The sequence below is a fragment of the Mchenga conophoros genome, linkage group LG1 (genome assembly GCF_057382185.1).
Source record: "Mchenga conophoros isolate Kocher_MC1m ecotype Shallow Benthic linkage group LG1, M_conophoros_male_GT1.1, whole genome shotgun sequence".
Lineage (NCBI taxonomy): Eukaryota > Metazoa > Chordata > Actinopteri > Cichliformes > Cichlidae > Mchenga > Mchenga conophoros.
This window is the reverse complement of record NC_140526.1, coordinates 29484422-29613678: the sequence shown is the minus strand read 5'-3', so window position 1 is coordinate 29613678 and position 129257 is coordinate 29484422. Positions and strand designations below refer to the sequence as shown.

Genomic DNA, 129257 nt, shown 5'->3' with positions numbered 1-129257 from the left:
AGGTTTCTTTTTTTGTGGCTTTTTCATACAATAAGGCCATAATATTAAATGTGTGTTATTGTAAGAAGAACATACATCGATCAGCCGCAACATTAAACCAGTAGGCAATAGTGAAAAACATTGATCACTCATTCCACTGCAAGCCTTGGGTCCTGGTATTCATGCGGTTGACACTACAATATGTACTGTGCCACCCACCTAAACATTGTTGTAGCCCAAGCACAACCCACTCGAGGCTACGATACTCTTCGATGGTAGTGGCCTCCCCAGCAGGTTAATGCACCCCGCCATATTGCAAAAACTTCCCAGGAATTGCTCGAGGAACCCCGAAAAAACAGAGCCAGCCTCCAAATTCTCAATCCGATTGAGCATCAGTCTGATGCTAACAAACGAGCCCGATCCACAAAGGCCTACCCCGAACCCGCAAAGCCCAAAGGATCCAATGCCGGGTGCCAGACACCACAGGACACGCCAAGGGGTCCCATGTCCATGCCCCGACAGGTCAGAGCTGTTGGGCGGCACAAAGGGAACCTACAGAATATTAGGCAGGTGTTTTTAATGTTGTGGCTGATTACTGTACAGCTTCAGCTCTCGAGGTACACTGACAGGAGGGCCAGCTTAAATTTTGGAAACAGATTTTAAATTAAAATTTTTATTTTTATTTTTAAAAAGAAAAAAGAAAAACTGCAAAGCCAATTTGACAGACGGCCAGTCTCGACACACACCCATCCCCTGCTGTCCACACTGAAACTTTAATAGACCCGGCCTGTCAAGTCTGCCAAGAGATGCTGTCTGCATTTAAAAACACAGAATCTGACAAGAACACAGAGTGCAGACACCCGCATGCACTAAATAGACATATACATCATAATCTATTTGTAAATATTGTACTTTCAATACATTTATCTGGTTACTAGTTACTTTAAAAAGTAAGGTTTTATTGTTTTTTAAAATCAAACTATTAACTGATTGAAAGACAAATGACTAATTGACACTAGTCATTAGCTGGTAGGACTTCTACTCCTGTACTTCAGCAAAGAGCCATTGATAATGCCCAACATTATCAATGGTCCTGTAGACATTCAGAGTAAACTGTGGTAGGTGAATGAAGGGATCAGACAGGTCCTCAAACAGGTTTTTAAATGTGTCTCATTTCTTACATTTTGGGAGAAAAAAATTTTTTTTTTTTAAGTGGCAACTTTACCAAATTGGTGCAATCCATCAATAATTATGGTAAAAGGAAGAGCAGAAAGGGTAACCAGCTGACTGGAGCCGCTTTGCAGACTCATGGATAAACATGTGATTATATTATGCAAGCGCTATTCATTTTGTAGAATTATTCTGAGCTTCATTTATATTTAGAAATGTGAGCACATCAGTGTTAGTATTACAAAGCCGGTTTGACAAAACAATGCATGTAATTAAGAAATGAGACCACAGCAACCCACCTCAGCGCGCTGTACCCCTGACAAACGCTGACGCAGCACAGCACTCGCTCCTGGTTAGCCTTGTTCTCCCCCAGGAACTTACAAACGATGTTTCCACCCAGACTGAAGCCCACAACAATGAGCTGAGTGTTAGGGTATGCCCGCTTAATGTAGCCAACCATGGATGCAAATTCCCATGTGCATCCTGTAAAATGAAACAGTATAGTGCTATAATCAAAACACAGAAACATACTTTATTCTACTCGGCACTTCTGGCTGAAGATTTCTTTAATTCAGGGTATCAGATTTGAGTGTCTAAGATCTTTTAAACAGCACAGGTCTCATCATGCCCATAAAAAAGCCTTACATTCTTCTTTTTCCATAATTTACCGTTTACCCTGAAATAATGCTGTACAAGCAGGGCAAAAAAAAAAAAAAAAAAGGATAAGCTGTTCGTAAGTGCACACTTTCACCAGAAATGCTTTAAACTAATACCTTCACTGTGCTCACCCCTTTTAATGGATTTTGGAGAGGATAGGTTAAGCCTAAACCACAACAGACAATTGGATGAGAGCAGCAGGCTGAGCCAAAAGCGATGACACAGCATTACTGACAGGACTGAATTCTTTTTATCATTGCAAATAATGGTTTTCATTCTTAGATAGACCTCTGATGAAAAACTGACTGGTGTTTAACAGGGGTTCAGAAATTATTAGGGGTGGGGGGATGAGTCATCACTAGACTAGCTCTGCATGATTCACAGTCCTCTACTACGGCCTTTAGGCAGCCCATTTCATTTTTTCAAGCCCCTTTCCTCACTTTCTTCTCATTAGCTGCCCCTCACTGTCATCCACAAACAGATGCAGGCCTTATGAGCCTTGTTTGCTTACACCATATGTAATCAGTGCCAAACTGATACCACCTAAGCAGCATACAAGTAGAAAACTTTTGGTCCACAGACATAAATTGTATATAACATTTGAAACTGAACATTTACAATATAAACATTCAACAATGACAAAAATTATATGAAACACATTTTTTCAAAAGCCAAATAGGTACTATTTTGAGTTGGCTCACTGGTCTTACCATAAGTGAACATGCGTGGAGAGGTAAGCTCGATGTTGGGAAGAGCTCCGAGGTGATTCAGCACAGCACAACGATAACCATCCTTCTGTGCATAATCCACAAAGGTCCGGATGTAGTGCTTCTCACTATGGTTACCGATACCGGGGCATATCACCATGGTGATGTCATCTGGTTGAACAGGCAGATGGAGCAGGGCAATATTTGCAAGTGAGAAAAATGTAAGCAAAGATAAAGAAAGGAGAGTGTTACTCTCCTAAACAGCAGATCATCATAACAAAAGGAGCAAGGCAAAGCCCGGCAGCCAATCCAAGATAAAGGATAAGGCTGTCAATTATAGCTTTTCCAAACACAGTGGAAATAGCAACACTACTTTTGTCGGGAGTAAAATGTCATGTGAGGCTCAAGCTTTTTGAGAGGACTAATAGATCCAAGTTAATTTGATTGGATAAGCTCAAGCCTTCAGAGAAACATATGCATCTTTTAAAGGGTCCCCCCACAACTGAATTACACACATCTTATGCGTGATTTAAAAGAACAATAATGCAGCAAAGTCTCTTTAGTAGCTGACTTGCAAGGCCTGGCACAAATAACCAAAGTTGGACATGACACCACTGACAACGAATTTCTTTATTCTCCAAACATCAAACTTGTTTTATTTAGCCATATGTTCTATATAAAAACTCCCAGGGGCCAAAGTTTCTTGTGATACCCTCTAACTATTCTTGACCCTCGAATCGAATAATGAAGAAATTTATCAGGAACAACAAAATGGGAGAAACCTCAAGAAGATCAGCAGAGAAGGGATCCCTCGTCCAGGACTAACAAACACTCATTAGGTGTGGCATGAACGGACTAGACAGAAGTAGCAGTAGTAGAATTACAATGTAAAGCAACAGAATTACAGTATGAAACTAAGAACTACAATATATTAGATTTTAATGTTTGTCATGACAGTAAAGATCCAACTACGCAATGTACAGGGGCAAGAAAAAGTGTTCACCCTTGTAAAGCATCACGTAAAAATTCACACAGTAGAGCTGGACAAAATATCAGAACCCAAGGTCGATTACTTCAACAAAACTTGCATTCAACAAATGAAACCTCACTGAAGATTTGAGTTAGCCCACACCTCCAATGCTGTGAAATGATCTTAGGAGAGCTGTCCACCCCTGGCATCCCAAGAATGGCTGAGCTCAGGCAGTGCTGTATATTGTGCTCATCCATAGCTGTGATGAATGTGCTTTCTTTTGCCCCTGTTCTATACAACTGCATAAAAATGTTGGTTAATAAGAAGTAGGGCTGCCACGATTTGTCGACTAGTCACGATTACGTCGACTATCAAAATCGTCGACGACTGATTTAATAGTCGACGTGTCGTTTGAAGCTTTGTAAGATCGCAAAAGACGCAGGAATAATAGCAGGATTTAAGAGTGTAATAACGGACTGAAACAGAAGATGGCAGCACAGCATGTACAAGGATGCCAGCTGCCGTTAAACCCCGAAGAAGAAGAAGAAGCAGCTGTGTCCCAGAATTCATAGCGCGGCCCAGCTTAGTTTCCAACAATGGCGGTAGCTAGTTAGTTTTAATATTACTCTTATTATTCTTTCTGGGTCACAAAATAAACGTTTAACATATTTTCAGGCGAGAATGTAGCTGTGTAAACCTCAAATATCGGCTCAGTTTATCAGGACACCACATATTTTCAAAAGCGCTCCGACGTTTTCGGAGACGTCTGTTACCCACTAGCTTGATAGCTAGCCGGGGGCTAGGTCACTAGCGCCGTGAGAACACCGGACTCCCGGCAAATTGTTTTCAAACCCACCGCCATCTTTCGCGACTCAGGTTAAATATATATGAGTCACTTAGATAAATTAAAAATGTTGTTGTTTGGCTTTTTTTTTTTTTTGGTATTTTATTTGTTCCTGAGTAAATCGATTTGGCTGAGATTAAAGTTATAGTTTTTACACAGCTGAATAAACGTCAAGCAGACAGCTGATTATCAGAAGTGTGAGATGCTGGAGAATATACTCCGGTGTCCTGTTATATTTTAGATAGCAAGGAGTTTATTAAACTTTACCGAAACAATCTGCAAATTTCATTAAAATTGAATAAACTATCATCTTGTCTTTATTTTTAGTTAGCACCTTAAAAGCTTAAAGCTGTAAGCTAATGATAGTTATATAAGAGCAGATGCTGCTGGTGCAATAAGCTGTAGTTTTACGTCCAGTGGATGATGATCTTATTAGTCGACTAATCGCATAAATAATCGGTGACTAGTCGACTATCAAAATAATCGTTTGTGGCAGCCCTAATAAGAAGCAGATCCTGATCAAATGCATCACCTCCTGTCCGATGATCCCCCAGCGGCTCGAAGAGGTCGAAGGTCGCAGTCGCCCCATCCTGCATGGGCAAATATTTTCTGATTCCACTAGGGTGAGGCGAGCTCACCCGACCAAGTTTACCATACAGTGCCGTCTGGAGGTGACCACTCTTACCCCACAGTAATGGAGGAATGTACCTGGAAAACACAAAATTGCATTCCTTTGTTAAATTTGGTCTCGAAATATGAGCCCTCAGCCTAATGGACAGTACAAGGGCAGGGCAAATGCTCAGACACAAGATCAACACAGTGTTATCTGAAGCACATGCCTTTTGCATTTCTGGTTTATGACAGAGTTTCAAGCACAGAGTTTGCACACAAAGTCACATCTCTTTTCAAGACATTTAAAGATTGCTACGTGGACCCAACAGACCGCAACGTTTCACTAGTGTGTAGCTATGTTTTGTAAAGTTATTCGCAGAACCAGCGCTTGTATTCCAGTGACACTTCTGTAGGAGTTAACTGTAGGAGTTGAGTCTTTAGCTTATGTAACATTCCTTTGAGACACCGGGCATTATCATGAATCACTATCACATTTCCACACCGAGAGCAAAATAGTGTGAACTAACACAGAGAAACGTCTTCAACTTGCCACTGCAACTATTTCATCACATATTATAGGTAAAATATTAGGTTTAAAATCACGACAGTGGCGACAGGAACAGATAAAACACCGTGCTTTTCATATAATGCTTCTGCCGTTTAAATGGGATTGGCTGACATAAAAGTATTATTCAATATGGAAGATTTTGAAGTGACTCAGGAAGATATTTAGGAACATTTGAGTTAAAGACAGGCTAGATCTCCAAACGCAGCGTTTCGACAGTGATAACTATATTGGTTGAGTGCTTGTTAATAACACTTTAGTGAGCATTCAAGGCACTCTCTCACTTCTTCAGCTATATAAAAGGCTGTGTGGAATAGTTTCGTGACAAAACTCGGTAGCGAGCTATATCGGATAAACAAGACCAGCATAACTCTGAAGCACAGCTGCAGTGTGGACACTAGCTGTGTGTACAGCACAGCCCAAAACACGACGACAGTCAGCGACTGCCGAGAGTCGAGGCTTCAGTTACATCAACAGTTGCACAAGCTCTTTAACCTTATGTTTCCTCAACTCTTACAGTGGCTCTAACAATTACTTAATTAACAAATACAGTCTTACATAAGAGAATTATCTACCACAAAACCGACTATTGCCATTTAGTGATAATGTGATCGCCTCCAGGGTGCACTGTAGTTAAAGTTTTACCAAATCGTTCTAGAAGGTACTCTGCTGGCTTAATCCATGGCTACAGGAAGAGGATGACCTCACTGTTATAATGTGGACAGGAAGCGCGACACCAGAGTAGCTGAGTTCATCAAGACAATAAAAAATAAAAATAATGCTGTTATCAGTTTTCCTTTGCTTTTAACTGATAAAGTTTGAGAAATCCTTTTTAATAATTCTATATCAAATGTAACAGGCTCCAATCTCTCTTTGAATTGGGATAACTAGTGTAACCTTCTTGGGGTATGTACAGTGACTGTGCTATTGTCGTTTGTAGCTATTAGATAACAGAAAAAAGGAACTGGATATGTCTGTGTGGCTTGATAAAACAAAGACCCGAAGTCCTGGTCAAAGTCCAAAATGACTCATGTCATTTATGGTAATTGTATTAATCTGCATGCTATCAGTCTTTACGTTCATTGGGCTTTTTTTTCTTTTCTATACACCACATACTGTCAGATGCTAGCGACACACACACATTCACACACACGTATAATACTGGCCAATAGGAAAACAAGCTCTACAATGTTTTGCAATATCATGGACAATCACCTGAAGCAAATCAGACTGCGACTTCTGCCAAATAATGAAATAATAAATAGCACGCTCTGTCATTTTGCATGTTATCCTAAACCCTATTCAACTGTCTCCAAACACAGCCAAACAAAAAGGCTGTTCACCTCACATCACCCCTCTTATACTTTCCACTGTGCGATCGATTTATTATGCAACAACACAGGATGTCACGAGTTACAAACGTGACTTCACAAAAATGAAGATAAAAACATCTCTGCTAAACTACACACTGGGACAGACATCTTCCTATTCTAAGCATAGAGCATACGGCTGTTCAGGAGGGAATAATAACAAACTAGACACAGATGTAAGCATCAGTGCGGCCTTATGATTCAATGACCCTGCAGCTGAAAGGCAAAGGGCTCAGTAACCATCCGTTATGTAAGCTGACACTCGAGGGTGCTTCGAGAGATTCGCCCTACAAAGCTGAAAGTTCCTGTCGAGTGTCAAAGCAAGAGGTGGAGAGATGCTCACTAAGGAAACACAACTGAGTATACAATTCCCACTCAAGGGAGTGTGTTTCCAGCAAAATTACAGGAAGTTTGAGGCATAACCTGGTTTAAAGCTCACAGCAAAGCCTTGTTCTGTTATGGTCCAAGAACGACTGCTTTGCGTCAGTTATTATGAGCTCAGATGAAACATTCAAATTATAGCAGTCATCATAGTTACCCTGAATGTGAGACCAGCATCATCATGAATGCAAATCCTCTTACCCTGCAGTGAATGAGCCTTTATTTATAATGCAAGTGCAACAAACTCCGTGCACCTTTGAGATAACCCCAAAAATACAGACTCATGTTTAATTCATGCAAGAGCCAACAGGAAGGCTGTGGTACAGACGTGTGGCACACTTAGGAGCACTGACGATAGCTGGGACCGCCGCCAGACAAACCGCTACCTTCACTGCTGCTGCACCGTTGCCGTGGCAACCTCCAAAGAGACATGCACAGAGAGAAAGGAAAGCAACTCACTCTTTGGTCAACTGAGAGCAGGACTTGAGGAGGAAGCGGTTGACAGCAGTGTCCTGGTAGATGAGGTCCGGGGGTGCTGTGGGGCTCTTGAGGTTCAAGCAGCGGACAATGATGTAAAGCACCGTGGCCACCGCCGCCAGCTTCATGCCATCAAACATTGCTGGCATCTCGGGAGAGATGGTGTGCACGTCGGATTCGTGGGCGCTCATGATTATTCTAGAAAACAAAAGCAGCCAATAAATGCAGAACTCCATTTTTAAACTGAATTTTAATATAAAAAGACATCACTTGTACAAGTCAATGTTTTTTTCCCCAGTTCTAGGGATTAACAATGGACTTTAAAGAAATAAATTAATTAAATATTCCCGAGGTGTCCTGCAGCAACACATCTGTGGGAATATAAACTCAAAGGAACTCAGATAAAGCAGAGTCAGATAAGACAAACCTGGTTATTTAATACACTCCCTGTAATTACATTACAGCTTAAACTGTGCCAATAGGAAGCCTTGCTGCATAGAAGATAGAGGTGCTGACAATGCTTTAAATAAATCATTACATATAGCAGACACGGTGAATCCTGACTAGCATTTCTCCCAATGTAATGTGCCAGCACAAATTTACATTTTAACAGATTTATTAAATGTATTAATGTTCACAGCTAATAAAGTCTCCACAGGTGTGAAATTATAGGTAAACAAACAGAAACTATAAAGGGCACAGAAGAGGCTCAATGCCTTCTATTGCAAAGAAAAAAGGAAGTTCTGATCACTGATGTGCAACGCAAATGTTTGTGTGATGTTACCAGGCAGCCACATCAAACTGACATAAACAGAAACAGTCATAACTGAAAGCTAAAATAAACTAATATACTTACATTTTATGTTCAAGTTTGCCTCCAATGAAAATTCGTTTCAAAAGGTCCAAAGAAATGTGAAGTCACAGTGATGTGGTCCTGAAAAGCACATAAAGCAAAACACACACAAAGACCTTCACTGTACAGTATCAGAAAGTTATCTTTTTTCCTTAAACAGAAGTTTCATCTAAAATTAAGTAAGAATAATGACACCACTTAATTTGCATGGTAAGTAACTGCTGAACGATTACACATCCTCTTTTTTTAAGTTTCATGAATCTAAATATTTTAGTTTTGACTGGTGTCCTAAGCTCTTTCAGACACCTGTCGGCTGTACTTATTTTCTAGCATGTTCCTGTTGCCATAACCAAGACTGTCAATATCAGACAGGAAGTTATAACGCTGCCTCCAGAAAACCTAAATGTAACACTTACGAAAAGTCGGCCTCAGACTTATTAGACCTTATTAAAAAGTAAGGCAATTAAACAGCCATCACGTGTAAACAAACTTAACACCAAAAGGCGTGTAAAAATAGCTTCAAAAATAACCCCACTAATACCCGTGTCTTTCACTGGAAACCAATCCAAAGAGTATATCTGACACATTAATACAACTAATGCCAAGAACAGCTTTAATTTTACTCTCTGGTCTTTGTCACGACTCACAACAATCCTGAGACGCACCTTAACAGCCACAAGGGCACACAGATTCCATCAAGTAGCTAACCCAGTGAGAAACGTGGGCTTTTCTGGACGATAAAAGCTTTCTAAGAGCAGGCCAACGGTCCTCCTCCCATACTCTCGATCCTGAAAATGAAAACCGTGTCGCCTTTTGGACGAATTAGCTACCCACCCACCAGAATTTGCCGCAGTAGCTCCACATTAAGACCCCGCTTCGCCTTGCCCCTTCCCTAGCCGTAGTTTGATATCGTTTTAGTCCTTAAAAAAAGCAGCGGAGCATACATGTTTTTAACGGCCTTCATTTCTACCGCTAATAATCGATTTAATGTTGCAGCATCACTTGAGGACCAAACCGGACATAGCAACAGTCGCATCTCCAGCGTACTTACCTCAGCAGGAAAACTGTGGGTCAGTTGCTTGCTTCTTAAAAGCGGCAGGCCTTATTTATGTTCGCAGGTTTTCTTTTGTTTAACGTGTCTATAAAAGCATGACAGCCTGATGTCCAGCTCGCCCTCACAGAGCCGAAGATAGCTGAAGTAGCGACTGCAGCGATGGGATCCCACTTCCTAGAAGAATCTGTCATTTGCATAACGAAGCCCCCATTGGATAAAATTGCGATGACGTTTTAAGGCCAATAACTTTCCACGCCCCTTCAGCGGTGTCATTTTCCACATTACACTACTGGTGGTTTATATATGTCCTACATATTAGCCTAAATACGCGTTCGGACATCTCTATCAATATTTGACCTCTTTATATGATTTTCTGAGGAGATACATCTCTGCTAAGAGTATCTGACACACAGCCAATACCGTCCCTCCCGAACGTGATAAAAACGTGAACTGAAACCGTTATATAAAGTTTCTTCTGCGCATGTCTCGGTCTATTAGCAACATTAGCATTTAGCTGTTGTTGACAGCTAAATGATGTCAGCGGATAACTTTGGGTTACTCGTTCTCTAGTTCTACCAGTATTAGCAACGTGAATATTTATTTTCAGGAAATTTGTTATTCTATAATTTAACTACTTAATTCCCATTTATTCTGTGATGGTTATTACAGCATCCCCTCAGCTGTCACGCCCACCTTTGCACCTTTTTGTATCGTGAAGCTTTAAGCATTCGACAAGCTGTAGCCTATATAACGTAAGCGTAAAATTCACAACAACACATTAGGCTGAAATACAACTATACACATTACATTTAATTGTATTTCAGGTAAACACGGGGGATGATAGACCTAAATGACCAGGCTTCTATTTACAGGTCAAGCCCTCGTCATAGATACGCTGAAGGTCAGTGTGACAGGACAACATAACATTCCCTGTCAAAGAGCCTATGAAAAAGATAATTATCAGGAGGACATGTTAGGTGATTGGAAGATCTAGAATGGTCATTTTTTGCTTGCCAATTAAACACAGCCAGTCTACAACTTTTAATAGCTTTAATTTATCACTTTGAATCACTACAACTCCCATGCCTTCGCTTTAAATTACACCTGTACTGCGCTATATATATAACATAATGTGTCGTACTTTAACACAATTTCTTCTAAAATTCACTATAAAGCATAGATTGTCTGCATTTACAAGATGCTATTTATATTTGCTTATGCAAAGTTATATATTTGTGTTATTGATCGGATCTTTGGGATTACGAGTCTAAATGAGTCCAGATAATTTCATAATATTAATAAGATTAATGTCCCCACTGCAATTGCAGCTTGATATCCACTAGATGGAGACAGAGTTTAATCTCCTTGTGGCGTCTATTAATTTGGCAGGCAACCGAAAGAGGCACTGGCTTTAATGTAGTTTGTCACTTTAGTTTTAAGTACCCTTAGTATTAAGTACTACTTAAAAATAAATAATGGCTATTATATATTTGGTAATAATCAGATCTGGATCAGTTTGATTTCTGCAGTGTGACTGCTCTGCCACCAAACAGTCGAGTTTTCCCACGAGGATTTAATTTAGACTTGTTAAATCCCTTGTTAAATCCCTCCGTTTCTTTTATGTTGGGGGAAACAAAAGATCCTGTCAGCAAAATGTTCCAACTGCATGTTTACATGTAATTTTACAGTACTGTGCAAAAGTCTTGGGCCCTCCCTAATTTCTTCACATTTTTCTGGGAAAATTAGAAATATCTTCCAACTGGTTTATTGAAACATTTTCAAAGATACATGGAAATACAGTATACAAGGCAAAAACTGGAATATGTACAATTCTAACCAGCTTGAAAGTTTATATATGTTATGATCATCTTTGTTCTTCAACACAGCCTGAACACTCTCCAGAAATACGTCACCAGGCTTCTTTAAGGACATTCAAAGCTCTTCTTTGGATTGTTTACTACATTTTGTAATTTATAGCTTTTCAGTAATTGCTGATTTGGTACAAAAATGCTGTCAAATTGTGCTATCTTTGGTTAGATTCAGCTAAAGAAATAGGAAGCAGGCTGCTAGTAACATAAAGATACGATTAAAATTGCTTATTTACTAAGTTGTATGTCGTGTGTAGACACAACACTGGCTCATCTCTTGAGTTAGGGAGTTTTAAATACTTGAATGATTTATAGGCCAGTGTTAAAGAAGAATTTAAATAAAGTCTGGCTCCTTAGAAGGGAAATAAAAAGTGAGGTGTGGCTCAAGACTTTTGCACAGTACCCTATGCTACAGGTGTTTTCGTTTCCAGTATATAATCCCTGGGGCTAATTCAAATCTCAGCCTAACCTGTCAATCTGGCCAAGGGGAGGGGGTAGTGGTGCATTCACATGCTCACAATAAAACAAGTTATTCAACGCACAAATATTTTAGGGTGCACTATGAAGTTGAATAACAGGTAATTAAGCTGACTGATGCCTTTCAACGACTTTCAGTTAATTTTAGATAAAAGTTAACTCACGATGAAGAGACAAAATTAAAGTGGAAAATGCCTTTAATGGTAAGGCATATTAGAATGCATAAAGTCAATTTAAAAAATTGACCAGCACCATAGCACATAAATACATTTGTTTTCGTTCTTTGTTGTTTTGTTTAAATGTAGGAGTAAGTAAGTTTGAAGTCAACAAGAAGTAAAAAATAATGAAAGAAGTGGCGAACAGACTGCCATGAATGAATATCAGAGGACTTCCTCCTCACTTCTCTCCGCCCACCAGAAAACGTCACACGTCGTTAACTCGGGTATTAGCGAAAATCTCAGCTCTCCCATTTATCACCCGGCTCTTCATCTGCGTTTTAGTCGGAATTGCGATATTTCCGACTGCATTTCAAAGCCGCATTGGTATTCAAATTTTAAAGGTAGCGCGTCTTTCCGGACAAACAACCCCCCGGGACAAAGTAAGGCTAAAACAAATATGAAACGTCCTGGAAATGTAACCCCAGCGTATGTAGGAACATTTGCTCTGCTGCTTTGCCTGCATTCAGTTACAGGTAAGTTTCCTTTTGAATAAACGACACGAATCAAAGCGGAATATTGCGTTAACGCAGAACTTAAAAGTTTACTTTGTTGACAGGTCTCTGCCTCTAACACTAGACTCCATTTCTCCTTAAGGGGACTCTGGTGCTGTTTGTTGTATTTTCCATGGCATTTGCTTCCCTTTTCCCCATTATATTGTCAATTCACTGTGAAGTGACCTACTTTGATTGCTTTTTGTTTTTCCTTTTCACATAAATCAACGTAATGCAGGGCGAAAAGAAAACAGCAGATGTACAACAGTAGCCTAAATATCTCAAGTATTTTTACTATTCTTACTTAAGCATTTAGGATTCAGTTTTGTGCACTTTTTTACCCCCTGAAAGCAGTCAATGTAGACGTATGCCTATGATAATGTGAGCTCATTATTGTCCTGGTAGACTAGGTGATTAAATGTGAGACCGGTCTGTTATTACACATGATACTCTGTTATTACTAAGCTCTATTCTGAGCAGTGATCATTGTACAAGAAGCGATACTTGCAGTAGTGAACAGTTCTCGTGGTTGTTTTCCCCTTTCTCAGTGGACAGTGTTTCTAGAAATGTCATTATTCTCACAGGCACACTTACAGGTGTCCCTTTAGTTGTCTCTGTGGACATCTACCTGGACTCACAAGGATTTGATGCAGATGGAAAGGAAATTAATGCCATCTGTGCTCCTGTCTGGGGCCATCATGAAGCAGCTGTCCACTCATCTAAATTTAGTTCAACATGCAAATGTGATTTTGTTCTCATGGTGGTTGTGTACATTCAGAGTCCCACCTGTCTGTCAGGTGTGGTGCATATCCTGTCCCACCCCTGAGCTGCTGTATTGTCATGCTGTGTACCTAGTCTGTTATTCAAAGATCCGCATGCTTCTGGAAAACTCAGCTAATCCTGGACATAAACACATTCTGCTGTCAGAGGTTGGCTCATAAAGACAGTGGCTACATCATAGGACCAGCTGTTTTCCAGCTCACACAGCCTTAGACACTTTCCAGCATTTATTCGGGATACACTTTTTGAGAATTTAACCACATAAAACTTTATATTGAGTCACATTTCCACTGTATTTTGGGCTATTTATTTATGTGTTTATTCTTCTGATCCGTTTTCATGGCGAATAGTTTCGTAAACATAGATTGTGCTGTATTCAAGAATAATTCATGTAGGGTTTTGGCCTCACTGCCAAACAAAATGCCAGTAAATTGCAGTTTGTTGTACCTGGAGCTGCTCACAGTTTGAATGGTGACTGCTGCTGTTGAGTCAATAGACTGGAAAAAGAAAACAAAGATAATGAGGTAAAGGTTTTGTAACTTTGAGAGATCTCGTATGACTCATAAGCTTTTGTCCTGCCGCTCCCACTGAGGTCTGAGCCATCATTTCACACAATCCAGGCATGATGTGTGACTCAGTGCCTCCCAGCAAAAACTGCAGGAGCACTGATCAGGGCAGAAACTCCAGCAACACCAGGGAAAGATCTCTGTGTTACTCTTTAGATACACCTGATGGCTGTACCCAACCATTTACCATACATTATCTGCAATAGAACTGAACTTTGGGAAATGCAGTGCTATATTGAGTTGGTAGTGCTGAGCGATACCATCTTTTAGACCTGGGGCATCAAACATAATGCCCGGGAACTAGAATTATCTGCCAAAGACACCAATTTGGCCCACTCTGCAGGTTTGAATAATGTAAAGGAGGGCATATATTTTGGAGGTTTGGAGCTTCTCCTGCTGATTAAGACATCTCCCGGGCCATTCATACTACAACAAGTAATTAATTAATAGATAAACAATTAAATGACAAGTTTTTTTGTTTTGTTGTTTGTTGTTGTTTTTTCACTATCTACTATAGAAATGTGTGCTTTTTGCAGTGGATGCATGCATGTGCAGCCGCGGTGTGAATAGTAAATACTAATAATCGTTGCACTGCCTTTCCTTTATCTCTTTCACTCAGCTGACTACTGTAAGGTAAATCACTGCTACAATGGAGCAACATGCGTGACTGGAGTAGGAGAGGAACCCTTCATCTGCATCTGTGCCGATGGCTTTGGTGGAGACAGCTGTAACCTGACAGAGACAGGTAGAGCTGAAAAGGAAAATTCTGGTGGGAAAGCACCGAAGCACGTACCGAAATTAACACCTTTCTTTTTCCATCTTCAGGACCTTGCAGTCCCAACCCCTGCAAGAACGATGGGTCCTGCGAGGTCATCGCTCCGACCAGACGAGGAGATGTTTTCAATGAGTACATCTGCAAGTGCCAGCCCGGCTTTAAGGGAGTGCACTGCCAGATCAGTAAGTTACTTCTGGCTATGAGTCAAAAGCCTGAACTGAACCCTTTTTGCATCTATAAGACTACTTGCTGTACTCCAGAGGACATTTAACTCCTTATTCAATGAATTTTAAAACAATTTCTGGCCACTTAATGTTGACATAAAAGATTTATCGTTTAGGAATGGGTTGCATTCTAATTTCTTTCAAAGTAGTATTTTTTAGAGAACAGCTTACCCAAAAATGTGAAAAACACAGTAGCAAGCTCCACTTGCAGCAGATTTCTCTAGAAGTTTTAACACAAGGAGTTTTTTCTTCCGGTCACAACTTCGGCAATGAAAGGGATGTGTAGTCCGCTCAGCAGCTTCATGAAAGGAGCCCATTCAGTGGCTTCTGTGGTTATTCTCTTTGGCTAATTAGTAAAAGACCACTCCAAGTCTCTTAGCATGCAGATGCTTCTCACACAGGGTCAACATTGCATCTATTTTATCCCAGTCAAATGAATAGTGAATTCAGTCATATCCTCATAGCAGAATCCAATACAAGTTTGCTTGTAAAATTAGCATTAAAACATGAGGATTATTAGTGGAGCAAATGCATGAGAAAATAACAAAAAGGAAGCCAAACTTAGGATGGGTTTTGTTTGTTTGTGTGTGTGTGTGTGTGTGTGTGTGTGTGTGTGTGTGTGTGTGTGTGTGTGTGTGTGTGTGTGTGTGTGTGTGTGAATATTATTCCTAGACACCTCTGAGCAGTGGCTGACATCCTGAACTGTGAGTTTGGTAGCAAAAATGATGAAAAAGATTTAATGTATAAACCTTCTGATTCAAAATCTTGCATAACTTTGTGAAGAGGCTTTTTTTCCCCTCTTTTCCTCTTTTTGTGGAGGAACAGCTCACCCTCCCAAAGCCCATGCTCTGACCACCAATTGTAGTGTTGGTGCAGTCTGGTCGTCTACTCCCATATTTTCTAATTTTGAACCAGGCAGACAATATACGCCGCACTATATAATATGTCCAGTAAATGCACGGAAATAACACTCCACAAAAAACAAGTGATGTGATAGTAGGTAAAGAGCCTTTGAGAAGTCACTGAGGTGAAGCCAGAGCGTGTGAAAATGAATTCCACTTGACAAAAATAAAATGTTCAGTACAAGCCAGATCTTCAGGCTTCAGATTTAAGTAGCAAAAAAAAGCAAAGGCTATTTCACAGTCTGCCTCTTGGTAAGATCATTTGTTTCTCAGTGTTATTAGCTGTGCTGTGCCCGTGCTGTTGTGACCAATCCTCTTAGCATTAACTGGAACAGGAATTAAACAGACCCATGTGGCATTACGTCAGCCCTGCATTCATTCTGAAGTTTCTTGGCGTTACTAAAACGGGTGAAATAAGGCATGTGTGTTGCTTAGGTGTCAGTTACACAGCTTTCATCAAGTCTGAACTTAATAACGTAACAACGTTTTTGGACTTTACCTTTAAAAAAAAATCGTATTAGATTTTATCACTGTCACTATAAAAGTTTGCACGTAAACTCCTCCTACACAGTTAGAGTTAAGCAAACAAAATTGACACATAGGTACATTAGGACCCTAAAGTTTCTTATCTATATACAATATTATGCCATCACATTGCCTAGCAACCACCTACCATCTGGCTAAAATGACGCATTTGTAGCATTTATGCACCTATAACACCTTATAAAAGCACTGTATCATTGCAATTTTACAACAGTTAATTTATATTCAGATTATAAACTATATATTATGTTGTATCATCATATGTCATATCCCTGTATTAGCCAGTGCGCATACTATTTCTCACACAGAGATGAAAAAGCAGAAGACAGTGTATTCTGCTGTGTAGATCATATAATTCATTGATGCGGCTGAGATTTTCTGCTTGTGGATTTTTCATGGAGCAGGGAGTGGGGCTGACCTCCTCTGGCTGCGGGTTTGGGAAAACATCATAAACATGGTACACACTGGTTTTCAATACAAACCAAACACAAAGACTTAACATAACCTACTATTATTACAAAGCAATCTATATACTGGTCATTTAGTAAAACAGCACCTTTTGTCTTCTTAGCTGCTTACTTTCAGTCACATTTTGCCTTTTAAAAACTGAAGGAATATTGTTTGGTGTGCAGTCTCACTGCTTGGTTTAAAAATGAATAGGTTCTTTTTCAAACAGTAGAGAAGAAAAATGTGTAATCATCCCAACTGTCTGTAGTCTTTATGTTGTATGAGTGTGCCACCTTGTGGAGATTACCAAGCATTACCTAGACAGTGGACCTTCAATCAAAACTGGACCTTCAATCAAAGGAGAAACATTAATGATACTTAATGACAAATTTCACTATTATTTGAAATACCTTCTTTTTTTTTCTTTTTTTTTTAAAGAGCTCAGTTTGTGTATACTGCTGTTGAGCAGATGTTCTAGCTTGTTGCCAGAATAGTTGGTGTGTAAGTGTGTCAGGTGACACGACATGGATATAACTTCAAAGTTTCCGCTGTTCCCACCTGTTCACTTTTCCTTCTTCAATGACGCCATGCCTCAGGGCCACTTCTGTCAACGCAATAAGATTGAAGAGTAATTATTTGTCACCAGCTGAATGCTGGAGACACAGTGAAATTATTATGGTCATTCACCTGCTTCAGTCCTCCACCAGTTTTCCCTCAGATGTTTGTGCTTGTTTGACAAGTGTGAACCGCATCTGAAGCACTCTTTGTTTGTTTTTGTTTTTGTTGTTGTTGTTGTTGTTTTATTTATTTGTTTTGTAATTTCTGAATTTGATTTTCAGATGTAAATGACTGTGAAAAACAGCCTTGTAAGAATGGAGGGCAATGCCGAGATCTGGATGGAGACTACTCCTGCCAGTGCCCCTCACCGTATGTTGGAAAGCAGTGCCAGCTACGTATGTGCACCACCATTAGACACACACATTTCAAACAGCCTGACAGCCTGTTGTTACTCGCTTTGCCTCAACATTTTTTAAAGAACTTAAAAACTGATGAGATATCCTTGTAAGCGTGGCTCACTCAAGCATGAGAAAAAGATCTAAAGCGTGGCAAGAGTAACAAAAAATCCCTCCATCTCATACCCCAGGGTGTGTTTCTCTGCTGGGGATGGAGGGAGGAGCAATCGTGGAGTCCCAGATTTCTGCTTCCTCTGTGCACTATGGCATTCTGGGTCTTCAGCGCTGGGGCCCAGAGTTGGCTCGACTGAACAACCAAGGCATCGTCAACGCCTGGACGTCAGCCACACACGACAAGAACCCCTGGATCGAGGTGAGAGAAGTGAATGCTTTTGACGAGACTGAGCAGTGCATGACCTGTCCAGATGCTCACTGACCCATGGCGTTTTGGTTACAACAGATTAATATGCAGAAGATTATGCGTCTGACGGGCATCATCACTCAGGGTGCCAGTCGCCTGGGCACAGCTGAGTACATCAAAGCCTTCAAGGTGGCAAGCAGCCTTGATGGAAACTCCTACATCACTTACAAAGTGGATGGCCAGCAGAGGGATAAGGTAGACACAACTTTGTACTACATATGTTATTTTCTATTGTGTTTAAAGTGGACCTGTTAAGCTTTTTCTCATTTTCTAACACATAGATACTCTTACAGTGGTGGATGTCGATATTAAGGTGTTAAACAATCTAGAACAATGAGATGAGGTGTAGAAGTAATCCCAATGAGCCAGACTTTTTTTTTCAACTCATGCCTCTCCCTGATGTTTATTTAGAGCTGTGTTCCTGAGATGACAGATGATATCTGCTCTCACTGACAAGCTCCACCCACCTCTTGTTTGAACCCTCTGTTTGTAAGAGGCAGCCAATCAAAAAAAAGCTGAAGGGTAGGCAGCCCAGACCGCCCTGTTGCACCAAAGTCCAGTGCAGGACAAATAAGGATTATTCTCTTTGTCTTCAAACTTCACAACTATATACTACCCTTGGGGGACCTGGGTATCTAGGGTAGCTAAGCATTTGACCTTGACCTTCAAAATCAACAAGATCATAGTTGATCTTGAAAAGAATTTAAAGAAACCATATTGAGTAATCTATCATATGAAAGGGCATAGAGAGAGCTATAAAACACACCGTGACGCCATTACAGGCTGACATCATCATGTTGTAACAAAAACATCATAAAACAGTTTTAGTATAGCCCTTGCCCTTTGGTGGGAGTTAGTTGTGCTCTCTGAGTGTTCTTGTTGACTTTGTTTATTCAGTTTGCTCACCTGTGTTTGTTTGCTGCAGGTTTTTGTGGGCAACATAGATAACGACCGCACAAAGACAAACCTTTTTGACGTTCCTATCGTGGCCCAGTACATCCGCATCATCCCCGTGGTTTGTCGCAGGGCCTGCACGCTGCGCATGGAGCTGCTGGGCTGTGAACTTCACGGTAAACACAATAAACTTCCAGCACAGCCGTAACACTTACAGCAAGGTCAGCGAGCAAAAGCAGTTAGATAAAAAAGATAGGACAATAATGAAAAAGGACAGGTGGTGTACGCTAAGTCGAAGTCAGGTCACAGCCTCTGTGAACCCTTAACCTAAACTGCATAACTCCTCGCAGCATCGTTAGTGTGTCTTGTGCTACTGTGTTGATGTCTTCTTACTGTGGTCTTGCTGACAGGTGAAATGACAGACTTTTGAAATTTAATTGCACCACATCTAGCCTAGTTTGACCACATAGAAGTTATCCACTATAGCTCTGTGGGTACAGTCCTTATTATGAAACAACAAAAGAAGCCATTTCAACCACTCAAGAATAAAAACACTGCCGGCTGTGTTTTTGTCCATCTTCAGCTTTTGTCTTATTTGATCTTAATGCTAAAAGGTTTAAAGAAAAACAGCTCTGTGTGCTATGTTGCATGCTTTCTTCTGCATTGTGTGGCTCTTCTGTTTTTTTCCTTTCACTCGGTCACTGGTGGGTATTTGTGATTGTAATCAGTCACTCGCTTTGTGAATGTTCGTCATTCTTAAAATGTTGGGTGAAGTTGATTCTTCTTTTCTGTCGGGTGATTTCAATTTTTCCCCTCTTTTCTCTTTCTGTTGCTTTGGCTTCCCCCTCCCTCCGTCTGTCCGTCTGCCTTTTGATTCACAGTTTATTCAAACACGGCAGGTTGCTCAGAGCCTCTTGGTATGAAGTCTCGGTTCATCTCAGACGGGCAGCTTTCAGCCTCCAGCTCTTACCGCACGTGGGGCATTGATACTTTCACGTGGCACCCTCAGTTTGCCCGGCTGGATAAGGTGGGGAAGACTAATGCATGGTCTCCTGCTTACAACAACCGCTCAGAGTGGATCCAGGTGAGGGAAACCGCAGCAGTTATCTTATTGTATATTTATTTTATTTTATTCTACTGTATATAGTATTTTATTTTATTCTATTCTGTACAGTTGTGTACTGTATTTATTCTTATTGTATTCTAATTTTTGCCTCATAACTTTTGCACTGTCCACTTCCTGCTGTGACAAAACAAATTTCCCACGTGTGGGACTAATAAAGGTTATCTTATCTTATCTTATCTTATCTTATCTTATCTTAGGTTGATCTAGAGAAGACAAAGCGCCTCACGGGCATCATCACACAGGGTGCAAAGGACTTTGGAGTAGTGCAGTTTGTATCAGTGTTTAAAGTTGCTTACAGCAATGATGGGGAGTCCTGGAGTACAGTGAAGGAGAACACCGGAAATGATAAGGTCAGACGTATGTGAATACCTGAAATGCCATTTCCTCTTTTTTTTTTTCCATATATGTCAAAGCTACGTTAAAAATAAGGTAAGATATACTTTATTATCTCAAAAGTTGAGAAATTGCTGTGTTGCAGCATCCAAAACATTAAACAAAACGTAATAAAATACAATATGACAAAACAATATTTTGATTCAGTAAGGTAGAAAAACAGGAGCAGTATTAAAAAACCTACACAAAATCATAGAAAATTCCACTTCACCTCCACTTCAGAAAAAAATTGTAATCTAACAAACAAAACACACACTCACACACCCACGCATGCACAAAAACAGTCACTGACACGTGTAAATGGGAGTAAGGTGTGTTCAAAACAATGTGTTTTCATTTAACAGTAACCTTAACATGTTTTTGCAGCTCTTCCAGGGAAACACTGACAACAACACCCATAAGAAGAATGTTTTTGAGCCTCCGGTCTATGCTCGATACGTCCGAGTCATCCCCTGGGAATGGCACGAGCGCATCACTCTGCGCATGGAGCTGTTGGGCTGCGATGATTAGAAACTAGTCAATAACCATTTATCAGCACTCCATCCTCATCCTCAGATGCTCCGTCTGCTCGCACCACAGCGGAGGACGGATCGCAAACAGAATCATTTGCTTTGTTTTTTACTCCATGGGAATCATATTTGCTGAATAGCTTGGACTTTAACACTTGTAGCACTTTGACTGTAGCAACCCCCCCCCTAATGTTTACATTGCTAAAAGTTTGTTTGATGCTGCAACATTGAACTGCTCACAGATCCCTCACAGATTGATAATTTGTCCTTTAGGAGCTTTTTTTTGCACAGATCTTCTCTTAGTCTGTCTAAGAATGCAAGCCCTGAGATTTTCCCGGTGTAATACAGAGTGTATTTATGGCATTTTCAACCACACAGGACAGGAACGCTTGTCCAGAGCAGGAAAATGATAACTTTCACATTTTGACTCCACGGATGAGTAGGGTTTTCTGTTTGTTTGTTTTGGGGGGGGGGGGTTAAACACATTTTGACACCTTTTTGCTTTGTTCCTAAATTTAATTTCATGACCAACTAATTCTTTTTACAAAAAATGTGAAATATGTAGAAAACAGCAACGTTTTGCATTGCTTTTTTAATTCACTGTTGGTTAACATTATTAAATGTTTTAAAAAAAAAAACTCTTTCTACACTTTGTGTATCTTTTCAGCTGAGACACAAAAATCCATTTTTGAGCTGTTAGAGTGCCCATGTTAGAGTAGATGCTCACAGCTGATTTAAGCATGAGCTGACTTGTTAGCAGAGTCATGTACACAGGGTACAAAATGAAGGCGTAGATAAAGAAGACAAAAGTGAGCATTCTTTTGTACAACTCAGCATTTAAAAGGAGATAAAACTTAAAAGAAGGTGCAGTTTTTGAGCAGCCTGGCGTTGGCTGCGTTCCTCTTTGTTTCGCAAAAAACAAACTGTTCTAACCACACAAAACATGATGTGAGTCTTCATGCTCAGCCTGGTGATGGTGAAATTGAAGCTAAGGAATTCAGGAAATCATTTCTTAAACACTGATATACAAAAACTCATCCTTTAACTTACTATTATGTTTACAATTTTATGTCCTTTTTATAAGGTTTCAATGTGATTCCACTTTTATAGCAGTTTTATTTTACTCTCACATCCAATGGGAATCTCTACCAAACAGTGGAAACGTGGACGTCAAATTTGAGTGAGTGACACGCAGTACAAAAGTACAGGAATCACTCTTAAACTGTTTTCTAACATCCAAATTAGGTCAAACAGCCTGTTTATGTAATAAATGAATACATGATACAGCAATAAGAAAGAGACGTGGCAAAAATGGCATCCATGGGAGAGTTCAAAGAGAAAACCACTGCTGACTCTAGAGAACACAATGGCTCGTCTTACATGTGCCAAAAACATCTTGATGACTTTGGGGAAACTATTCTGTGAACTGAAGACCAAAGCTGAACGTTTAGGAAGTTTTGAGTCTGTTACATTTGCGTAAAACTAACAGCATTTCATAAAAAGAACTTCATAGCAACAGTGAAACATGGTGGTGGTAGTGTGATGGTCTGCGGATGTTTTGGTGCTTTCCTGAAGTGCTAGCACACTTGGATATTCCAAAACACACCAGCAAGTTTATCTCTGAATGGTTCAAAAAATAAAAAATTGAAAGTGGCATAATTAAAATCTGGACTTTGATCTGATACTTAACACACCACTCATGCTTGAAAACCCTCCAGTATGTCTGAATAAAACAATTCTGTAATAAAGAGTGTGCCAAACTCCTCCACAGCAAGAGAGACTCGTTGCCAGTTATCGCAAACGCTTGAATGCAGTTCTTGCAGAAGACTTCAGCTTGCTCTTTACACCAGTAATTACACCTTGTTAGCCCATAAGCTCACAATCCTGGCATGTTTGGCCTCTGGCAACATCTTTCATCTCTGTAAAATAAAAGCAGTGGAGGTCAAAGCATCTCTAACACATGATACTTCTTCACTGTTTGTGTCTGCTGTATGTGACTGTGTAGGTCATGTTTTCCACACCATAAAAGGAGCTCTTTTTAAAGATTACGGTGTTTCTAGTGTTTCTAGTAAATGCTGCTGCCCTCCATAACAAGTATCTGCTTTCAAAGAGTTTTCCTCCACAAACAGCCGCTCAGCGATCCCATGTGCCGTTCCTGTTGAAGTGTATTACTGTGGTGACCTTAATATTTTTTATAGAGCCTCCACAAAGACTTTACCCAATAGTAGAATAATATGCGTAACATAAAAGGCTAAATTTCCATCAAAATCACGATGATCTTTAACTTTCCTTTAAAGCTATAAACCACTGTAACTGCGCTTACTTTGCGGGGGTGGGGGTAATTTCTGTAGGTCTTCTTGAACCGCAGATGCCCTACCTACCACAGCTTGCACAAAGAGACACACACGGGGATGTTTCCAGCAGCTTGATGACTGTGCTTAAGAATCAGAGCAGCGGTACGACCCGACACTCCTCGGGGAGAAGGTCAGGACATTCTTCATCATTATTAACTGGCCCATAGCTGCACCTGTTTTTTATCATCGACAGAGACCGAGGGGAAGCTAAATGCGGTATTAATATCCTGGGAATATTTTAATCACTTTGCCTCCAGCTCTCCAACATCAGACCTTTCACACGAGGTGGAAAAACCACGCAGACAATTTCGCGGTAAGTGGGAAAGAAAGCCATCTAATAATAATAATTATTATTATAACAACTGTACGTCAGATATAATTTGTTAGCTTTAACCTCCTGCATTTTTAATTTCTCTTTGATATTTGGGCTGATTGGGACCTGATGAATGTAAAAACAAAGAATTACCAGATTTTTTTTTAACGAGAAAACTACTGTGACGAACATTAATGGCTATTGTTACATCTAAACACTGAAGTCACTTTAAGTGACAGTCCCGCAGTGTGAAAACGCATTTTCCCTGTATAAACACAGCAAACTATATACAGTGAGGTCATTACATTTGGCACACCTGCTAAAATTGTATCGTGCTTTCCTTTACTGCTGCTGCTTTATTATAACATCCAGTGTTCACAATACAGCAAGCAGAGTCTTCATTTTTTTTAAAAACCCTCGAGAACAAATACTTTTTTGTCCTCCTCCCTGTCATCTCCATATTCAACATCTTTTGTCGACTATATCCACTATCCCGACTCTGCACATGCCCTAACCACCTCAGCCTTGCCTCTCCTTGTCTCCAAGCTGCTCAGTCTGAGCCGCTCCTCTGCTGAACTCATTTCTGATCTTGTCCATCCTGCTCCATGACCTTTAATGATTAATTAGCTAATATTTTTTCTCTTCGCAGGTTTGAGGATTGTGCAGACACTGATGATGATGATTTGGTGCTTCCAGACTGTATTGTTGTTCATAGCTCACCTGGTTCTCTCAGACTGGGCCCCGGCTGCCCCCCCAACCCAAAACAGCTTCTTCTACGGTGACTACCTCAATGAAAGCGGCAACAACGAACGTATGCACATTATTGCTCAGACCCTAACCTTTTAATATAAAATTAGTATGATAAGTTAAATCTGTATTTATTCTGCAGTTCATTTTATTGGTATGAAACTCTACGTGGACTCTGCTGAGCAATCAGTGCTTTCGGTCAGAGGGGGTAATGCGACCCTACAATGCAGATTTTGGTATGAGCCTGTGCCAAGCTCACCAAGGGAGGTCCGGGTCAAGTGGTCCTGGCTGCCCGCCGCTGGGGGACAGGAGACTGATGTGATCGTGGCTTTCGGGACTCGATTCCGAAGTTTTGGAGATTTCAGGTTAAAGATATGATCAACTGAATAAGATAACCTGATCGCTGACTGTTTGACCATGTTTTTCTTTAAACTATTAACATGCACTGTCTGTCGGGCAGGGGTCGTGTGCAGCTCCGACAGGATTTCCCAGGAGATGCTGCACTTGTGTTGAATAAACTCTGGCTGAATGATACAGGTCGCTATCGATGTACTGTGGTGGATGGACTGGAGGACCAAAGCGCAGTGGTTCACCTAGAGCTACAAGGTACTGCATTTACACCTTCAGCTATCCTGTTTGCTTTGGATATCCATTATAAAAGCAGACTGCTTACATTTGCAAATAAATAATCAATTTAAAAAAAAGACAAAAAAGGAAAAAAAGAAAAAAAAAAACCCTGCAAACAACTGACAAACATTTTACTTTCCAAATTGAGTTGCCATAGAAAACCACACAATTAACTTTAACCACTCATCTGTTTGGTTCAGCTGACCCAGTAGCCTGTGATTTCCCACTGTTGCAGATCAAAGTGTTCCGTTTTGTAGTTTGTAGTAAGAGCAGATGATTGCAAACCTACTTACTGGAATTTAAAAAAAACAAAAAAACAAAACAACAACAACAACCCCACAAGCCAGTGGTAGTATCACCTGGTAAGCAAAGTAGTAACAATAGCTGAAATAACAATAGCAGTGAAAGCTTGACACACTTTGAAGTCCACATAGATATTCTGATGTCTGATTGAATCTTCCACCCAGGTGTGGTGTTTCCCTACCAACACCCTCATGGTCGTTACCATCTGAGCTTCCTGGGAGCCCAGCAAGCCTGTAAGGAGCAGGACTCGACAGTGGCCACCATCACACAGCTCTTCCAGTGTTGGAAAGAGGGAATGAACTGGTGCAATGCCGGTTGGCTAGCTGATGGGACAGTCCAGTATCCGATCACGCAGTCCAGGGAGCCCTGCGGGGGAGCCCGCCTCGCCCCGGGTGTCCGCCGCTACGATAGACTTCACCTCTACCCTAATCACTACGATGTCTTCTGTTTCTCCTCTTTGCTCCAAGGTGAGGCGAAGCAGAAGGTGATGCGAGGTCAACAAGGCCACAGAGAAGCTAAAGTGATATTGAGTGGCCATTTCCTGATGTGTAATTGTGTTTTCCTTACTGTGACATGTCAAGATGCCCACACTGACAAAGATTAGCAGATCCATTACTTAGCAGTTTCACACCCTCATTTCTGAAGAGCACAGTGGCACAGATTCCCATTATCCCTCTCTTTAAAGGTGCTAAGACTCATTACTTGAGCCTCCATTTATTTATACATATAGTGTATGAATAAATGACCTAACTGAATGTTCTAATTCATCATAATTAATTTTACAGAAACTCAAGTACAAATACACATTAGCATTTATGGGTGATAAATCGCAGCTATATAGCAGTCTGAAACACGTCTGTGCAGCTAACTGTCAAAATAAATGTGTTTTATTCTAAGGGAGAGTCTACTACCTTCAGTCCTCTCACAAGATGAACCTGACTGAAGCTCAGCATGCGTGTCAGGAGGACGGAGCAGAGATTGCCAAAGTTGGACAGCTGTATTCTGCGTGGAAGTTCACGGGGCTTGACCGCTGTGATGCCGGCTGGCTGGCCGATGGAAGCGTTCGCTATCCCATCACCAGACCTCGAAGTAACTGTGGTCCGTCTGAGCCAGGGGTACGCAGCTTTGGTTTCCCACCTCCGCAGCACAAGCATGGAGTCTACTGCTACAAGTTAGATACTGAAAGAGTGTAGATCTCCACCCATCCTTGGTGGGCCATAACATTTAAATATTTTTTAAAATTGTTATTATAGCCAACAGGATGCTTAACACTGTAGACGAGTGCACTTCTGCAGTCTGCAAAACATCTACAGGTTCACAAGATGATGAACAGAAGAAACTTTAATGCTACAACATTTAAAAAAAAAAGAAAGAATCTAAACTCATATACATTTCTTTCCATGTGAGCTACTACAGATTTTACTTATAATTGCCACTGAAATTATTCAAGTAGAATAAAACTACTTTCAGCTGTTTCTTCATTAACAAGGGCTCACCACATCAGCTAGCACTGCACATTTGATTTAGCAGTTTTTGTAGAGCTTTTTCACTTCTTGGATCCATATGTAAACCACTACGCTATGGAGCTTTAAATACTCCAACAGAATAGTAAAAAGAAAATCCCTCGTTATATTTGACACGAGGATTCAGAGCTCAAATACTGGCATTCCTGTACTTTTTAAACATTTTTTTTCCTTTCACTTTTACTATAGCTGAGAGACAGCAGGAATATAAAACGAAAACCTGGGGAGAAGGAAAATAACATTCAACAAAGTTGCTGTCTGATTTCCTCTTTCATATATGAACGTAAAGCATTTACTGTGATGTCTCACCAAGTTGTACTTACATCGTATCTGAAGCACATGACAATCAACTCAAAATCTAGCAAAGGAGCCGTCTAGTTGATTTTTTTTAATGGAAATATATATCCTATTTATTACAAATAAAGATCCTCATACAGAACATCTGGTTTTGTCTCTCTGCTGCTGCTCAGTGTTTGAATGTATAACTCAAGCATGCCACCTGTCCTCAACAAATAAGTCTGTTAATTGTTAAACTAAAAAAAAAAGTGTTTGAATTCAACTATCCTGCTAATTCGCACACATTTATATTAAATACTGAAATGTTTGAAATAATTGTCATGTTGTAAGTTTGCATTTGAGATGCAGTAGCCTGGCACAAAGACACAAAACACTCCAGGCTTTGTCCACAGTGAAAAAGAAAACATATCACTTCCACTTCTTTAAGTAATTCATGTGCAATCAAAATAAATAAATCTGTATTTGTGTATATATATATATATATATATATATATATATATATATATATATATATATATATATATATATATATATATATATATATATATATATATATATATATATATATATATATATATATATATAAATAAAAGACGGTATGCTCTTCTCTATGTAAATTGAGCTTCGAGAAGAAGATGCTCGATTTTCATCCTGACCCCTGCCTTTTTCTGAGGAGCCAACTTCTTAAACACTTTCGTGAGGGTCATAAAGTAATACTCATCGCAGTCTTGTGGTTTTGGAGTGTCTGTCTGTACTCCTTTGTGGCATTTAGAGGAGTCCATCTCTGTACTCCTCTTCATTTTCCTCCCAGTGTCACATTTGCCTGATCTGGTGAAACTGTGAGACACAGAATGGCCGCCGCTGGCTCTGTGGCTGTTTTGGCCCTCTGAATCTTGGCCCTCTGAATCTGAGACGATAGTTATGCCGTTACCGTTCACATCCCTCTCCTGTAAAGATAAAACATTTTTTAAACCAATTAAAATCTCTTGGATGACTTTCCTTTTTGTTGGTTTGATGCTCAGTTGGTAGAACTGGTTCCACATCAACAACGTTGAAAGAACACACTGAAACATTTGGAGCTATTAAGCAAATAGCTTAAATATGTGCAGGGTTCACATCTCGCCATAAGGATTGTGGTAATCAGTGGGACCTTCAACCGATGTTAGCATATTTAAATTTAGCAATGAAACAGAAGCAGCTGGTTGAAGGTAATGGGTATTAGGTGACTGCTGCTTGTCTGATATATGGCTGGCAGTGCATGATTTTATTAATATAAATAGAAAGGTACTCTACTACAATTAAAGGTCTGTAAAAATCTTAAAATGAAACCCATTCTCTCAACCCCCTCAGCCCCAGTTATCATGAATGTTGAATATCAGAGACATCCACTCATTCTGGGCCATCTCTTTTTCCTTCAGAGAAGGGGAGCTGTGCCCCATCTATAAATTTCTTGGATGTCCCCCTGATGTTTTTAATAAATGCTGGTTTGCTTTGTTTGGACAAGCTGACCAATTGGAAGTGACTGAGTCTCTTTCTAAAGTGGCTACAGCTTTTCCACTAGACCACACACAAAGTATTTAATAAAACTATAGACATGCACACTAAATATTTAGGAACATTGTTAAGAGATAATGCATATCTGCTTTAACGTAGAGCATGTGCAGCACTACACCATCACACCCTCACCATGTCATATGAAGGGCTCCCTCTGTCATTTTGGAATCTTTGTGTCAATTCAGCCTGTAGTTTGGATAATTTCCGGACCCTCCTCTGTTGTTGCTCACTGCAAAATGACAGATGACTGTGGAAAGTTTTCCTTCTTATCACTGTGGCTTTGCAGTACAAACAGTGGTAATGCGCCTGACTTCTGCACTGGAGTCTACACCTGTGGAAGGTGTATTCTGAAACAGAAAAGATGTAAACATCATGATTAGGAATGAGTTGGTTTAACTTAAACTTAAAGTTCTGAAACATACTTCCAGTTTCAAAGGCTTCCCTTTGATGGCTGTCCAAGTGGATCCTAAGACTGGGGCGGTTTGTGGGTTTGAAAATTTCAGGTGAACAAAACGGACAATGAAATTTTCCTGGAGAACAGCAAGTGTTGCATTTTTGCAGAGCAGGAATAGAAGATCCCTTCCGGATAGACACGTGAAACTGGAACAGATAATAAAGTCATTAATCCGAAAATATCAGATGCACGAAGAAGGGCAGCCAATAACAAGTCCTGATTTCTGCTGGAGGTACGACAGCAAGGAAGCTTAGTAGAAATGCAATTACTTGGAAACAGCAATGTGGAATTATAAAGTTTTAATTTGTGTTATTTAATGTGTCCAATGCAAGGGAAAAAAAATGTGTAATTCTGATTGCAGTTGAATCACTTTTAATGACTCTTAGACTATGTTTGTCAGCAACTGCTAGCCTTTTTCAGAGTTAAACTTACTCCTTTGCATCTCTTTGTTTAAGAGATGCAAACTGTTTGTTTGCATTTTTCTTTTTTGACCTTGTTTAGGTCAAAAAAGAAAAATGCAAACAAACAGTTCCTGTGACTAATGACTAGCTTCATTGTTAGCCACCTGCTAGATAAGCTGAATGACACTTAGTTAGTTGCCAAATAGAAAACAGTCAACCTGCTATGAAGGCAAAAGACTTATAATCAATGCTGCCTAGAATAAAAATACTTACATTTAACTGCTTGGGACTGTCCATCTTTCTCACAGAGCTACCTGAGGCCTGCTCTTCTTCTTTGGGGAGCTCACTGCAGTTTTTCACCCTTTATATTGCTTTGCTGCCTCCCTCTGGTTTTGAAGTGTCTGTCTGTACACATTAACATTTTTGTACTCATTTTCGTCATCCTCACGTTCACCTGACCAGGGGAAGCGTCGGTGCTCTGAAATGATAGTTATTTTGTTACAGTCAAAACCTTTGATGTAACTCGCCTCTTAGTGTGATGCTCAGTTTGTAGTAACATGCAGGTAACATTATTCAGCATGCCCACATCTTTCTAAAGGCTTATAAACCAGCTTTGTCACCGACTGCTAACCATTTTTAGGGTTAAAGTTACTCTTTTGCTTCTCTTATGTTAAATACAAATATAAGCAAACAATTTCCAGTGTTATGATAGCATACATATCAGCCTATCTGATATGTTGCCTGTAAGCCAATTAGCTACCAGACAGAAGAGTTAACCTCCTATGAATATAAAAGGCTCATAATAACTGTTAGTTGCTAGCTAAAACAATATTTGCATTGAACTGTTGGTCACTGTCCGTCTTGCTCACAGAACTACCTGAAGCCTTTTCCAGTCTTTTCTATGAATATAACAGCAATTGGTTATCCTTTAAATTGCTTTACTGCCTCCTTCTGGTTCCTGTCAACAATAATTTGAGTCTTTTAATTGAATTTTACAAAACCTTTAACATTAATCCCCCCCCCCCCCCCCCCCTTTACTAAGTCCACAGCCTAAAGTACATGTGCAAACTTGATCGTAACTTGCACCAGTTCTGATGTAAAACTGTAACCACTGCTATCTATAAACAGTAAGTACAGTTATCAGTAAAGAAGTATGCACAAATCTTGAGTCACCGCTCTTGTCTTTATATTTTGCTAGAAAACTGCTAAATAAATGCAGCGATTTTTTGAGTTTGTACAGTTCTAATGAACATGACAGTCAATATTTATTATGACCATCTTTATCCTTTGACACACCCTGAACTTTCTTAGACAGCTTCCTTCTTTAAATAGTCTTCAGGAATAGTTCTTCAGGCTTCTTGAAGGACATTCAAAGCTCTTCTTTGAATGTTTTGCCTTTTGTTGTGTTCTCTGTCAAATTTCTCCCACACTAAGGTTGAGGTCCAGGCTCTGTGGAGGCCAATCCATGACTGATAGTTTTCCACTATGTGTTTTTCTATCTAGGTGAGCTTCCAATGCATTGAGAATGTGTTTGGGATTATTGTGATGCTAAAACAAATGCGGTTCCCAGAAACTTTCCAAATGGTATTTCATGCTGGATTAAAATTTCACAGCACTTTTCTGTGCAGAACAGCAGTTGCTGAAATGAAGCCACAAACCCTCGTGTTTTACAGAGGCTGTAGGCACTCACCTCACTCCTGACCTCCTCTATACTTGCTGATGATGATTTTGAAGCAAAAACCTTACATTTGGATTCATCACTCCATAAGACTTCTTGTCACTGATTTTTAGAACAGTTTTTATGTAACTTGGCATGCCTGTGCCTTTTCTCCCTGTTTCCTTCCTTGAGAATGGTTTCTCGACTACCACCCTTCCACTGTGAATATTTCTGATGATGCTTCAGTGAACAGTGTAGATGGAGCAGGTCCTGTCAGGTCTTTGGTGGATTTTGTTCCCCTGTTTTTTAATAACATGACTCTCGGATACTTTTCATCTGCTGTAGATAGTTTTACGTTTAAAGATATACCTGGAAAAAAAGATAATAGGGGAAAAGCTGGGAGCCGAGGATCAAGATGATACTGACAACCTTAAAGCTGCTTAAAAGGGAAAAACAATATTTTACATGATGTTTCTTTACTGTTAATGCTGCTGTTTACTCTATCTGTACCAGACTTTAGACAGGACATAGTTTTTATTAGGTGAAGTTTTTGTTATTGAACTTCCCAACATGATCCCAACCATACTCGAGATGCTGACTCACAGTCAAACCAAATATTGCACTGTCTCAAACACAAATGCCTCATACACCTGAAAGATACCGAGGGGTGTGTGAATGTACACTGACGTTTCTGCTTTCTTCTCACTGTTCACACATAATATTTCATTTCAGATTTTCAGAGGTCAAAGCTTTGCCACCCAGAACTCCTCACGCTCAATTAAGTTGCCTTTGAAAATGATTTTCTGCATGATATTCACGCTGAGTTCAGGAAATCAAGGAAATCTATTATCTTGCCTGGCTGTGTGATGCAGATGGGGGATCATGTGAAATTAAGGCATGAATGTCATGTTGATAAGAATTTAAAATGCTTTGTTTTAAATAAGTAGATGCTACATATATCCTTGAGCTCCACATTACAACCAAAACATATGACTGTCATCTGGTGGATTTAAAGGTTGTGGTTCTCATTGCTTACCGAAAAGCCTCCATTTCAACCAAAGAATTGTCCGTTTATATATAACAGAAACAAAAATATGATGTTTTCAGAGTTTCGCTTTAATATAATAATATAAAACTGTCATTCAACTATAAAACTTTATGGGTGATTCAGTCCCTATACAACCACAGTGAGAGCTAAAGCAAATAATTCCTTGAAGTACATCCTAAGAAAGGCACAATCCCACCACTTGGAAAAGATGGTGAGCAAAGAGGAGCTAATCCCACTCCTCGTCCTCCTGCCGCCCCTTGATTCCAGATAAGACACTTTGATCCTCAGGTGTCCCAACAGGTGTTGATTGTATCTCCGGTGTTTGATCCTTTGAGGAATTTCCTCTGCTTTGCCACACGATGGAGTCAGTGTAATACAACCCAAGGACTTTTGCAGACAAAATAAGCAACCCCAGTCATCTCATAAACTGCTCACATAGGAATTGAAAAGGAGAAAAGAAAAAAAAGGAGGAAATGATCGTTTTAGATCCCAGACAATCAGTGAATCAACAATCAGATATAAGTCATTAAATGCTAGACAGAAAACGACCTTCAGAGAGTGCCACCTTCTTACTGCTTTTCTTTGTGAAACTACTTTCTCTGTACACAAACATCCTTTTTATGAATCTCTCGTTAAATGGAAACAGGGCATCCTATTGTGAGTCATTTTATACAAATTGGTTTGTTTGTATAAAATGATCTAAAACCTGTTTTTCTGTTGAGTAACTGGTTCCCGAAACTGACCCGAAAGCAGAGCACTGTGTGTTTGGCAAGCTATGGCATCTGTGTTTTATTGGAAAGGAAAGACACAAAGAGTGCAGTTTTACAGCCATGTGTAAAAATGCCTCGAAATAGAAACAAAACAAAGGCGGTGGATAAAATTTGACCAAATATGAGGCTGCCAAGTACACAAATGTTTGGTTTGTTGGCTTTACAATGTGGACTTTTAATAATCTACCTTGCATAACAAGTAATTCTTCACAAAAACATGCATTAGGTGGATTCATTCATTTTGTTCTCACATTAGAGCCAACAGCAGAATATGCAATATAGTTCCACTTCATGGTCCTTTGTAATGGCTTTATAGCAATTTTGTTTTAGGGAAAAAATATCCTGTTTCCAATACAGGTGCTAATTGCCTTGCAGGTCAGGTTACGGTAAATTGTAATTAGCCAACATTATACAGCAATCTGCCAATACAGCAATGTGTGAGAGATTTTACAGGACTCTGAAAACCTAAATATACACCATGCCTCAGTAGCTTGTAGAACCAGCTTCAACAGCAACAACTTGAAGTAATGGTTTTCTGTATAACTTTATCAGCCTTTCACATCACTGTGGAGGAATTATGGCCCACTCTTCTATACAACACTGCTCCACTTCATTGAAGTTTATTACCATTAGTTATGCATGCCTAAGTCTTGCCACAGTATTTCAGTCGAGCTGAAGTCTGGACTTATCATTTTCAGCCATTCTGTTGTAGATTTACTGCTGTGCTTGAGCTCAAGTCCTGTTGAACGACCCCGTTCTTTCCAACCTTTAGTTGTCACACAGATGCCCACATGGCCTACAGTTGAGTTTGTGGTCAGCTCAATGACACCACCACCATGTTTAGTTGGTATGAGGTGTTTGTGCTGATATGGCGTCTTGTTTTGTTTTTTGTTTTTTGTTTTTTTTTCAAATATGCTACCGTGCATTACAGCCAAAGATCTGTAATCTGGTCTCATATGTCAAAAAGACATTGTTCCAGAAATCTTGTGAGTCATTGTCATGCAACTTTACCAGCTCTAGTGTCGTGTTCTTTTTAGAGAGAAGCGGCTTTTTCCTGGCAACCCATCCAAACAAACCAAACAAGTATTTTTAGTGAATTTAGATATTGAACTTGAACATTTAACATACAAACCAAGGGCCTGTATAGTGTGAGATGTAGAATTTGCCAGAATTTGTGTTTCTGTAAAGGCGCTCACACTTTCTTATCAGCTAATCAGTTAATTAAGTGCATTTAATTATCAGCACCTGGCTGCTACTTGTCCACCTAATTCCTGTGGAAGCACCAAAGACGTACTTAGTGTCTTTTTCATGTAGAGCTGTTTTTCAGAGCACAATAATGATACAAAACTAACAAATATATTTAGGGTTCTAAACTTATGCATAATTTAACAATTATTATTTTACCTAATTTTTAGGTTAAAGGAGCATTTTTATATTGTGCTACATTTGCCTAGCAACATGAACTTTTGTTTCACTACAGGCTGCTTTTGTATACATGAGAGGACTGTAACACAGAAGTCACACAGCTAGAAGTGACTTCTTCAGTATTCTAGTTATCTATATTTTGTCAAGTAATACTGTGTAATACTCAGAGAAATTTTTTTATGACTTTTGGTGCAGATGTAGTCTCAGTATCAGAGGTGTTGATTATTTGACTGTTGACCTTGAAGAACACAATTACACCATAAAATGAAGGCTTTGTTGCTGATTCTTCTTCTTCAAGAAATTCATGAAACTCTCAGACTACAAGCTGCCAGAATATAGCTCTGTCAAACTATAAATATAAGTCTTACAAGCCTAACTGAATTCCACACTTGGCCACTTGCTCTTCATAGTTGAGGTTGTAAGGCCTAACACAGGCAATATTTTGGTGCAACCTCAGGAAACAGTGTCATGGAGTTGGTTGGGAAGTTTCAAAACAAAACAGAAAAAGGTCAGCAGCAGACTGGCCAAAGTAACACCACAGCAATGTGAGTGTGTAAAGACACACTCACATTGCACATTACACACACACACACACACACACGCACACACACATACATACATATATATATACATATATGCCACAAGGTTATGAAAGAAAATCTGTAAAAGAAAGCGGGTAATGGGAAATAATTGGAGAGTTCATCTTCCACCAGTTGCCCTAAAGTCACGCGTCTGTCAGCCCCGGTTACTCAAAGAGCCTCTGTCTTCTCTGATTAGATAAGTGAAATGCTACCAATGAGGCACTTTCTGTAAAGTGCTTTCTGTCTTTATGGTGATTTTACACCTTCTATAACTCAGTGAAGTGGCATAGTGTGCACTATAGGACTCTGTCTATCATATCTTAAAGGTGATGATATTGATTATGCCATGGTGCTCATGATAAAAATCAGGAATTCAGTGGAAAGCGTTCATATGACTTGTAGCTGATATTATATTACAGTAGGGGAGAGCGGGGTAAGTTGTCACACGGGTAAGTTGTCACACTGTTCATAACTCCAACACTAAAGGCTCTATCTCAAAAATGAAATAGCCACTTTGTGTGACTTCTTCTTCTATAGTCAACCTCCTGTTCACATGTGGTCAAGACTGCTCTAATCTGAGGTGAGCACATCTTTTTTATTTTTTTGACCTAAAAGGAAAAATAAATCACTTTAAATTTTCTTCAGTACAACTTTGTTAGGTATAGATGTTACAGATTATTATTTTACACAAAATAGAGGAGACATTAACGTGTCTTTTGATACTTCAGCTGATGTGCTATGTTGAGCTAACCCTGACATTTAGCCAAAATTAGCATAAATGTCAGTTTGGGGCAAGTTGTCTCATTAACTTTGGGGCAAGTCGTCACATGTGACAACTTGCCCCAGTACAAATAAATGCTCCAAAAAATTGTGATATTGTAATTCATTTGTATTTGTAATAAGGTTTTTGAAGAAAGGAAGGAGAGGCAGGAATTAAGGAAGGAAGGAAGAAAGTAAGATGGTTCGAAATTATCAACGAAAGACAGAGCGTGGCAGAACACCACCTGACATTATGTTAAAGGCAGTCAGGCAGGTAAAGATGCAGAACAAATCAATCACAAGTACAGCAAAGGATTTTGACATAAATTACCGCACTGCAATTACTGACAGCGGACTACCAACTCCAGAGGACATCCAGCCATATCCAAAAGCTGGCCGCCGAAAACCATCCAGCAAAGGAAGAAAACGACGCAAATCAGCAATTCTAACCGACACGCCAGTGAAGCAGCAACTAGAAAAAGAAAAGAATAAGGCTGAATCTAGCAAAAAGCTGTTTCAAAAGAGAGGGACGCGAGGGGGGAAAACATCTGGACCTATGAAGAACAACGCAGCTAAAAGAAGAAAAATAATTCAAGAGTCATCATCAGATGATGAAGAGTGCTTCTGCCTTGTCTGTGTGGAGCCATTTTCAAACAGTCGTCCAAAAGAGACCTGGGTAAAATGCGTAAAATGCAACAAATGGGCCCATGATGCTTGCACCTCAGGCCAGGCAATTTATGTGTGCCAGAATTGTGACTATGAAGTTGAGTCTGATTAATCAGAAATAAGGCATCTGTTTTGTTCAGAGTATAAACATGTTAAGTAAAGCAAGTTATTTGCAGCATTCCATTCAGTTATGATGGATTTATGTGCAAGCCAGAGAACATTTGAGTTTAAAGTTCAAACTAAAGTTTTCTTTCTACTTAATGTTTTGATTAAAATGTGTATTGGATTGAAATAATTGTTTTTTTCCAAATTCTCTTGGCATAATTGTTCAAATTTCCAGTTTTGGTTTGAATTTAACAATTAAAATCAATAATCATAATTAAGTATTTGTGTTCATATTTTAAGATAATCTAGTGTGACAACTTACCTGCCGATGGGGCAAATTGTCACAAGTGCACATTCTCCTTTCAACAGTCTACAACTCCGTAATGAGATAAGATATGAAAATGTAATCAATACATCATATGTGCCCGAGACTTCCGTCTTTCATTTGGTGAAACATTTATTACGTTGTGATGTATGGTGCTCAGTAAAAGTTAGTCAGTGTGAAGAGTGTGACAACTTACCCCGCTCTCCCCTACTGTGCAGAAGTTCATCTAAGTTAAAACTCTTTACAACTAGTGCACATGTGATGCATCAAAAGGTTATGCTGGATAAAAAAAATGTATCACTTCTGTTACCTCATTGTTACCATGACCACTTATTTTAAAATAGTTTTTTGTTATTTTAATTTTTGGTTTTATTGTCATTTCATTGTGCATATGTTTTTAAATTGCTGTACTAATGTAAACTGCTTTTGGGCTTTGAAATGGACCTAGAAATAAAACGTATTATTTTTTTATTATCTTTATGTAAAAAAAAATGTAAAAGGGGCAGTAACATTAAAAAGGTATGCTTTCCTGGGTCCTGTAATAACTCTGTAACTAACTAGACTTTCCTGGTTTGAGATGTTTCTTCTCGTGATTAAAATTAAATGGCACTTGCCTTGTAAAGTTCAAAACACTAAAAGAATACATTCGAAAAACCTAGCGGCAGTGTCTATTTCCATAAAATAGGGATTTGAGAGAAAAAAAATCCTTCACCAAGCTTCACCGAGCAGTTTCATGTAGGAACCTTTTCCATCGAAGTTGACAATATTAGCGGCTCGCATTCATGATGGCTGTGACGTCATGTAAACATTAATATAGCTGGTTAAATTAAGATGAAATAGTATAGTTTAATCGTATACTGCAGACCAGAAACAGTTAAATTAAGATTAAAATAAAGAAGTTGACGCTACCTCTATTCCGCTTCTGATTGGCTGAGAATAGAAGCACTTACGCCTCCGGCCAACTCGAAGTGTTTAAATAGCCAATCGCGTGGCTCCCTCCGGTATGTGTAGAAGCGACAGAGAACCAAGGTCCTCTTTGGTGGAAGACCGTGTGCGCGTGACAGCCCGTCTCCTCCGCTCTTACCTTACTCACTCAACTCAAGTACCATGGAGGAATCAAGTAGTTGACGTTTCCTGCTGCAACCTTCTCTTTTTAAGCTTCTTCTCGTCTGATCACTGTGCTCCTGACCCGGTTTTATTGACGTTTTGACCTCTCGGCTACTTACGGAAACATGAAGTACATCATCGGTATTGGCGGGTGAGTACTAGACGATGAATGGCTAAGCTAAGCTAAGCAACCTTGTAGGCCTTGTAAGGCCGTCACACGTGGGGACGGCGGTCATTACATCCGGTATGGCTTTTTGTTCGAACCGTAACGTTATAACATTTCGATTGCCACTCATTGGGTTCTGTAAATATTAAACTAACCATGTGGTAATTTATGAATAATAGCTAACGTTGTAAGCATGTAATATAGCCGAGTACACCATGCACCCGGCAGCCCTGACATTACACGTTAAAATGCATTAGATGAGTAATTAACGAGGAAATATGGCTGCCTACTACCTTAAAATGACCCCGCAACACATGCCCTATTTTACATCAACCACACTTCATTCATTTGAATTCCTTTTCTTCCCCTGTAGTGTAACCAACGGAGGGAAAACCACCCTCACCAACAGACTGATCAAGAACCTGCCCAACTGTTGCGTGGTACATCAGGATGACTTCTTCAAGGTGAGCCACATGCATATCTCCATATCTTTACATTTTGGATTTAGTTCACCAAAGAGACTGCTCTGGGTAGCAGTTTGACACAGTGTGTGTATTGTTAAAAACAAACAAACAAAAAAAAATCTAGCGCCTTCCATATAGCAGAGTGTAGCATTAGTGGAATGTACCTGGGTACATCTCATCAATGTATGTTTCAGCCCCAAGATCAGATTGAAGTTGGTGAAGATGGCTTTAAGCAGTACGATGGTAAGCCTGGGTTTTTATGAAGGGCTTTGTGTGTGGGTGTCTGTGTGTGTTTGTGTTTTGCGTGTATGACTCAACCTTAATGTTGTGTTTCATTCCTAACGTGCATGCAATGTAAACGAAATCTGGGAGTTTGAACATGTGTTTCTCACTTGTTTTCTTTTTTGCAACTTTCTGCACACTTCTGTTTTTTTTTTTTTTTTCTTCCTTCTCCCCCTCTGCCATCTCTTCAGTCATCACTGCTCTGGACATGGAGGCTATGATGAGTACCATCTATGCGTGGCTGGAGAACCCGGTGAAGTTTGAGAAGTCTCATGGCGTTAATAACACCCTGGATTCTGAGATCGTGCCAAAGTCTGACCGCAAGGAGGATGAGGAGACTCACATCCTTATTGTGGAAGGCTTCTTGCTTTACACCTACGAGTAAGAATCTGTGCTTAGCTACATGTGAGTTAAGTGCTTGTTCTCGAAGTCAAATGACACCAATTCATCTGTACCTGTTGCAGACCTTTGATCGACGTGCTGAACCAACGCTACTTTATTTCCATCCCATATGAAGAATGCAAAAAGAGGAGGTGGTAAGTGCTCTAGTGTTGTTCTTCACATGTGTTTGCCATCCATGCAGCTGTAGCTTAATCTTTTTTTTTTAACTGGTCTTGTGTCATTCTGCAGCTCAAGAAACTACCTGGTACCAGACCCACCTGGCCTTTTTGACGGCCACGTCTGGCCCATGTACCTGAAACATAAGAACATCATGGAGGCATCAGCTGTTGATGTTGGTAAGTTGATTCCGTTTTTTATTATTGTAAATGTTGTAACCATGTGTGGTGCTTTGTCACATAAAGGCTGACCACACTAATTAAATGTGTGTGTATCCTCTTACAGTGCAGCTGGATGGAACCAAGTCAAAGGAGGCGCTGTTCAACTTTGTCTATGGCGACATCCTGAATAACATCCAGAAGTCTCTCTAACAAAAGTATTAAAATCCTGTAATTATATAGCAAAAAAACCCTGTTTTATATGTAAACTTCTGTTACTGATTTTGTGTACTTTCTGTATTGCAGATCATCTGATTGGCTAAAAGGATCATATAATCAATCTGCAAGCTGAAGACCGCCTTGCCTTAAGTTTCCACCTGGCAGCTCATTTATCAGAGTGCTATGTTTTTTTTTTTTTTGTTTTTTTTTTTTTTTGTTATTTTGTAAATGTTTACCTTTCAGCATATGATGCTGGCATGATTTTATATCGATCGTATTTATTGCTTTGATACAGAGTACACTCCAAAGAGAATTGATGGATTTGTTAACAGGATGGTTGCACTCAAGTTGCGTATGTCAATAAATGATCCTCCTGCCAATTACAACGTGTACTGATTATTTTTAGAACACGACACTCCCACTTCAGCTGTTGCAAAATGGAACTTTGTGAATTCTGAAGTGTTTAACTTTAAATTGGTTATTTAAAATATACACCAGGAACATTGAGTAGCTGCTTAGATGGGCACATTTAGCTTTCTCTATCTTGCTCCCAGGCAACAGTTGGTGCAAACGATAAGAGGGACTCTCCTCGTGAGTACAGCTTATCCAAATTCACACACATTTGGACTCTTCTTTCATACAGATTAAACTCAATTACATAACTTTGAAGTTTTACTGATTAAATGGGTTCGTGTAACAAATCGCATGAATAAACGGCTGAAAACAGTCTCATTTAGGAAAAAACATGCAGTGTCAGATTGGACAATGGTGTAAGGCACACAGATCATGTTTTTGAGTATATGCTATAGTTTGTTTCTTAAGCACATTAGTGAGCGGAGGTTGTTTTAAAAGTGTTTTTGATTATTAAAAAAAAAATGCACTATATAAAAAGCACTATGCATTTTTTTTTTTTTTTTTACTTATGTCCTACTAAAATCTTAAACATCTACGGTGCTTAACAAATGTATTAACCACCTGTCATAAAAAGAAACATCTTAGGAATTAAATATTTTAGAAATGTAAATACCAGTAATGTTATTTATTAGGAAAGCAAACTGAATGTATCTTGTGTCCAAATTTGAGGCGACACATTGGACGCCTCATAGAAAAACTGGTAATTGCCAGTACTGTTAATTTAGATCCTGTATAAACCTTACACTTAGTGATCAGTAATTGGGCCCATTCATTCATTTTTAACGTTTTTATACCTTATCCTATAAACAAACTTCAGTTTTCCCCCATGTTTAGCAAATGTAGGAAATTTTATGTTATTTTCCAGCTTTTATAGACGTGTCAAAATTATATTAAAAATCCAACAAAGAATAAAAACCCATGACTGAGTTTAAACAAGTAGTGCTAATTACACATTTACAGAAACATCGACCTTCATATAAAGACCCCTACAGACTGTTAGCTAACACAGACCGTTAGCCACGTTTAAAGATTTCAAATGATACTTATTTAATGTGCACTTTGAATAATAAAAATAGGAATAATAGAAATTGTGTAGCCACATATGGACTAAACCCACATCTTTCTATGTAATTTTTTTGAAGCAAAAAAAGATGTTCCCTAAAAGTCTCAGAAAGTTTTCCTTTTGCTTTTGAAAATTGAAAAGGAAAAACTCGAGAGAAATGATATGAATCATTTCCCTAATGTTTTATAAACAGGCCTATATAATGTGCACGAGTCAATACAGAGTGTTGTACTTCTATTACAGCTGATGAAATCTAATTCAGCAGAAGAACTATCTGAGCTGGGTGTGTCCTCTGGGCCTCTCTGAGTCACTCCACACGTTATGTAATGTGGCTGAAGGAATGTATGGAGGCATTATGTAGGTCAGAGAAATGTGAGAAGTGCTTTTTTCCCTCTTTGTCAGTGTCGAGTCGTCGTCTCATCGTTTGCAGTTATTGTGCAGAAAGCTCCTTTTCAATATCCTTTGGATTGGTTAAAAAATATGACTCATTGTACAAGAGGAGCCGTTTACCCTGATGTTAAACTAACCAGCCTTTTGAAACAAACTGAATTATATTTTTAGATCTGTCGTCATAAATCTTTTCCCTTTAGTAGTCACTGTTTCCCCAGTGTCCAGTGTGTTATTGTGGAATGAAACAGACATGTTGATATTATACTACAAGCATGCATGAAGGCCTGAGCGCATGGTACAAAGCAGCTTTTATGGTTTTTTGAGGTTAAAAAGCAGCTGCACTGAACAACCCCAGAGGAGGTGAATTAGGCTCTTACAAGCTGTGTGTTAGATTTTATTATAGATTTCATGTTTTATTGTTGTATTTATCGACATCGATGGCCTCCATACACTCTTCAGTCTGCTTAAACTTCCCCTCATTTTGGTTTTGATTGTTGTGATTTTTTTTCAGCGAAAAGCTTCATACATTCATTTAGAATATTTGATTTATGCTTGGCCTCGGGAGTAATTTTGTATCCTGGATAAAAGTATTGTACTGTGACCCTGTAGCGGCCATTCGGACCAACAATAGTCTGTCCCCCTTTTTTCAGCTTCAGCGTGGCACACGACAGGGGTGCCCTTTGTCACCTCTCCTTTTTGCCATCGCAATTGAACCGCTAGCTATTGCTCTAAGACACAGTGTTGAGGTTGAGGGAATACGTCGTGGGGATATCGAGCATAAAGTCTCTCTTTATGCCGACAACATGCTCTTGTTTATTTCCAACCCTTCAAATAGCCTCCCTAAACTTTTAGATGTACTTAAGGAATTCGGGACAATTTCCGGATATAAGGTGAATTTCGGGAAAAGTGAGGCAATACCTTTAGGTACAATAACCGGGGAACTTTCGTCTATTTTAGCACCTTTCAAGCTCAGCTATAACAAGTTCAAATACTTGGGCATTTGGATTACGCAGAACCATAAAAACTTGTATAAAACCAATTATCTTCCTTTATTGTCTAAACTAAAGGAGGATTTTGGAAAGTGGGAGTCCTTGCCTCTTTCGCTGGGTGGTAGATTAAATATCATTAAGATGACTATATTTCCTAAATTTCTATATCTTTTTCAGTGTCTTCCAATTTTTTTAACCAAGTCTTTTTTTAATAATCTAAATAGTCAAATCTCCTCCTTCATTTGGAACAAAAATCCACCTAGGCTGAAACAGAGTGTATTACAAAGACCGCGGAGCGCAGGAGGCTTAGCACTCCCAAATTTTCTGTTTTATTACTGGGCAGATAATATAAGAGCATTATTGTACTGGATAAAAGACCATGATAATTTATCATCATCATGGGTAACACTGGAGCAGCTGTCGGTGAGTCAATCCTCCCTGGTGTCTTTGCTGTGTGCCAGATTACCTCTGGCGAGACCGATCTCCAGCTTCACCACGAATCCTCTTGTTGTCCACTCACTGAAGTTATGGTATCAGCTCAGACAGCACTTTAAACAGACTGAACTCTCTCTTAATGCACCACCGCATAGACATTGCATGTTCTCCCCATCCTTAACGGACGAGGCATTTAACATATGGACAAAGCTTGGAATAACGTCAATGACTGCTCTTTTCACGGACAATATCTTTTCCTCATTTGAACAGCTGGTGAACAAGTTCAAGATTCCTCAGTCACACTTTTTCAAGTATCTACAACTCAGGAATTTTGTTGCTTCTAATACTGACTGCTTTCCGTCCTGTCCACCACCATCCCTTTTGGATGATATTTTTGATTTTAAACCAAATGCTAAGCGGGTTATAAGTGATGTTTATGAGCTGTTAAGTAATTTTAGGCTGTCCACATTGCAATCACTTAGGGAACGATGGGGAAGTGATCTTGGCCAACGGATTACAGATGAGACTTGGCATAAGATAATCAATAGAGTTTCTTCGTCATCTATTTGCCTTAAACATGTGGTGATTCAGTTCAAAGTGGTTCACCGTCTCCATTGGTCTAAAACTAGACTGAGCAAAATCCAGGATGGGTTTGACCCCCACATGTGACCGGTGCAAACGAGAGCCTGCTTCCCTATTTCACATGTTCTGGGCGTGTCCAAAACTGGGTAGCTTTTGGAAAAGCATATTTGAAACCATGTCCAACATATTTGGTGTTCCAATTGCACCCTGCCCGTTTATAGCTATTTTTGGAGTGACGCCTTGTGATGCCAGTCTTTCCAAATCACACTCTGATCTTCTGGCCTTCTGCACTCTTTTGGCCCGTAGAATGATATTATTGAAATGGAAAGAGCCACTTCCACCTGTATATGGGCAATGGGTTAAGGATGTCATGTACTATACTCAGCTGGAAAAGATCCGCTACACTGTAAAAGGTTCGGTTCGGAGGTTTTATGACACATGGCGACCTTTTCTTACTTACTTTGAAAGATTAAGTCCGGATACTATTGCTTAATGTGCGTGTGAGTGGGGTGTTTTTTTGTTGTTGTTTTTTTTTTCCTCTTGCTGTTGTTCATTTATTTTATTATTTACTTTGTATCTGTAATTTTATTTTATTTTATGTTATTTTATCTCTTCTTTCCTCTCTGGCTGGGTTTTAGTTACACTGTTCTGGATGGGTGGGGGGGGGGGGGGGGGGGGGGGCGGCACAACTGTTTGTTAATTTTGCCATAATTGTTGTTGGAAGCAATTCTTTGTTCAATAAAAAGACCTTGATCAAAAAAAAAGAATATTTGATTTATGCCATTTAAACTTCAAAAATAATCTCTGCTTCAATTCTTCCTCCTACTAGAAGATCAGTGCATTCAAACCAGTATGTTCAAATGTTCATTCATGGGCATTGAGGGGTCAGAGAGAGAGAGCAGGAGAGATAGTGAGTGGGAGATCTTATTACAATCCTACACTTCTTGGGAATTTCCTGGTTTCATGCAGGGCAAAACCCATAATAATTCATCCCATCCATTTACAATGCAATTCCTTAGCTTGGACCAGACTTTCTGAGGCAGGAAGTCTGACATTGTGTGCAAAGTCACAGGCAGAGATATCAGTATTTGAAAATTCTCTGTGTGAGAGTCTCGCTGTGAGTGTACTCTGTGTACTAATGTCCTCAAATGGGTCAGCCTGGCACGAAATGATGCCAAGAATCATTTCATAGATGGTGTCAATTTCCTCAAGAAGTAGCAAACCTGTTTTAGAATGGGTGTAAGTGAGTCAGTCTAGACCTGGCTGTGGGAGATAAGCAGTTACATAACTCTTGATTGTTGCGGGCAGGGCCTGCCTGGGAAAAAATGAGACGTTTTCTCAAATCTGAACTGAGGCATGGTGGCATTTACATTTCCATGGCTTTCCTTACTTTGCAAAACAAAGTGGCTGGCAAGTCAAGGACAACCAAAAACTAACAAGCTCTACTGGTGCAGAGTTGGGCCCCCCTTTGCCTTCAGAAGTGAAGTTTGTAGTGAGCTGATTTACTGTTATACTTCTTTTTACTTTAAGTGCAAAATCTCAGGTCTAAATTTGGACTGTTTATGGGTGACAAAAATTTTAAATAAAAATTAAATGCGGAGAAAAAATTGTGTCTGAAATTTTGACACACAAAATCAGTTGGAGGACTTTTGTGCTTATCTTGGTCCAGGACACTCTCACAAAAGAGATTCTTACTCTCAGGAAATACATTTCCCAGTTTATGTTATACATTGTTGCAATAATGTGAAGTACAAATACACTCACTGGCCATTTCATTAGGTACACCTTACTAGTACTGGGTTTAACCCACTTTTACCTTCAGAACTGCCTTAATTCTTCATGGAGCATATTCTAGAAGGAGATGGAAACATTCCTCAGAGATTTTGGCCCATAATGGCATGACAGCATCACACAATTGCTTCCGATTTGATGTGCATTCACAGATGACCTTGTGCTTGGCTCTAACAAGTAGCCATTCTCCTCTGACATCAAAAATGCCCTCACTGGATATTTTCTCCTTTGCTTACCATTCTCTGTAAACTTTAGAGATGATCATGTGGGGAAATCCCAGCAGATCAGCAGGATATAAATCACTCAGGCCAGCCCATCTGACAACAACAGTTCGTCTTGACCATGTCTACATGCCTAAATCCACTGAGTTGCTGCTGTGTGATTGGCTGAACAGGTGTTGCAAAGTGAAGTGGCCAGTGAATCTATAACTTACAGCTGCAGTGAACTCCTCGTATTCAGATACAGCGCTAATAGAAAGGCTGTGTGGGGAGAGAGGACATCATCTTCTGACACTCCTACTGCCGTTGGACTGCAACACACCCTGGAGTTTTCCAAACCACACAAGCCACCGCACAAAAGGTTAGGAGGGTTGCAGTACTGGTTCTTGCTGGATTTTGTTTGTGCGTGTGAGTGTGAAAGTTTTTGTATGCCTGCTTTTCTGTCTGGGTGTGTGTGCGTCTTCTGTACCCGTCACTTGCTCTGTCTCCTTACGCACCTCTCCAACGTGCATCCTAAAAGCAGAGGAAGCAGCAGACGTCTCTGGTCGACTCAAATAGAGCATATAAAAAAACCCTATAAATTCCCTCCAGACCTCTAACTTCAGGTTTGTATTATCACATCTCCACCTCACACAGGTCAGACAGGACACAGCCGTCCAACCGCTAACCACCCTGCCAGAAGAGGTGACTGTAGCTCTGCGGCTGCCTGTCTCAAAACTATCTCTTTGTCTCTCTCGCAGCGTTGTTGCTCTATTCCCAACCAAAGAAAACAACAAGAACAGGGCACATTCATTTAATCAAATCACCCTTTCCCTTCACCACAGCTTCACTGTTTAAAGCCTTATTTTCAGCCTACCAGTTGTTTCTATATTTACCTCTTTTACTGCAGTCTCCGAGGAGCCCGTGAAACCAGCCATTTGTGCCATAAACCCTTTTAGTGGCATTTGGGATTGTTGCAAGCATTTGTTTTGAAAATGTGACCAGCGTGGCAGCGAGCTGTTGCTGCAAGGTTCAAGTTGCACCTGAAGGCTTGAAGTGAAAACATCTACTGTGGTTCAACAACTATGTCTGTGTTTACACTGAGCAGACCTAACCTTGGAAGAAATTATACCACAGTGCAGACACAACAAGCCACCCGTTAACCCCAGCGTTACATTAGGTACTCAAACTGTAGACGCTGTACTGCTGTTTCTACAGCAGATAGGTGCTAGAAGTAGCATTTACTAAAAGCAATAATAATCTACTAACAAAATGTAAAAACATTGTATAAATGCAGGAAATTTTGTACAGTGACGCTCACGTCTTAGTAAATACAACTAAAAACTGGATGTGTAGGCTACAGTACAGTCATTTTCCTTTAGCAAGTAGAAAATGTGAAAGTCCAAATCATTAGAGTTATTATAATGGCTAGTTCTGCTCTGTAGTGTTTAGACTTTGATGGTTGAAACTCCCATGGTGATTAATCAGGACCAGCCTGGGTCCAGCTTCAGGGTGTTGGTGGGAATGTCAAATATTATGGTAGCATTAACATAACTGTGCTGCAACTTCAAAGGGAAATTTATTACAGTATAGAGGTTCAGTGAGTTTGTTTTTGATTTTTTACTGTAATGAAGGTACAGGCAAAATGCCCAGCTTAAAAGCATTTGCACTGGCTGTCATTTTTGTATTTTTACAACTAAAAAAAAAAAAAAAAAACCCCAACAAAAAACAAAGTTAGATTTTTCCAACAGCTCCATCAGCTGATTTTACTTATTTGGCACATGAGGTAATAACGTATAATATTATAGGTATGCTTAAAGGTAGGTCCTACCATATATATTGCTTTTGCATGTTAATGTCTGTTTTGGTAAATATTAATAAAATCTACAGACATGTGGCAAAAAAGCTTTCACAGTTCTGTGAAAAACAAAGCACCAAGTAATGGTGTCCTGTATGACTTCACCAGTCTCTCACATCTCTTACAAAGTTGCTTCAATTAATTGAGGCCTGTTATCATTAGTTATGCACACTAATCTTAGTGACTTATCTTTTTTAGCCATTCTGTTGTAGATTTGCTGTCGATATCATAGCTCTGCTGCATAACCCGGTTTGATCCAAATGTCAGTTGTCACACAGGCGGTCTAACATTTGACTTTAGAGTTCTTTGTTATTAACTCAGTGATTGCAAGGTGCCCCTTGGATTTAAAACAAGCTTTACCACCCCTTGCATTTCTGTGTTTGACAGCTGGTATGAGGTGTTTGTGCTGATGTGCTGTGTGTGGTTTTTGCTAAATGTGGTGCTGTACATTATGGCTAAACATCTCTTCTTTGGTCTCATCTGTCTAAAGGACGTCTTGTGGTTTGTTTACATGCAAACCTAAGATGTGCTGTCATTCTCTTTTTAGAGAGAAGAAGCTTCCTCTTTTCTAATTTTATTGTCATGAACTTTAACATTTAACATGCTAACAGAGGCCCGTAGAATCTGAAATGCAGCTCTTGAGCTTTTTCACAATGCAAAGTTGAGGTGAATTTTCTGAGATTGTGTTAACACACACCTAAAGCTCCAGACCAGTAAACATCAAAAACATCTGCACTTATAGAGGTGCTCACACTTGCTGGTGATCAGTTAATCAAGTGCATATAATTAGCAGCACATAGCTGACATTTACCCCCTTATTCCTGTGGAGGTAGAAAGGGCATATTAGTTTTTCACAGGATTACACAGAATCTCATGAAAGCTTCCTTTTTCACATGTAAGTGAAGCTTTTCATGTTTCATATCCCTAAACACAGCAAGCCTCTCACTGGTAAAATCCCAGCAGTGAAACTTTCACAAAGAGGAACAGCCGACAATCGACACTTTCATTACGTAACGCTCCAGTAGGTTGTCTGTTTATTTTATCAGCTCATCGCATATAAAATCGTTACTGGCAAGCCAGCGGTCAGCCAAGACAGTCATATAAAGTTTGTGGACTAAGATGAAGGACATCTTGCTCTGGCTGAGTTGAGTAAGCCATAGCATAGAAACAAAACACTTTATAAAATTATCACTGAGTTATGACATTTTCTTCCTTCCCATCAAAGCATAAAGTTGAAATATGTTTGAAAATTACTGTTTTGGAAAGATGCGGTGGTTACATAGTAAACTGTTGTGCTTAAAATCTGCACTGTACCATCTGTTGAGTCACAGAAACCTAATTACTAATCTTCTCCGTGCCCACTTATCCAGACTTGCGCATGTAGAGTTATATAAGACACAGATGAGAAGGGAAAGAAACCTCACTCACTGTCACTTTGGTCAAAAACACCACAGTGAGATATATTTTCCAGAAACATGGGTCCAGCTTCTCACATGGTAGTCAGCGTGCATGAATATTACCAGGCGAACCAAATGGTAAAAGCTGGAGAAGACAATATTATGAAGCAACCATGGCCAGTGTGGGCCCACGGACCATATCCTGTTGTGGTGGAGCTGGGAGAGGCTTGGTGCTGCCAGGCTGGAGCAAACCACAGCCTCCCACTCCTCATCTGTCTGAATCACTGTTTACTTAGACAGGAAGGCTGCACGCTACAGCATCATCTGCTGTTGCTCCAGTCTGTGACTCGCTTGCGTCTTTGTGAAGGAGGGGGGGTGTTATGTTTTTCCTGACGGCCAAGTTTCTAAAAGCAGAGACAAGTTTAAACCAAATGCCTGCAGGGAACAGAGCTCAGCCCCAGAAACCACTGCTCCTCTATAGCTGTCTACCTCTGGATCCTTCTCCTTTTGGGAGACCAGAGCCTCATTCAATCAAAGTATTAACTACTCAAGAGCAGATCCGGATACAGGTTCACTTTGTCAAATTTTATGAGTCCAAAAAAGGAAAATAAAACCACTCAATAGGTTGGGATAAATGTCACTTTTAAGTGGATAAAAAATTATTTGATTATAAATCAAACAAAAACCTCTTTACACAAAGGAGGTTTTTTTTTTCCTTTTATAATAAATCACAATCCCAAACATAACCTCTCTCCTTTTTTTGGGTCTTTGCATGACCCATTTTCAGAAAAATGCAGAAAAACACCAGCAATTAGTGTTGCAAAAACGCATCCATATACTGAGCCACTGTATTTACAAAAAAAAAGTCAAATAAAATCAAAGTCAAGGTACTGAAAGTGATATTCAAACTGTGGTTTCCACTGTACTTCAGTTCATCGGTGTGGAACCGGAGTGCCCCTCTCTCCTAAGTCTGGACCCCACGATGCTTGCCACGCTGTGGTTCACCCCCGGCCGAGAAGGACAGGGCGGGTGTGAACAGAGTGATGTTGTTTTTGACTCAGTTTCCTGCTGTAGTAGTGAGTATAAAATTAGAGTTTTATGCGAAGTGGAAGGAGGTGGGAGAGACTCATGGTCGTGTTGGGAGAGAGAGGAATGTAACCTACTTTGCTGTCAACAAACTCCTGTTGTGTGTGTGCCTCGTACGTGACAACAGTATATAAAATTAACGTGAACAGAGACAATGTTTGTCTGTCTCGTGTTTGTTTACCAGTTCAGCGACAATTTAAGGTTTATGTGGGGACTGTTGAGGCCGTCTTAGAAACCAGCGAGGACCAGAGTCAGTAAACAAAAATCAGTCCTGCTGTTCGCCTCTATAAGAAAGTTACTTGCAGTCAGAAATTATGGAGGACCACAAGAGCCACGCGCATGGAAAACCAGCACCTGGACTTCATGCAGGAGAGAATTTCAACAATGTATTGTAAAAAATGGAACTTTATATGACAAATGTGGTGTGGTGCTTGTGGAATTTTTAACAAGGACCCTACAAAACTTTACAGTACTCATGCTGCCAAACTTCTGGTGGCTAGGTGCGCAGTTCCTGCTTTAAATGCATTCACTTTTAAGACTAAGAAATCTAAGTGATAAGAGGCCAGAAAATGTTTGAACTCGCTTATGAACCTAAATCACTGAGGCCGTCTCTCCTGCATGAAGGTTTTCCAGTGTGTGCGTCTGATGGCCCAAAGCTGCCTCAGAGCCATAACACCATCAATGGCTGCAGTATGGAACAGATGTGGGTGTGTCCTCATCTCCCAGAGGAATCCAAATCATCATCAAACAGCCCTACAGACACAAAAACGTGAAAATATAAACAACCAGACTATCAGCAGTGATTTAACTACGTTAAGACCTCTGTGAAAATCATTTACAGTATCACAGAATTTAAGGCCTTTATAATCACAGAGCATACAGAGAAAAGTACTGAACTGAATCAATTTCAGCTTTCGTTTTTCATGATGTATATTGTATTAATAATTACATTTCATTATCTGTGTCTTTACCACACAGGTGTAGATACTGTAGGTTCAGTGAATGCTTAAATTGCATTGATTAGAATATACTGGACATTCAAAGCTAAGATTCAGCGCACTGTGTTAGAGGCTGGGATTTGATGAATTCATCATATATACAACCTTTGATCATCGTTTATGTCCAGTTGAGAATGAATCTGTGCACTCACATATTAAATGAACTGAAATCAGTAGTGTGATCTCCAGTCTTGATATAAGGAATGAGAGAACTGACAGCTGTTATTTTAATCAACCTGTCTCAGTTGTTTTAACTCTAAGCATCATAAAGTAATGTGGTAACATCTGGACTGACGAGTTTACTGTCAGCATTTTAATCGCTAGTTTAAAGGCTGTAGGTTGCAGCCATTGCTCTAACACTGTATAAATGTAACAGGCCTCAGTGCCGGTTCTAATAGTCTGAGCTGATTCCAGCTTTATTTGTGAAGAGCACAGCAGCTTACAAAATCACGTAGCTAGCTCGTACAGCTGCCACGTAAAATTTTCATAAGCTAAGATGACCTTAAAATAACGGGGCTACGTGAGGTGATGCTAGCGTTAGCCATGTTAGCACGTTACCTTCAACAGGTGGTCAGACTGCGAAAACAGGCACTCAGTCAGAGGTTGAGCTCTCCGTTTCGCTGCAGGGTCCCTTCATTCTTCACATATCCATGTCGAGCCGAGTGTAAATCCAAAGGCTGAACGGCCTTTGTACAAGCACACACGCTTCGTAGCAGGGCGAAGCTATGAGCTAGAAAAATCCAAGCAGACAGCCTGTGTCTGTCCAACCAATCAGAGAGCTCCTTACATCCCACTGTGTGGCTAATTTGAATAGCCGCAAGGAAATTAATCCAAGAGCTAATCCGGAGCGAACAGGAAAGGGAAATGGATTTTGAAATGCAGTTTATTAAAGTGCAAATGCAAAAATGATTTTGAAATGCAGTTTATTAAAGAGAAAATGGAAAAAGGATTTTGAAATGCAGTTTATTAAAGTGCAAATGCAAAAATGATTTTGAAATGCAGTTTATTAAAGAGAAAATGGAAAAAGGATTTTGAAATGCAGTTTATTAAAGAGCAATTGGGAAAAGGATTTTTTTTTATTTTATTTAACCTTTATTTAACCAGGAATGTCCCATTGAGATGCAGTTTATTAAATTGGAATTCAAAAATGAATTTACAAATGCAGAATTTATTCTACAATTCATTATTTAAGCACAGAATTCTTTATTTCAATGCGCGTGGCTCTTGTGGTCCTCCATAAGAAATTGTCACCTGCCAGCACAGGATGAGGTTTTTAAAATATACATTAACAGATTAAAATTTTCAGTTGTGAGTTTTCATTTAAACCACAGAATATGCAGACATCCAAAAAAAGGAGAGAAGCATTCATGGATCAGTCACTTTGCAGGGGTGTGTCCCACATGTGCCCCATCGTCACAGAGCCAGATCCGGGTAAATTAACTGTCACTCTGCTGACACCTGGTGGACTTAGATGCTTAGTACAACTCATATAAGGTCACTAATTGTTCTTTTGTCAGTGAAATGTCCCAAATATAGAAATGTGTGAGAAGAAAAATAAATGTTGTCTTTTATTTATGGATATAAGAAGCTGGGAAAATTGCACAACACACTTACCAGACACTTTGTCAGGTACACATGAACAACCACTCATTAGTGCAAATATTTAATCAGCCAATCAGATAGCAACTCATCTTAACGATATCTGTGCAGATATCGTTAAGATGACAAAGTTGATGAAGTTCAAAGTGAGCATCAGAATTTGGAAGAAAAGTGATTTAAGTGACTTTGAATGTGGCGTGGTTGTGGGTGCCGTACAGGGTGATCTGTATTTCAGAAACTGGTGATATTCTGGGATTTTCCCAAACGAGCATCTCTAGGGTTTACAGGGAACGCTTCGAAAAGTATTCAGTGAGCGGCAGTTCTCTTGGCAAAAATGTCTTGATTGCAGAGTGGAGAGGATAATAGCCAGACTGCTTTGAGCTAATAGGAAGGCAAAAGAAATTCATTACAACAAAGTATGGAGAAGAGCATGTCTGAATGGACAGACTAAAGCAGATGGGTAGCAGCAGCAGAAGATCACACCAGGCAAACACCAGGAAAACATTGCCTGGTCCATTGAGATTGCCTTTCTGCTGCAACCATCGGTAAGGTCAGAGACGATGTAAACAACATGAAAGCACGGATCTATCCTGCTTTGTCCCCGGATGATTGAGCATCCTGCTGTGTATTAACTGCCTACCGGTCTTCGCATGACTGCCTCCAGCAGGATAACGCACCATGTCACATAACTCAGATCATCTCAGACTGCTTTGTCAAACATGACGATGAGTTCACTCTACTCAGATGGCCTCCACAGTCACCAGATCTCAGTCCAATAGAGCACCTTTGGGATGTAGTGGAATGTGAGATTGACATCATGGATGTGTACCTGACAAATATTTGTTTTGCTATCATATTCTGACCAAAACCTCTGAGGAACGTTTCCCGCACCTTCTTGAATCTGTGCCATGAAGAATTAAACGGCAAAAGGGTGTATCTAATAAAGTGGCCGGTGAGTGTATCTGTGCAGCCCAAAATGTAACCTGCCCAGATATTTACCAGACAGAAAACATTCTTAAGATTAAAAATCTATAAGCAGAAGATTCTGTAAAATTATGATATTATTTTATGCCATGTTATACCCCTAATTAAAGATTGTGAATTATTATGTAGTTTTAGTTTGCATTATTCTCCTGAATTAGAAGAAGCTGATAACTATTGCATTAGTTAAACTGATTTGCATTACATTAAATTGCTGACTTGTTGTGAATGAATGATATTGTTTTATGATGCATTATATTGCTGAGTTATAAGAAATACTGTTCGCAGAAGGTTATTGTCTAATTTGTCTGAGTAGAAGAGAACAGAGTGTGCTGGAGTTTTCTGCCCCATTTCAGCAGGAGCAGATAAACAGGGAGCCAAGGTCGTAGCTTAGGCGCTGTGTGAGAGAGAGCATGTGAATGTTTAGGCTTTTTATGATAAGGTGGAGGCACCAGAGGTTATAAAAGTTTGAGCAATGCTCCACCATTTTGAGATTTTGAGGCTGTCTGCATCAGTGTCCATCTCCCACGTGTGTGATCATTAAATCATCGTTTGACTCAACCCGGCCGGACCAGTGTTGTTATTGTGGTTTTTTCTCTTGTCTCCATCCCCAATATTTTGAACCTTAACAGCTTGGGGGCTCGTCCTGTGGTATTGGGGTGGAATTTAAAAGTTTGGACGGTCCGAGGTTGTCGAACGGACAGGCACGAGCCAGTGGTCTGATTTGAGTGGACAAAAGCCGGCTTATCTAAAGGTAAGGCACTACCTGTTGAATTATTTCCAAAATGTGCCAAATTGGATATGACTAAATTAAAGTCTACTCACTGAAATTACTGGTAGAGTGTCTGTTTTGATTTTGATGAGAATCACCGTGTGGTATGCAGTTAAAGTTGCTTAAGAGTATTTAATGAAGTTGAAGAAATATGAAACTGTTCCCAGAAGTAACAGAGAATGTTGGGTTTGAGTCCCTGGATATTGAGCTGAAGGCTCAGGTAGTTTGGTAGGGAAATTAGGACAGAAACTGTTCCCAGAAGTAACAGAGACTGTTTAATTGGTCGTAAAAAAGTTATCTTTCTTCGGTGAGACCCGTTATGGTAAAATTTCTCAAAATCGGTTAGGTGAAAATTATTATAGGACGGCAGCCCAGAAGTCTGCTAAGAAGCACATAGCCCGGGGGTTACGCCCCCTCCTGGCCGTGGACGCGCGGTCTTGACCTGTCGGCGAACAGGGGTAGTTCAGTTTGGCTTTAACTGTGGGGTACAGGGCATCCCGAAATAAGCTAGGAGTTAGAATCTCCTCACCGTTTTAAATGGTGTCATGTGCTTGTTTGGACAAAGTTAAATTGAGTTAGGGATTTAGAAGTTAGGTCAGAAACTGTTCCCAGAAGTAACAGATACTGTTTGATTGACTACAAAAAAGTTGGACTTTCTTCGGTGAGACCCGTTATTTTAAATTTGTCGAAATTTGTTAGGTGCTGAATCTGTCAGGCCTGTCAGTGATTGTAAATATAAGACGTCTTTGTAATATAAAATAGAAGAGTTTTGTCTGAGCTTTGTGTGACCCTGTGTGTGACGACAGCGCACTGCAGCGCTGCGAGCTATTTTTAGACGGTGTGTGAACATGCAAATGAACTGTGACGCGCACAGAGGACTTTGCTTCCTGTTTAGCGTGTTTTTGAGTTTTATAATTTTGATTTGCAAACAATGATACATGCCTGTAAGTAAAACGCTGATTTTGCTGATTATGATACTACAAATAAGGTGTTGAATGACTAGGGTGTGAATGATGTTGGAGTTTAAAGCGGAAACTCAGAGAGGAGTGTGTTGGGAGACTGGCATGTAGTCTGCAGTGCAAAGGTGGGCGTCTTGCCTGCTAGTCTATTTAACAGTGATGAAAAGGATATTAAATAAATCTCTCAGTGTGTTGATACAGGTGGCTATGGGGCTGGACCAACTGCCCCCACAAGCACGGCGGCCGAAGCAAAATTATAGTAATGGACACAAAATCAGCAAGAATCAGCAGCTGTGAAAAAGACAGCAGCTAGCAGAGAATTAAAGGAGAAATTAAGAGAAGTTTTACACATAAAATTGCGGCCAACAGACTTGTGGAGGTTGGGAAGGCGCCTGGAGCATCACAACAAAAAGGTGAAACAAAAACACACACAAGCAGAGAAATGTGAGAGAGAGGCACGTGCTAGAGAAATGCCTCGTTTGAGAAAAAACGTTAAATTAGCCCATGTACAAACGCACATACACGCAATGAAGAAACAGCTTACACCCATGAACATGTGAAGATTTTCCAGCAACTTTAAAGCAGTGAAGCTTAACATACACCCGCCGTTACACAATAAAGTTTATCCACTACTAACAAATAAACCCTCTGGGTTGCAGGACAACAACTTAACTTCAAAAAAAAAAAAAAAAATCACAACCAGTGATAACACGACAAATTTAGTGGTTAATAAAAGTCAAATTGTGACATGTTTTCTTCTGATTGATTAATACAAGTGATTACTGAATGAAAGAAAATTCCATTTTTGTGCTTTAAACATGATCTTAAGAATTTTAACATGTACCTGTGTTGTCCTGTCAGCTTGGTGGGTTATGAGAGGATTATATGGTGAGAAGAAGAAAAAAAAAGGGGGAGAGAAGGCTGACACAGGGCCTGGTCCCGTTGTTTTTCCCCTCTCTGAGTAACACAGCCAATACAACATCATTTTCCTGTTCGTTTGTTTTTGTTTTGTTTTGTTTTTTCTCTTTATGCTTGATTACAGGCTGCTTTGTCGGCCCGGAAAAGCCGAGGCTGACCCTGGACTCCTGCTCTCCCCTCTACCATCTTTGCTCTCTCCTTTACCATCTTCGATGTGACCCTGACTAAATGCTAAAGCAGCTGAACCCGCAACAACAACTTGAAAATGTCAACAGTGCTGCAGGAAAATGATCTCATGCAGCAGAGACGGAGAGCGGTAATCCAAGGCCCGTTTCACTACACGGGGAGATTTCTGTCAGCGTCTTTTCTTTCTGAGAAGATTGAGAAAGGCCCGGCTCCCACCACCGATTCTGACCACCTTATATAAAGGAACTATTGAGAGCATCCTGAGCAGCTATATCACTGTCTGGTTCGGGAACAGCACCATGCCGGACAGACAAGCACTACAGAGGGTTGTGCAATCAGCTGAGCGCACCATCCGCTCCGAGCACCCTGACCTGCACTCAATCTACAGCAGGCGGTGCTGGACCAAGACCAGGAAGATCGTGAAGGACCTCAGCCATCCCAACAACAGACTGTTCTCTCTGTTGCTGTGTACGTGACAAATAAACATCTGGATTTGGAAAACGAGGCACTCGCAAAGCCACCAGCATTGTGCCTGATTGGACACACCCCTCTCACACACTCTTTACATTCTTGCCATATGGAAAAAGACAGCTTCAGCTGACAGAGCTGTGACGAGACGCCCATCAAGCCCAGATGAAAAGTGAGGCCGAGCAAAACCATGCTGACCTTAACCACTCTGCATTAAAACTGTGCAGGACAGTGACGGACCAACAATGACCATCGGGCAGCAAAAAGGGCGTGCCAGGGACAGGAGGAGTAACTGAGGTCACCTCAGAATGGACAAAACACCAGGAGAAAATAAGCTGAAGGCACAGGTGTCGGGGCTCGGCCAGGAGCTGACCTCTGAGAAGAGCCGAACAGCAGAGCCGCAAAAGGCCGTGGAGCAAAGCAAGGAAAACATCAATGGACTTTAATCTGATTTCTACGGAAAAGACTCTGAGGTTTCTGCCCTCAATAAGACCTCGAGGCATCAGAGCAGAAACTGAGCATGGCCCAGGAGGAGCTAGCTGAAAATCGAACCCATCAGGCTTGGAGTCCAAGACACCGGACTTGAAATCAGGCCGGAGCATCCTGGAGCTAGATGAGCAGTGTGATTTGTCCGGTCTGCTATGGAGCGAACGTTAGGGGGATGGCTTCCTGTCACCTCTGCCGTCCTCCGATCGCTCAGCGTCCTGGGCTGCCCAGCTCTGGACTGAACGCTCGGGCCGAGACACCCAAACAACCATGGACTCCATTCCCCTGGAATGGGACCACGACTACGACCTCAGCCGTGGGCTTGAGAGTGCAAGCAGGGATCCCAGAGAGCCTTGAGGCCTGTGTAAAACTAACAGAACAAAGATTGAGGTCTTCCACTGGGGAGGTGGAAGCTGCAGACTCTCCTATACACCTTCTGGATGTCAGCCGTTCCACCTGCAAACAAACGGACAGCAGTCGCACTTCTGCAAGCAACAAACGGACATCCAGACAATTGAGCTGCGTATCAAAACCCTGAAGGAAGACCGAAGCAAAAGGGTCAAGTTAAGGAGGAGCGAAATAAGGAGAAGATGCTGGACACTGGAGAAAAGGACTGCCTCAATTGGGGCCAGAACCAGTATGGACAGAACTCTGAGCAGCAGCACCAATGGATGCAAACAGACTGAAAAGGAGGAGGGCAGGACCCAGGGCACGCTTCAGGCCGTGGTTTACCCAGAACACTACAACAGGAAAGTGATGAACACAAACACCCACACAAACACACACATCTACATGCACCGACTCAGAGTGAAAAGAAACATACATATGAACATATGCACTCGTTGATTGAGGGAGAAATGACACACACACACACACAAATTAAAATGTTGATTCAATGAACTGAGAAGTGATCCACACACACACACGCTGATGCAATGAAGAATGCTTTACTAACAAATGCTGCACACAAACATCCAAATACGGAGTTGGTTACAACAGCAAGAACTGATTGATTATTTATTGCTTAAATGTATTTCATGCCACGCAGAGGGCATTTGTGTAGATTTAGAGGACATGGTCTGAAGCACTTTGATAATGAAAACAATGTCTGTGCGTGATGTCTGTTTATGGCTCAAAGCCTCCACTGAATTGTTTACTGTGCTTCACACAGTCTAACAAGGAGCAGTGGTACAGAGCGAAAATGATGAATGAATGGTGTGAGTTTTATTTCGAAGAGATTATGAAAAGGTTGTGTTGATTCAACTTAGTTGTTTACGTTTTTGCCAAGGTAAAGAGTTGGTGTGTAGCTAGTGTCCACTATTGAGTCAAGTAAATCCAACATGTTTTGTTGGTGCAAAAAGGAGTTTTGGTTGATCTTTGGGTTTTGTTTGATACTAGGTTGATTCTATCAGTGAGGTTTGGATTGTTCTCTTTCTCTAAGAGAGAGAAAGATGGTTTGAACTTTGGACATGTTTGCAATGGGCCCCAGTATCTGTTATTATATGAGTGTTTTATTGTTTACGTTTGTTTTTGCTTTTGTTACAGTGCACTGAGATAAGAACATCTGAGAGGTGTGATCCACCGGTGGTGATATTTTGGTATTTTGTGAGTTCCTGATTTAACAAATCAGCTCTTTAATCCAGGCCTGAGAGATTGAACTTTAAAGCGCTATAAAATATTCTTATTGAAAACAGTCGCAAAGTATTTTTTCTCCATGATTATAATGAGCTTGGGAGAAAATTCACTTATATGGGACACTGATCCTGAAGCCTAAAAGGATTGCAGCGAGTCAATCCAGTCCAAAGAAGGAAAAACAAACAAGGAGCTGTTTCCTTTAAAATGATGACGTCATCTTGCTGGTGATGGAGCCTCGAATAGGCTGCGCGTGAGACTCCATTATCAGCAACTTTTGGTATGAATGTGTGTGGATGTATGCATATGACTGACGACTAAAAGTTTAACTGACTTGATACTGAGACAAAAACGGTGCTGACTTTAGGATTATTGAATGTCCACAGACAATTCACCCAGCCTGTAAAAGAAGGGTGGATGTTTTGTTTTGCTTTGTTTTGTCTGCAAGAACAGAAGAATGACAGAGACTAAAGAGCTGTAGCTTCACAGCAGTGTGAACTGCAGACTGAACCCTTTGGTTGCTAATTTTGAGCTACTGATGTTTGCATTAAGGAAATTGTGTTTTAGTAGCTGTGTTTTAATTAAGGTATTACATTATATTGAGCATGTTATTATTAACCATAGTGGGTCACTATAGAGAGTCAATTAATTTTAGAAAAAAACAAACAAACAAAAAACCCTCCACCGAGGTCTATGAAAAAGAGGGGAATGATAGACAGCCACACTCAAAATGGAGATATGTAATGATAAACACTGGTCCCCGTCTTTTGGGCGCTCTCTTGAAGTAGTCAACAATTTAAAAGTAAGATAAAATAACAGGGGCATGTGCTGAGGGGTGGTGCTGCACAAGAACAAGAGTAAAATAAAGAAAATATTGTTTTTAGAAGTGCAAATTAAAATGTACCATTACACTCAGAGGATCAATATGAAGCTTGATATTTGTTAATTTTGAATGAAGTACATGACTGGTGACTGTTCTGTCCTGAGCTTTTGTTTTTACAGCACCCGCTTGATCACACCAACAGTTTCTCGCCACCGAAGAGGGGTACTTGAAAAAAAAATAAAGAACGGGGAGGAATATCATCAAAACTGGAAAAAGGTCATCCCCAAAGGGGGTGATAACGTCATAACTTTCACTATGGTCAAATTCTCAAAATTTGACCCTCAAAAATTCTTCAAACATTTAGACACAAAGTGGAGATTTAGATAAATATAATGTCGTAAACCACATAAGCATGAAGTATTTGATTCAATAAGATGGTGAAGTAACAAGCAGCAAAAGGTTGATCATGTTAATGGTGTTTATTCAAGGGTGCAGAGGAGATTATTATTATTATTAAAGACAACAAATGAAATAACGAAAAGTAGAAGTGGAAAAATTTGCGTTAACGGCAATAAAATCAAAAAAAAAATAAATACTAACTAAAACTGTACTGAATGTTCACAAAACTAACTAAAATTAACTGGATTTATAGCAAAATGTGTCTGGTTGCATTGATGTGTGCGTGCCCTGCTATAGTGAAATTAAGGTAGTACGTTAGTCGAGTCGTCTGTGTTGCTGCTCCGTTCACGCGCAGAATCAGGTCAGGAAAAGTCGGGAGACAGCGCCAGAATAGAATTGAGGATGATTTTAATATGACTGTTTTGTAGACATAACAAGAGTCTTGTAGTGGAGAGGGACGTAATGTCCTCCTGAGACCCAGAGAATAAGAAAAAACAGGGAGAAAATATTTTCGTTTTTTCTTTTTTCTTTTTTTTCTTTTTTCTTTTAAATGAATCAAGTGTTATTAAAATAACAATCTCATAAGATGAAGATCAGGGACCAACCCAGAAGTCACTGACACTTCACTAGCTGTAAACTATTGGTTTAGGAATAAGTGATGGCACTGAACTGTCTATTTCACAAAAGTCAATTTATTTAGGATATCTGAGGAAGTACTGATTTTATTTGGAGACACAAAGGAACATTTGGCACTTCCCTCATCTCACATCTGTTTCATTGTGGTACCCAATCATTCTACAACTGAAATGCCTTGGACTGCTAACCATTTCAGGCAAGTGGAGTGAACCATATTTTGCTAGACTCTCATCAGATTGGGGCTTCCTTTTATTGATCTTTGGAGAGAAGTCTTCATTACTGGTATTATTCAGGTCTTGTTCACATGTTTGTCCCAGGTTTCTCAGCTAAGAGGAGCTTAAACCCCAGATACTGTGAGTTTTTTTCACACATTGAGATCACTGATAACTCTCAGCAACGACGTGATCTCGTAGAAACAATTAGGTGTTATGGATTCAACTATAATTGCGACACTTATTTTTTTTACTTTACTGGAAAAGATTTCTGCATTTTACCCATATTTTATTTTTAACTCAAAATCAAAATTCCAGATTCTCCTACATGTTGGTTTTGCACCAGATAGGACGACAGATTTCAGGTGGCCCTGTGTCTTTCTCTATTACATCTGCCACTGCATCTCGATAATCTTCTCTGTGGCTTTTAGTGGGTCCTGACCCTCTCATATTTTGAAAAATCTATGTTTGAATCTCCCTTAATAATTGTGTTAAGAATTCTCTCCGCCTTTGTCAAAAGTTGGGTATTAGGAAAAAGTGAAATAAATATAAATATAAAGTCCCAATGTGTAGAGCACACATTAATAAATTAGTCATGTTCCCTGTGAAAGTAAATGAGCCTAATTCTTAAAGACCCCTGAAATTATTTACCAGATGTTTATTTTTTGAATAAAATAAAAATCTGAGTTTAACAAAACATTTTAAATGTAAATATTAAGCTTACCTTTCTCTCTTCCATAAAATGTGCTTGTGGGCACGCCAGCCATTTTGAAAAGGTGGGAAAAACAATTGGCAAGGCCACACCCCCACACATGGGATATAATTTTAAAGGTTCTGTTGTCCTCTCTAAGAAACATCAGGACTTAGAGGAGTGGCAAGTAGAGTATGAGAGCTACAAGCAAAAAACTAAATGTGTACTACAGTGCGCAAAAATGAATTATTGGGTCATCAGGGGGTCTTGAGGGACATTTATAAAACAAAAAATCCCACAAACCTTAAAAGTGCACTTGAAAAGCTCACACAAGAAGGTTAACCTAGCTTACCTAGAAGACCTCATCAGGGGGAGCACGCTCCCCCTCGTTGAAGAGCTCACCCACTTAACTCGCATCCCAAGAAAATAGCTAACCCCAGATAAGGCAGCGTGATGTATCCCGAGATAACAGGACTGGGACATCTAAATAAAGGTGTGAAACAATCGCCTTCAAAAGGTTATCAATTAACTTTAACCAAAATTAGGACCACTCGGTGTGGCAAGAGTTAATAGTTATTAGTCTCAACACCCAAGGATAACCAGAAGAGCATGACTGATATGATGGAACTGAGATTTTGTTACACTTAACTTTTGCAAAACACAAATAAAACTAAATTGAAACTAAGGATTTTCAGAAAATAAAAACTAGACTAAACTAGCAAAGAATTGGTAAAAACTAATTACAACTGGCAAAAAATTGAAAATCTGGAGTCGAAACTAAATAAAAGATAAAACCTAATGAAAATGGCGAAACGTTTAAAACTCTGGTGCAGAGATTGGCAAATCTGACCAGGAACGTTATAAAATGGATTGTCAGAACAGTCAGCGTTAAAGCCACTTTTGACAGTCCATACTAGGATGGCATTGGACATCTTGGGGGTGGAAAGGGGGTTGGTGTGACCAAGGTGTGGTTTGGCTTGTCGTATGTATATTTGAGATTATATGGCTCTGGATGGACCAGTTACCAGGGCATGGAAGGAGGACAGACTCATTAAAGGAGGAGAAGGCATTTCCTGGGATTGGAGATCCTGTGGGTGAGTGGTTGATTAAAAGCATGCATAAAATAGAAGTTATCTGTTGTTATTGATTGGTAATAGATTGATAATTGGCCACATTTACAGCTGTATTGACTTGTTGTGGACGTAGTCGACTTCAGGTTTAAACACTCTCATTAACAGGTTGAAAATAGTGATATTAAAGGAAGAGTATGCAGCGCCACCCTGTCAGACGCCAGTGATGGTGGAGCTCACTGATGAATCAGGTGAGCTGGATTCATGGCTGATTCAAAACTAAGATCCCCCTGCTGTGGTCAGTAAGGGGAGAAAAGGGGGAAATAAAATCAAGAATAAAAGAGGCATTTATAAACGTTTAGGTGTCAAGTGAAACGGGACAAAAGGGGGTGTTTTACTGTTATTTTCAATGTCAGCATTATTATTGTATGAGAATCATGCAACAAGCATTGCATCGATGATCATTTATTGAAGCTTTTGACCTTATACTAACATCTGTGTTCCTGTGATTGTTATAACTTCTGATGAATCTTCCACTTACAGGTGTTAGGATAATGATATAATTTTTCATTGCAGGTGTATCCATGATCATTTTTATACATATTGCAACTTGTTGCTCATTGTAGAGTTGTGCTCAAGTTAATAAGGGTTAAAAGCTACAGTCAGCGCGAATGTCTGACTGATCTATTGAGGGGAAAGGCTTCGAGCATAGAAGGCCGCACGCGCTTACAAAACACTGATATCATGTTATTCTTTGTGATCTTTTCTTAAATTATGTCTTTAAGGTTAGTTTAAATAGTGGCAGTTAATTAAACGAGATTTATTAAAATATTAAATACCTGAGTCAGAACGTTACACGCGGATCACCTTAAGAGTCTGGGAAACTTTGTAGCTGCCTAACTTTTTTTTGAATGTTCTAGCTCCGTTGATTTGACACATTGGAATGTGTCAAAAAAGGGGGGGAAGGTTGAGCTTTAACATCAAACAAGGATTATTTGAACATTTTATAACTTCATTTGTGTCTTTAATAATTTAGGAATGGTAAAGCTTAAGCTAATAGCGGTCCGAGAGGACGGACCTTTTAGAGAATCAGTGAAAAAGCATAAACTATCACTTTCATTTTTAATCATTACTCATTGAAATGAACTGAATAGCGTTTAGAAGATTTGTTAATTTTTTGTCTTTTGTTAAAAAGAGGGGTTTCAATAATTTTCAGACACACCTTGCAAATGTGCTTATAACGAGTTGGCACTCGGCCTTTTGAAGGTCAGAAGCTTCGTTCGGCGTGACTGTCCGGACTGATAAAGTGTAAGAAATGCCTTGAGTGCGGAGGGCTAAATGCAAACATGCTTACACACACATAAGATATGATTAGAATAAGTCCCTGGGACATTCTGAATGTTTTAGACCAATTCTGAATCACTAGAAGGTCAGTAGATAAGAACATTAGATTATTAGGGTTAGGAAGAGAGGTGTTTTGGTTTTCTGTCTCTTACAGAGAAAGGAACAGACACCAGACGAGGTCACAGAGATGCGAGGATCCTCCGTAGCAGAGTCAGACACAGTGACTGCCGAGACATCAACTGGGTCCAAGGGTCATGGCGTTTGGGCTCCAGCTAGTCACCACAAAAGGATGGATCCCATAAACACAGCAATAACCATGAAGGGGTTGGCGGAAATCCGGGAACACCAGACCAACGAAGTTCGAGAGGCTTTTGGGCAAAAAGGGGACACCTTCCTGTTCCTTTTTCTGGAGAATACACAGATCGTTGTTTGAAATCGGAGCAGAATAATCCCCTGATCTGTGTTACGACTGAAGGGTTGTCTAACCCCTAAGGTTGAAGAATTAAGAGCAGAGGATCACCCAACTGGACGACACTGGTAGCTGCAGCAATAAAATAAAGGTTAAGAGCTCTTCGGACAGAGGTTCTAGTCTACGTCTGAATGGTATAAGGGAACACCAAATAAAGCTGTGGGAGAACAGGGGAGTGTCATCTGGACCTGCTATCCTTGTAGTAATAGTTTGTCTTGCACCTGACTTGCGCAAACACAGAGGTCATCTTACATATGGTTTGCCCCTCAGGGGGACAAAGGACCTCAGGAGTGAGAAGAGATGAACCCGGCCACACTGGGCTACAGGGTGTTTGTGAGGTCATTATTCTAATGACCTCATCAGGGGGAATTGTAAAATTATGATATTATTTTATGCCATGTTATACCCCTAATTAAAGATTGTGAATTATTATGTAGTTTTAGTTTGCATTATTCTCCTGAATTAGAAGAAGCTGATAACTATTGCATTAGTTAAACTGATTTGCATTACATTAAATTGCTGACTTGTTGTGAATGAATGATATTGTTTTATGATGCATTATATTGCTGAGTTATAAGAAATACTGTTCGCAGAAGGTTATTGTCTAATTTGTCTGAGTAGAAGAGAACAGAGTGTGCTGGAGTTTTCTGCCCCATTTCAGCAGGAGCAGATAAACAGGGAGCCAAGGTCGTAGCTTAGGCGCTGTGTGAGAGAGAGCATGTGAATGTTTAGGCTTTTTATGATAAGGTGGAGGCACCAGAGGTTATAAAAGTTTGAGCAATGCTCCACCATTTTGAGATTTTGAGGCTGTCTGCATCAGTGTCCATCTCCCACGTGTGTGATCATTAAATCATCGTTTGACTCAACCCGGCCGGACCAGTGTTGTTATTGTGGTTTTTTCTCTTGTCTCCATCCCCAATATTTTGAACCTTAACAATTCCTACTTTGCTCAAATCCAAGAAGCTTGCGGCATAAGCGCACTTTTTAAACTTCAGTAGAGTTTCAAACCATCTCGCAGCATCAGGAGCATGACCCACAGTGCCCCACACAAACACTGTCTTTGCACTTTTAGTTTGCTTCGACCTGTTCACCCTAAATTTTTCCACACATAGACAGCTGAGAAGTAAAGAATACAAAAGAACACAGCAATAAGACCGTATACTATAAACCAGTCTGTTTTTTTATTAATAGTACAAATACTGAGGTTTCAGGAACAACTAGTGCATAGAAGCCTCTCAAAAGGTCAACTAAACAAATTTACAGACACTGATCATTGTGATGGCAAAGTTTGATACATTTTTATTCATCCACCATCATAAATTAGCTATACATCATCTGAACGGCAGAAATGCAGTCAGGCAAATTTAGTGCAGACCTATGTGGCTTTAAACAGCATGTCTTGTTTTATAACATTCAACACTAAGAGGGTCCAGGAACAACATATTAATACTTCAACAAATGACACCAAGCGCAGTGATTATCCCAGGCTGTGGTCTGATGGCTACGTGAGTAATTTTCAACAATTCTGTTTGAAGAAGTGCACAAATTGGTGTGCCATCAGACACTGATAGTGGGAAGTACCAGCATTTGATGATTTAGTTAATGTCTTTGGTTTGTGGTCTTCTTGGCAATGTAATCTGGGGTCAATCAAACCAGAGGTTTTGCAAGTTTTAGTCCATGTACTAAGAATTACTTAAGAAGAGAAACATTTTCCAAAGCATCTTTCGGTTTCAAGACGGTTAAACAGATTTTTTTCTTTACGTTTTTTTTCCACTTCTTTCAATTCATATTAGTCACATAGAAAAATTACATCTTGTTCCAAATTTGTTTCCTTATGAAATGGATCTAAAGATGGTGGGCGCTGCCATAGAAATGAAGAAACAAGTCCCAGAGAGTCGCAACTCCAAAACTCAAGCAAGTTCCAGTTATTCTAGTCAGTTTACAGCCATTCCCGTTACTCCTAGAAACCAAAAACGTCTTTGAAGCCATTCTCAGCGTATAACGACTGCAGAAACAGCCATTAAGATAACAGGTGGTAAACTCTGTCTGTGCCACACAAACCTGCCTGCAACAGGAACAACGTACGTTTAAAACAATCATGCTTCAAACGCAGTTAATATTTCAAAGAAAATTTATATCAGTGAGCTCTGCATTAACATTTAACAATAATTTAAAGTAGAATTTGATATTAACTGTCATGGATTACATGTATCAAGCACGTTTCAAGTTGATGTTCATATAATATTTCCCCATTTCATTTGATCTTATAATTTTAAAGTTGTGCACTTTGGAAAATGGCTAGCAGTAACGTGCTTTATAATGAATAAGAAATGTAATAAATAGACTAAAACATGCAAACCTCCGCCCCCTTGCCCCATATTGTCTTTTAATACAGCAGACGCACTTGGGGATCCTACATTCTTTTAGCAGGTTTGGCGTTGAGCTGCCTTTCTCTCTCCAGTTCCTTCTCCCGCTGCTGCTCCTTCTCCAGCGCCTCCTTCTGCTTTTGTTGCTGCAGCTTCAAAGCTCTTTTCTGAGAGGACACAACATGCAGGACTTTGATTAATTTGCCTCCATTCAGTATTTTGCCCTCCTCTTAAGAGCACGGCCTCCAGTGCCGTCTAAGATAATAGTACCTTTAGTTTAGTTGTCTTTTCATGGAGCATAATCATCTCTTTCCTTATGTTCACCAGTTTATTGTGGTACACCTTCGCCTCTGTAAACTAAGGAAAAGGGCCTTGCTTACAAATCACTCCTGTAGGCTGATGTAGAGTGCACAAACAACAACAACAACAACAACAAATTAGATTAGAATTCAGTTCACACATACCAGGGAATTGAGGTCCAATAAGGCATTACATTCTCTGAACTTTGTGACTTCTTGGTCCAGTGTGTCCAACAGCACAAGCTGATTTTGTCTGAAAAACAAGAAAATAAAGTGATTATATAGATGAAAAACATCCCTTTTAAAAGTGTCCACAAGCTTGTGTTTGTTTTTCATGACACATGATCTCACTGGCAGCATCAGAGGAACTGGTCAAACCAACTGTAGTGTGTTTACTGTAGTTAGCGCCTGTGTGTTTTAGGGAGTTGTCTGTGCAAAAGGCAACTCGAAATTACAAAAACCAGATTCTCTAAACAGCTTTTTAGTCTCTACTCCAGGTTCATGGGTGCTTCTTATTAATGCAAATAGTTCAGTGATTACTGACAAGCAAAAAACTCTTGGGCCTTATTCAGATCCACCAATGTGTGCATTTACCTGACTGGACTTAGAACAATTGCAACAGCAGGAGTAATCTCATCCTTGATTGCAGCCTTTGGCACAGACTTGCCCTGACATGTTATTTGATTACCAGATCCTGATCTGGAATGCTCTTGTGTATTTACAGTTCCCCCACTGAAGCAGGCTGGACAAGAACATGCCGAAAACTGGAGAAACTGCAGTAAACGGAGCGAAATGGAGGGAACCTGCTGCTGACTGAAGCTACTTTCTGCTTCTCTCTTATTCACAAGGGGTTGCCAAAGCAAGTACCTCCGAATGCTTGATTTGGTAATTGATTATGATTTTTTAGGCAAATGTGTGAACCCTAACATGATGTCAAGCCCAAGAGTGCGTCCTGAAACAATGACACACGTCAATACTCACGTGAGCTCCTGGAGGGCTCTCTTAGAGTTCTGCAGATCTGGTAGGTAGTGAGTGAGGAATCCCTCTGTGAGTTTGTCCACTGCTTTCTTATCCACATACACGTTTTCCACCGGGGCTGAGCCATCCAGATGCAATGATTCTTGCTGGACCGACTGTAGATCTGTGAAATATTTATGAATATTTATGAAAGAAAAAGAATATCCTTTAAATGTAACGGGCTACCTTTTACTTCATTTATTCTAATTACTGAGATGTTGGCTTTCTTTGTTGTGAGTGTGATCTGGATTAGCTGATGTTTCAATGTCATAAATACAAGCTGAAAGCTTTACTGTTCTCATTCTATAAACATGTGCATTTCAGCTAATTGTTGGACCATCCACAGAATGACAGTTTAATTTAATTATCAAAATTGTATGCATGTTCTTTACTCTTTGAACCTCAAGACCAGAAGTGCCCAGTTGATTTCCCCAAGGTGCCACACGAGAAACCGTGAATGCTGTGGACGGCTGTACCAACAAGCTTCTAAAGACATAAAGTTACCATTAAGCAGAATGGAGTTCAGCCTTTTGGTGTGGCCTTAATAAAAGCTAAATGAAATTCACCTGAAAATCACATCATCCATACTTTATTTAGATTTTATGGATAATATGAATAACAGCTTTTCACAACTGTCCAGTTAAAGCCTCCATTATTCTATTTTTGTTTTAATAAAATAGTTTTTATTCTCATTGTGAATGTTAAAATGGCACTACGCTGTGTAAATGTGTGTCTCTCTGGAGGAGCTTTCTAAAGTATGATAAAGATGTTGTCATTGGGATTATCCTAACATCAGGTTAGAGAAAACATCAGAAAGGTTTCTGAACTACAACTGTTTGTATAGTTGCAGAGCTGGTTGTGTAGGGGTTACATTAAAATGGAAAATTTACTGTGAAGAACAACACACTTTGGCTAATGTGAGAAAAAAGCGTTAGCCTGCTTTTAGGCACCTCTGTGTTTTCAGTTAAGGGGAATATATTACACATTAATTTTTAATACAAATATTACGCTCATATATATATATATATATATATATATATATATATATATATATATATATATATACACACACAAAGTCTGTCAACCCTTTGAAACCATAATTCCACATTGTGCTCTTGGTGCAATATGTGTATGAAAGTTCCCAAAGTTCCCACTTGTAGACAGTTTCTGTTTTGGTGGAGTGGCTTTGTGAAACTTCTCACATTTCTATAACACTGCTGAGGTCGTGTGAATGTATTTGTCATGCTGTGTGGATCTATAGTTGGGACCTATATAAACCTTGACTACGTTATGCGTAAAAAAAATGCAGAAATACTGGTAACTCCACAAACAGTTCTTTCAGCTGTAGATTAAAAACCTTTTACAACTACTTGAGGATGCCTGAGCTGCCATGTCAGGGCTTGCAGTTAAAGCCAACCGCAAATTCAAGTGTAGGCAGCAGAGGTTTAAACACACACACACTGACACACACCTTCACTGTGAGGAAGTTCACTTTGGGACGAAGATCCTTCATCTTCCATTCCTTCTACCTCCATATGTGACGATTCTACTGACCCAGTGCTTTTCTACCCTACAAAGAGGCACAGAAAAGGCAGACAGTCGGCTTTTACTGTTTTATCTAGAGGCAAATATCAGCTGATCGAGCATCAGGTATGTAAAGGTTGTGAAGAACTAGCTAGCTTGCTCAGCTGCTCCATAATGAGCACAGCGTGATCCACGAGAGGCAGAGCAGCGGCTCGGCAGTCTGTAAACAGCAGTCAGCACCTTACCTGGTTTAATCGGCATGTATCAGTAACTGTAGCCGTGATTAGTACGGCTATGTTAGCAACAAAAAAAGAAGAAAACAGAGCGGAAATATTTTGGATTTGTCACTGCGTCTTAAAAGGGAAAAAAAAAGACCCGTCATGTGATCTGTGTAATCACGTGACTGTGCCTGTGAAACCAAACTTGCTGCTGGGAATGTGTCAACAGCAGTACAGAGGTAGTTCTTTTCCTCGACTCTGACGGTTCAACCACATTTGACATGACCGTTTTTAACGTGGGAACGAAATACGTTTGAACAGTCTGAGGGAACAGTTAGTGGTAAGTCCCGCTCATGTTTCCTCACAGTCTTCCGCGCTTTGGTGACTGTGTGAGAGTCACAAGCCAACACCACAGGGTAGCTAACGTTTACTAGCTAGCTTGCTACTGTTTAGCCAATACTGTTTTTAGGGGGACTGTTGAACTCAAAGTTCATCGGCTCACGTGGAAAAGTGAGCGACTTGAGGTCTTATATTTGAAACGTAAGTTCAGCGTTTTGTCAGTCGTGTAAATGGCTCTTTGAGACCCCGCTGTAGAAATCGGTGAGCTGTGCGAACGTGAAGGGATGCTTTCTGTGTGTTTTTGATATCACTTATTTTTTTTTGTCCTGCAGTTGCTGAGATGGAGTAGACGTACAATCCCACCGTCGAGCACCCGCTAGAAAAGCGTGAATGATTACCCCAGAGAACAGCAGCCTACAGACAGAGCTCACCCTTATCGGTATCAAAGATGTCAGGTGGGAGCCTGTTCGGCAAGGTGCGGTCCGCCTTCAGGAGGGAGCGAAGCGACTGGGACCTGAGCGACACGGCACCTTTCGATTTTTCGGACGAGCTGGCGGACGATGAGGCGCCCAGATTCAACAAGCTGAAGGTCGTGGTGTCTGGAGAGATGTCGGACTATTCCGCCGGAGCTTCGTCCAACGGTGTGGCCGTGAACACGCTGGTGGCAGATGATGATGACTCCCTGCTGGACTCGTCTTCCAGCCTGGGCAGCCCGGGGCTAAACATGGATCCTTGTGACAGCTGCACTAGAAAGCGGGAGGCCATCAAACACAGGAGGGTGATGAAGAAGCTTGGCATTGCAGCTTTGCTGTATTTTCTCTTTATGACGGGTGAAATTATAGGTAAGAGATGGACCTTTGTCGCTGTGTGGTTGCTCACAAGAGGAAACTTAATAACAGATCTATGAATGATAAGAGGCGAATGAGATGTCAGTAGCAATAAAAGGCTTCCATGTAAGGCCAGCTTTCTTAAAACAAAAACACCATAAAGCATGAAGATTAGGTAAGTGTGAGCCAGTAGATTTCATTCACATGTCTCAAAGTTTGAGAGTCAGAAAGTGGCAGCATTTTCTTCATTGGTGTTCTGCGTAAGCTGCATGTCAGGATTGCAGGCAGCCTGCAGATCCTATGACTGATTATACACGTCAAACATTAATTTCAGGCATGGGTTAAAACCTCTGCTGTTTATTTCTTGACGCCAGCCATCTCATAGATTAGTGAGTTTACTTAGCCCCGGTTAAAAAATGATTATTCCAGAAAGAAAAAAAGATGGTAGAAAAACACAAACTACAAGTCATGTTTAATCAAGGTTTTATCTGCCGTTCTTGTTTTGAACCCACATGAACTGGACTGCTCGTCTTCTTTATGTCTCAGTTGTCTCTAGTAAAACAGTACTTTTTAATAGTGTATTAGTTACACACAAGTTGTTTGAATATATTTTGTGATTATTATTATGTTTTGCTTTCAGGTGGTTATGTGTCCAACAGTTTAGCCATCATGACCGATGCGTTGCACATCTTAGCCGATGTTGTGGGTATTCTGTTTTCTATGCTGGCCCTCTTTCTTACGACTAAACCACCAACCAAGAGATTCACTTTTGGACTCCATCGTCTAGGTATGTTCTCATTTTTGTTATAATTCCAGGTCTGCCTGGCCGACTAACTCCCAGAACTTTTTCTGTTTTAAAGGTTTATTTCTTACAGTTTAAACCCAAAGAGACGTGCTGAGAAATTGCACCTTTTATTTCTTTTATTAAGATATCTCAGGGATTAGATGTGTAGTTAAACTTCTTTACACTGATGGAAAGGGGACTTTAACTGGTCCGGCCCACTTAAGATAAACTTGGGCAGTATGTGCCCCATGGTGTAAAATCAGTTTGACATCTCTGCCTTACAGCATTAGAGATGCATAATTGTAAAAGTTCTGCCAGAAACTGATAAATGTCATGTTGACTCTATGAATGTTATCTGCTATGAATGTTTATCCTTTGGTTATAAACCACTGTTTCTATTTTATGGCGGTAGAGTTAAAGTAAATATATAAATGTCTTCATTTGTCTCTGGATTTATTACAAAACTCTTGTTGAAGTGCAATCATTCATGTAGATGGCAACTACTTGAACTACAGGACGCATTGTTTTCTAAGTTTTGGAGTCCTTATACAGCAGTTAGTGTGGTCACTCTGTTTGGGTCTAAAGGCCCCCGAATCCTAGATTATTTGTTTGTGTTGACTGCCCTTTTCTTCTTCTCTAGCTGAAACTGTGTTAGACCTTTGAAGTAGAATATCAGCTATGGGAGGGAATGTGTCTGAAAATAGTTTGATATTAAGAGTGTTTTAGTTTACATTCAGCTAATGCTTTGTGACCTCAGCTAATATTATTCCAGCAGAAGTGTTGTAAAGTTGCAGTCCGTCATAATTTTTATTATCAGTTTATCTTAGAGTTTGTTTAGTTTACTAGGAAAGGCCTAGTTAACACATTCAATTTGCGCTGTTTTGTTTGACCAAAAGTCAGAAACGCCAAAAGTTCATCCTAGCTGGTTCCATTTGTGAAATGTGGAAATCTGTGGTTATTGGAAGACATCTCTGAGGAATCTCTGGGATAATAAAAGACCCAGCAGGGAACCTGACTTACAGTTTTCTTTCTTTTTGTATTTAAATGTAATGTAAACCAGGATAGTTCTGTTTTTTCTTTTGTTTTTTTCTTTTTGCTTTCTTTAATACATTAATTAATTAATACGCACCTCTTTGACACGTGGTTGCTTTGGTCTGCTACATTTTATCAGTTCAACACTTATAAATATGACAGAGCAGATTTTTAACACTACAAATTTCTTCATTCTCCCAAGATTTATGTCTTCTTAAACAGCATACTCATTGGCTCAGATAAGACATGGTGAAATAATACAAAGCAAAACATGAGCTTAAGGTGGACTAGAAATAAACTAAAACAGGGAAAAAACTAACACAGGGTATTGGGGAGGAACAATTTGTCAGTAGACAAATAGAAGGGTTTTTCCTACATAGAAGAAAAAGTCTCTCTGAGCCGGGAAAACCCCACATGGTGGTGTCCACTTAAATTAAAATTAAGGTTCACACTAGACTTGTGTTTGAGCCATAAATAGAAATTATATTTGATCAGGAACAGCATATAACTTGGAAAACAAATGTTAGATCAGGGGGTGAAGGTGCAGTAAACTCTGTTTAACTTTCAGTAAAAATTAAACCTGACAGGAAGAAAATGGTCCACAGTGGGCAGAGCGAATGAACTGAGTTATAGTAACTGAGTAAGAATAAGATCATTTCTGCTTTTTGGGGGGTAGTGTCATAGAAGCGTTATATCATGATAGTGTCTTATTCTAAGTTGCCTGATAATACTTAGTAACATTGAATAGAAATGCGAGATTAGATTGGATGGTCTAAAAAAAAAAAAAAAAACCCTTAATTTCCTAGACTGGTAGATAAAGATAAACTGGTTGTTTCTTCCTTTCTAGAGGTGGTAGCAGCAGTCCTCAGTGTGCTGCTCATCTATATACTGACTGGCATACTGCTCTATGAGGCAGTTCAGAGGACAATAAAACAGGACTTCAGCATAGACGGCGATGTCATGCTCATCACTGCAGCTGTGGGGGTGGCTGTTAACATTATGTAAGTAACATTACACACATCTTCAGTGTGTAATGTTTAACCACAGCTTGTGACTGCAAGTCTTTAAACCCCTGGTGGTAGCAGGGAAAAAAATATACAAAATGACTCAATTACTTCTTGTTTGCTTCCCTGGCTATGATAGAATGGGCTTCTTGTTAAACCAAGATGGTCACCTGCACTCACATAGCCACGGCCACGGCCACAGCCACGGTCAGTCTCCCGCCCCTGCTGGTGCTTCAAGTTCACAGTCGGCTCAGCAGCAGAGGCCACATGGCAGCCTCGCCGTAAGAGCTGCATTCATCCATGCTTTGGGAGATCTCCTCCAGAGTGTCGGAGTGCTCATAGCTGCTTACATTGTCCGGTTCAAGGTATGTGTTTGTTTGCTTTTTTTTTTTTTTAACAGCTTATATTTATTTTTAATACTGCAGGTGTATTTGCTTTGCATAAATTTCATTTGAGACACACTTAACTGATTGAAAATGATCTTGAATGTTATTCCACAGCATAAAGTGAAAAAGTTTTGTTTTATTATCTTCCTCAGTGACAAGTTAAAAAGAAGTGTTGATGTCCCTTTGTCCTTATCAAACCTGCATTTAGAACCAATTAAACTAACTAAAATGGAAATGTCACTGAAGTTGCTAAACATGGGAATTTTGCCTTTTGGAAGTAGTAGTTATGGAGCTTTACAACAGTGTAGGTCTGATGTATGATAAATTGTATTTAATAAAATATAAAAAGAAGATTAATTGAGAAGATTCAGGAGGTTTGATGTAGCTTTGTGATTTCACAGCCAGAGTTAAAGTTGGCAGACCCCATCTGCACGTACATCTTCTCCATTCTGGTTCTTTTTACCACATTACGCATTTTACGAGACACAGGAGTCATCGTTTTGGAGGGTAAGTCCCATCTCCTGTTGCAGAATCCCATCAGGGCATTCTGTTTACTTTAAACAGTATAGAGCGGGATGGGCACACTAATTTGTTTGCTGACGTTTTCTCTTGCTGTGTCAGGTGTTCCCAGGCACCTGGACACTCAGCGAATCAGAGAGGACCTCCTTAAGCTGGAGGATGTCCAATCAGTCGATGAGCTGAACGTCTGGGCGCTGACGGCAGACAAGACTGCAGCACTGGTGCATCTCCAGCTGAGTGAGTAGCTGCAATAAGAAATGTGTAATGTGATTGAAAATAAAAACCACAATTTCACGACAGTGCAGAGCAGGTGATTTTTCATCTGGCTAAAGCTTTTGGGGGGATTTCTGTATGCAGGAAAAACCCTGTTCAATTTGGGATTGACGAAACATCTTCTTGAATGTTACCTAGAAACTACTGAAACACTGAAAAACAGAACTTCTTTTCACACAAAAAACAGTTGTCATTGTTTGCACACAGATGATGAACACTTTTTCTTTAGTCGTGTACTTTACAATGGATGTAATACACTCACTGGCCACTTCATTAGGTATACTTTGCCAGTACCAAATTGGATTAAATTTTTCCTTCAGGACGAGCAGAACAATTATCAATAACAAGAATTATTCAGTGAGCTTATACAATGATAACCATGTAGTCAGAATTGACAAAAAAAGTAAAATTTACATTAAGAATTCCTTTAAGTCTAGTTTAAATATATTTTAAAAATCTGTTGGCAGTGACTTCTTTTGTGCAAGATAGAGTTAGTGACGTCATGAACTTTCTGCTGAGGAAGCACATCTGGGCTGTGGTTTAGCAAGCTTCTCTTATTTGTGCCATTTCTTGTACTGATTTGTCTGTGCTTTTAAATGTCAGAAGCAAAGGGTCTGTGTAGAGTCTTTGTCCATCTGTATCACAGCCTTCTCTGGAATTTCTTTGTTTTCAGACTTGTTTGTTTTCATAATTCTGGCCCCATCGGACTTGACAGCAGGGAAGATTTGCAGGAAAAGTGCTCATACTGGTTGCTGCGAAATGTAGCGTGCTAGAGTATGTTTGAAAAGTTTGGGCCACACAAATGTTTTTTCCACCATTTTAAAAGTAAAGTGCCAGTTCTTCATTTATTTATTTATCATTGTTAGACAACTATAGACTTTTCTTAATTCAAGCTTTTGCTTTAAAATTAGAAATAAGTGTTTATAAAGCCAATGCAACAAAGTAGTGTATAAAACTGGCTTTCACTGTTTAACTCTGACCCACTTAACTGTATTGAAATGTGGCACACAGAACAGTCCACTCATGCGCTAAGCTGTAGATTGTACACAAGAGGGAGCTGTTCAGTCATTGTTGGAGTTGGAGCGTGAATTTTCACTGCCTACAGAAAAGTCAGTTCAACAATAGTTGCAGATATCAGCCTAAAATTAAATATGATAAAAATATGATTTCTTGATTTCTTTAGCAATGACCAGAATGCCAAACTCACAATGGCCACGTCCACCTTAAGATAATATAAACTTTATGTATTCCGAAGCTTGGACATGCCTGTGTTAAAGCAGCCAAAAATGTAATTATAACAAACATACAACAACTATCTTTAATGGTTATGCAACTCAGTACAATAGTATAAAGAGCGACTTTCATCTGCTCCATTTGACCTTTAGGAAAGGGTCACAATAGTGGGTAGCTCTGCATGTTTGATTTGGCAGAGGTTTTACACCATCCTGACACAACCCCAGAGGGATTCGTGTCCCCTCCTGGGGTCTTTGGCTTCTTATGCAAATATGTAAAGCATTACAATAGAGTTCCACTTCACTTCAATAGAATACAATGTGTAAAATTGTCCGATTTAACGAAGTAAAAACAGAATACAGTTCAGTGCAGTAAAGCAGTTTAGTGTCTGTGTGTGTTATGTGTTGTAGTGTTGTAACGGTGCAGGTTGGAAATCTTTTTACTTGACTAGGTCAGATTCGAAAGACAGACACCCTCTCTACTTTTAAGACTAGGCTTGAAACTTTCTTTTCTTTCTTTCTTTCCTTTTTTCTTTTCTTTTTTTAATTTAATATAAAGTTCATAGTTGGGGCTGGATCAGGTGACCATGAACCCTCCATTAACTAATAAAGTGTTAAGAGTCACGGTGCTTCAATAGCTGTAGGCTTCTGGGGGTATTTCTTCTTCACTCACCTCTTTTCACTCTGTGTGTTTATACACCACTCCGCATTCATTCATTATTATTAACCTCTCACTCTCCTCCACAGTGTGTCGGCTAACACTTCCTAGATGGCTGCCCCTCCCTGAGCCTGGTTCTGTTAGAGGTTTCTTCCTGTTAAAAGGGAGTTTTTCCTCCCCACTTTCTTTAAGTGGTTGCTCATAGGGAGTTGTTTGATTTTGGGGGATTTCTCTGTATTGTTGTAGGTTCTGAATTAAACTGAATTAAATTACCATAGCACATAACATGGTCAGGAGCAGATTGTGTTCAGAGTTTCAGGTTAAAATCACCTGGAAGTAAACTGAAACTGGAAGTGGCACATTTTCACTGATTCTTTTATTCACGGTATCCTCTTCAGAATGGATTCTCTGCTGCAGGAATACATATAGATGCATCTTGTAGAGGTCAACACAGCCAAAATGTGACCCAACTGTGGCAACACAAACAGAGCATCACATTGTCACTTTAATTTACATTAACTTCGATGATGGCTCTTTTATTTTTTTCCCTCTGCTGTTGGAATTGCAGCTACTGCAGCACACATTAGAAAACTGATCTGTTACAGTTTTAGGTTATTCATCATCAAAAATTAATTTCACTTTGATATGGTGACACAACAAATCGAGTTCTCTTCTTTATTAGGCTATGGGATAGTGTCAGAGCTGAATGCGCCGAGTAACCATTAATGTTTAAGTGCATGCAGTTTAAAAAGAACACATTAGTGTAAATATACTATTACATTTATTCTTCTGCATGTGTTTGTGATCAGATGAATTTAATGTGACGTAAGCATGCCCAGAGCCAGAAGCAGAAAGCCTGGAGTAACAAAGAAAGCTGCTAACTGCTGTTGTCACACCCCTCACCTCTGACTGAGGTTTTTAAGTTTGTCGATCAAAAGCCTGGTCATGTTGGTATACTGCTCAGACAGATGTGTTGCAATGTCTAGACTTACTGCGAGATTTCCTGCATCTGTCCTCACAGCAGCACAGCTGAATGAATCTGAGAGAAGAAAACACCTCCTGTCCAGTAAGTGGTACAGACGGTGGACAGGATTATCCGTGATGCATAATTTCTCCACCAAAGTTTAAACGGTGTCCAGTGTGCAGCCAATCACAGAGCCAGTCTGTTGGCGTCACCAGCCCTAATTATCATAAGCTGTTTGTTTGTTAGTTGCAAGTTGTTGTTGTTGTTGTTTGTATATGTGTGTGTATATATATATAATTAAAGGTCTCTTTGTGTGCACAGCGCCCTCCAGTGCTAACAACTGGGAGGAGGTCCAGGCAAAGGCGCGTCACATGCTGCTTCACACCTACGGCCTCACCAGGTGCACAGTGCAGATCCAGACACACAGGCAGAGGGTGGCACGCAGTTGCACAAACTGCCAGGAGGCTAGCGCCTAAAGAGGGAGGTCAGCAGTTCATCACACAGTGACGGATGGCAGAGAACGCAATATATAGAGAGCCCTGAATGTAACAGCGCTGCTGCAGCTCAATGCCACAGCAGGATCCACAGCACACTGATGTAACTGGAAAAAGAGGGGTGCCAAAGGACAGGCAGAGGAATAACAACAGATCTAATTAAGAGAGATCTACAGCCTCTGGGGGCCTCACGTCTTCACGCTTGCAAAGCTTTTGAAGTGGGAGTTGAATGTTTTACCTGAGTCAAATGACAAAAACTTGCCCTTAATTCACCATCAAGGCCTCTTCTAAACCATGTAACCTTTTATTTTTTGTTTTATAGATTGATTTGTCACCACTGATGCTTTGTTATAAGATGTAAATCTTACCGTTTGTTAGAACTGCACATTATGATTTTTATTACCGTACAAAGCATGTCAGCTGACATACCTCATGTCTAACAAGATATTTGGTCAGAGTGAGGCACTGTACTCTTTACAAGTGGAATAAGTGAGCAAAACCTGCACCACTGCATCCCTTCAGGAGACAGTATAGCTCATTATGTGCTTTGGAGCTTTCATGTTATTTAGCTGATGTCTGTAAAAAGGCAGACTTTAAGAGAATAAATAACCTTAGAAATTCTTAAATTACTAAAATTACCATCACTTAAAGTTAATTGGCTTTTTTTGATACTGACATTTTCTCAATTGTGATGAGAAGGCCACTGACAATCAAATCATGACTTTAACTAAGGGGACGTGCTAAAACGGATAGCTTCAGCATGGTATCATCCATCCTATATACTCCACTTTCTTTTCCATATCATCAACTGACAGTATTTTAACACAGACAGGTGTATGCCCAGTATTTCAGAGTTGTGTTGTTTTGATGGAGGAGGTTGCGATTTGCCAGTCATGATCTTTAAAATGTTCTTTCTTTCACTTGTTAAGAGGCTGTGGGGGGGTTGTGCGTAAACCTTTCCATGTCTCTGATATTAATCACCAAGGAAATTCAGGAACGGTATCACTGTTTTTGTTTGTAATAAAATGTTTTAATTTTTTTGTGTTTCTGCCATGATTTTCTTGACAAACCGAGCTCACAAGGCAGCATAATAATAGTTAGAACTGCAGTGAGCAGAGGCAAATGTTAACTTTTCTTTATCTCTTTTCTGTTGCTAATTGTGAAATTGTAATATTTTATTCTGAATGATATTACTCATACAAAAAAGAGAGAGAACTGGAAATTTAAGAAGCCTGAATATAGAAGTTGCAAATCTTTGTTAGAAACATTGTAGCTCAATACAGACCTCATTTAGGTGTACACTGACTTCATTAAGTACATCTATTCAACTGCTGGTTGCTAATACTAGCTAATTGGCCAATCACATGTCAGCAACTCTGGGCATGTAGCCATAGTCAAGACTGTGGGTGTCAAACATAAGGCCCAGGGGCAAGAATTGGCCCACTGTACAGCTTTGTAAAATTTGACTGAGAGGATTGATTTTGGACTTTTAACTGTATTTTAAAAACTTAAAAAGTTTTCCTATTCATTAAGATCTAACCTGTTGCCATTCATACTACACGAAAGTAACTAACTTATAAAGAATAACATTTAAAATATGAAAAAGTGACTTTTTTCACAACTCAATCTTTAGATTTAGTTTAGATTTAGCCATTTAGAGTAGGTACAATATAATACAATACAATTTTATTTATATAGCACGTTTATGACCAGGGGGGTACACCAAAGTGCTTCACAGTAAAAAATGTTACATTTGAATGCATTTGTACAGCACAGTTCATCAAAACTTCATCAGTCTCACATCCATGACCACTTTAGAGTCACCAGTTAACAGGGAACACCTGCTGGCACGAGGATAACATACAAATTCCATACAGGCTCACCAAAACTGGACAACAGAAAATCGTAAAAAAATGTCTGGTCTGATGAGATTTCTGCTGATACAACTGGATGCCAGGGTCAGAATTAGGATAAATTACATATAACAATGGATTCATCCTGCCTTGGATTAATCGTTTAGGCTACTGGTGGTGTGGGAGATATTTCTTTGGTACACTTTGGACCATTTAAGCACCACAGCTTACCTCAATCTTTTTGTTATCAAGCCGTTTATGACCACAGTGTGCCCATCTTCTGTTGGCTGCTTCCACCATGCTCAAGTCATCTCCAGTTGGTTTCTTGATCATAGCAATGGCTTCACAAGCACCAGATCTCAAGCCAATAGAGTGCCTTTGAGATGTGGTGGAACAGGTAGGTTCTTATCATGGAAGTGTGAAGCAACTGTGTGGTGCTGTCATGCTACTATGTACCAAACTCGTTGAGGAATAATTTGGGCACCTTGTTAAAACTATGCCATGAAGAATTAAGGCTGCTCTGAAGGTTCATCCTGGATGTTGTTCCAAAAAAGGGATTTGAGAATTGAAACTGTAATAAATGACTATGAATAAATGGCCTAAAATCTGTGAAAAAAGCAATATGCTAAACATAACTCTCATGATAATATTAAGTCATGTTGAACCAGAAAGAACATTCCTATCATGGGTAGAAGCTGCAATCAGTTTCTGACAAAGTGACTCTTTCATTTTATTTATTTATCCAGGTAAAAAGTCTCATTGACATAAAAAATGTCTTTTTCAAGAGAGATCTGGCCAAGAGGGCAGAATATATAACACATATAACAACAAAAAGTTTTATAAAGATAACTTAAGTGATTGATAATTTACAAGAACGCAGAGTTGTGAAGATACTTGCAAAATTTTCTTTTTATATACATTCTTCATGAATCCTGTTTATTACAGTATAATATTATACTTTATTTATTTACCAATATAAATAAAGATATTAGACATTTAAAAAACCCCACACAGGAATTCAAAAATTAATTTTTCAGACGATTACTTTTTGACACAACAAGTAGCAAGGTGTACCTAATAAAGTGGCCAGTAAGTGTACACTCACTGTTCAACGCTAGGTGGTGCACTTCTAAAAACAACGAAAGAATATGTTTCCTTGTGGTGAACAGCCCTGTGATGGACTAGAAACCCGTCCGCATTGTGCCACACCTCTTTCACAGTGACCCCCACACCCCCCTCCCACAACCCTTAATTGGATGGATGAGCAGATAGGTGGATGGGTGGACGGTGAATCTATTGTTTATACAGCAAAACTGCCTTTACCAGCATGACAGTGCAGAGTGGTGTTGAATGAATGCCTTGTTGTTACACGGAGCCATTATTGTCTTCACAGAATGAAACTGAAAAACTAGAACATAAATAAGTATTATTGAATGGACCCTATAATATGTCAACACACAGTGTGTGCTTGTGAATATCTAGCTTTAAATAGACAAACATACTCCAGATTACTCATAATTATGCAATGGAGCATCAAAAGAGTCATTGTTAGAGACTTTTATACACAGAGCAAAGTTAATGTTTAAAATGTAGACATATCAGAGGTTAAGTACTGACAATATCAAAAAAATCTAGGAGTGCCCCAGTTTCCAGGCAACAGCTTCTTTATCAAAAACCCCTGAAGCAGTGAACCAAAGGCAGTCTGGCAAAGGAAGAACTGTTTACAGCATGTACCTGTCTGCCTTACCTTACTTTAGGGGGCCATAAAACGCTGCTGTCGTCTCTCTCCTGTTACAACCAACTACTACAGTCGCAGCATATCACACTCAAGCTCACACACATGCATTTTAAAAAAATACTAATTCAGAGACAACAAGTGGCAGAAGGTAACTTTTTAAGTCTTAAAGTTGTACCCCTGTTAGCTGAGGAGGAAATTCCATCTCTTATTTTTTTTAACGTGCCCTGCAAACAATACCTGCTTTGCTTGGACGTCACATGATTTGTGGTGTCGTGATGTGTTTCATAGTCACGTACACAAATTCCAACACCACGTACGAGCGCGCACACAAACACACAGAGACACAAAATATCCTTCCTCTTCTGTCATTGTTCCCCTAAATAGGCTTTCAGCTGCGCTCCCCTTACCTGATAAAAGAAGCATGTTGTGACTGTTGTGTGTGACCTCTGCCCCTGTAGTAGCCTATATTTGACATGAGAGCACTTGTAGCCGGCAGCCTCAGTGCAAGTTGGCGCTTGTCCACAGTATGTGTAGTATATATATATATACACCTCTCACGGCACATGTAGCATCAGAGAAACAGAGGAAGGAAATGTTTTTTAAGATGTGCGACATGTGCGTTAATAATTCAACATGTAACTGAAACCAAGCAGAAAATGAACTTCCTGAAAAATAAGCGCAGCCCAGACAGACCAGGAAACAAAACCCACTACTCGTCTGCTTACTTTCTCTTTGTTTAGTGGTTAATAAGTCATAAGACTCATCCTTAAGGACCATCACTGTTTCAGCAGGCTGTGGAAGGGCACGTGGTGCCTTGAAAGGACGGACACTTTCTGGTGTTATCGCTCTTTTATGAGATGCAGTATGGGTGTTAAGAGGATTGTCTGTTATGCTGAAACACAATAGGAGCACTGAATGCCCACTCAGCCATAAAAGGAGCAGATGAGTGGAGATTAGATGGTGAAAAAAACAAAATGGAATCCTAAAAGTTCATCCTAAACAATTCTAAACAGCCGTCTAATGCTGAACTTTAAGTCTGAGCGTCTTGTGCAGCAGATTGTTTACTCAGTTGCTGTGGATTAAAATTGCTCAGATGACAAATGCTTAAAAACCCAAACACACACCTATACAATTGCATGCAAGCTTTGGCAAAGCTTGGCAAACAGTTTAGTTATGAAATCATGTAATATGATCAAAACCTAGACAGTGGCTGCTTGAGGAAATTGAGGGAATCTTCCGTGTCACTGCTGCAAAACGACAGGTGGGTCTAATAACGCCCATAATGGCACCACGCCATGTCCCAAAAAGCTGCTATTGTACCAAGCTGGCATGTTTTTCAGTTATGCTTGAATACAGAGCCACTGACTGTTACTAGTTACACCTGTTCCTTTCATATCCAACTATTTGTGGGGGAGTATTTTTTTTATGACATATTCTTAAGGCTATCCTTTCAGGAAGGATTCACTCATCCAAACAGAGGAAGGGGCTCATGTAGCTGTGTGATAATAAGAAGACCTGTACATTGCTCTTAGTCAGCATCACAGCATTATTTTCACCATACAGAGAAAAAAAACCCCAAATCAACAATTCTTAGTCAAAATATTCCAGCACGTAAATGTTTTTGTTTTTTTTTAAACAGAGTATTATTTCACGCCTGCACACTTTGAAGCTTCGGCTATCATATCTTTAGCTTAGTTTAAAATAAATACAGACATGGCTTCCTGCCCCGTGCTCACAAAGCACTACCATAGGGGCTTGTTTGTTTGACCAACAGCTGCTAAAAGAATGGTACCATGATGCTGGTCACCTCTACATGCTCCATCAGCATGCACCTGGCTCTGTGCTTGTTGGAATTTGGCAAAACTTTTGAAATAAGATGAAATTACCCACATTCAAATTATCTTAAAAGCAACAAGATATAATATATAATATTATATAATATTATATTTATTTTTTATAATATTATACTGTAATATATATATATATATATATATATATATATATATATATATATATATATATATATATATATATATATCATTGTTTATTTGTTATTTGTTATTATTTTCATAGATATTGAGATTATTAGCCTCTATCTCTATTTACTTTTCTGCTTGAGCATTGTTGGATTTTGTGTATAATGGTCATGTGACACCTGGGAAGCATTGGAATGGAGCTGCAAGGTTAACGGTGGGGATGGAATGGGAAGGGGGGAGGATGGAAAATTGCATACATCACCATTGGGACTCTGTTGCCATCCTTTTTTTCTGTTCTTAATTCATTACACACAGGCCTAAGAGGAGCTTTAAACCCCCCAAATGAATGTTCCTTATATAACCAGTGTGCTGGAAAAAGATAACCAGCTTATGTGAAAGAGGCTGTGTGCAACAGCGATTCGTAGTATCTTAGTAAAGCTTTTAAAAATTCAACAGTGGATTTTGTGGTCCAGCCTGGCTGTCCGGCTAATTTCTTGCTGCCTGTGCAGATCTGCTCCCGTGACCCATTTGCTTGCATCTCTAATTTTATAAATTAGCTAATAGGTTTATTTTTAGCAGTGTGTTTATTTTGGAAAATGTCCCTCATCAGTTAAGAGGGAACTTCCTTTATTTTGATTGCCCTAAATTTCCTATGTTCACTTGAAAAAGTGTAAAGGTGAGTTTTGAACCGTTTTTGGTGTTCTGCCTTTTTAATGAGATATTTTACAGGACGTGTCACAGATAGCATGTGGACATCAGGTGCAAACACATTAGAATAATGAGACTGAATTCCATTCAGCTGCCTTTTAGCCCCGGGGTTCTCGTATTGCTAGTTAAGCTTATTAGTAACACCTGCACCCTTCCTGTTTTGATGAGTTGGCATGTTTGGTGTGAAAAACAGCAGCGTTGATGTCATGAAGCTGCTGTTATAAGAAAAATGCACAAGAGCTTAAAACTAACCATGTGTGGCATCTCTTTTGGCTACATTTAACTTCATAATGGATTTCTAGGTCAAACATACTCTCAGAATTAAATGATGCTTATAGTTTTATAGCAGACAGCACATTTAAATACGTTAGTTTGAATAAAGCACAAAAGCAGCACTGGGACAGAATATTTTTAAAATAATTTATTATCACTGTACAGTACATTACAAAATAAATCAACATTCTGTGTCTTTTCCATTAAAACACTATCGTACATTCACATCTACAGCAAGAACACGTGGACCACCAACCTTGGTAAAATAAATTCAATGATATATACTTCTGTAATAATATATACTGACAGAGACCCAGAGAAAGATAACATTATCATCCTCGGACTCAAAGGCTGCACGGTCGTCAGTTACCATATTTGCCTATTGTGGTGTGATGTGATGGATGTCCTTGAGAAAGGTCAGTACAGAGCAGGGTGAACCCCACCAGTTGAGCAGAAGCATTTCCGCACACTGAGTGTCAAAGCGTCCTAGTTTGTGCAGAAACGATTCTGTTAGACTAATGGGGGGGGAGGGAGCGGAGGCGTGTCGTCAGACTCTCGGGAGAAACCCGGGCTCTTTCACTTTGTGAGGCTCTTCACGATCTCCAGCTCCTCCACGGGCTTCCACTGCTGATTGATGGTGATGAGCTGCAATGAAATGCCAGAAATTTAAAAGAAAAAAAACATGACGAGGCTTCGTCTGACCTATTTATAAGTGTTACACTGAACAGACTTAATGATGTGGCCGCACCGGGGCTGTGCCATTACTTGTGGTAATTTATTTTCTCTCGATGACATTAATGACCGGCGTTAATGATAAAATTCTTTCCTCAATGACTCAGCAGATTGAAGCTGCAGGAGGAGAGTCTGCTTATATTTTGGTGCTGATAAGAACCGGAAGGCTTATTAGCCAGAATATAAACATTATTAAGTGCTCTGCAATGTTATTACATTACCTTCTGGGGCTTTGACGGGTCCAGCCTCTCCCATGGCTCTGGGTTGCTGGTCTTATTCAAACTATAAACAGTAAATTTAAATGCATTCTTAAGTATTTGTACACAACAGAGTTTAAGCAGCTGTGAAAGTAAGATAGAAGTGCAAATGAATCTAAAAAAAAACATAAGACAAATGCATTATTTTAATAAAGGAGAAAGAGCTTTGTAACACTCACATAACGTCAGGTTTAGTGAGCAGAAAGTAGATCGATGCAGAGGTGGCTCCTGTTGCAGCAAAAGCCATAAACCCTATCAGAGGAATGAGCTACAGCACAAAAAACAATCCAACAAATTAAAACACACAATGCCCCCCACACAGGATATAACTCAACGCAACAGAGTAATAATAATAATGATGATGATGATCTAACCTCCTTCCTTTTTCTCAACATTTGGAAAAATCCAGACATCTTTCTGATTGGTTTTAAGCACTCAAAGAGGAGTTAAGTGTATTTCCACTCAACTGTGGTTATTCTAAGGCTTCAAGCATCCACTTGCAAAACTGAAGAGGAGCAGTCTCACACGCAGCTATGTTGTGACAGTTTACCTGCTGCTGGGAACTCCTTTTAAGTGCGACACGGTGTGAGCTCATGAGATGGAGGCGGGACAAGAGGACAAGAGGTTGTACGAGGTGATAAGCACGTACACAGAGAGAGTTTCCTGTACTGAAATGCACCACTGGAGGTTAACCCATCTATAGATGATGATCAATATATTTTCTAAGTCTGCAGCACCCTCCCATGGCCATGTTGTAAAAGTGAAGGTCAGTAACTGGTGGTTGGGTTTCGAGCCGATCTCAAAAAGGATGTTACTTGAAATGACTAAAAGAGAGAGAGTGTGTCAAATTTTAGAATTTTTTATTTTATTTTAAAACAATATTTGAGTAATGATACAATTTTAAGATCAGTCAAACATTATGTGTGTCATCGGGGAGGAGTTTCATATTTGTGGATCTGCTGTGCAGTCAGAGAGGAGCTCATTTTGCTGAGGGATCGCAGGAAATGCGTGTGTTTGATGTCTGAGGCTTCCATGTTCCCGTCCAGCAATGCCAAAAGAGCAGCCTGAGGAAAAAAACAAAAGCAAAACAAACAGATATTTTCAGTTATTTCAAATCTATCCGCCAAGAAAGGATTTTACATTTTACAAGTCTAAGAATTCATTTCATAAGTTTATGTCACCTCTTTGCAAAGATTTTCCAGGTCAGCTCCAGAGAAAAGCTCGGTCTTTGCTGCGAGATCCTCCAGCCGCACATCGGCACCCACAGGCATACGCTTTGTGCACACCTTCAGGACAGCAAGTCGAGCCTAAATATTAGAAAGTGAGGGTCATTAAACACAGATACGCTGACAGGAGAGGCGCGGTTACTTTATTTTAAATGACCTCTTCATGTTGTAAGTCTTTCTTACAACATTGCTGGTATATGTAATATATTTTGTCCTGTTTTGAGAAGTCCTTTACCTCATGGTCTGGTGGTGGGACATAAATGATGTGATCAAGTCTGCCGGGCCTGAGGAGGGCGCTGTCTAAACAGTCAGGTCTGTTTGTGGCGGCTACAACCATTACATCTTTGTTGCACACTTCCTGGCAGTCCAACTGTCAAACAGTTAAAGCACATAAAGTGTTGATTAAATTATGAACAGATGGATGGATGGTGTGTCACAATGAACTGCAGGATGGTATTATGTCCTCTTTCATAAAGGATGCTCCAGTGTGTCCTCCGCTAAAAGCTGTAATAAAGGAGCGTTTAGCGCATCTTTGTTACTTCCTTTAGTATCTGAATTCAAAAAGCTCTTATTATGACCGCCACACATCTACCTCACTCATTAAGAAACCGACTGATAGTGTTGACTGATCTTCAGGGCAGTTACTTTGGAAAGCTGTAACAGCAAAAACCATTTATACAGAATCAGCTTTACGAGTTTGCCTCAAAATAGGGTTAAAAAAAAAATAAATAAACTTTTAAAAATTCAGCTGTTACAAGCAAATGTGGAAATTTTGGGGGCGATAGGAAAAGGGTAAAGCCAAAGATCAATAGATGTCAACCCCAAACATCTGAAGTCTACCCCTGAAAAAATCTGTGCTATTTTTACATTCACCTGTGTGCCACGAAAGCAAAATGAAACAAAACAAATTGGAAATTCAAGAGAAGAACCAGAAGCTGACCTGCTCAGGTGTGAGACTCTCCTCGACTCCCTCTGCCTGGAGGATCTTCTCCGTCCCTCTCCTCTCATGAGTCTTCAGGCCGATCCCATCCATCTCGTTGAGGAGCACAGAGAGAAGACGAGTCTGTACGCTGTTTGGTGTTTGACTGTGTGACCGCGAGCCAATCAGTGAGTCAATCTCATCGAGGAACAGGATGCTTGGAGCGCAGGCCCGGGCCTGATGAAACAGCTGCATGGGGACAGACAGACGCAGGGCTTAGTGGACGAAACACAAGGGAGGACACAATCATTAATGCTCATCTGTTCGAGATTATAAAAAGGAAGAACCTGAGCTAAAGCCTTCTCTGAATCTCCGACGTAGGGAGAGTAGAGGTCAGCGCCACTGACAGACAGGAAGGCACAGTTGGAGGAAGTAGCGGCAGCTTTGACAAGCGTCGTCTTTGCGCATCCCGGAGGCCCGTACAGCAGCACACCTCGAGGTTGACACAGACCTAGACGAACAAAGGCTTCAGGGTGCACCATCGGCCACTCGATGCTCTTTGACGTGGAGACAATGAGGGAAAACAAACCTCCAGTAATAAGGTTTTTTTCTCCGAATACATAAATGTGCATTTTTGAGCAAAGCCACTCAATTAGCTACCTGTCTTAGTTTGAGTTTGACGTCATCCAGGCCTCCAATTTGCTCCCAGGTCACCGGAGAGAGCTCCGTCCTGCCCATGCTGCTCCTAAGGCAAGAGGGACGCACCGACTTCAAAGCCTCATGAAAGTGCTTCATACTCACCAGCTGCTCCCCTGAACACTGCAGACAGTGACAGAAACAGCAACAGGTTTTTACAGCTGTCATCCACTCAGTCTCCCTATTATTTCCTATGTAATCTTTCACACATCTAAAGAACACATTCACTGTGAGCCTTTTGAGATGAATTTCTAAATGTGATTCTTATTCAGGCTTCAACTTTGACTTTACAATTACAACACAGCTGCACAATTTGCAATAAAGTGAGTCGTTCCTGTAGCAAAAAAGCAAAAACTAGTGTTTTGTTTCGCTGTGACAGGTCGCTGTGGTTACTTTGGAGTCTTCCCGTATAGCGTGCATGGCGGCCTCCCGGCACAGGGCACTGAGGTCTGCTCCCACGTAGCCTGTAGTTGTTTGTGCAAGCGCTGTCAGGTTCACACTGGGACACACAGGCATCCTCTCACACAGGACAGACAAGATGGCCTTTCTCTGCTGCAAGGTTGGAGCTCCGATTATAATCTGTGGGAAAGGCGAACACTCAGAGACTAACGACTCACGTACACATATCTGCACCAACTCACCGACCTGGACATTTATTTTATATAAAAGTAAAAAAGGTACATCTTGCCTTATAATCAGAAAAAACAAACAAAAAAAACCCAGCTGAAACCAATTGAAGAATTACAAACGTCATCAAATGTCATCTTTCTCAAGAAAAATTAAAAACACTGGATCCGTGACAGTGAGCGGACACGCACCTCTCTGTCAAATCTTCCTGGCCGGCGCAGTGCTGGGTCTAAGCTGTCGGGCCGGTTGGTGGCTCCGACGATGAGGAAGCGGTCAGACTGATTCATCCCGTCCATGAGTGTGAGAAGCTGAGCAACCAGCCGGTTCTCCGGTGCCGACGAGCTGGTTCTCCTCGGACACAGAGAGTCCAGCTCGTCTAAGAACAGCACACAGGGACCCTCATCTGCTGCCGATCGAGCACGCTCGAACACGGCCCGCAGCGTCTCCTCGCTCTCACCTGGCCGAGCCCCCACCACCTGAAATTATTGTTCAGAATTACTGGTAATGCATTTACATGCAAAATGCTTCGTGTATTACGAGGAACATTAGACGGCATCAACATTATGATGAGGTGTGATTACTATCGTCTTTTTTACCTCTGGCCCTCTGACCACCACCAAGCTGGCTCCCACCTCACCCACCACTTGGCGGACCAGCAAGGTTTTGCCTACACCTGGAGGCCCCACCAGAAGCACCCCTCTGGGACAGGATACACCGAGAGAGCTCAGTGTGCTTGGATAGAGAAGTGGCAGCTTCAGCATCTCTCTAAGTGATGCAGACACCTAAAATGTTGTAAAAAAAACAAACAAACAAACAAACAAACAAACCAAACAAACAATCAAAAAGCCCACACACATTAGGTGCTGTACAGTGGGAAAGAAAATGCTGTAAGGTGTCATTTAAATTGATTCACCTCCTCCAGCCCCCCCAGCTGCACCGTGTGCCGCTCCTGCAGCTGACTCCTGTAATGTCGGAGTGTCTGGACGCCAGCAATCTCAACAGCAGTCTTCGAGGTGATGAATCCAGCACTATCCGACTCTGGACTTATGCTTTCAATAACAACATATTTGATCTCTGTGTCGAAATCCTCCAGGTTTATTAAAAACCCATCATGGACACAAACACCTTTCAGCGTGTCTTTTACGAGCTCATGAACAAGGCGATGCGGTGTGCGTTTCCTGAAATCGACACTCTGGACTATCACGGTTATCCTGACGCCTTTCAGTTTGGAGCAGACCACAGGTGTGAGCTGAGCGGGGTCCAGGCTCAGGTGCGAGGGGAGCTCAGAGAGAAGACTGGGGGAGAAACATTTCAGGTCCATCTGCAGGAAGCCCTCTGCCAAGTCAGCCCGGGGCCAGGCAGTGCACAGGCAGCTTCCTCCGGAGACAGACACCAGCAGAGGGGAGCCCAGGTGCACACCCAGCGCCGACATCATGCCCGGACCAAGCCTGCATCTCTGAGAGCCCCGGTCTGATGGATCCACGGAAAGCAGCCTCAGAGGCTCCATACTCCACCTGATGGGGAAATAGAGACAGACACGCACGTAACGTTAGTGAAGCAGAGAGACGAAGCAGAAACTCAGAGGCAGCATAAAACTTCACCGAGGCTACATGCTACATGCTAGCCGTTAGAGCTTCTTTTAGCGGCGCTAAATGGACAAAACTCTGATTAAGATGGGTCTAAGCCAAAGAGGTTTAAGTACCGGAAACGGCTGAAACCAGCCGACAGCAGCCAAACAATCAGAAATAAAATGGGTGATAATACCAACTATATACTACACAGAACATATCAACTCCTACTTTACTGTTTACAAAATCCATGTGGCATTAAAATAACAGGGCCAACCAAAACAGCCTCCTGCGTGAGGTGACGCTAATCTTCCGCGTCTATACTTTACTATGTAAAAGTCTTCTGCTAGGAAATACAGTATATAAGACAAAGACAGTTTTTACAATTTTCGTGAACATAAAAGTCAATATTTGGAATGTTTAGGAATCTTTATTCTTCAACACAGTCTGAACTATCTTAGTCAGGTTTTCTTGTGATTTCTTTACGTAGTCTTCAGGAATAGTTCCCCAGGCTTCTAGACAGACATTCAAAGCTCTTCTTTGCCTTTTGTTCTGCACACTGCTTCAATAATTTAGAGGTCCAAGCAACTGAATGGTCACATGAAACTCTCACGTCCTGTGTGAGGCCTTTGCTGTTTCCCCCCGTTTCTTAAGGACATTATTTTTTAGATATAATTTGTCTGCTGCATTTGTTTTTTTTGTTCTTTTTAGGCCTGTCACTTCTTCTGTTGTTCTCCACTTGTCGATCTAATTTTATGCCTGTCAAACTTGTTATCTTTGGCTTTAATTCATAAATTCAACCGAACAAATGAGAACAAATGATGTGTTTTGTGACAGGCTGCTGGTCTAAACTCTCCAAAGAAAAGATTTGAAATCGGTTCTTTGCTAAATTGTCTATAATGTGTAGGCACAACGCTGGTTCATCTCTTGAGTAAGGTGCCTTTTTATGCTTTTTCTTTTCTTTTTTTGCCTTTTTATGTTTGAATGATTCATAAGTCAGAGTTAGGTTAGCTTAACAAAAAACACTTCTCTGAAAATGGTCAGGTTTAAGGATTGGAATGAAAATAAGTGAAAAAGAATTTGCCATAAACAACAATCATTAGAAAACTATGGATAAGATACTTTAAAAACCCTACCTGCTAAAAATGACCTATTATTGTGTGAATAAATGTTTGGCTACATGTTTTGTACTGAGGTTATTCCTCAAATATCAAGTAAACATTAAAAAAGAATAATATAATATAATATAATATAATATAATATAATATAATATAATATAATAATGATTTTATTCCCGTAATTACCATTATTATTAATTGTTCCTATCTATCTATCTATCTATCTATCTATCTATCTATCTATAATGCAATTATGGGATTTTATGTAAATATAAATGTAAATATTAATTTATAAACCGATAAGATTGCATTATCACGTGACAGGGACTAACAAAGAGAGGGAGCAGTAATAGTTTTTGCCGTCCAACCATTTACAGGTGGGACAGCGTTCTCTGACTCTCTGGCGTCACCTTGTGTGCAGAAACGAAAATGCTCACTGGCCTAATTAACAACACCAGGTAGTCCCCAATTACTTGTGCCCAAGATAGACTGAAAGTGTTTGTTCTTACTGATACTGTTTTAACAGCTACTTTATTGCACAGTAAGGACCATAGCCGGTCGGTTCATCCGCTCTAAAATAAAATGACCAGCCAGTGTCTTCCTTCCCGGGCGTCTTAATCCAGCCCTTAATTCTGTGGGAGTGTGGCAGTGTATCAGCCTGCGCAGGGCCTGAAGGAGTTTAGCTGCTTCAGAGGTGGTGATGACTGAAGTCACGTGGGCTTACTATTTATACTCAAATAGTCCGGCAGTGATAAGGAAACTGTGGAAGGTCGTCTGTCTCTCCTTGCAAGCAGACGGGAAGGATTTTGGGGCTATAGGAACCTCGCAGGTGACACTGCTGTGAAACCCGCTCTTTCTGGAAACCTGAAAGGCAAGTGTGAGAACAAGCAAGTCCATCAGCCGGTCTTTGAGTGTGTGACTAGATTACTGGAGAATGAGGAGCAGTGATTTGAGTGTGATTCAGTAAAATGAATGAATGAATGAATGAATGAATGGGAGGGAAGGTAAACAGCAAAACGTTGTTGTGACTCAGAAATCAAAACATCAACCAAAGCATGACAAGTTTCCACAGTCATGTGTTTTGTTTTGTCTTTCTGGTTGTGGCATTATTTGTCTTTATATAAGACAGACCAACATTTGTAAACACCACATTTTTTCCAGTCTTGACTGTATCTGAGCTGTCCCCCCTCCAGCCCCCCCTTTGTTATCTGCACACTGGTTGCTCTTCTCCGGCTCACAACAACCAGGCCACACTTGGCACACTTTCCCCCCTGTGCCGTCATAATTCCAGTTCTCGCGAAGAGAAGCCTGGAGTGTGTAATCAACCCTGTGCTCTGCATGTGTGTGTGCGGCTGAAATGTCACTCTGCTGTTTGTAGGCCTCGCAGCACGCATAGTCTGAGTGTGTGACTTGGGGAAAGGGGGGCCCGGGACTTGCTTTGAGGGTATTTTAAAAAAATTATGTTCTTTTTTATTTGACAGCAGATGTAGATGTAGTGTCGCCTTATCGCCAACCTCTGCTTCTCCTTGTTTGTGTTCGTAATCAAGAGCTTAGAAGGAGCCTCAGGGCGGACGCTCAGCAGCCATGTCGACCCTTCTCCGCTGCATCTGTAGCTCCTCTGTCATTCTGTCCCAGCGAGGGGTCCATCTGAAGTTCCCTGGAAGGAGGCATTTCAGGACTTTCCCTGTGTTATGGGACCAAAAGGCCTCCAGAGGTAGGAAATTTACAAATCTCTCTGCTTCACAGAGGACAGGCTGGGCTTGCGTGCTTTCTCGTGTCTGACTTGAGGAATGAGAGCGTAACGGTTCACTCAAGGACAAGCTCCGGCCGGCCAAAGGAGTGGAAAACTTCCACTGCAGATCACAAACTGTTTGCAGCAGGTTGCTAGAGATGTTCTCAAAATAGGGAAAGCTGCTATAAAGCAGACGGCGGCTTTGCTCGTGAGAGCTGCTAACATGTGACAGCGGACGAGAGGTCAGTTAAAGGTGACCTGTAAAAACTTGACAGCAGTGCGGCTGATTCTGATGACAGCCTTTTGTGTATGGAGCCTGTGCTGTGTGCGAGGCACACGGCACAGAGTGCTCGTCAAAGTTTTGAGTTGCTGAAATCTTTTAAGTTTGACTTTGGAGTGTGTCTGCATAGGACTGCAGGGCCTCTGTGTGTGTGCTGGCCTGGTGCCAATCACCTGCTAATAATGTCTCCATGGTGGCGAGGTCACTACACCATGTAGGGAGAGAAATGTGTAACCTGACACTGTTTCCAGCAACGCAAATCTCAGCTGTACGCGCATGCCTGCTGCGTTGTTGCGTAAAAGAAGATAAACTTATGTCTTGTGCATATTTTTTTTGTGTGTGACAAGTTCCAAGTTCTTCACTCTCGGCTGCATTGTTTTATTTCCCCCTTTTTCTTTTTCTTTTGTTTTTTTGACCTCAGGTGTGCTCTACAAGGACCTGGTGGTTGGAGTTCCTAAGGAGACGTTACAGAATGAGCGTCGCGTGGCGCTGTCTCCGGCTGGGGTGCAGGCGCTGGTCAAACAGGGCTTCAGGGTGCAGGTGGAAAGCGGCGCCGGGGACGAATCAAAATTCTCCGATCAGCAGTACAGAGATGCTGGAGCCACCATTACTGATGTTAAGGGAGCCCTCGGCTCAGACTTGGTCCTTAAGGTTCGTACCCGGCATGCTTTGGGCCGCAGATCAGACTCTTCTTTGCAGCTTCACAGCTCAGAAACCGTAATCACCAACAATCTTCTTAAGGCCTCATACTATAGACTCATCTCAGTGCAGCATCTGACACCAATGATCACTTTGAGCTTCCTGATATGTTCCAGTCAAAGTAACCACTCTCCTCTGGTTTGAGTAATCTGTATACTTTGTGAAAATGAGCACTGATGTTTTGATTTGCTGCTACATAAGCAAACTAGATCCACATATCTGTCAGTTATATTTAATTGTGAGTGGAAAATAGATTTTTTTTTTCTTTTTAGGTTCGAGCCCCCAGTTTGAGTGAGGTAGATCTCCTGAAACCCAAATCCACCCTGGTGAGCTTCATCTATCCAGCACAGAACCAGGAGCTGATGAATAAGCTGTCACAGAGGCAGAGCACTGTGCTGGCCATGGATCAGGTGCCCAGAGTTACCATTGCACAAGGCTACGATGCACTCAGTTCCATGGCTAACATTGCTGGGTAAACAAAAATGTATTTTTAAGTCCAGATTTCATCTGTTTGTTTAGTTAATGTAAATGTGACTTGAGTTTTTGTTATGTAGGTACAAGGCTGTGGTGCTGGCTGCCAACCACTTTGGCAGGTTCTTTACTGGTCAGATTACAGCTGCAGGAAAAGTGCCTCCAGCTAAGGTAATAGTCTATGTTTTACTCAACCAAGCATGATCTATTTCGACAGTCAGTACAGCGTTTTCTTTCCTTTCAGTATACTTAAAATAAAAAATGAAGTGTGAAGTGAAATCTTGGTACATTTGGATGTTTCTGTTGTAAACAGGTCCTGGTTATTGGAGGTGGAGTGGCTGGTTTGGCAGCAGCCGGGGCAGCTAAGTCAATGGGAGCCATAGTCAGAGGGTTTGATACCAGGTATAAGGTTGGCAACGCCTCAAACTGCAGGCTTATTAATGATGGACAGAATTTTGCTGATAGGCTGGCTGCTTCTTGACTTTCAGGCCAGCTGCTCTGGAGCAGTTCAAGTCGTTTGGGGCTGAGCCTTTAGAAGTAGACCTCAAAGAGTCTGGCGAGGGTGTTGGCGGTTATGCCAAGGAGATGTCAAAGGAGTTCATCGAGGCTGAGATGGCTCTTTTTGCCAAGCAGTGTAAAGAGGTCGACATTATTGTCAGCACTGCCCTGATTCCCGGTGAGTCACATCGGTACTTTAAGCCACTTTTGCCTTTATCGTTTGGCATCAAAAGTTTCATCACTATTTGCTTTTATTTCATCTTTTCCACAGCAACACTGAACGTCAATTAGAGATAAACATATGAAATATTGCTCTGCAAGTGTGCTGAGAATTTCACTCGCTGTTGGCTTATTTTATTTAATCTAGCAGCTAAGGACTCAGTAGGCTTCGTGGGAGTTGGTCCTAAACATAAGCAACGTATAATTTTATCTGTTGACACTTGAGTAAATTGTCTGCTAGTCTGCCCCTCACTCATCACTTTCAAAAGAGGTGGCGATGGCGAAAAGCCTCCGCTTTGGACTTTGCAACTAGATCTAACTAACCAACGTATGATGGCACAGTGGCCTCGTCCAATTTTTCTATACTGTCTATGGCTTAAGCCCCATCAACCCCATAATGTCGCTTTCATGAGGGTCACTACATCTTTAATACGGATTGACTATCCTCTTTGTTAGACAGCATGATGCTGTTTGATGCATCTCATTCCTTTCTACCTGTGGTCCTATGCTCACTCAGGGAAGCGTGCACCCATACTGATCAAAAAGGAGTTTGTAGAGTCTATGAAGGATGGCTCTGTAGTGGTGGATCTAGCTGCAGAGGCAGGGGGCAACATCGAGACCACAAAGCCCGGACAGCTGCATGTTTACAGGGTATGTTTTGGCCTAGCTTGCACATTTGGATAAACTGGATAATTTTAAGGAATGCAAAAGATGTATTTCTGATTTGGGATATATATGATTTATTTATGTATGAATAATGTACTTTTTTGTTAACTAGGGAGTAACACACATCGGCTACTCAGACCTGCCCAGCCGCATGGCCACCCAAGCCAGCAGTCTATATTCAAACAACATACTGAAGCTTCTGAAGGCCATTAGTCCAGACAAGGAATACTTCCACTATGAGCCCAAAGAAGAATTTGATTATGGAACAATTGACCACGTCATCCGTGGGACTCTTGTTATGAAGGTGGAGTTTTTTTTTTTTTTTCATGTGACTGTCTCCTGTCAGCTTCCATCCCCACTGGCATCCCTCCTTCCCTCTCATGCGCTGTCAGATCCTGTCATGCTTGGCTAGAGCGCCAATTGAGTACCAAAACAGAGTCCCAGCTGGGAATAGCTCAAGTTGGATCCCAGCAAGAATGTTATGAACGTTTCAAAATACACTTTTCCAGGAATTTAGCTTTGACACATTGTTTATGGCAGAATAAGCACGCAACCTCAATAGGACATATCAGCTTACCTCTTGTTACACTAAGCATTATTCAGCCCCTTAAAAGAGAATTTATCTTTCAAAACCACTGCTAACTGGTTTGTGATTGCTTTTTTGTTTAGCGTAATCCCCTGTGCCGTCCACGAGTTCGTGTTCGAGAGCTCACCCACTGTGTGAAAGTCTTGATGTCTGTTTCTCACGCAAATCTTTTGTGGACTCCTCTCTCCTCACTCTGGTCTTCTTGTGTGTTTTCTGGTGCATTCAGGAAGGCAAGAACATGTTCCCATCACCCCTTCCAAAAACAGTCCCGCCATCGCCGGTGAAACAGAAAACGGTTGCAGAGTTGGAGGCCGAGAAAGTGGCGTCCGTTTCGCCCTTCAACCGCACCATGACCTCTGCTGGTGTCTACACTGCAGGTTAAACACAAACACAGAAGTATTCAGACTTCTGGGACATTTAGCACTGCTTTATTTGGCTTCACTGAGAGGATTTGTTCTGTGTAAAACATTAATTTGTACTGAAATTAAAGCATGCAAATAATCCAATTAAAGTAAAATATCAATTTTCACTATCTTTTGGTTTAAATCAGGGGTGTCCAACTCCAGTCCTCGAGAGCTACTGTCCTGCAGCTTTTAAGCGCATCCTTGTTCCAACACACCTGAATCAAATACTGGCTTGTTATCAGACCTTTGCCAAAATGGATGGCATGCTGAAAAGAGGTAATCCAACAATCTGATTCAGCTGTGTTAGAGTAGGGACGCATCTAAAACAGGGGTAGACAACTCCAGGCCTCGAGTGCCAGTGTCCTGCAGGTTTTAGATATCACCCTGGGTCAGCACATCTGAATCAAATGATTAGTTCATTCCCAGACCTCTGGAGACCATGGGCTGTATCCCAATTCAGGGTCTGCAGCCTTAAAGTACGCAGCCTCAACGATCCTCAAGGGCCGCGTACTTAAAGACCGCTAAGGCCGGAAGTGCGAGGCTTGTGAAATGGGACGGTCTAGCCTCCGTTGCGCTGCCCAGGTTGCCTAGCAACCATGATACTAAATCATACAGCTTTGTTTGACAGAAATGAAGGAGAAAATCTTTTGTTCATTTCTTTGTTTGTTTCTACATGAGCTTTGATCATTCTCTGTAAGATTAAGGTCAGCTATTGAACGGCGTATATTTTAAAGTAAAGGCTTTAAAACCAAGTTAGTACAAACGTCACTAATGTCACATAACTTTGCCGACATGTGGCCAGCAGTAATGTTTTAATGTTCTTCGTTATTAAACATTTGCACATAAATAAGTGACATGATATTCAGTACTTGAAGTTTACTCTTCGGGCAGCCCTCATCCGCCGTTTGTTAGGAGGAAATTTAGCCATTTGAATCAGCTGCGTTGGATCAAGGACACATCTAAAACCTGCAGGACACTGGCACTCGAGGCCTGAAGTTGCCTACCCCTGATCTAAAAGCAGCAGGACAGTAGCTCTCGAGGACTCAAGTTGGACACCCCTAGTTTAAATGGCTTGTGTTAGTGTGACATTAATATTAGACAAAGATAACTTAAGTAAATGCAGAAGTTTTTAAATGATTATTTCATTTATTAAGGAAAAAAGCTACCCAAACCTACCTGGCCTTTCAGGTAAAAGTTAAAACAATCTTTGGAAGATCTGAGTCCAGTTACATCTGGCATACACAGCCTTTAATGAAAAGAACATCATACCAGCAATCAAACATGGTGGTGGTAATGTAATGGTCAGGGGTTGCTTTGCTGTTTCAAGACCTGTACAACTCGCCATAACTGATGGAACAATGAATTCTGGTCTCTACCAGAAAATCCTGAAGGAGAATGTCTGGCCATGAGTTTATAGCCCAAAGCTCAAGCACACTTGGGTTATGCAGAAGGACAGTGATCTGAAAACACACCAGAAAGTCCATCTGTTGATGTCTTAAAAAAACAAAATGAAGGTTTTGGAGTTGTCTAATCAAATTGTGGACTTGAATCAGATTTAGATGCTTGACCTTAACCTCCTAGGACCTGGCATCCACATATGTGGACATCACATTTTGGGTTGTCTAGACCAAAATACTAAACTTTGCTCTACAAGGGCCTGATATCCACTTACGAGGACATCATGCTGCCACTGTTCAATCGAAATTTAATGTGAATGTCCTCATATGTGGCTCTCATTTTTCTCAGAAACAAAAATCAGTTAAAAAAAATAAATTGCGTAACTCTTTGTTGTTACATTCATCAGCTCCCAATCAGCCCAAATGGCAAAGCGAAATTACAAATGCATACCATGAAGTTTGGGTCTTAGGAGGTTAAACAGGTTATTCGTGCTCAAATCCTCCAATGTGGCTGAATTACAATTCTGCAAAGAAGAGTGGGCCAAAATTCCTCCACAGTCACGAGAGACCCATTTCCAGTTTTTGCACATGCTTGATTGCAGTTCTTGCTGCCAAGGGTGGCTCAACCAGTTATTACATTTAGGGGGGAGGTGGTTTTTCACATAGAAGTTTCAGGTAGGTTGGGGTGGCTTTTTCCCCCTTAAAAACCTGTTTACTCAGGTTATCCAATATTAAAATCTGTTTGATCTGAAACATTTGGGTATGGCAAGTATGCCAAAAACTAAGAAATGTAAAGTGGGACTGCTTTTCTACATAATGGATATGTGCTGGAAACCTTTGTATGTGGACAAGAAAAGCAATTTGCAATTTAAGCATGTCTCTTTGGGATTTCATTGTAAGATTCATGAGGGGAAAAATCCTTTACTTTCCAGTCTGACTTTGTAATTTTTCCATTTTTAAATCAAGTCACTGTAACAGATCTTACTGTGACCTTTGGAAGCCCCCCTGTAACTGAGCACAGCGATGAATATATTTTTCAGTAAATTCAAACATTTCGCTTCACTTCTTTCAGAGAAACTATGAATCATAATAGCTGGTAATAAAACGACATGTTTATTTGTCTTATTCAGTTATTCCATTCCTTCAATGGTTAAGAAGGGACTGGAAACCAAACTTGAAACTACAGCAGCAGGGAAAGCACAAACATGGCAACAGCAACACTGCCTTGCTCTGTCTCTCTCTAGGCCTGTCTACCTGTCTGGCTCTAGGCATCATCTCGCCCAATGCTGCTTTCACTCAGATGGTCACCACCTTTGGTTTGGGTGGGATAGTGGGATACCACACTGTGTGGGGTGTGACCCCCGCTCTGCACTCACCTCTCATGTCCGTCACCAATGCCATCTCAGGTCAGAACTCATTAAAGTCATGAAAATCTGTATAGATGTGGTGATATTTGAGTGATTCCTTTTTATTTGTTAACAAATTCTTTTCTGTCAGGTCTGACTGCGGTGGGAGGCCTGGTGCTGATGGGTGGAGGTCTCACACCTTCTTCCCTGCCCGAGAGTCTTGCTCTGGCTGCTGCCTTCGTTTCCTCCATCAACATTGCTGGTGTGACATTCAACACTGGACACAAAAATGGCTTCAGTGAACATAAATAATTTCCCACCCAAACAAATGAAAACGGCTAATTCATTCATTTATTTCTGCACCTGTGCAGGTGGTTTTCTGATCACCCAGAGGATGCTGGACATGTTTAAACGGCCCACCGACCCTCCTGAGTACAATTACCTGTATTTGCTGCCTGGGGCTACATTTGTTGGAGGATATGGAGCCTCTGTGGCTGCTGGGTACAGCATCGAGCAGGTGAGACGATGCACATCATGTCATCTCACTCAGATTTGTTTCCACTGACAATCCCCTACTTAATGTAATGTGCATTAAGTAGCGTGACAGTGAAATTAATTGTTTGTAGAGCAGCGGTCCCCAACCTTTTTTGTGCCACAGACCAGTTTATGTCTGACAATATTTTCACCGACTGGCCTTTAAGATGTCTTGGATTTGTTGTACTAATCAACAAAATAAAACCTGTACTGGTAGCAAAAAAGTTTTATTCATAAGACACTGGAAAAGACTGAGGGAAACCGAGTTAATGATAAAAACCCTGAAAACCATAAATTTCACACCCGAGCCATAACTCTCGCGGACCTGTACCCAACGACTCATAGACCGGTACCAGTCCGTGGCCCGGGGATTGGGGACCGCTGTTGTAGAGTAGATGGTACTCTGTCTGGTACTTTAGTGTGGTGACCTCTGCTTGCTAGAAAGTGCATCTAATTTCATGTATAAATTTGTATCTTACAAAATGAAGATACCATGAAATGAATGCATAATTTAATTTTTATATTTATTAGACTGAAACTGAAATATTATGTTAACTTTAAATATGGCTTACCATATATGAACATAAATGCAGTTATGTCAGTTTAATAGAAAAGTTAAGCGCGATCAAAAAAGGATTTCAAATACAGAAATGTCCAACTTCTGAAGAGTGTGTTTGTTCTTGCTCTCAGTACTGGATTGTTGCATGAATTACTGCATCAGGTTGCCATGGAGGCAATCCGCTTGTGGATCTGTTGAGTTGTTTCTGAAGCCCATGCTACTTTGATAGCTTGTCTGTATTGGATCAGGTGTTTCTCATCAGGTCAAGTTGTCTGGCCCGTCTTGCACAGTAATAACATGGTCAGCAGGCCATTTGGTACTAGTTTTGGCACGGTGTGAAAGTGACGTGTCCTGCTGGGAAAAGAAAATCAACATCTTCATAAAGCTTGTCAGCAGATGGAAACTTGAAGCTCTCTAAAGCCTCCTTGCAGACAGCTGCACTGACTCTGGAGTTGATAAAACACAGTGGGCCAAACATCAGCAACACTGGCAGATGATGTGGCATCTCAAACCATCAGACTGCAGGAAATTCACTCTGGATTTCAAACACCTCGGCTTGTGTGCCTCTTTGCGCTCCCTCCAGACTCTTGGACCTTGATTTAGAAATAAAAAGTGAAATTTACTTTCATCTGCAAAGAAAGGCTTCGGACCACTGCACAATAGTCCAGTCATTTTTTAGATTGACCCAGGTAAGATGCTTTTGACTTTGTCTCTGATCTTTGTTTGATCTTAGGAAGATCAAACCCCAGCCTCAGTCCACTCGTTCTCCAAAGCTCTTGAATCAACTTCTTTTTTAACAAACCTCTCAAGGCTGCAGGCGTCCCTATTACCTGTGGACACTTTTCTTGTTACTACCACACTTTTCCATTTCAGTCAACTTTCCATTAACGTGTTTTGATGTGCTATATTAATGACCTTCTATGAAAAGAGTCAATGATGCTGCTTGAGAAGAGACTCAGTGATAATCATCTATACAAGTGTCCAGTCAGCAGTCTTCTCCATGATTGTGGTTGTGTGTATTAAGTAGGCTGAATCATTTACAGGTATTTATACTGTTCTTCTAATGACATATTTTTTTGAGTCTACAATATATAAAATTTTCACTTGTTGTAACTAACTGATGGGAAATACTGAACTTCTTTTAAATATTTGAATTTTCTGAGATGCATCTGGTTAGAGACCTCCAAGGTGAAGTGTTTGGGCATGCTGTACTGGGAGGATCTCTCAGCTGGTTTTGGAACGATGCGCCCTAGAGAACCTATTAAGCTTTTTATATATATTTTTTTCTCTCACATAGATTCTGTTACTGCAGTAGTGGATGCGTTTTAAACATGTTTTTTTCCCTTTCTACTCTTGGCTCTGCATGAGTCAGTGAGATGGGGAAACTCTCATTATGGTCATGTCAGGTACACAGTTCTGGCTTGAGCACAGAAACCAACCCACCTGCTATTCAAATCTTTTCTTTGAGGGAGTTCACTGTGGGGCTGTATCAAGGCCTGGTAGAGGCTATATAGGGATTTTCTTTAAATGTGAGCCATACAAAGATGATAAGTAGAATGTAAGACTATTTAAAAAACAAAAAAAAAAACAAAAAAAAAAACCCTGTAGATTAACAGACTGGGTCCACTTTGATGTCAGGTCTAGATCAGAAGCTTTCATTTAATTGGGATTACCTCTCATCTTTAAACTAATTTTCATCCTGCTTCTCGATTCTTTGATGACTTATTGATCCATTCTCAACATGTAGCTATGATAAAATGCTGATTCTCACTTTTTCTCCTCAGATGATGTACTTGGGCTCAGGTTTGTGCTGTGTCGGGGCGCTGGCCGGCCTGTCTGCCCAGAGCAGCAGTCGCTTGGGGAACGCCCTCGGCATGATGGGAGTGGCAGGGGGCCTTGCTGCCACCCTCGGTGCCCTCAAACCCTCACCGGAGCTGCTGTCTCAGATGTCTCTGGCTATGGCCGGTGGGGGAACCCTGGGTAGGTGGCTCCATGCATTCAACTAAAATGGATATGATATTGTGTTCACTGATATTTCTTTACTTAAACTGCCCCCCAAAAAAACCTCTTGTGCTGCAAAATGCCCACTGTAGCTTCACAGCGCTTCTAATTTCATCTTATAACAACTCAAGTGGTATGCCCTGCTGTTTCATTGGGTCATGTGAAGGAGACTTGCAAATAACGTAGCACCTCAAGGTTTCAGTTTTCAATAAAAAACAAATTGATCAAGTTTCGGCATGACTCCTCTGAAGTCTAGCGGTTTGTTTCGTTATTAGCTCCTCCTAGCTAATTCATAACATGCATCAATCACTCTGTTGTACATATTAATCGTAATTTAAGAAGCAGGAAGATGAATGGCAGTGTAATCATCCTAAGAATGAGCGCATACACACAGCATTAAGAGCCGCTTAGTTTTCAAGAAAACGCAATTAAATCCTCAACTTTGAACTCCTGGGATTACCTTTTGAAGAACAGGCCCCATAACTAGAAGCAGGTGTCTGCCTTTTAACCATTTTTTCCCCTTTTTTCTTTCTTCTTTTTTTAATTTCATGTTTTTTTTTCAATGCCCTAAATGTTTCTAGCAGTCAGACTCTGCCAATGTGCATGCGAAGTGTAGTTCTGGTGTTTAAATTTTTTTTTTTTTTTAAACTTTCTTCATATCTCAACTACAGGTCTGACCATTGCCAAGCGTATTGAAATCTCAGACTTGCCCCAGCTTGTGGCAGCTTTCCACAGCCTTGTGGGCCTGGCGGCTGTTCTCACATGCATTGCCGAGTATATGATTGAGTACCCTCACCTGGATACTCACCCAGCTGCAGGTGTGCTCAAGACTGTGGCTTACCTGGGCACTTACATCGGAGGCGTCACATTCAGTGGATCACTGGTGGCCTATGGCAAGCTTCAAGGTAATCGATCTGACACTAATCTCTCATTTGCACATTGTCAGTCCATAGCTGACGAGGTCAGTCCCTGTCAGATCTGACCATAGCTCTTCTTATTACACACAAATCTCTATGAAAACACATCAGGTTGTCTGGCCGGCTGCTGATTGTTCCTTTCATCTACTGAAAGCCAAAGATCCCCTCTTAAATCCAGGAGTTTCTGTGTAAGTGTCAGCACTCTCTAATTTGCGCTTTAGGCCGACCAATCAAGAGGAACACATGAGAAGCTCTCTGGTAATTTGCCATGGGAAGGGCAGGCCAGTGACTGGATGGCTGTGGTTGGTAGAGGGTTGCTGGCTGATTTGTGGATGAGACAGATGCTCAGACAGCTGATTAGAGGCTTTCGCAGATAAGTCTGAGGGTTCAAAGACACCTGACACTGGTTAAAGAAAAGCACACTCACTTGTTTTGTCTTGTTCCTTTTAAACCCTACAAAAGTGTGAGAACAGTTTCTCTTCCCTCTCTGAAAAATGTGTTTTTTGGTTGTAGGTCTTTTGAGCTCTGCCCCCCTGCTGCTACCTGGACGGCACATGCTGAATGCCAGTCTGATGGCAGCATCTGTTGGAGGCATGGTGCCCTTTATGCTTAGTTCCAGTTATGGTACTGGCATGGGGTGCCTGCTGGGAGTGTCTGGGCTTTCCACTGTCATGGTGAGTTTGTGACCATTATTAAAGCTGCCAACAGGCAGGGGGTGGGGGGGGGATTGGCAACATCTCTTTCAGTGAATTTACATTTCAGCAGTTGATTTTTAATGTAAGAATTGTTTTAGCTAACTTGGAATATGTTAAAATACTTGTTTGTTTTTCTGATTCAACCTGTCATAGGGTGTAACGCTAACAGCAGCCATCGGAGGTGCTGACATGCCCGTGGTCATTACTGTGCTGAACAGCTACTCAGGATGGGCACTATGTGCCGAAGGCTTCTTGCTTGACAACAATCTCATGACAATTGTTGGAGCGCTGATTGGCTCCTCTGGTGCAATCCTCTCCTACATCATGTGTGTGGTGAGTAGATGCACATTTCCAGCATTATGCATGAAGTAAAAGGATACAAACGTGTCACTGGGCTGCTTCTTCCTCAAGGCTATGAACCGCTCCCTGCCAAACGTGATCCTGGGCGGGTACGGCACCACCTCAACATTGGGTGGTAAGCCCATGGAGATTGTTGGCACTCACACCGAGGTCAATGTGGACCAAACCATTGACATAATCAAAGAAGCCAACAACATCATCATTACTCCAGGTACACACTGTTTTACAGATGTCTCGAAGCACTGTTGAGGAATGTAATTTTCAGCTTTGTCATTGGTAACTTTTTCTAACCAACCAATCTGTGAAACTGATCTTTTATCAGTTTGTTTCGTTTAATGTAGGTACCTATATTACCACAATAGTACCCCACTTGTAAGTGACTGTATTTAGTTATTAGGTTGCACTATCTAGTTTGATTAGCAGTGTATCCGACCATCCAAAAGCAATGGACAGTGCACAAGAGAGGTGAAGAAAAGGGTTCAGGCAGGGTGGAGCAGGTGGAGATTTAGGATAGTGGAAAGACTGAGATGATTTTTGACAGAAAGATAGCAGCAGGAGTGAAAGGAAAGGTTTACAAGATGGTAGAGGGACCTGCTGTAATGTATGGTTTGGAGACTAGGAAATAGGAAGCGTAAATGGAGTTGGCAGAGCTGAAGATGCTAAGATTTTCATTTGGGTACATCAGAGGAACAGAGCAGGCTGATCAGCTTGGAAACAAAGTTGGAGACGCAAAGCTGATATAGTTCAGAGATGGGCAAAAGAGGAATGGTGGATATATTGGACAAAGGATGTTGAAGATGGAGCTACCGGGCAAGAGGAAAAGAGAAAGACCACAGAGAAGATTCATGGATGTAGTGAAGGACATGCAGAGGGTGGGTGTGACAGACGAGGATGCTGGGGAGGGGTGAGATAGAGGCAGATGAATTGCTGTGGCGACCACTAAAGGGAGACGCCGAAAGGAGAAGAGAGAGGGAGAGCGAGAGAAGAAGAATCCTGTGTCGTCATGTTGGATCAAGTGAATGAAGACCCTATTCATAAAAGCCTAGAGGTTAGACAGTGACTTTCTGGCATCTACAGGCTGATAGGGAAAATGTGCTGTTTTATTTTTGTTTGTTTCCCCCCAACCTGCTGGTGATAACCTTGCGCTGCTCTTATATTTAATGGTGGCAAAATATGGTTGACCACAGCAATCTAGTGACCAAAGCTATTCTAAGGAGGTTTTTGGTGTAACACCCTGTTTGATTGGGGAGGGATTCCAGGTTGCAGCGAATGAAGATACATCATTTCTTTTAATTTTTTTTTAAAATGACGAGTCATTGGGCCATGTCCAATATGGAGAACAACTTGAGCATAATGCACTAAGAAAATGCATAATAAACGTCTACTGTGTATACTATGTAACATGCAGGTAAAATAATGCAATCTTACTCACTGAACTGGATCTTGGATTTTATTTAATTTTTTTTAATTGGCTGTCTCAGAGCGTGCCATATTATTTATCAGATAAGCATTACAAATGCAGGGCTAAAGGAAGGATGTCAAACTCATTTTACATTGTGCCACGTACAGCCTACTTTGACCTTAAGTGGGCTGGACTGGTCGAAATCCCCTTTGTTTATTTAAGAGACTGATAATGTCCTTTTAAAAAAAGATTGTAAAGCATAAAAACGGGAAGTTTCTGTGATCTGCTTATCTATTAATTTACTTTGGTATAATCGATGTGGAAGGTCTTTATTAGTAGGAAAAGCTGTAAGTCTTTTCCATAGCTGATTCGGTGGGCTAGCTTGGATTCTTTGGCTGGCCAGTTCTGGCTCCCTGGGTCTCACGTTTGAAGGGTTTCCAGCAAAATGAATTAGCTGAGGTGAAGGCCAGCAGACAGATATATAGCCACCTGTAATGGCATCTATGTGTTAATGAAGCCATGTCTTTAAGCTCAAAGATTGAATTTAAACAGATGAGTTAAAATGGAGACAAAGTGTTTTGGTATGTCTATTTCTTTGTGTTAGCTTCAAATGGCCATTTAAGAAACTGTTTTTGGCACTCCAACATTGGTTTCAGGTGTGTTGTGTTATCAGTTGTTAATTAAGTCTTAAGCAGACATGAAGAGCAGGTAGCAAGTTAGATAACACTGTGCTTCATCCAAAGTTTCCTCATTTTTGAAGTCCTTAGCTATAAGTTGTTTCATCTGGGGAATTTTTTTTTTTTTTTTTAGTGCTGCACAAAAAATTATGTAAACTGATATAAACTGTTAGAATTTGGGCTAAAGCCAGCTTGCAATCAGTGCATTGGAAGAATGCTCCACCATGATTTATATTTTTCTTCAAAGGTCAGCTACTTTTGTCATTTGCCACTTTGTCTGTAAGCAAATTTTGGTGGAAGCTTTAAATCTTCTACATAAGTAGAAAAACTTTTTTCCCCCAGTTGTGGGTGGAGACGGTGCTGGAAACAGATGGAGCCCTTTAGAGACGGGTGTAGACAGGTGTAGAAAGAAACTTGGACTAACATAAGAGATTTATATTGGTGCTCCTGTCAGTAGATGGCGTGGAGTCCAAATGTCATTTTTCAGATCATTAGTTTAGATCAGTACCATCATCTATCTCCCACATAACTGCTTTCACCTGACCAAAAAAACCAAGCAAAAAAAGTTGCTCTGTGAGATCAAAAACAGCTCTGGGAAAGCCCAAATGTTTTGCAGAGTACTTGGAAATGGTCAGGCATCTGATGGTAGCGTTTTCATTAAACTCAGAATGCTGAACTGTAGTGACCACAAGAGGGAGTAGTTTGTTCACAAACTGTCCACGGGGCCTAAATAATGGTGGTTTGGATTTCAGAGTGTGAGATAATGCCCTCATGATTTATTAAGCAGAAAAGCCAGACTTGTCTGACAAATGAGTAGCTGTTGAACGGCCTGTGCGAGAGGAACCACTCCGTGTAGCTTGGATACCAGGATTGCTGTTTTTTTTTCCAATGGCTCCGAATTGGTGCAGAGACAGCTGTGTGGTCGAACATGCTGGTTTGATTAGAGAAACAGTGAAAAATCATAAGGGCTATTCGGTCCAGACTCTCCATGTGCTGTCAACAACAAAGCACGGCAGTGAGGAAACAGAAGGCTCCGGCTGTTTGGGGAATTATAGAAGATACAGGATACAAGTCACTGGCTTGGAAAAACTCGATTAGGGGTAATGCTGAACTCTAGAAGGTACCTGACCACCAGGGTTAAGCAGGGGTTATGCAGACAGAGGGTAACTAGCTCTTTGCACGCAGGGGACCCCAATGCACACCACACATGCAAAAGTTTTCCTTAGAAAAATGTCTCTCAGACTTTTGGCTGCTATGATTTAACACAGAGAGGAGTCTTGTGGTGGTGGAGGACAAAAGAAGGAATGAAGGGTGATGAATATGTGGCTTTACTGTTGTCCTGCAGGACTGCTGTGCCTGTCATTTAGAAATGAACAATAGCTGTGAAATGCTTATCTATGACCAGGCACCCATCCAATAAAAGAAAAGCTGTTTGACAGGAGACTCAAGCAACCTAAAGGGATTATGGAGTATGTAGATAAGATATAACCATTATATTCCTACTAAGGCCAATTTGCTCAGCTATTGCAAGTTTCTATATTTATGTTGTTAGGTTGGGGTCTGTGTGCGGCCAAAGCCCAGTATCCTATTGCAGATATGGTGAAGATGCTGAAGGAACAAGGCAAGACTGTGAGGTTAGTTTGTACACACGTGTGTATATACACACACAAGGCAGGACATTCTTTTATCAGTGTGTGTGTGTGTGTGTGTGTGTGTGTGTGTGTGTGTGAGACAAGTTTTCAGTGAAAAATCAGTGATGTGCTGTAACATCTCCAACAGGTTTGGCATCCACCCAGTGGCCGGTCGTATGCCCGGCCAGCTGAACGTACTCTTGGCCGAGGCTGGCGTTCCCTATGACGTGGTCCTGGAGATGGATGAGATCAATGACGACTTCCCAGGCAAGCTCCGTTTTTAAAAATAAATTCTAGAAAGATCTGTTATATTTACCGTTACACGGCTGTCACTTTGGCAGGGAGGTGTTGGATTAAATTACTCGATTGGTGATTTGTAATAAACGCATCCGTTCCTTTTCATCTGCGCTTGAAGTGGCCACATGTTATGTCTGGATACTTGGATGTGCCAAGTTATTAGGACAACACTCATTGTTTTCTTAGCAACCAGGCACGCAGGCTGACACACATGGTTCTGTTTATGGTGGAGGGAGATTAGTGCAGCGCCGGAGTTTGAGTTCATCCGCCTTGTGCGTAAACGTGTAAATGTTTATGACCCACAGAGACAGACTTGGCGCTGGTCATCGGTGCCAATGACACGGTGAATTCGGCGGCGCAAGAAGATCCCAACTCTATAATTGCTGGCATGCCGGTCCTGGAGGTGTGGAAGTCCAAACAGGTTGGTCTGCCTTTATTAGATGAAATGTGTTTGAGGATATAGTACCAAAATAAGAAAAATCTAATCATATACCACCTTCTTTTCTTACTATTACCACCAGGTGATAGTGATGAAGCGTACTTTGGGTGTGGGCTACGCTGCAGTAGATAACCCCATTTTCTACAAGCCCAACACATCTATGTTGCTGGGAGATGCCAAGAAAACTTGTGACAGTCTGCAAGCAAAGATCCGAGAGACCTTCTACTAATTACAACTCATTACTGCCGTGTACAATTGTTAAGAACTTAAAAGTTATTACAATTTTTGGCATGTGAGATACCTATTTTACAAAAACAAGTTTATTGGGTCTGCAACAAATGTGATTACAGCAGAACACAAACATCATTGTGCACTAATTTGTAAATTAAAATGTTTAAATGTATCAGAAATTCCTTTCTTTGTACTACTACGGTCACACTGTCCATTCATGCATAAGAAAATGTCATTCGAGTTCAAAAACTAAAAATTATTTTTCTGCATAATCAGAATCTATTAACATAAAACGCTTCAGCTACAGTGTTTGATGTCTTTTAGTCTGTCCTCTTCAGCATTTTCCAGCAGAGGTTTTGGCTTTGTTAACAATTGAGTGCAGGTAGGAGTAGAAGAAGAGAAGGTTGTCGTATTCTCCGCTGTACTCCTCGTCGAGGCAATGCTCGTGGAAGTCCATGAGAAAATAATATATGGCTTCGATAGTAGCTAGATAAGTGTCCGGCTTGCCCTTTTGATGACGCCAGAAACACGTTTTTCTCATCTTCAACTCTACCTGGAGCAAATCTGGGGGAGAAACACGTCAGTCACAACATCGTGAGATCATGGTAAATTCAATTGTGAGTGAATAATCACCAGCAGTCTCGAGTTCTTTGGAAACCCACTCAAATGCAATCTTTCATGATTACCTTGCAGTCTCTCGTCTGTGCTGATCTTATTGGTCTGGTTCCATGTGCTGTCAATGAAGACCACCCTGTGTAGGGGATCCACCTTTGACACTGAGCTTTTTGCTTCATCTGGCGTCCCCGACTCTGAGCTCTCAGACGTGCGTGTGGAACCTTGAACTTGCTCAGTTTTTAACCTCTTTCTGCACGGTTCATCAGCGGAGTCGTGTGACCTGTCATGTAAACACTTCATCATGTCTTGAACTGAGACGGCCCTCGGACCAGGGAATACCAACACCACCTGGAGCGAGCGAAGACGGAGAGGAACGCCATCATGCAAACTGTGCTGGGGCATAAAATGTGTCTCGAACACATGTTTTTACAGTGGGGTGATTTATAAAAGGCTAAATTTAGGAAGCAGAGAACAGGATGTAAACTGTTTGACAGGTGAGGGATAAAGTTGAAGAAGTGAAAACACTAAATCAATTGATTTAAATAAATGAGAAGACAAGAAAAACAATACAAATGTATGGCTTGTGGACTAAACTCATTCAGCTGAAATAACAATCTGATTGCATAAGTGCTGTGAGCTTTGAACTGAAGAATGGAGCTGCAGCAAATAAATCTAAATCTTTTAGAAATGTTTCACTGGTTGTTTGCAGACTGGGTAAAAATCTAAGATTTTTATGCTGAAAATAAACAACGGTACAAAATGCAAAAGATAAGCATTTACAATTTGACTTTAGTGGAGAGCAACAGTTTCAGAACATACGCTTAAATTAGATTTCTGCACTAAAATGAATACAGTTAATTCAACATAGTATCGAGAATTATTGTAAGCAACAATATAAAGAAAAAGACTAATAGATGCCAAAGAAAATGCTAAGTCAGTGATATCAGACATTGGTTCAAAACTAGCAAAAGCCGCTGCATAATAAATACTCAACTACTTCCATTGGTTTTAGTGTAAAGTAAATTCTGAAAGGGAACCATCAGTTTACAAAAGGGGAGTGGCTTAACAAACCAAAAAAACAAAACAAACATTCCTCTTAATAAAATGGTCAGGTATAAAGACTGGACTAAAAACAATGAGTGAAAAAGCAGCCAAAATCCAAAGACAAACTTTGATAGACCTTCAGAAAGCCTGAAGAACTATTGCTCAATAACAAAAAAATTGCTTTCATCTTGGAAGAAAAAATGGTGAGTGACTCAAGACTGTTGTATAGTGAGCTCAGTGAAACACACGGGCGCAGCTCCTTTGCGCAATCACCTTTCCTCAGTTTGCTATGGTGTGCTTGTGTAATGTTTTTGTCACTGAGAAAGTTTTTAAACTTACAATGATTCCGACCACTGGATCGGATGAAAATAACAGTTCGCACGATCCCTTTTAGTTCTCGAAGCTTTTAAGTCTTTTTGGTACTAAATACACAGAAAAGTCCAAAAACTACATATGCCGCCCCGCTCTTTATATTATACACTCCAACAAGCCATCCAGCAGGCCTGATGGGATCTTTTGAAGCGCTGTTCTGGCCTGTAGGCCATATGTTTGACACTCATGGATTAGTAGATGAGAGAAAATCACTTTTGATGAGCAATTTAACCTCTGTTTCCAAACAAAACATGCCACATGCTTTTCTGTGTTGTGTCATAGAAAACTGAATATGCTATTTGACTGAGTAGTGAAAACAAGACAAGTGAAGATACAAAAAAGTTTTCTGGGAAGTAATTTCCAGATGAATCAATCATAAACGTAATTGTTAGCTGAAGCCACATAAGGTACAAGGCAGACAGCATGTTTTACAGTTAAATAAACTCCATTCTTTCTTTTAGGATAAAAAACACAACTACAAGGATAAAAAAGAACTAACCTTGTCTTTTTGGTATTCAGGTATGCAGGGGTAAGTATATATTGTGATGTCACTGGGTGCGAGAATCTTGGCGTGGATGGCAGTGCTCTTGCCATCTGTCTCGTTGGGATGCTTGATGATGTCTATCTTCACAGGAAGCTGAGTGTAACACACAGTGTGTAAAGTCAGGTCGAGGGGAGAGTTGGATTTCAGCAACATCATGCCAAAATATTTAACGTTAAATAATTTTAAAAAAAGGCATTTTGCAACCAATTAAGACAATGGTGAAGGCCTCTGTTAAAAGACAAAGCAGGTGAGTCCTAACCTCCTACAAACCTTCACTGTGGGGACATCTTGCAGGCTCATGCCCACTAAGGAGCAGCATGTGTAGCAGAAGAACATCCTCGAGCCTCCACATTTAGAGCACTTTAACCTGCCCCTTTGCTGTGCTTCCTCTAGCACTGCATGTGATGCCAATTTGAGCCCCTGGAGCTGCTGACTGGGAAGCTCACGGGAGTCGGATGAATCAGAGGCCAGTGTTTTTTCCCGGCAACTGGGATGATGACGCTGGTCCTGATCCAGGCCGCTCATTTTTGCTCTGTTGACAGACTTGTCTTGGAGCACAAGTACACTCATAGCTGATGAAGAATAACAGAGCAAATAATGCCAATATTAGCAGACATAAATAATCTAACATTTACAAAGACGTAAACTCAAAGGACACAATAACATGGAAAAAGCTAAGAGTTCATTAAAATTGTGCGTGACTGGTAATGATTAGATTGGAAAATTTGTTGCTGTGATAGTACGGTGCAGCTTGAATGCTTTTCATCTAAAAAATTTCATAAAACAGAGCATTGTAACTCTTGGAATGAGTAAATCTTTTAAAAATAATGTTTCATTTAACTATTTTATTGTAGCGTCTTATGATTTTACATTGGCCAGATTAGAAGCTAGTATAAATTAATACGAGTGGCAAGATCATCATGTTAGTTCTGCAGTTCTGGTAACTGAATAAGATCACATTATATGACATTACCCATTTCTGGTTCAAATATGAACACGTCAAATTCCCAAACGTCACATTGTGAGCACAGTCACTGAGATAGAAGTTCTTAGAAAACAGAAAACCATAAATCTTGTTAATGGAAATATCTAATTAGTCAATCACATAGCAGTAACATAATCCATTTAGGATAGTAGACATGGTTCCAGAGGACATGAAGAGAAGATGAGATGAAGTTCAAAGCAAGCATCAGAAAGAAGGAGAAACCCATGGCTGTTGATGCCAGATGGGCTAATCTGAGCTACTGGGGTTTAAAGACAATAGGAAGAAAAGTGTCAGTTCTGTAGGTGAAAATGTCTTGTTGCTGCCAGAGGTGAGAGGAGAATGGCCAGATTGCATCAATCTGATCGCAAGGCAAGAGTAATTCATTAACCACTCGTTACAACCAAGGAATGCAGAGAGCATCTCTGAAGAAACATGTTGATGACTACAGTAGCAAAGGACCACATCAGGTGCTGCTCCTGTCTGCTAAGAACAGGAGACTGAGGCAACAACTGGTAAAATTGAAGACTGGAAAAATGTTGCATGGTCTGAGTCTCAATTTTCAAATGGTAGAATCACAATTTGGCAAAAACAGCATGAGAGCATGGATCCATCATGCATTGTATTAACAGTACTGGTATTGGTGTAATGGTATGGAGAAGATATTCTTGGCAAACTGGCCAATCTGTAGCGACTGTGAATCAAAAGTTTACATCACCTTGATGAATCGATGACACGTAGAATTAACGCACCTCTGAAGATTAAACTAGCAGGGTGTGCCTAATCAAGGGGCCAGTGATTGTATGTACATACTGTTGAATTTCTGATAAACATGGGGGATCGTAAGCATCAGCTAATGGGGAAACGCTGGTGTCCGAGTGTAGCGCGTTTGCTAAATACAGATTAGTAATTAGCACATGGATAAACAACATGAAACGTTGCTCTCTTTAACCTCTCTCTAGCGCAGTGAGATGTGATAGAGCAGAAACCGTACACCTGCAGCTTGCAGTTACTTTTCTTTGAAACCACAGACAGTATAAAAGAGTCAGTATTTTACACTGCCCATGCTTCAACATAGTGGAGCTAGCTTCTGTTAGCAAGCGTCACGTTTCCTCAGCCCCCGCTGCTAGCGTTAACAGACACAAGTCAAAAAGTCTAGTTAAGAGGAGCGAAGATCAAATGAAGACGGATGCACTGTTGTGCACTGTTAGCTCAACCGGGTTCACTAGCTTAGCTACAAAAAGAAGTCCCATTATAAAAGTGCCTACCAATGAAGTGCACAACGGCATGAGCGTCTTCTTCTACGCCGGAAGCACAGCTCCGTGTGAAGGAAATGCTGGGTAGTTACCTGTCGCTAAGCAACGAATGTGCTACTCGGTGCCCTTTGGGGGTGTTATGGCAGGCGATTTATAAATATATATTTATAGATGGTTAATTTTCAAAATGTATCAAAGTAAAGTGAATAAATGAGTGTGCTTTAATCCAGTAAAATAAAATTACGAAGTTAGATTTAAGTTACTCATACTAGCAGCCAATGAACGTCAACTCTCGCTCTTATGTATTTCGGTAAACGTTAGAAAGAAATTTTTTTTTTCTTAAAATAAAACACAGTTTATGATCATGTAAACCTCTAGATTTTAAATGTACAAGTTAAATTACAAGTTTAATATTAGACACACACTGTGTATTGTGATGCTTTTTGTTGCATTTAAAAATACAACATTTTAGGCAATTTAAAAAGAGTTGTGCATAGTTCTCAAAAATATTTAAAATAATATATTAAAAATAACCTTAAAGAAAAATCCTTAGAGACTCTGCTTATTCTTATGAATCTGGTCCGTGGCAATAATTACAAATTCCAAAAAGCACACATTTTGCTTGGAGCAAAAAATAATTTGCTACCAGGAAATATTCAAAGTATGTTTTCTGTAGAGAACATAGCTGTAATTTAAGGGGTTTTAGCAACTTCAAAACTATATTAATGTGTGTACTACCAGAAAATGTTTTAGTGTTTACGAGTCAAAATCTGGAACAGGTTGAGTGTGGAAGCAATTCAAAAACAGAAATAAAGGTAGAGATTTTCCTGATATAGAAAAAGATATTTGGGTTTTAGTATATATCTGTATATCTCTATTTGTAAACACACAATAATATGGTAATATTTTGGTAAATGGATTGGATCTTTGTAGCACTTTTCAGCTCTATCTGAGCACTCAAAGGACTTTATCCAGCTTGCCTCATTCACCCTTTCATACAAGTACTATTTGTATACATATGCGGTTTCTATCTAATATTTACACATGCTCATACTGAGATTATTTCATCAGAGATGAACTTGGAGTTAGTATCACACCCAAGGGTATTTGGCATGTAAACTGGAGAAGGCAGGAATTGAACCACCAACCTTCTGATAATTAGATGACCTGCCTGACATCCTGAACTACAACTACAGCCGCCTGACCCTTGCATAGTGTACATATTCTGTGTAACAAAAATAGTAACAACAATAATTTATTATAGTTGTTGATGTTAACACAGAAGCTTAATAAATAACTGATGAATTATGATATAAGGAATTGCACAAGTTTTGCCCCTGTACACCACCCTTTAAAACCAAATAATCAAGCTGTGATTGTGCAGGCTGCCAGCTTCAGTTCAAGGGGTTTGACTAAAACCTTTGTATTAACTGTAAAAATTACAGACTTTTTATACACCACCTACTCTCCATTTTCACAGTCTCAAAAGTTTGGACAGCAGAATGATAAGCTGTTTAGAAGCCGCATCCCTCCTCCTTTCATGGCAGTTTACACAGACTGCCCAAACTGCCCTTTCATGGCAGTTTGGGATTGAAGTTGCTTTTAGTAGTTTTTAACTGGAACTCTCAATATGACGTCAAATTAATGTTTATGAAAGCGATGGTGGCTAAATATCTAAAAAAGCAAAGTTTAGGAGTGGCCAAATCAACAATCTGGTGCATTCTTAAAAAGAAGAAATGCACCAAAGAATGCAGAATTCTTTCCTTGGTTAAGAAAAACTCTGTCACAACATCTAACTGAATGAAGATTACTTGGGGAGCTAGGTGTTTCTAGGTGTATAGGCCTACAGATAAGACAGGTTTTCATTAATGTAAATACAGATGATTTACAACTAGGTGCAAACCACTAATTAACCTCAAGGACATGAAGGCCAGATTCGATTTTGCAAGAAGACTGTCATGGTCCTGAGTCTTTGACCCAGGTTTTTGAGTTTGTTTAGGCTTGCTGTTCTTTCTTTGGGAATATTGAGATTTTAATATTCAGTTTTGATAGTCTCTGAGTTTTGTTACTTGTATGTCTAGTTTTTGGTTCTTGTTTAATTTCATTCTCTTTCGTGTCTGTCTTAGTCTCACCTCTGTGTGTCCTTCCCAGTGTCCCCAGTGTGTAGTCGATGAAGTCTGTTTATGAATGTCAAGTTCGATCTCTGTCCTTCGCTCTCTCTTTGTCTTTCGCTCTGTCTCGCTCCCTCTACCATGACCGCAACATCTAAAAGAGCCGGCGCAGTTCTGGGAAAAATCTTTGGACAGATGAAACCAAGATGAACTTTTATTAGTTATCATCATGATGGGATGAAAAAAGAATGGAGAGGGAGGGAAATAGCTCATGATCCAAAGCATACCACATCATCTGTCTTTCCTAGATAGATCGACTGAAAGATTGATAGACAGAATTACCTTCATGCTTATGATGAGTGGATGTAAACTTAGGACTGCACATTTATTTAGGGGATTAATTAGAAATATTTCCCAGCACAGTGATGATTTTTGCATTTTAGTAGTTTGTTTTGTTTGGTGGTGTTGTTGTAGGGCACAATAGTTTGAAAACCAGTGGCGCTTTTTACTTCAGTTACATGGTACTAACCCAGTGAATTACTCCTTGGTATGTCAAATACTAATTTATATTGTAATCACTGTGTGGTCTCATTTGGCACCGATTTAATTTACTTCTCAGTAAAAGTGTGATGCTGCAGCGAGTTGCTGGAGGTCCTGATCTTGTTTCATAATAATCTGGTGGTCTGGGGATTCCGTGCAAAGAGCTGCAAATACAGAATTCCCCAGGTTGCATAACAACAGATTTCCTCCAGGGAAACAAAGTTTTACAGCCCTGAGATGTATCAAGTTCAACTGAGTGTTCCCTCTCCCCCTCCTTCAGGGCCTCCCCTTTCTCCCGCAGCCCCAAGTCCACTGCTTCACTTTGTACGAGACTCTCTAATGTCTCTCCCTGTTACTCTTCACTCAAATTAGTAACTTTCCCCCTATTCTTCTTTTCCCTATTGCACTGTTCAAAGCGACTGTCAGACACTGCAATTGTCTGCATATGGTGCTTGTAATGTGGTGCACATGTTGCTTTCTGTGCATTCACTTTCACAATGATGCTGCTGACTTGAACAACAGTAATTACAGCTAGTTAGTTACCCGTTCTCTGTTTCAGAACTACTGTTATTATCTGGTAATATAGAACTTTGATTTCAGATTTAAGTTTTTAATTTGACTGTAAATTATCACGACTGGGGATGATTGAACAATATTGATGGACAACATATTCGGCTGAATGTCAATTTATTTGCACACATGATATTTATATTTGTATTAATAGTGATGGTAATAATATTACAGGGCACTGTTTTTTTTTAATGGGAAGTGACTTTGTCCTTATGTTCCTTACTTGCAAGAGTTTTGCAAGTAAGGATTTCAGTGATTTTTGATTTCAGAAATAAAGAGTCTTGGAACACTGTGTAAGCTGTAAGAATTTATGTCCGATGTGCCTGTGTTGCATCTTTTTTCTTGGACGTCTGCAGCTTCACGTCTGTGACAATCTTCTCTCTTTCTCGTTGGCTTTGGCTTCTCCTCATCCTGCTGGGAATACGCAGCCTTGAGTCTGAAATGTGTTTACATTTTGAGTATGTTACAAATTATCTGCTAAGACTAACTTTGCGTGACTTGGCAGAAGCCTTCACCTTGCTCAGATGTTGTTTGGGTCAAACGTTTTTTTACAGGGTTCCACTCTCATTTTGACTGTCTTTATCTGACAAGGGTTTTCCAAGCCAGATGTGAACCCAGGAAAAAGTTAAAACTCACTATGCTGATGTCTGTCTGTGGGCCTGCACACATGTGCTCATATGAGTGTATGCATGAACGTGTGGTGTAGGCACCTTGCCAACATGTCCGCAATATTTTTCTCAACTGGGAAGAATTCACCTTTTCATAATACAGCAGAAAACCAGAGGCAATTACCTAAACAATCTGACAACATTAATGTATTTTTAAAAAAATCTGCTATTGTATATTAATAGTTCTGTTATATCTTAACCTCTCTTATCAGGTTAACTGATGTTATATTGTGCATCAAGGATTGTCCAAGGACATTCAAAATGTTCCCTTGCAGTGTGTTTGTCTTTAATCTACTTAAAGATATCAACATATTTTATTATGCTACTTAATATCCCCAGGGTACTATAGAAATATTAGAGTCTGAAACTGAGTGCTTCTTGTGCAATGTGTCCTTTCAGGATTGTGCTGTTTTCAGTAAGAACAGACTAGAACAATCCCCAAAGACATTTAAGCTCAAACTCACAGCAAAATGCATTTTCTACAGTTTTATCAGTAATTAAAACAAGGCCTGAGTAACACATATTTAAGAGTTGTGCCTGAAAGCATATATATGTGCTTTCTGACTCAGTCCTCATTTCTTTCTTTTAAGTCACTTAATGTTTCCCTGAGAATCATTCAAGCTTAAAAATGCATGTAATACTTGTAACCCAAAGGTAAAACCAGTATTATGTCAACATTTATTAGAAAACTTAGTAAAGAACCTGTTTTAATCTTTATCTTTTATATCTTTAGGTTCTTTGTTATGAGCAGTCTGTCATACATGAAACATAATTTTTTGTAGTAACAATGTGGTTCCCAAAGAGCTATTAGTTGAGAACATGCCGTATCTTGGTATGGTGTGCCTTAGATGGTTAATTTTCAAAATGTATCACAGTAAAGTGAATAAAAGAGTGTGGGTTAGTCCAGTAAAATAAAATGGCAAAGTTAGGGTTAACTCAAATAAATTTAAGAAAAAAGGTGTTGGACAAAATAGAAGCAAGGGAAACAGGGAGAAAAGGCTGAGTTTTGCCAAATTACACAAGAACTGGAAACAAAATCAGTGGCATCAGGTCTGATAGAGTGATCATTAATATGTCTACAGCCATCTGTAAAACACAGTGGAGGCTCTGTCATGGTGTTGGGGGTCTTGTCACAACTAATGAAACTACAAATGCAGAAAAATGCTGTCAAATTTTGACCCACCATGTAAAACCACCTGGACAGTGCTTGATTGTCATTATTTTTCATCATGACAGTGATCAATAACACATTGCCCTTGCAGTAAAAGCACCTGGATAGAAAAAGACACAATGGAGCACTATCAGTCATGAATTGACCTCCCCAGAGCCCGAACCTCAACATTATTGAAGCAATGTGGGATCATCTTGACAGAGAACAGAACAAAAGGCAGCCAACATCAAAGAAGAGCTTCCTATTCCTAACTAACTATTACTGAAGACTACTTAAAGAAAGGACAGAAAAGTAGGCCCAAGAGAGTTCAGGGTGTGTTTGAAGAATACAGGTGGTCATACCAAATATTGACATTCATGCTCCGTAGAATTGTACAAACCTTTTTCATCTTATATACTGTATTTATATATATGTTTGCATGCGCTTCGAAAAATACCTGAACCTGTTTCCAATTTTCCTAGCAGGATATAAAGAAATGAGGGTGGGTCGGGACTTTTGCACAGGAGTATAAATAGATAGATATGACATGTAATGAAGGTGTGCTGACAAAAGACAGAATATTAGGCAAGATAACTTTCTGTAAAGTATCTCTGTTTCTATTCTGAATATGTAAGTAGGTCATTGCTTTTTTTCTCTCTCCAAAGTTTACTTCCTGAATTTATTTGACCATTTATACCCCCTGGTGGACAAAAACAAAACAAAACAAACAAAACCTGAATACAGTGTGCAATACTTTATTTCCACTGTTGCACAGTAAAAGATCCAAGTGGGTTACATTGAAAGAAAACGGGACACCTTAACATACAACATATATTTTACGTAAATAAAACAAATAACTTACACCCATAAATAACAAGGTACTGTAGTGATATAGTTAGTACTGAGATATTGCAGTGATATCATGAAGAGAGAGCTGGCCTAGAAGTTAAAAGTTACAACTATTTGACGAGTGTGGTGAAAATAAATACATCTCCTGGTGTATTTCTGTCTTTTTCATGCTTAGTAAAATGGGAATGATCCGTAACCTAAAGATAACATCTGTAAAAATAAATATCATAATCTTTTAGTGTACAGGATTGTTCACTCTGATAGAAAAAGATTACATAACACATGCATTTATTATGGTGTTCACTTTGTGTTTTCATCTGGGTATCTTTTAGCAGCATCAGCAGCAGAATATTTGAGCATTTCAAAGTCACACCCTAAGGCAGAGGGAGTTGGCGAGCATCTACAGTGCATATGGTTGGAACCTGCCAGTCAGTAGCAGCCTTTTTGTGTGGACTTTGCATGTGTTGGATTGGTTTTCGTCTGACATTCCCAAGAAAAAAACAAAAAAACGAACCAAACAGGAACAAGTGTAAGGTTAATAGGTGACTCTAAATTGGCTTTAGGTGTGAGTATGAATATGTATGCCTCCAGCTCGCTTTACAGGATGGTTGATAAATGGATGCCCTGTGTGGTCTGAGCACCATGAGGGGAAAAGAAAGAAAGAAAGAAAGAAAGAAAGAAAGAAAAACAAGTCCTGCTTGCTTCAGCACATCATGGTCAAGCTTATTGTGGACTATTCTGGTGATCATACGATTGTCCTCACCTGGCTGAATGTAGCTCATCGCTGAACAAGATACAACACAGGACTGTACTGCATCGTATAATTTATATTTGTATTGTATTGTATAGTTTTACTGTATTATATAGAAACACTTTTATAAAGAAGTATTGTTATTCAATTCAAAACACCAATAATATAGAATAGCTTTCATGATATTTCCAGAATTCCTGTTTCAACTTAGTAAAACTGTAAAAAAAACTGTTTTGGTGCTCAAATTGAACTTTCTGTTTTCTGTTTTAAAAATGAGAACATTTTGTAAAACAGGTCCTGGCTCATCTGCAACTGGAGTGAAAGTGGAGTGTATTCAAGTGTCTGTTAGCACGTATAGCATGACTGAATCCACAGATATTTTGCAGATAAGTTCTTTGATTTTTCAGTCTACTCTCCTCTCCTCTGCCTTGCATTTCATAGGGATGAAATGAGATGCAGTGTGCTCCCTCCTGGTCTTCTTCCCTCTCATGGGCTTTCCCTTTTGTGACAGGGCTATGAACATTTCTTTTTTTGTCCACTTGGCCGAGGAGTAAGCATTGAAGTAGTTTTCTAGGAAAACCTCCTTAAAGTTGCAGTTGTCGTTGTAGATCCTCTGTAATGGAAACACATCAAGCCATTAATATGATTAAGTAAACGCTCTGAACTGTTTGTTTTATTTCTGCATGATTTAAATTAGCTGACAACAGCATATGACTTTCCTCCCTGTGGAAAAATATTACCTTTCCTTGCAGCTGTCCAGCTTTGTTCATAGAAATATAATACTGGCTTTTTACGCCTTTTATAGCCAGTATGCCTCCCTCGGACACTGTCCTGATTTCTAGGATACCTGCCGGACAGTCAGAAAAAGGAGGCATGTTACAGGAGAGATAAGGCGCTGTCATCATCCAGCTTTTACTCTGGCTCCAGCTCCACATACATCTTCATTAGCAAACGAGGTGGAGGTTCCTGTGATTAATCAGTCTGTGGTCTCTCTGACTTTATCCAAGCTTTGTTAAGTGGCCTGGGTGGCTTTTACACAAACCACAACCTATGCCATAGCACATATGGGAAACAGATTAGGGCTCTCTTCCCCAGGGACTGAGAAAACTACCTTCTTGCGTGTGCTTTAGACCTGGCATTTAAAGCCTGCTTTTCAAATCTGTGGGAGGGTAAACACATTTATTCTTCCCAATGTGCCATGTTGAAAGGATGGAATTTTTAAAGTATTTAAACACAGAAAATCAAATGATGTAAACAGCAAATTTCTTTGCCCAGAGTTCCAAAACAGGAGATCTTTCGTGAATATTTGAAATGATTACATTATTGGGTAAAGTGAAGTAGATGTTTAGTTATCTTGTAGGACTTTAGCCGAAAATGTAACTTAAAAAAAAAAAAAAATCATGTCATGTCAACAGGCTGCACCAATTATCAGTTCATAAATCAAATATCCATAACATTGACCTTTGGTAAAAACATTGCCATCATATATATGAAAAATCCTTTGCATGCTGTAAACATATGATGTTTCTGTTTAAAAATAGCGAATGGTGAGATGTGGCAGTGGCAGCAAAATTAAAATAAATAGAGAAATGTGCTTTTTACAGACTGGCAATCTGGTTCAGAGCTCGTGTTTTTAGGCAATTCAAAACCTTGTTGATTTTTTACATACTCTAGAAATTCTTTCATTTGATAGGCAGAGGGGAAAGTAGGGGGAAGAGGTCTATTAAAGCTCTTTAGGCTGACACTGAGCATGCCACATTTGAGTGTTTGCTAGATCACAAACAGATGGGATCTCCCAATCTTGGAATGTTGTTTGTGCTTTTCTTGCTCTTGATATCTGACTTAATACTACTGACCTTTAACTGTTTACTCATATTTATTTAACCCCGCTTTTAGGTCCCCCCCGGCTTCTACTTATTTCAGAGGCAATCTCGAAAGTTCAGTTTAACACTATAAAAGCTACAACCTCATTTGTAAACCTGTTTACAGACTCAGAGTCAGCCAAACGTTTGTTTAATCCACATATATTGGTGGGATTTATCGATGCAACTGCATGCTTGTCGTCTGAGAGCATCATCCCCGTAATGTAACGTGCAACAGCTCCAGTCGTTTGGTGTACTGTGGAAAGATGGATCACATTTTTACACGCATATTGTAAACATTTTGGCTCTGATGCAAAAGCCTCACAAGCTGTCCTCAGTTGAAACAGATTTGCCATCACTCGCTGCCACTGGCTAAGTAAACTACTTTGTGGATAATCCCTAAGTCTACTTTCTGAGCACTGTTGGACCTCAGTGTTTACATTCATTGCGAAATGTGCTCCAGACATAACTTTCACGGAATATTGTTAAATGTGGAGTTAGCTTCAGACTAAACACCTTGTAGTTTCACAGAGGTGCAAGTTTAGCAAATTGATTCCATTTAGCTTTCATTTTTGCTGCAAAATACTGCAGGATTTAATCAGGTAATATGTATTTTACTTCGACATTCATCAAATTCGATTTAGAAATGCTTTATTTATCCCCAAAATTGAGCCTTTTCTTCTCGTGAGTTTACTGACCTAAGGTATTTGTCATGTTTTGGCTGCGGTAACACAGTGATTTTCCATCTTTTGGGAAGAAAGCATTTCTAATTCTAATTCTAAATTGCAATGAATTTAGTTGGGTGGCCGTAGAGTATGGTGCAGCCAGTCTACTATGCTACGATTGCTCTGACTCAGCAGAGAACTGTGCCAAAACATATGTCTTTACTTTTATTAGGTTATTTTCCTAGAAGTCCCTGTTTTCCACCTGCTGTTTAGAAATTATTTATTTCCAGCTTGTTGTTTGTCTGACTTTCTGTGAGGGTTAACATACCTTTTATCAGTATGGCCTCATTTTGCTTGAACCACAAAAAAAAATATGATTTTTATCTTTTACTGAAAACAAAAAACAAAACACTACAATGTAATATAATAAATCATAAAAACAAAGATGAATTTACTAAAAGTGACCTGATATTTGTGTTAGAGGTACAAAGCAAACGTTTCTCATTTTGGTCTCCTATTTTTCTTTTCTGTCTTTGTAATAAAAGACTTTTTGCAATCAGCTTTTAAGGATTTCTTGTTCGCTGCAATCAAAAACATAAATCGCGGATTTATTCCATGTACATCTGCACCATGCTGCTTTCATCAAAGAACTTTGTGTGCTTTTAGCGTGCGACTGTCAGCCGCATATGGGCGTATCAGTTTTTCAGTCTTTCATTGCCAGTTGTTGCACAAGCATCTTTTCCATGAGGCATCTCTCTTTCAAGCCAACATTCCAGCCACGGAGGCACTGTCAGATAGGAGGAAATGATAACTACTTAAAACATCCTCACCATGACACAGAGACTCCTCGTACTATCTCACAACCTTTGAGAAAATGTTGGCCCCTGAGCAACAATTCAAACAAGTAGGTGTGTCAAAAAGCACTTATCACGGTTAGCAAATAAAATGTGTCATTAAGTAGTTAGATGGTAATCATTATTTTAAAATATTTGGCTTCTAATTTTAGAAAAGAATAAGTTTGGGCTGGACACAGTGTGGTTGCTGTCTCTGTGTTTGATCTCAGCAGCCAACCACAGATCCATTACAAAATTTGATTTTTCCATTGCTAATATTCTCTCCCACTCTTTTCCCTGATAACTCATTCTGGCGCTCTGAGTACTGAGAGTAAATCAGGCAGAACAAATGTGAATCTGTGTGAGTCTCAGGTCATAAGTCTCCAAGACCCTTCAGTTTACTTCATTACAGCCTGTGCTGTAATTTAACCCATCAAATCTCCCACCTGCTCCATTTTACCTGTCACTTTGGCTGCTCTAACAGAGACACATGACTTATTAACAGAGTAATAGCAGTCAGATTCACATACATTTTGGCAAATGCCTATAGATATATAGTGGGACCTATAATAAACGTTTGGTCTACACAAAAAGAGCGATGCTTACTGTAGCAGTTGGTAGAGTCTTGAGTACCATTGATATTGCCGGAGTCATCAATAGTTAGGAACCACTGCGTGCCACTGAACAGTTGTCGTATGCGCACATCTCCTCCCTCCATATAGTCATAATTCCTGGTGTGGCGCTCATGTTTGGAGCAGTTCATGATGGCGGCAAGTTGTTCTGGGGTGCAGTCACTGTAGACTACACACACACTGCCAAACAGAAAGATTGCATGCAGGTACAGTCCCGGGAACAGATTTTGAAGGTTCCATGTCAGCATCCATTTGCGCATTATAATACAATGCAGTGGGGATCAGTGAACAACATACTGAAATACAAGATAGAGATCTGTGCGTCGTTCCTCAGCTCAGGGATCTTCTGACCCCTCACTTGTGACCTGCTGGTTTTCGTTACTGCAGCACTGCTTCCTGGCGGGGAGGTGAGACAGAGTGGCTGTAGAGGAAGCAGGTTGGCAGAAGTTGGCTGATTGTATCACGAGATTATGCCCCTCTTTTAAACTTCAGTGACGGCGCACATCTACTGCTCCATCTTCTTGTCCCTCAAGGGGCATTGTAGTCCAGTTCAGGAAATATTATGCAGAATATCACTGTAATAAAGAAACAATGCATTTTAATACTTACATACAAGATTACATTTTCAATCAACTTTCAAAATAGCTTCTGGTTTTCTGTGTTTACACAAGTATGTTTTGTACATTCCCAAGCAGTAAATCAAAATTTGGGTGATGCAGATATACATCTCCCTCTCATGGATCCAGAGCATGAAATATTGCATCACTGGTGCTGTCTATAATTCCTGTACATACATACATAATTTGAAACAAGCAAAATATATAGCTTTAATTGTAACAAACAAATCTGTATTGTAATGACTTACATGTGCTCTGAGTGGTGACAGGAGTTGGCAGAGGTGCGCTCCCTTTCAGCAAGAGTTTTAATTTGAAGGCTCTTTAGATCTACAGCTGCAGTCTCAGTGGTAAACCAGACCCAGTGATGCAGAAAAGTTAAGCACGAACTGGGAGCTTCTGTGAATTCCCATGGATGTTTCTCGGATTCTGGCAGACTGACTCTGTGCATCGTCCACTGTCGTTGTGCACTCTGCTTAGATAAATGCCTCCTGCTGACCTCACTTGAGAGCAATTAAATCCCAACCAGTCAGCTGTCCCTGGCTGATATGCAATGAAGAAACACCCTCTGCCTGCCTCTCACTGTCACTCAACCACCAGACATGAGAGGGAGCTATAAACTCTTGGAAGACTGAAATCACAAGTACTTTAAGAACATTTGCATGCTCACTCACTCTTGCAGACTCACTCTTGTTACAACCCTTCTGTCTTGTCCAAGAAACATCTTGTGCTTAAATAGACTTGCACTGTGCGTGCCACAGATCTCAGACTGACTCACATTTATTTTATTGACGGTTACAATATTCGCTGTAATGACAAACCTCAAAAGAATTTCTTTCCTATTCAATTTAAATGTCATAATTAATTTGCGGTTTTACTCGGCTGCATTGGATCACTGGTAAGGGGTTTACTGATTGAAGTTAAAAAAATAAAAACTTCAAAGAAGTCCTTTAGTTTTCTTTCTTTTTGAGTCTTAAAGTGGCTAAGGTTATGACTGGCAGGTATCCGTCCAAGCAAGAAAAACAGAAGACGTAACAACTCAGAAGCAGTCGTCTCAGTGTCAAGGGTCATACACTCTTTCACTTTTTAAGTTTGTATTTAAAGCCATAAACTATTGCCTTGCATGCCTGGTGTTTTCCAGGACGCACAACTTCAAAAGTTTATATGGGCCCTAATGATGCGCTCCCCTGGGGAGCTCAGGCCTGCAGCTTGAGAGAGTGGGACCTCTGGTCGCAGCAGGTTTCCTTCTTATCTCTAAACTGGCAGTTGTAAAGACCTCATTCTTTCCTGTTCATCTGTCCCCTCTATCACCTCAGAGACAATTTGAGTTGTGTTTTTTTTCAGTACACGCGCCAAGAAAATATTACTTAATCTGTTACAAACACCAGAAAAACAGACATTAAAATAAATGCTAAATGCCCAATCTATATAAATCAACATGAACAGACATATAATTCCACAACATTCTATATATTTTTTCAGGTCATCTGAAGACTGTGAAGTTTACAGGATCCGTGTCTATAAAATCCCAAGGTTCTCATGGTGGGTGGATCTGTGTTGTCTGGGCAGGTAGCACCTGGTACGTCCCCCTGAGGCAGAGTGTGTCCGTGAGAGGAACCAGACAAGGTGTTCCCAAGACTCCTATGAAAAAAATCCCTTCAAAAGAGAGAAATGACCTTACCTGGAATTTTTAACACGAAGTTTAGAAATGTAGTTGGTGAGCCACAAAATACCAAAAAGATCAATTGTACAGTTAATTCTGCCCCAAGTGAAGATATTGCCATGCTCTTTCTTTAGGCCCTGTTCATATCAGGCTGACTGAGCTCTCGACTTACTGGTGTACAGTCTCACCCTACTTACCTACACGTATTCATCAGCTTCAGCTGAAATGCAAGCAGATCACAATGATGCATATATTAATATCATGGACCTGACTTACCCAAAGGAGCTCAGATTTTAGTTGTTTTGCTTTCATTTCCAAAAGGAGCCAGTTGAAGCGAGTGAGCCATCGGATTAGTATGTCTCCCTGCGGAGGCATTATTGGTGTGTCCAATTTAGCACAGACCCTGTTTCATATCCAGAACATCCTTCAAGGATAACTTATCCAGTCAGACTTGGAAAGACATGATAATCTCTTAAGAAGAGCTTCGCATGGCTCAAGAAACGGAGATTTAACATCTAATATGGAATTGCATGCACTGGAAAATGGAAGGAATAATAGAACCCTCTGCTACCAAGTATTCATACATTTTGCTATTTCAGTAGGTAACCTTTTGGACAATGATTTATTCCACTATCCTTCAACCACAGTTTTACCATTTCATAATTTTTGTATTAAGGTAGGAAGAACAGGAAGATGTTGTAAGAATAGACACTATTTCTAGATTATCATTTGCTTAATCAGTGAAGCCTTTTCTCACTTTTGGCGGTATGAGTGGTGTCACAGAGGTGATGCCTCTGGGACTACAAATGTAAAAGTTTGTGTAAATCTTCCAATGCTCCTGGAATGCCTCATTTACAGTTCATAGCACCATTTAAATGTACTCCACTGTAGAGTTTTTCAAAAGTCCAAATTCACAGGTCAACTGCAGCGTCGC

General features: G+C 40.3%; 12 protein-coding genes across 20 annotated transcripts in view; 5 read left to right on the top strand and 7 right to left on the bottom strand.

Moving 5' to 3' along the window:
* Positions 1-10025, bottom strand: part of LOC146583589 (monoacylglycerol lipase ABHD2) — an 18426-nt gene extending 8401 nt beyond the window's left edge. The window contains exons 1-6 of one of the 2 annotated variants that reach the window (XM_085274085.1): positions 9637-10025; positions 8589-8666; positions 7715-7930; positions 4860-5035; positions 2517-2684; positions 1449-1632 (exon numbers count right to left, since the gene is read on the bottom strand). In XM_085274085.1, the coding sequence (XP_085130211.1) occupies positions 1449-1632; positions 2517-2684; positions 4860-5035; positions 7715-7923 (737 nt within the window). In that variant the 5' untranslated portion in view covers positions 7924-7930; positions 8589-8666; positions 9637-10025. Of the gene's footprint in view, positions 1-1448; positions 1633-2516; positions 2685-4859; positions 5036-7714; positions 7931-8588; positions 8667-9250; positions 9408-9636 lie in introns of those variants that run through there. The other variant, XM_085274093.1, reaches the window with a different exon arrangement.
* A 2391-nt stretch (positions 10026-12416) lies between these two features.
* Positions 12417-21864, top strand: LOC146583588 (lactadherin-like). 2 transcript variants are annotated; one of them, XM_085274061.1, is made up of 10 exons: positions 12417-12675; positions 14659-14784; positions 14865-14996; positions 17770-17883; positions 18075-18256; positions 18344-18499; positions 19230-19374; positions 20098-20282; positions 20522-20674; positions 21084-21864. In XM_085274061.1, the coding sequence occupies exons 1-10, from the start codon at positions 12600-12602 to the stop codon at positions 21225-21227; spliced, it is 1413 nt and encodes a 470-aa protein (XP_085130187.1). In that variant the 5' UTR covers positions 12417-12599; the 3' UTR covers positions 21228-21864. The 2 variants fall into 2 exon arrangements, with proteins under 2 accessions (XP_085130187.1, XP_085130179.1); XM_085274053.1 differs by having other exon boundaries at positions 12419-12675; positions 20080-20282.
* Positions 21865-23821: 1957 nt separating this feature from the next.
* Positions 23822-27655, top strand: LOC146583587 (hyaluronan and proteoglycan link protein 3-like). The gene is made up of 6 exons (XM_085274073.1): positions 23822-23893; positions 24543-24704; positions 24783-25005; positions 25101-25246; positions 25735-26037; positions 26468-27655. Exons 2-6 carry the CDS (start codon positions 24566-24568, stop codon positions 26761-26763), a joined length of 1107 nt encoding a protein of 368 aa, XP_085130199.1. The 5' UTR covers positions 23822-23893; positions 24543-24565; the 3' UTR covers positions 26764-27655.
* Positions 27656-27998: 343 nt separating this feature from the next.
* LOC146583586 (uncharacterized) lies at positions 27999-30178 on the bottom strand. Its single transcript, XM_085281012.1, has 4 exons — positions 30073-30178; positions 29367-29544; positions 29077-29291; positions 27999-28337 (listed from the first exon to the last, which is right to left on the bottom strand). The coding sequence occupies exons 1-4, from the start codon at positions 30094-30096 to the stop codon at positions 27999-28001; spliced, it is 756 nt and encodes a 251-aa protein (XP_085137138.1). The 5' UTR covers positions 30097-30178.
* A 7961-nt stretch (positions 30179-38139) lies between these two features.
* Positions 38140-40475, top strand: mibp2 (muscle-specific beta 1 integrin binding protein 2). The gene is made up of 8 exons (XM_085274040.1): positions 38140-38393; positions 38782-38872; positions 39067-39115; positions 39346-39535; positions 39619-39690; positions 39785-39891; positions 39998-40088; positions 40177-40475. The coding sequence occupies exons 1-7, from the start codon at positions 38368-38370 to the stop codon at positions 40081-40083; spliced, it is 621 nt and encodes a 206-aa protein (XP_085130166.1). The 5' UTR covers positions 38140-38367; the 3' UTR covers positions 40084-40088; positions 40177-40475.
* A 25620-nt stretch (positions 40476-66095) lies between these two features.
* Positions 66096-70426, bottom strand: bloc1s6 (biogenesis of lysosomal organelles complex-1, subunit 6, pallidin). The gene is made up of 6 exons (XM_085274027.1): positions 70386-70426; positions 70088-70186; positions 68581-68740; positions 67765-67852; positions 67571-67657; positions 66096-67467 (listed from the first exon to the last, which is right to left on the bottom strand). The coding sequence occupies exons 2-6, from the start codon at positions 70149-70151 to the stop codon at positions 67348-67350; spliced, it is 519 nt and encodes a 172-aa protein (XP_085130153.1). The 5' UTR covers positions 70152-70186; positions 70386-70426; the 3' UTR covers positions 66096-67347.
* On the top strand, positions 70126-79908 carry slc30a4 (solute carrier family 30 member 4). 3 transcript variants are annotated; one of them, XM_085274006.1, is made up of 8 exons: positions 70126-70266; positions 71030-71539; positions 72165-72311; positions 74188-74341; positions 74484-74709; positions 75132-75237; positions 75352-75486; positions 78698-79908. In XM_085274006.1, the coding sequence occupies exons 2-8, from the start codon at positions 71146-71148 to the stop codon at positions 78850-78852; spliced, it is 1317 nt and encodes a 438-aa protein (XP_085130132.1). In that variant the 5' UTR covers positions 70126-70266; positions 71030-71145; the 3' UTR covers positions 78853-79908. The 3 variants fall into 3 exon arrangements, with proteins under 3 accessions (XP_085130132.1, XP_085130124.1, XP_085130141.1); XM_085273998.1 differs by lacking the exon at positions 70126-70266 and adding an exon at positions 70516-70698; XM_085274015.1 differs by lacking the exon at positions 70126-70266 and adding an exon at positions 70756-70898.
* Positions 79909-85551: 5643 nt separating this feature from the next.
* Positions 85552-86958, bottom strand: coxfa4l3 (cytochrome c oxidase associated subunit FA4L3). Its single transcript, XM_085273987.1, has 4 exons — positions 86782-86958; positions 86587-86675; positions 86372-86432; positions 85552-86063 (listed from the first exon to the last, which is right to left on the bottom strand). Exons 1-4 carry the CDS (start codon positions 86818-86820, stop codon positions 85995-85997), a joined length of 258 nt encoding a protein of 85 aa, XP_085130113.1. The 5' UTR covers positions 86821-86958; the 3' UTR covers positions 85552-85994.
* A 186-nt stretch (positions 86959-87144) lies between these two features.
* On the bottom strand, positions 87145-91713 carry afg2b (AAA ATPase AFG2B). The gene is made up of 11 exons (XM_085273975.1): positions 91578-91713; positions 90789-91389; positions 90472-90657; positions 90067-90351; positions 89642-89827; positions 89213-89371; positions 88900-89109; positions 88574-88801; positions 87869-88003; positions 87589-87714; positions 87145-87471 (listed from the first exon to the last, which is right to left on the bottom strand). The coding sequence occupies exons 2-11, from the start codon at positions 91380-91382 to the stop codon at positions 87334-87336; spliced, it is 2247 nt and encodes a 748-aa protein (XP_085130101.1). The 5' UTR covers positions 91383-91389; positions 91578-91713; the 3' UTR covers positions 87145-87333.
* A 1565-nt stretch (positions 91714-93278) lies between these two features.
* On the top strand, positions 93279-110906 carry nnt2 (nicotinamide nucleotide transhydrogenase 2). Of its 2 annotated transcripts, none has more exons than XM_085273928.1 (22): positions 93279-93432; positions 94109-94275; positions 94995-95224; positions 95545-95744; positions 95827-95914; positions 96057-96145; positions 96232-96419; positions 96978-97111; positions 97239-97430; positions 97939-98089; positions 100758-100919; positions 101011-101121; positions 101231-101376; positions 103737-103932; positions 104625-104858; positions 105384-105544; positions 105719-105898; positions 105977-106136; positions 109557-109638; positions 109784-109902; positions 110238-110353; positions 110454-110906. In XM_085273928.1, exons 2-22 carry the CDS (start codon positions 94146-94148, stop codon positions 110598-110600), a joined length of 3216 nt encoding a protein of 1071 aa, XP_085130054.1. In that variant the 5' UTR covers positions 93279-93432; positions 94109-94145; the 3' UTR covers positions 110601-110906. The 2 variants fall into 2 exon arrangements, with proteins under 2 accessions (XP_085130054.1, XP_085130061.1); XM_085273935.1 differs by lacking the exon at positions 93279-93432 and adding an exon at positions 93515-94005.
* A 30-nt stretch (positions 110907-110936) lies between these two features.
* Positions 110937-115537, bottom strand: dtwd1 (DTW motif tRNA-uridine aminocarboxypropyltransferase 1). 3 transcript variants are annotated; one of them, XM_085273954.1, is made up of 5 exons: positions 115428-115537; positions 113448-113749; positions 113133-113270; positions 111289-111565; positions 110937-111166 (listed from the first exon to the last, which is right to left on the bottom strand). In XM_085273954.1, exons 2-5 carry the CDS (start codon positions 113745-113747, stop codon positions 110937-110939), a joined length of 945 nt encoding a protein of 314 aa, XP_085130080.1. In that variant the 5' UTR covers positions 113748-113749; positions 115428-115537. The 3 variants fall into 3 exon arrangements, with proteins under 3 accessions (XP_085130080.1, XP_085130089.1, XP_085130072.1); XM_085273963.1 differs by lacking the exon at positions 115428-115537 and adding an exon at positions 114878-115380; XM_085273946.1 differs by lacking the exon at positions 115428-115537 and adding an exon at positions 114151-114830.
* Positions 115538-121077: 5540 nt separating this feature from the next.
* fgf7 (fibroblast growth factor 7) lies at positions 121078-127121 on the bottom strand. 2 transcript variants are annotated; one of them, XM_085280997.1, is made up of 5 exons: positions 126912-127121; positions 126344-126621; positions 126021-126226; positions 122795-122901; positions 121078-122667 (listed from the first exon to the last, which is right to left on the bottom strand). In XM_085280997.1, the coding sequence occupies exons 3-5, from the start codon at positions 126175-126177 to the stop codon at positions 122458-122460; spliced, it is 474 nt and encodes a 157-aa protein (XP_085137123.1). In that variant the 5' UTR covers positions 126178-126226; positions 126344-126621; positions 126912-127121; the 3' UTR covers positions 121078-122457. The 2 variants fall into 2 exon arrangements, with proteins under 2 accessions (XP_085137123.1, XP_085137113.1); XM_085280987.1 differs by having other exon boundaries at positions 126021-126621.
* Positions 127122-129257: the final 2136 nt, after the last annotated feature.

Excerpts from the sequence above, each read along its gene's own strand:
- LOC146583588 (XM_085274053.1), top strand. The coding sequence starts at position 12,600 with ATGAAACGTCCTGGAAATGTAACCCCAGCGTATGTAGGAACATTTGCT. Across the intron at positions 14,997-17,769 it reads GGGAGTGCACTGCCAGATCA|ATGTAAATGACTGTGAAAAA; the intron begins GTAAGTTACTTC and ends TTTGATTTTCAG. Across the intron at positions 20,675-21,083 it reads AGAACACCGGAAATGATAAG|CTCTTCCAGGGAAACACTGA; the intron begins GTCAGACGTATG and ends ATGTTTTTGCAG.
- LOC146583587 (XM_085274073.1), top strand. The coding sequence starts at position 24,566 with ATGATGATGATTTGGTGCTTCCAGACTGTATTGTTGTTCATAGCTCAC. Across the intron at positions 24,705-24,782 it reads TGAAAGCGGCAACAACGAAC|TTCATTTTATTGGTATGAAA; the intron begins GTATGCACATTA and ends TTTATTCTGCAG. Across the intron at positions 26,038-26,467 it reads TTTCTCCTCTTTGCTCCAAG|GGAGAGTCTACTACCTTCAG; the intron begins GTGAGGCGAAGC and ends TTTTATTCTAAG.
- LOC146583586 (XM_085281012.1), bottom strand. The coding sequence starts at position 30,096 with ATGGACAGTCCCAAGCAGTTAAAT. Across the intron at positions 29,292-29,366 it reads GGAAGCCTTTGAAACTGGAA|AATACACCTTCCACAGGTGT; the intron begins GTATGTTTCAGA and ends TTTCTGTTTCAG. Across the intron at positions 28,338-29,076 it reads GGAGCCCTTCATATGACATG|GAGAGGGATGTGAACGGTAA; the intron begins GTGAGGGTGTGA and ends TTATCTTTACAG.
- mibp2 (XM_085274040.1), top strand. The coding sequence starts at position 38,368 with ATGAAGTACATCATCGGTATTGGCGG. Across the intron at positions 39,116-39,345 it reads TGGCTTTAAGCAGTACGATG|TCATCACTGCTCTGGACATG; the intron begins GTAAGCCTGGGT and ends CCATCTCTTCAG. Across the intron at positions 39,536-39,618 it reads TTCTTGCTTTACACCTACGA|ACCTTTGATCGACGTGCTGA; the intron begins GTAAGAATCTGT and ends TACCTGTTGCAG.
- bloc1s6 (XM_085274027.1), bottom strand. The coding sequence starts at position 70,151 with ATGGAGGTAGAAGGAATGGAAGATGAAGGATCTTCGTCCCAAAGTGAA. Across the intron at positions 68,741-70,087 it reads TGAACTTCCTCACAGTGAAG|ATCTACAGTCGGTCCAGCAA; the intron begins GTGTGTGTCAGT and ends AATATTTCACAG. Across the intron at positions 67,658-67,764 it reads TATTGGACCTCAATTCCCTG|TTTACAGAGGCGAAGGTGTA; the intron begins GTATGTGTGAAC and ends CCTTTTCCTTAG.
- slc30a4 (XM_085274006.1), top strand. The coding sequence starts at position 71,146 with ATGTCAGGTGGGAGCCTGTTCGGCAAGGTGCGGTCCGCCTTCAGGAGG. Across the intron at positions 74,342-74,483 it reads GGGGTGGCTGTTAACATTAT|AATGGGCTTCTTGTTAAACC; the intron begins GTAAGTAACATT and ends TGGCTATGATAG. Across the intron at positions 75,487-78,697 it reads ACTGGTGCATCTCCAGCTGA|CGCCCTCCAGTGCTAACAAC; the intron begins GTGAGTAGCTGC and ends TTGTGTGCACAG.
- coxfa4l3 (XM_085273987.1), bottom strand. The coding sequence starts at position 86,820 with ATGTCTGGATTTTTCCAAATGTTGAGAAAAAGGAAGGAG. Across the intron at positions 86,433-86,586 it reads CTCACTAAACCTGACGTTAT|TTTGAATAAGACCAGCAACC; the intron begins GTGAGTGTTACA and ends TACTGTTTATAG. Across the intron at positions 86,064-86,371 it reads ACCCGTCAAAGCCCCAGAAG|CTCATCACCATCAATCAGCA; the intron begins GTAATGTAATAA and ends ATTTCATTGCAG.
- afg2b (XM_085273975.1), bottom strand. The coding sequence starts at position 91,382 with ATGGAGCCTCTGAGGCTGCTTTCCGTGGATCCATCAGACCGGGGCTCT. Across the intron at positions 90,658-90,788 it reads AGCTGGGGGGGCTGGAGGAG|GTGTCTGCATCACTTAGAGA; the intron begins GTGAATCAATTT and ends ACAACATTTTAG. Across the intron at positions 89,110-89,212 it reads TCAAACTCAAACTAAGACAG|AGCATCGAGTGGCCGATGGT; the intron begins GTAGCTAATTGA and ends TCCACGTCAAAG.
- nnt2 (XM_085273928.1), top strand. The coding sequence starts at position 94,146 with ATGTCGACCCTTCTCCGCTGCATCTGTAGCTCCTCTGTCATTCTGTCC. Across the intron at positions 96,420-96,977 it reads CAGCACTGCCCTGATTCCCG|GGAAGCGTGCACCCATACTG; the intron begins GTGAGTCACATC and ends ATGCTCACTCAG. Across the intron at positions 97,431-97,938 it reads GTGGGACTCTTGTTATGAAG|GAAGGCAAGAACATGTTCCC; the intron begins GTGGAGTTTTTT and ends TGGTGCATTCAG.
- dtwd1 (XM_085273946.1), bottom strand. Across the intron at positions 113,271-113,447 it reads AAGATGTCCCCACAGTGAAG|CTTCCTGTGAAGATAGACAT; the intron begins GTTTGTAGGAGG and ends TGTTACACTCAG. Across the intron at positions 111,566-113,132 it reads CTGAATACCAAAAAGACAAG|GTGGTGTTGGTATTCCCTGG; the intron begins GTTAGTTCTTTT and ends CGCTCGCTCCAG.
- fgf7 (XM_085280987.1), bottom strand. The coding sequence starts at position 126,306 with ATGCGCAAATGGATGCTGACATGGAACCTTCAAAATCTGTTCCCGGGA. Across the intron at positions 122,902-126,020 it reads AGACTCTACCAACTGCTACA|GTATCCTAGAAATCAGGACA; the intron begins GTAAGCATCGCT and ends ACTGTCCGGCAG. Across the intron at positions 122,668-122,794 it reads CTGGACAGCTGCAAGGAAAG|AGGATCTACAACGACAACTG; the intron begins GTAATATTTTTC and ends TTTCCATTACAG.